This window comes from Vicugna pacos, chromosome 15 (assembly GCF_048564905.1).
Source record: "Vicugna pacos chromosome 15, VicPac4, whole genome shotgun sequence".
Lineage (NCBI taxonomy): Eukaryota > Metazoa > Chordata > Mammalia > Artiodactyla > Camelidae > Vicugna > Vicugna pacos.
The window spans coordinates 11,400,415-11,544,593 of NC_133001.1; the positions used below are offsets into that span (position 1 = coordinate 11,400,415).

The following is a 144,179-nucleotide window of genomic DNA, read 5'->3' on the forward strand; positions in this document are numbered from 1 at the left end:
ATTCATTTTTAATGTATTTTACAAAGAATCTCTTAGCGGTGGATTGGAAAACTATAGAACCCGTCCTTTCACCAGAAATAATTTGGGAAACTGGTTTGGAGGCCAATTTTGAGGCGGACATTGGGAGTGTAGAAGAACCTGGGCCCTGGAATGAATTTCAGGGAACGTAAAAACCTGAACAAAGCTTTAGTAACGAACTTTTTCTTTCTGGTTAAATACGCTCAATTTGTATTACAGTGGGCGCCGGCCAAATACAATTCCAGAAAAAGGCGCCCGCAGCCCGCGCCAGCTTCTTCTCACAGCTTCGGCCCGAGGCGTTTGAGAGGACCGCCTCTGAGGGCGGAAGGAAAAGGGGCGGAGGGGCGGGGCGAGCGGCGTGAGGTCATCGGAGAGCGCCGCTCGCGCCGCGGAGAGAGCCGGCGCGCCATTGACGTCACCGCCGCCGACCGCTTTCCGGGAGGCAGGAGTGGAAGGCCCGCAAGGTATTATTATTCAGAGCTGGCGTTCGGGTTTTTCTCGTGCTTCTGTCTAAGTCCGCTTCTCCTGGGACACCCCTCACCCTGTAACCCCTCCCGCTGACTGTGAGGAGCGGGGCCGGCCTGCGCAGCCTTCCGCGAATGCGAGCGTTGGGGCAGCGTCGTTGCGGGACCCCTATTTCCGCTTGTCTGTGGCTGCTTGCTGGCTTCGGCCTACCTTGGCCGCTCACGCCTCTCCGCGTCCGGCCTTTCGCTTTTTCTTCGCTTCTTAGCTCCGCCTTTCAACTATTGGAGGGCGGAGAGATTGAAAGCACGTGACTTCACGGTTAATTTTCAGTTGCCTTCAAACCTTGTTGCGGGAGGAAGGCCAAAGTGGAAGGTGTAGAGGTGTAGCTTTCCAATGCCATCCACGTTTATCGTTCACGAACATGACGACGGACTGTCTGCCGCTGCAGTATTACCACCCCCCTCCCCCCCGAGGTGATAGGTTGATTTAGACCTTAAGGCGAAATCTAATGGAATCTCAAAAAAATGGTTTTTCTTTGTGGCCCGGTAAAGTTTAGTGTAACTCACACTTGTGTTTGAAAAGATCTTTCGTGTCTTGCTGTTTGTTGACTGCAGTTCAATTTTGGCTTGATAAAGATGTATCGGTCCCAGTGAGATGTTTGCTACTATTAATCTGTTTGGACTGCCTTATAGAAGACTGGTCTGAGACTTAATCGTATGTTGACTCTGGATCCGAAAATAACCAAATAATTCCCTGTTGAAATTCCAAGAATCGTTTGTGACTGGTGGAAATGAGAGAACTCAATTATTTTATTGAAAGATAAGATAATGGTAGTGTGAACAATGGTTTTTCAAAATAATCCAAAGAATTTTGAGTTGAAAGGTGTTATAGCTGCCTTCAAATAGTTATGTTGTATGTATCACAGTTCAGAGGTGATAAAAATTTTCATAACTGCTTTAAATGTTTCAAATGACTCTTCACAATGTGTTATCTCAGCTACTGTTTCCGGACAGTTGACCCTTCAAGTGTGGCTCTAAATAGTCCCCAGTGGGTTAGGGTGTTTGATCATTTTCACTTTAGTAAAATAATAACAAATATTACTAGCTAATGTATTGAGTTCTGAGCCAGGCCTTCTAAAAACTTTACCAAAGTTACTCATTTAACCTGCATCATAGCCCTGAGATGAGATGAGAATATTGTCACCAGCAAATTCCATGGTTTGGAAGGTAACCATTTTGCTGCATCATATCTATAATTTTGAAAACTCTTCAGATTAAATATTAGAATTAAACATCAGAAGTAATTTCATTGTGTTCTGATGTAATTACTCATCTCAATCTTGAGCAACCTCTTTGTAGTTTATATCTTTTTCTATGATCAGACTTTGGGGTAAGTTTGTGTTTTAGAGGCTAACATCTTTAAAAGGAAGAAGTCCATCTTTTCTCTGGGACTTTAAGTCTGAAGGAGAGTTAACAGGTGACACTAACATGGCCTATCTGCCAAAGAGCAGTATTTATTGAGAGACTGTTGTGTGTATGTTCCACTATTTTTTAAGGTAATGCAGTGCAAAATTCATTACATTAATAGAATTCTGGTGCAACATCTGCAGATGTCTCTCTAGTTCTCTGCAAAATTATATATTTGATTTGTTCCCTGGCTTAGTTCAAAATTGTATATAACTCTACTTAGCATAGGGATGGGAACAGGTCCAGGATGTACATTATTGTATAAATTTCTTTTGGACCCAAATGGTGACTTCCTAATATCTGTTAAGTTCAAACTGTAATCTGATATTGAGATTCTCCAAAATTTGGTTCCAGTTTACTTTCACTGGTTTCAATTAGTGAGTAAATAGTTACTAAGTACCTAATATATGGCAAGACTTGATGTTAGTCATGTGGAGATACAAATGTCATACAACATGAATCCTCCTTTGAAGGAACAGTCCAGTGGGTAAATAACCAGTGGAAAGTTCTGAGCAGAGGAGTGACATGGTCTGACTTAGGTTTTTAACAGAATCGCTCTGCCTGCTGTGTTAAGAGCAGATTGTTGGCAAGGAGGGTAGGACAACGCCAGAAGACTAATTAGGAAGGTGTTGTAATAAGTCAGATGAGACGATAGTGGCTTCACAGTTGGAAAGAAGTGACTGTGGTGAGTTGCAGTTCAGTTTTGGGTGTATTTTGTAGGTGATGCTAAGAGATTTGCTTGTGATTGAATGTGGGTTGTAAAAGTAAGATAATTGTCAGTGGGGCTTGAGCAACGAGAAGGGTGGAGGTGTCATTAACTGAAAAGAGGCTTACTATGGGAGGAGTAGGTTTGTGAGGGAGGATTGGGAGTACAGGTATGACGTGTTAAGTTGGAGATGTCTGTTAGTTGTCCCAGTGGAGATGCTGAGTTGGCATTTGAGTCTACCAAGTCTGGAGTTCAGTAGGGAAGTCTTTGCCTGAAAAGAACATTTGGGAATTGTCAGTGAACAAGGTGGTCAGGAAACTGGAGACAGTCACCAAAGAAGTGAATGTAAGTAGAAAAGGGAAGCAGCACAAGATCTGGTACTTGGGCATTTAGCCTTTATAGGTTTGGGGAGATGAAGACCCAGCAAAGGAGACAGAATGAACATCTCATGAGGCATGAGGACAATTTGAAGAGTCTAGCATTGTGGAATTCATGGTGGAGTAATGTGTTCACTGTTGGGTGCAGTTTATGGATCAAATGAAGGATTGACGCCTTTGGATTTATCAAGATACAAGAGGAGTGTTATTGATGGTTAAATGATTACTAAACCTGGAGGATCTTGGGAGCCAAAGAGGAAGAAGAGATTACTTTTGTTTGGGACATATGGAAGCCTTTATAGAGGAGGGGGCATCTGATGTGGGTTGTAAAGGATTAACAGGTTTTACTAGGCCCAGAAGACAAGGGAGAGGTGTGGGGAGGGGGTATTCCAAGCAGAGGAAAAAGGCTTGCTTCTTCTCCTTCAAGGCCATACCTCCCAGTCAGTTGTCTTAAAGATGCTTTTGCAAATCCTTTCCTTTGTGTCCATTAGCCAGTTCCTCATTCTGAATTATCATTCTTGCTCCAGGCCTACTGAACACTGCTGAAAAAAATTCACTAAAGACCCAAATTAATGCTACCCAACTCCAACTGGGTCCTCTCGGTTGTCTGACAGTTCCTTCATTTATCCCTACCCTCTTCCTAACACATACCCTACGATGCCATGTAAATGAATACCATTTACTCAGTGTTTACTCCATGCCAGGCACTAAGGAGTCATTTACTTAATAGATAACCTATTTAGTTAGCGCCTATAACATGCTGCTCTGATACTTGGAATGTAAGTGAGCAAAGACTTGCCCTGCACCAAGGTGCTTACAGTCTAGCGTGGATGACGGACATTAATCGAATAATCACAGACGCATAAATTACAACAGTGACGTGGAGCAATACATGGTGCTGTGAGACTGTGTAACTAGTGGATGTGACTTAATCTGAGGCAAGAGGAGCTGCTTCCTTGAGAAAGCATTGTTGATGAGGGAGCTGAGTGAAGTGGGCAGAAAACGGTGGTGGCAGGGAGTCCTCACAGCATAGTTCTAGGAGGAGTTTCCAGGGAGAGAATGAGGCTAGAAAGGCTTTTGTAGCATGAGACTAGGGGGAAAATGGCCTTATGGTGGCTAGGAAATTTAGGTGTAGAGGAGGCAGTCCATTCATATAGTTCTTTGAATATATAATGGAGCTAAAGAATATAGGTTTGACTGTAGCTGGTAAGTTGGGGGAAATGACATTTTATCTGGCATATTTGGGAATAAAGTAAATTTCAGAACTTCAGACAATTGAAAATTTTATTTATAAATTTATCACTGTGATATGTTACAGATATTATTGTTTAAAAATCCTGATTCTGAGAGTGTACCATAAAATGTGCTCCTTTACCTTCCTGCTTTTTCATTTCCCAGCAGTAACCACAGTTGTTTCTTCTGTATCCTTTAAGAAACTCACATGCCTATATGAGTACGCCTCCATATTCCTATTATCTTTTTTCTTAGAAACAAATGGTTTGTATTCTATATGTTGTTTTTCAGTTTTTGTTCACTTAATGTATCTTAGGAATTGAAGCTCTCCTTCATATTTTTCTCTGCTGCAGAGTATTTTATTGATTGGACATATCTAAAGTTATTGAAGTCGTCCTTGCCAAAGGACATGTTGGTTGTTCCCTGCTTTAAGGTGTGTTTTAAAGAGTGTTGCAGTGGACGTCCTTGAACGTTGTCTTGTGTGAAAATGAACATTTTGAGAAGTAAAATAGCTAGGGCAGAGAATTTGTGCATAGACAATTTTAAAGCATAGTGCCAAATTGCCCCCTAGAATGCTCAGTTTACACTCCAGTTAATGGTGAATGAGAGGCTGTTTCTCCTCACCTTTGCCCATATTAAGTTCTATCAATCTTGATTTTTGCTTATTTGACAGGTGAAAAATGGCATCTTGTTCTGGCGATTTATGTTTCTTTAATTATGAGTAAGATTGATGCTTATTGGTCATCTGGATTCCTTCATATGCAAGCTGTTGATTTTCTTTGTTCATTTTTCTTTTGGGTTGTAGATATTATTATTATTTTTTTAATGAAGGTACTGGGGGTAGAACCCAGGGCCTCGGGCATGCTAAGCACGCGCTCTGCCAGTGAGCTAGACCCTCCCCCTGTGGGTTGTAGGTGTTCTTGTGTGCTGTTAAGTTGCCTTGTAGAGGCTCCTTTTATCTGTATGTTGCAGCTGTTTCCCCCTAGTTTTTCATTTGACTTTAGACTTGGTTTGTTTGCTTATTTATTTTTGCAGGCTTACATTTTAATAAGGGCCAGGTAAAGATATAAGGTATCAGGATTTTTTTTTTTTTGAAGGAAATTTGTGAGGTTATGGAAGTGATTAGACACTCTGGAATGTCAGCCTTTGTCAGAAATGTTAGTACAAACCTTGTTTGAGGCCACAAGCTCTGTCTTGTTTTTATAAGTTGATCAGCAACTATCACGGAGATCTGGTGAACACCTAGCAACCTACCTTCCCCTCACCCCCAGTTTTATTTGGGATGGAAATGAGGCGTAGTTGAGGATTTTAGACTATAATTTCTACTTAAGTGTTCCCCAGTTTATGAACTGGGTTATATTTTACAAGTTAAATTGTGGGTTGATGATCTAATTTCACTGTAGAAATAAAGTACATGGCTTTTTATCTTTGTTCTCAAAGTGGGATGAACCCTTAAGGGCTAGCTTTTTTTAGAAAGGTAAATTCAACATGTCCTGTACTTTTACCTTTATGTGCATCGGTATACATCCTTAAATGATGGGGGCAATTTCTTATGTAACTATAATGCCATTTTCATAGTTGAATTCTAATTTCATAGCAAAATTATCAGTAATTTCTCAGTGTCATCTAATACCCGATCCAAGTTTGGATTTTTTCTTTCAGAAATATCTTTTTACACTTAGTTGATTTGAATCAAGATCCACACAAAGTCTCCACATTGCATTTCGTTATTAGATCTCAGAGCAGGCCTCTTCTTTCCCTGCCGCCTCTCCCTTCTCTTGGTTTTTCTTCATGCCGGTTACTTGCTATGGAAGCCCGGTCAGTTGTCCTGGAGGGTGTTTCTCTTCCAGATTCGCCTCTTTGCTGTCTTGTGGTACTAAGTTGTTTCTCTGTCCTCTGTTTTTCCTATAAATTGAAAGTTAGCTGTAGAGACTCAGTTATATTCAGATTCAGCTTTTTGGGGGAGTTGGAAATACTACACAGATGGTGCTGGGTACGTCACATTGCCTCACATCAGGAGGTGCGTGGTATGTTTGTGCCCTACTTTTAGTAATGTGAAGACTGATCTGTGGGTTCAGGAAGTGACAGTCTCACTCCTCTGCTGTAAACATCTCCTTTTATCTGTCGGTGATCATTGCCCGAATCTGTAATTTCATTAGGGGCTGCAAAATGGTGATTAAAAAAAAAGTTATCGCTTCTTCCATGTTTGTTAGCTGGAATTTGAACTCTCGTTTTATTACTTGAGAATCTTGACAATCAACACTATCACGACTGTTGTGGAAGAATGCTGTCAGAGCAACAGTTTGTGATGCCAAGGATGTATCTTTCCTTGCTGTAGTTCTGGAAGCTTAAAGGAGTGTGATGGCCTTTTGCTGTGTCAGCTTGGCTAGGCTGCAGCCCCCAGACATTCAGTCCAGCACCAAACTAGGTGTTGCTGTGAAGGTGTTCAAAAAAGTAATTAAAACCCACGAACAGCTGCCTTCCTTGCCAGCCTGTTTGGGAGGTTACTCTGGATAATCTGGGTGGGCTTGATTCATGCAGCTAGAAGGCTTTAGAAGCAGAGCTGAGGCCTCCCTGACGACAAAGACACTCCACCTGTGGACAGCAGTTTCAGCTTGTGGCCAGGAGGTCCAGCATGCCCTTTCTTGCCCGCCTGCCCTGCAGATTTCAGAATTATTTAGCCAGCCGCACAGTTGCATAAACCCGTTTCTTCAGATTGTCTCCTCCTGGTTCTGCTGCTCTGGTTGAACCCCAGCTGATACCAGGAGCCATTTCCTCCACTCTCCTGTTCTCTAACAAGATTGGGTGAGGAGTGGTGGCAAGGCTCAGAGCACATCCTTTTGTTTAGGGTGATCCTATAGTTTATTTGCTCAAACTACGGCTTCCGAGAGAGAAGTGGGAAGCTGAGCAGTGGCATAAACTGGGACTGTCTTGGGCAAATTGAGACATTAAGTCATTCAGTGTGTCAGCCACTGGTGACACATCAACATGGCATTGCCCCCTCAAGGAGCTTGTAGTCAAAGGGAAGTGAAGTAAATCAGTGCCTGTCACCAGATAGTGTTTTAAGTGACAGCCACTCCTAGTTGTGGTTATCCAGACCGAGAGGCGGGGAGGGTGGCACTCAGAGAAGTCTTACTGGTTGAAGGGAAGCCTGATCTTACCCCTGGAGATAAGCAGGGTTTGAACCTAGCCAAGTAGGGAGGGTGGGTCATGTATAGAAAACCCTGGGTGGAAGGCTAGGCTGGGTGGGTGTGGAACATTTGGAAAACTGCCCTCAGGGCTACAGCTATAGGACTGGAAGAGGGGAGCAACAAAAGATGGGGTCAGGCCCATTACAATGGGCCACACTGTAATGGGCCTGACATCCACACTGAGCGGTTTGGGGTTTGCCTTTCAGGTAGTGGGGAACTGTTGCAGGATTTAAAGCAGGGGTGTACCATGATCAGACTGTCTTTATAGAAAAATCACATTTTGTAACATCCTACAATTGAGAGTGGAGAAAAATTGACAGTGGGGACCTACTCAAAGGTTCTGAAAGTGACCTGGTCAGTGAGAATGGAGAAAGGCTTGGGGCTAAGGAGATGAAGGAAGCCATACTGACAGGACTGGGGGGATGGGGGGTGACTCCCCGGCGCCCCGCTGGACTGAGCTCCCTGCAGCCGAAGGTGGAGGGGAGGAGGGGGGAGGACTTCAGTTCTGCCTGTGACGCCCTGCACCCCTCCTTTGCTCCTGCTGGTGCTGTGGCTCTCATCACCAGCCAGAGAGGGAAGGAATGACAGGCATGTCCTGTAGAAATTCCGGGGCAGGGTACCTCCCTCTGCCCTTGAGCCTCAGCCCCACCTTCCTGAGGGATGAAGGAGGCACCTTTTCTCATGCCTTTTCCACTCTCTCCATTTCTGCAGCCGGTGCTTTGGAGGGAGCAGGTGGAGGGGTGAGGAATACCCGTAGAACCTGGGCAGGAAGTCAGGAGCAGAGGTGGCTGACTTCTCTTCTTTCTCTTTGGACACTGTCCATGTCCAACCTTGGGCAAGTGATTGAACCTCACTGGGGTTCGTTTGTTGTCTGTGAGGAGTAAATGAGTTCACATGTGTAGACCTCAGAGTCGTGCCTGGGTCACAGGCAGCCGTGTTCAAACGTTCGCTTTTGCTGCTAATGTCATACCTTCCCTGCTTCGTCCTGGCATCTGAGTAGCAGCGGGAACACAGGGAACTTTCTGCTGCTCCCTCCTGGCAGCGCTTCCCGTGGAAGGAACGAATCCTCCTTGGGAACTGTCTGTCAAATGTTAGAAGTCATTTGAATTGGGGGGAATTTCTGATAATAGAAGAACCTTAACAAGAAGTTCTTGCTGTATAGTACAGGGAACTGAAACTATGTTCAATATTTTGTAGTAGCTTACGGTGAAAAAATATGAAAACAAGTATATGTACATGTATGACTGAAAGCATTGTGCTGTACACCAGAAATTGACACAACATTGTAAACTGACTATAACTCAATAAAAAAAATATATATATATATACAAAAAAAAAGAAGAACCTTTATTTTTCAATCTGCCTTGCCTTTCTGTCTGTCTTTCTTTCTTTCTTTTTTTTTTTTAGTTAGGAAGAAGGCAAGTGGTTCAGTTCAGGTTTAATGAGAGTCATTATTCTTACTTACTGCCTTGCTTTCAGTATTCACCCTTACCCATTTTAACAATAAATAACTATTTGTTTATTGGGGCTTAGGGACAGGGAATAATTGCAGGAAAATCCCCATCATGATTCTTGAGAGGGGAAATGTTTTCTGATAGAAAAATTAGATGAAAAAATTCACATTTAAATAATCACCTTTTTGTGTTTTTTATACCTGCAGTATTTGTTAAAAGCCAAAATACTTTCTTAAAATATGCCTTTATTTAAATGTAATACTTTTTTAATTACAATTTTAATACATGCCTTTTGAAATAACAAAATTTAAACAATGAAGAATGGAAAGTTAAAAAAAATGAGTCTGCTTTGATCCTATTTCCTAATTCTTACCCCTTCTCAGAGAATGTGTATTTTTGTATGTCTCCTTCCAGACTTTTTTCTACATCTCTACATACACAGGTTTAAAAAAAATGGCATATGTTAGACACATTATTTGTTACATACTATGTTCTATGACTTTTTCACCACTTATTGTGTATTACTACATAAAGATTATTTTTACTGTTCTCTTGGATAGATGTGCTGTAATCTATTCAGCTGTTTCCCTGTTGATGAATATTTAGATTACTTCCAGTGTTTTGTTATAGTTTATTCCTTTGACAAATGTTTATTGACTGCCAGGCAGTGCTAGTGAACAAAACAAAAATTCCTGCTCTCATGTTGTTACCTTCTTTTGGAGGTAGACAATAAGTGAGGTATGTCAGATGATCTTAAGGGCTATAAGGTGATGAAGGAGACAAGGAGTGCTGGGAATGAGGGGGAGGGGCGGCAAGCCTTTGAAAGTTTCCGAGCAGAGGCCTGATATGATCTACTTAGATTTGGGATGATCATTCTGCTTTCTTGATGATAAACTGTTGGAATGGAAACAGGGAGGCCATTTAGGAGGCTTTGTGACAACCCAGGCAAGACACAGTGATGGCTTGGACTGGCTTGGACCAGGGTGGTAGCAGTTAGAGGTGGTTAGATTCTGAATATGTTTTTTAAAGATAGGGTGATAGAGAAGAGTCCAGGACCATTCTGTAATTTTAGTTCTGAACAGTCGGAAAAGTGGAGTTGCCATGAAATGAAATGGGGAAGACTGTAGTAGGCAAGATCAGTAGGGTTTTTTTAAAAAAGTGAAGTATAGTTGATTTACAATATTTTGTCTGCTTTCAAGTGTAGAGCAAAGTGATTTGGCTTCATATTTATACATTTATATGTATATGTATTTTCAGATTCTTTTCCATTATAGGTTATTACAAGATATAGTAGGCAAGATTACACATTTGGGCTTTGGGCACATTCCATTTGAGAATCTATTAGCAGCCAAAGAGAGGTATTGAGTAAGCAGTTGGAAAGGTAAATTTGGAGTTCAGTGGTGAGGTCAGGGCTGGAGATGCTAACCTAAGAGTCATCAGTTTATTAATGTAGTTTAAACCCTGAGCTCACCTAGGGACTGAATTGGAGAAGAGACTCAAGGACAGCCCTGGGCACTCCAAGGTTTAGAGGCTGAGGATATGAAAAGGTTGTAACGAAGAAGACCAGGAAAGCAACCAGTGAGATAGGAGGGAAACCACGAAAATGTCATGCCCTGGAGACCAGCTGAAGGGAGTCAGCTACATCAGATGACAAGACCTGAGAACTGACATTGACTATACAGTGACTATACAGTGTGGCTGTGGGGGTAACCTTGACAGGAACAATTCTGAGTGAGAAGTAGGGGGCTTGATTGTGGTAGATTCGAGAAAGAATGGAAAGAGAGGAACTGGGCTGTTAGTATAAGCAACGCTTTTGAGGAGTTTGTTCTAAAAGAGAGAAAATGGGGCTTTAGCTGGAGGGGGTTATGAAGTCAAGGTGTTTCTGTTGTTTCTTGTCTAACGTGGAGGAATCAAATGTTTTAAGCTTACTGGATCCAGCAGAGGGAAAAATCCAGCAAGGCAAAGCCCCCACTTTCAGAGAAAAGTTTGAGGAATCCATTTTAATAAATTTATATGCATGTATACAAGGGTTTCTGTGGGCTGCTTTCTTAAGAGGATTTCCTGAGTCAAAGGGTATGTGCATTTAAGAAATCTGTACCAATTTGTATTCCACCTTTGCTAATATTGGACTTTGCCAATCTTAAAAATTATTGCCAGTCTGATGGGTGATATCTTCATTGTTTTAATCTGTTTTATGCTTTGTAGGAACTCTATATGATCGAACTTATCCTTTGTTGTATTTTGACAAATATTTTCTCCCAGGCTGTTTCTTGCCATTTAAGTTTGCTTATGCTATACTTTTACCATATAGATTTTTTTCAGTTTTTATGTAGTTAAGTCTGTCAGCCATTTCCTTTTATAGCATTTGGGTTTCATTTAGATTATATAAATATTTTATATACTCTTTTAATACACTTACATATTTACCTTGAAAATTCATCTGGAGTTTATTTTTGTGTATGTTGTGAAATAGGTATCTAAGTTTTCCATCTTCTTCTGTGTTCTTAAACAGTTAAATACTTAAGAATTAACTGTTTCTTGAAGGTTTGGAAGAAATTACCTATAATATCTTCTAGGCTTGGAACTTTTTTGGAGCATAGATCTTTGGCTTCTTAATGTTTTATTTTTAAATTTAAAAAATTGTTGTCTGTGGTTAATGATCTATTTGGTTTATATACTTCTTTTTAGGTTAGTTTTGGTAATTGATTTTTTTTCCCCTGGCGCCTCATTCTTATCATCCAGATTTTTCAAATTTACTGGTTTATAATTCTACATACAGAAAAGAAATTCCAAGTCTTCTCTATATGTGCTGTCTCTCCCTGTCCTTACACCTTTGGGCAGTGATGCTGTAGCTGTTCTTTCACAGATCTGGGGATTGATTAGCTGCTTTCCGCCCTCATGGGCCAGATCTCACTGCCCTTTGTCTTGGGGTTACTCCTAGATTCTTCTTCTCTTTTGCCTGTGAGGGATTGCAGGCTCCTTGGTTCTGTTTCCTGTCAGTCTAATCCCACTTGCTCTTTAGCTCACAGAAGTTTCTACTGTTGAGGTCTGCAGGTGTGTCTGTGCCCTTTTTGGGCACATAGCTAAGGAGAACATCAAGCCAGCATCACAGTGGACTTATTTTTGTATTTCTCCTGTCATTCTGGAGAGATTGTGGGAAGGATGAGAGACAGATACGTATTTTTAGTGAGCCTTCTGAAACAGAAAGTCACTTCTATCCTGTGTGGTTTTCTTTTCTCATAGCCCTTTGTGTCATTGCTGGTTGCACAGTAGTTGGGTAGTAACTTCCCAGTGTGAGTGGTGATAGTCCCATGGACTTCACTTTTTAAATTTTAAATGAAACCAGATGTCTCAGTGGAATATACTTGTTGAACAGAAATGTTGATATATTGTGACTAAATATTCAAATAGTACTTTAAAACCTTAAATGACATAGTCATAACATTTAGAACTACAGGGACTTTACAGACCATTAGACCCACTGCCTTATTTTATGGATGAAGTATTCGAGGCCCAGAGAGATTCAGTGATTTATCTAAGGTGACAAAGTCACTGATCAAGCAGGATGGAAAACCGAAGTCTCTTTGCTTCAGTTTGACTATGCTGTTTGCTTTTACACATTCTTGATGTTCTCCTTAGCTGTGTAACGGAAGAGGTATTTTCAGCTAATGAAATTTTTTTAAACATAAGGATGGTACATGTGGCTTGGAATTGCTTCTGAAATTTGGTCTTAGACACCATATTAAATATATTGATGTTGATTGTGCTTCTCATATTGATATTAGCTATTATGAATGTGAACATTAAATATTTAAAATATGAATTTTAAAAGAATGAGCTGTCCAGGTATGCTCTAGCCTAAACGAAGACCATAGAGTTTATTTCCCCCTCTCTGCATACAGACTTCATGTAATTTATGGACTCCTGGATTTCTTATTACTATTTTAAGCTTAAGGAATATATATAAATATAAATACAAGCTTGAAAATGATTTTAGTGATAAATAATCATAAAATATTTCAGACCTAGGATTTGTAATTTTTTGGTTTAATATGCTATGCTGCTGGATCAGCAGCTAAATTTAGCAGTGCTAAAATACATGTTTTTCATGAAAAGAGCTTTGCTTATCATTTTTTTTTCCAGCAAGCATTAGGGAATAGGATATATGTATCACATTTTCACTGCTTTGCTTGGTCTTTAACTTCAACAGAAAGTTTTTTAAATTTGGGATTTTTATTATTGATATTCCTTGTTTGGTAGTCTTATCTTTAGTTCTTGAAAAGCATTGAGGGGTTGAGGGTTTGCTGTGTGTAGCATTAGTGAACTTGGGTGGGTTCTGTCCTGGTTCCCCACTGGCCCTCCCCCCGCCCCCATCCCTGTCTCACCTCAAGCCAGTTAAGAAGAGGGGAGGTTTGTATGTAGTTGCTCGAGAATTATATTCTTTTTCTTTGTTAATGGAGGTACTGGGGAATGAACCCATTGCCTCGTGCGCGCTAAGCATGCATGCGCTCTACCACTGAGCTATACCCCCCTGCCCCAGGATTATATTCTAAGATTTGTTTAATTATCTTCAGGTTTCAACTCTTTCAGTACTTTTGAAATACATGATATAACATTGCTTTTTTTTTGTAACTTAAAGAGCTATCTCTCTATGTCCAATATGAATTCTAAGAATTTAATTTTGTTCCAGTTGGTCATAATGGCAGGCGAAGAAATGAATGAAGACTATCCAGTAGAAATTCATGAGTATTTATCAACATTTGAGAATTCCATTGGTGCTGTGGATGAGATGCTAAAGACCATGATGTCTGTTTCTAGAAATGAGTTGTTGCAGAAGGTATTTTAAATTCGTGATTTCTAAATATGTAATTCATAAAACCAAGTGCTATGTTATGAAACATGTAGAAGAAGAAATAGATAAATGCCCGTTTCTCCCTTTATTTCAAATTTTTTAAGTGTTTGGATATTTTTAGGGGAAAAATACAACAAAACTCCAACCTTAGGAAATACCTCTTAACTATATTTTATTTTGACTTGGATTTGGGAGAAAAAAAGTTCTCCCAGCATTCTTTTTGACAGCCTCTATCTTTGACCTTTTAAGTATTACAATGATGTTATCAGGGTTTCTGGAAACCCTATAGGACAAAAAGAGTAAATTGACTTTGACAGTCTAAAACAAATCTCATTATGTTTCTTCTGTCTTTGGTATTGCCTAAGCATTTAGCCTGCTTCTTATACATAAATGCATCATGTACAGTGTTTATATTGATAAATTACTTTTGACATACAAAGCCCAGATCATACCTCCTGAAATTAAAATAATTCAAAAGAATTTTTTTTTTTTTGTATTGTACATGTTCCTCGTTTAACCAAAGATGGTACCCTGGAGTGGAAATTTGTGGGCAGAAATTACTGCTTAACAAAACTTTTCTTTTTGCAAATTATTTCCAGATTATTTGGTTAGTGGATTATAGGAAGTGAAAAAAAACATTTCTTTGATACATTGTGCTTGGTGAAAGTTTAAAATATCTGATGGTGCTCAAAGTTTGTGTGTATTTCTTTTTTTCTTTCTCTTTTTTGTAGTTGGACCCACTTGAACAGGCAAAAGTGGATTTAGTTTCTGCTTACACATTAAATTCAATGTTTTGGGGTATGTATATTACTTTAGAGTTAATTAGAAAGCAAATTATTTATTGTGTCAAAAGTGATTTATTTTTAAATGCTAGCAATTTATATAGTTATACTTTATAGCAATTTTATAGTCAGATATTTATTTCTTTCAAGTTAGAATACCAGATGCCCATGAGCCACACATAAATTTAATATTACAAAGAGGTGGAATAATTTAAGATTTAACGAATCATTTGTGCGGTTCCTTTTTTGTAACTAGGATTTCTTTAATTGATGCTGTTAATTAATATGTACCCAATTTATTCCATGAAATCTTTCTCTTTTAGTTTACTTGGCAACTCAGGGAATTAATCCTAAGGAACATCCAGTAAAGCAGGAATTGGTAAGATTGCAGTGGATTTATTTCCTTTTATTTTACATGTTTGCCTGTTGTGTATTCCTGAAGTTAAAGTTGCAGTGCCTGTATCACACTAATTGTGGGGGGCGAAATTATGAAACTGAGCCAGATTTCATAATGTCTTTAGTTTTTCTTTTTCTCACCTTTGTCAGAGAATAGTGTTCCATGTATTATATAAATCTCTGGATAGGAAAGTGTTACGATTCTAGTAATTATTTATAACTTCTGTATTATTTTTCCTATAAATTCTTGAAACCTGTTCATCTCTACAACTGCCTTTTTTTTTTTTAACTTACACAATTCTTAAAAGTATATTCTAGTTGATTTACTAGCAAAGACAGGAAAGTTTCTCCTCCACCTTTTCAGTTCTTCCATTAATTCATTTTCTCAGCAGTAAAGAATCCAGTTCAGCAACAAAGCTAAAAGCTTTTTTGGCACCAGTTGTATGTGTACTGTCCAGTAATTCTGCATTAGTGACATATTTACAACCTGTAATAAATCTTCTAGGTTTGTCTTTGTATTCCATTTAGATATGTAAGTACAGTATATAAGGTCTGGTATCTTGGAGTTTTTGCTGACTTCAGAAATTAAATCATTCAATTTTGAAAGAAAAAATTAGAAATCAAACTTATGGTTACCTTCTTGACTTGGTTTTATGAATAAGAATATTAATAAATTTACTCTTTCTGTTTATAAAATATAAGGTAAATATATATATATGTGAAATACACTTGACACTAATCTACAGTCTTACTGTGGTTGATAAGTGTGTTTTTTATAACTTAGTAAAGAACTTGGTCATTCATTTTAAAAAAATGAGTAAACCAGATCTGTTGTCTTTAGTTTTTAGATGTGTAGACTAAGATGTTTTTGTCTTTTAAATTTCTTGGGGGAAGAATAAATTTATTTTTAAAGATAGAAATTGTGAAAAATACTTAAAGCTAAAACGTGAAGCAGTGTGAGCCAAAGATCTTGATTTGACAAGTGTTACTGGCTTTTGGTCTTAAGAAGTATACATCGTATCATCTGTTTTCACCTTTCTAGTACGGTCTTCACATGTATAAAGGTCCTCTTTTTGTCTTTAACACCAAGTTATTTGGAGTGTTTTAATACTTGATTCTGTCATTGGAAAAGGATCAAATCACCTGTCTTCTTTTTCCCTCAGAATCCACTTCATAGGGGAGTACATTCATATTCCAGACAAGGGCTGGCACATAAAAAGCATCCATGAGCCTGTTCCCCTCTTCTGACCTCGTGACAGACGTTGCTAATTGATCACAGAGTTACTGTGTGAGAGGAGGCCTGTTTGTCATATATATCATACGTGGGGAAAGGCATTGAAAATAGTCAGCTTATTCATTCAGCAAATATTTGAGTGCCTCCTGGGAACCAGGCATTATTTCCAAGTGAGATAATTCCTCAGTAAATCAAGCCAATAAATATCCCTGCCTTTGTGGCAGGTGCCAGACTGTCTAGGGTTGAAAAACAGTTAACATAATAGAACAAACAAATAATAAATGTGTATGAATATATGGTACGGTAGAAAGTTATATGTTATGGGGAAAAGGAAGAAAATAGCACAGGGTTTGGGGCACTAGAGTACTTTTGTAGTGTCTCCCGTTCCGGTGGTAAAGGCCGGACTGACTGACAAGGCTGGCTCTTGAGCAGGCGTGGCCGGGTGGCTCCGTGAGGGAAGCTCATTCCAGGCAGGGCTGGGCTGGGTGGTGTTGTGAGGGCTTGGGCTTTAACTCTGGGAGAAATAGGGAGCCATGAGAGGGTTTGGAGCAGAGTTGTCCATTTTTAAAAATTGAAACCTTTGGAGGTTCTGCATTTTTCTGTATCTGTTTGTACAAGTCTTTTGATTATTGTAATGAAGCTTGCTTTAAAGTGGTGATCAGTAATTTACTCTGCTGTTTTATGGCTCTCACACCGTTGTTGCTCCATTTGAAGTATAGAATAGCCCTTTATTCTCATTAATGGTCTCAGAAGATTCATAATGATGCAGCAGTCTAGCATGTTTCTCTCCTTGTCTGATGAGGGCAGTATGTTTCACTAGAAAATATCATGTGTTTATATGAAATTGAATGAAAGATCTTGTGCTTTCATTCTGCTTATTTTAGTTGTGACACTAGAAGGTAACATAAAAAAAGTAAATAGTTAAATACTGCCGTAGCCCTTTCCTGTTTAGAAAACATTTTGGAGAGTTTAGTTGACATGTTGCAAGTAAGCTCTGTTTTAGATTATGGACTTCAGATAGAAGAGAGTTAGTATGTGGATTTAGGTGAATGCTAAATTTAAAAATTTAGTATAACCACTTACAAACAGTGCAGTGTTTATCTCTGTAGCCATGTGTTAGTCTGGGTCTTCCCCTTTTGAAACACTCAGAACACTTCTGAAGTGGCTTTCTCATGTCCGCACTCCCCCTGGGCTGCGAACTCCAGGAGGGCGTGGACCGCGTCTGTCCTGTCTCTCTGCTCTTGCCCAGCGCCGCTCAGTAGGCGGTAAATGCAGCGCTGTTGAGTTTAACTGAGGTGAAGTACAATGAAACCTAGCGGCGGTGAACAGCTTAGTAAATCTATTGCCTTTCTTCTTTTTCTGTTTTTTTAATCTTCAAGGAAAGAATCAGAGTGTACATGAACAGAGTCAAGGAAATAACAGACAAGAAAAAGGCTGGCAGGCTGGACAGAGGTGCAGCCTCAAGATTCGTTAAGAATGCTCTCTGGGAACCAAAACCTAAACATGCATCCAAAGTTGCCAATAAGGGAAAAAGTAAAAATTGACCTTTTGGTTTTGGTGTACAGATATTCAAAAAGTACATCATTTTTTAATTGTTTTTCACAAAATAGATGATGATGATGACGTGGCAATGTAGGTTTAAGTGTATTTATTCCTTATTGAATTCTTATATAAAATTGACATTTTAAACTTGTATTGCTAAATACTTTTCCCCCCAGAAAGATTGGTATCTTTATTGGTTTTCTTATAGAACACCATGCAGTTTTTAACATTGTGGTATATTTTATATTTATAGTTTACCATCTCTCTTGACAAAGACTTATTTCCTTATATAGGTTGGTCTTTCAAGTGCCACTTTATAAGCAACTGTGAAATTTAAGTTAAATGTTCTTTGTAAACATTTGTCTATTTTCAATGAATAATAACCTTATGAAGTATGCTGACGTTATAAATACATGTTTTCACTGTATAATATTAAGAAAGAGTGAAATGATGTAAATGTCCATTTTAATCTGTGTAGTTATTTCATTATGCTTTCATGATTTTGGGAATTACTGCGTTTTTGAAATTTGAAGTACAAAATTAAGACTTTAAGGTTATTCTTTAATTCTTGGCACTTTGCCACTATATCCCATTTGAAGTAAAATATATTCTCATTAACTTTAGATGGGAAATGAGGTTGTATATTGATGGCTGAATTTTGGCATAATGGCTGTATCCAGTCAATAAAGCTGTAAATGTTGTATAGCTGGCCTGTTTATTTTTTCTCTTTTGAGTAAACTTGTCCTTGAATTATGAGGGTAGGTTTTAGAAATGCTGAGGAATAGAGAAGTTCATGAATTTTTGTTCCTTATGCATAGCGCCCACAGTTCTTGTGGCCTCTCTTCAGGTTTTTTTTCAGTGTGTTTCTGAGGCTATAGCAAGTGCAGACAGGTGTTTTGGAACAACTTCCTCTGTTATGTAGTGCCACTTACGCAGAGCAGAAGTCCAAAGGAGGTTACGTCATGTTTATAGTCTGATTTATTTTTCTGTAATATTTGTTACAGAAAATCCTAAATATTAAAAAAAACTCAATTTTTAAAAAAATGTCGAGGCCCATGACTTTTAATCTTATGCCCTTAATGCTTTCAGTCTTTGAATCCACATCATTCTGTGTAGGAATGCCAAGTACAGTAAAGTAATTTAATTTTTGAAAAAGAAGTTGTTAAAATTTTCTGTGTGATTAATTCTCCATAAGTAACCTTGAATAAATGGATTTCTTGATTTATGGCCACAGATATTGGAAATGGTCTTAAAATGTAATGGATTTTGTAAAGCATGTTGAACCCTGTCTCTGACACACAGAGAGGAAGTCACTGATAGTTGCAGAACGTCTTCTGGCTCTGGTGTCAGACAGTTTGAAGTGGAAGAACGTTTATAATTATTTCACTCCTTTTTTCACCTTCATCCCCTCAAATTTCTAGGTTTTTTTTTTCTCGAAGTAACTTCATAAGAGAAATAAATGTTATTAAGATCAAGTGAAGTGGCTGTGTTTTTTATTGCAAAGAAGCATGTAACTTGCATTTCTGTATATTTTTCATTTCATTAAGGAAAAAAAAATTAAGTGAAAAACATCATATGGTGGCAGAAAATTCTTAGCTAGATTATTGGTTTGTGAAAAGTCCAACTCTGCATTCTCTGAAACTGGAGGTTCTTAAGATTCTTAAACTGAGTAATTTAAGTGTTTATTGGGAGAAGTAAAAAACAGTTTGAATGTATTCTGTTTTATGTCTAATTTCAAATACTTGTTATTCAGCACATAGCAAGGAGCTGAATGGTAGTAAGTGCGCTGGGTTGCTTATTTTTTGTTCATTTATTTCACAAATATTTAATGAAATTTACATTGCTAAATACTGTACTAAGTTCCAGGTAAGACAGCTCCTTTTATTCTATTTTAATCAAGTCTTATGGAAAAAAAAACTGGTCTTTTTGTTTAATTCAGTTTTTCAGATTTACTGGAAAATTTGTGACAAGTTGTGCTCATTAACCTTAGAATCATGAAGGGTGATGGGTTGATCTATTTGACTATGGTGCAGTTCTTGTTAACGTAGTTTGTTCCAAATGACAGTCTGCTCTAAGTTTAGATGTTAATTACATCTTATATTAATCTCTGCGGGAATTAACAAATTGGAGAGTTTATAGCTATAGATATTTTTAAGATTAGAATTATAGACTATTAATCTAATACTAAATAATGAGATTTGGTCTTTTAGTATTATTTTAAGTACAATTTTCTTCTTCTTCACAGTTGCAGGATGGGAATTCATTTTAGTAAAATAGAATATGTTAAGAGGAAAACTGAACCTTGAATTATGGTTTACATTCCTGGAATTCGAGGTTCTGTCAAGTTGATTGGTTTTTAAGATGCCCTGCAGATTAAAAAATTGTTCCACTTAGCTATTTGAAATGGGTTAGTATTCTTTCTAAATAAGCCCTTTAAAATTGACTAGAATGTAGGAAATGCTTAACAAATGGACAATATATTGAATATAGATACTTTTTCTTAAGTGTAGGTCATGGGAGAAGAAGATGACAAGTTTAGGAATCACTCAGCTTTAATACAGTTAAATCATACTTTTAAGCAATAAATTATCAGAAATCCTGGCTTTCCAAAGTGACATCAACTAGAAAGGTTGAGCAGGGATTCTGAGCCTCATGTAATAGCTAGATTTGGTATATAAAGCGAAGAAAAAGAAGCACTGGCGTCTTGTTTTCTCCCTTGGCAGCATAGTTAGTAAACTTGCTGCAGTAAATTCAGGGGCTCTATTAACTGAATAGCAACGTATTTTATGTAAATGTTATCTGAATGTAGTTAGCTAATAAAAACATTTTGTCTTCCCTATATCCTGGTCTAAAACTTACCAGTTTTGGAAATACAAACTTTATTTTGTTTGTTTTATATATTAGCATTTGAGAGTTGTTATTAACAATTATGTTAGGGGGAAAGTATACAGCATTTCATAATAGAATTCTGTAGGTGTGTTCTACTTGATTAATTTGCTGTTACGTTGCTTGTGAGCAGGATTTCAAGAAGATGCTTTAATGTTTTTGGTTTGCAGATCTGTTTTCCATTCAGAGAGCAGCCACACTCTGACTTGATGTGCCTTTTTAAAGTGTTTATTTTATGGTATAATTTTTAATAATAGCCAGGAAAGATTAGTAGAGTGGTCCAGAAAAGGGAGTAGCTGTTATCTATTGGTCATTGAGGTTTAATTTTAATTCTGTGACCTCTTATCCTGACCTTAGGCCAGAAACTAAAACCAGCCTAGCTCTGTATTAATCATCTGTTCATGAAAGGTTGAGAAAAAGTGCCAGTCCCCCACCAGGCCCCCTCTCCACCTTGAAGTCTAGCAGGTGCATCACGGCAGAATAACTGCACGCAAGATGTCAATTTTGTAAAGTGATATATTTCAGATAGTACACAAAACTTGATGGCAGGAAAAATAAGCTTTCATAAATGAAACATTTAAGAGACTTTTTTATTATTTGCTTTCAGTTTAGTGTTGCCTTTAAGGTGTGCCATTTCAGTTTGGCAGCTACAATAAATGACTGAAGGAAATTGAAGATGGTAATTCAGCATTTCAGGATGCTTCTGCTGAAATGAATGTAGACCTACCCAGGGCTTGAATTTAAAGTTTATAGTAATACAGTATTTTAAAGCCAAGTACCCAGGAAATTCATGGTGATAGGATCTGAATGAGCTGATTAGGAGAAATAGAAAAGAATACCTTCAACTCCTTATTAGATGGTTGTTAGCTATTGAGAGGCTGTATTGAAAAGTGTCAGTGTAAAAAGGATGGAGGCTTGTTACATGCAATTTGCTATAGTGTACAGTTTATCTTGGACCTTGTCCAAAGATCTTTAGTTATTAAAATAACAAAGGAATTATTATAGCAAGGAATCACTTCTGCTTTAGTGCTATAGAAATGGGTTCCCTGTAGGCCGTGTTGCAATGTGTCTGGTAGATACCGTTTCATTCAGTGACATTTGCTCTCTCTAATAACGCATTCCTTGACTTACTTCAATTGAAAGCATTTAGTATCTCATTTCTGACACTTCCCTTCTTTACTATTTTTCCCTTAAGAAGGAAATCATTATTTAAAGTGTGTGTAAACATCGGGGTGCATGTTTCTTTCTGAATTAGTGTTTTTGTTTTTTTCATATATATATACCCAGGAGTGGAATTGCTGGGTCATAGGGTGGTTCTGTTTTTGGTTTTTCAATGTTCATAGCAGCATTATTTACGATTGCCAAGGTATGGAAGCAACCTAAGGGTCCATCGACAGACAAATGGATAGAGAAGATGCAGTATATATCTACAATGAAATACTACTCACCCATAAAAAAGAATGAACTTTCACCATCTGCAGGAACATGAGTGGACTTGGGGGGCATTATGCTAAGTGAAATAAGCAGGCAGAGAAAGGCAAACACTGTGTTATAGCACTTTTTTTTTGTGGAATCTGAAATACACAGCAAATGAGTGAATATAACAAAAAAGCAGATTCACAGATAACAGAGAACAGAACAAACTAGTGGTTCCCAGTGGGGAGAGGAAAGGAGGGGAGGGTCAATATAAGGGTAGGAGGAAAAAATTCTAATAGTTGCTGGGTTTTGACATTTGTGAGTTTCAACATTATGGTTTTGACTATTGGTGAGTGACTTTGTAGGTCCATGGACTATATAGTATTTTGCTGTTTTGCCAAGGCATAGTCTTAATTCCTGCCAAATTCCATGCAGGAAGGCATTGTTCAGTGAATGATTTAGCCTAGCTCACCTCTCGGCATCCCCAGTTTTTTCCCCTCCCTTGCAGTCTCATTCATTTATTCGCTCACTCACTGAACAAATATTTATTGAGCTCCTCACGTGTGTCAAGTTCTGTTACAGGCATGGGAGATTCAGCAGTTATCCAAACAGTATATCGTGATTAGGAGATGTCAAACTTCACATGAAAAATGGCTGCTGTGGGTTGACTTGTGTTCCCCTCAAATGAGTATGTTAAAGTCCGAATCCTTAATACCTCGTCATGTAAGCCTATTTAGAAATAGGGTTGTTGTGGATGCAGTTAGTGAAGAGATCATAGGGTGGACCCTAATGCAGTATGACTGGTGTCATTTTGAAAAGGGGAAATTTGAACAAAGAGTTGCACACCAGGAGAGCACTATATGAAGATGAAGGCAGAGATCAGGGTGATGCTTCCATAGGCCATGGCACGTCAGAGATCACCTGCAAAGCACCGGAAGCTGGGTGAGAGGCCTGGGACGCTCTCAGCCCTCACTCAGAGGGAACTAACCTGGCCAACGCCGTGACGTTGGACTTCTAGCCTCCAGAACTATGCGGCAATATATTTCTGTCTTGTGAGCCCTAGCAGACTAAAACGATGACCATTTGAGGGAAGGAATTAGAAAGATCAATAACTTGGATGTGAAAGTATGTGTGAGAAACTTTATGACCCAAGATGAACATGGAATTCTGAAGAAAACCAGGAACGTGTGTAAACTTTTCTAGGAGTATTTTTGAATTTGAGCAAAGATCAAGGGTCTGAAGCCAGAATGTTCAGACCTTTCTAGCAGACATTGTTAATTTTGCCTGAGTGTTCGTACCAGCTTTTGAACTTCATCTTGGTTTGAAGAAACTCATTTCCCTGGAGGAAAGAAGACCCTGTCAGGTTTCCGCAGAGGAGAGATTTTTCACCAAACCTATTATCGTGCGTCATGCAGTCTTCCTAATGCAACGCAGCCAGCAGGTTCAAATAATGAAAATAAATATGCAAAACATCTGACACAAGTTGGACGTAATCTGTGCTCATCCAAGAGCACAAACCACTTAAAAAATCTCTTACTGAATTCATCTGGATAGAGATTTTGATTGCTTAACTCTATATCATGTGCTGTGTAGTTTTCTTTTTTAAGTTAGGTATTAGAGAACTCAGAAGTGGGTTTTTACTCCTAATGATTTGGTACCAGTTTAATTAAAAAAAATTTGATAAATGTTGCCTACTGGTTTCAGCTTTTATAGTCAACCGGTAGATTAAACAGAAGACAAGAATGTAAATGGGATCAACCTTGACCAGGTAAAAGCGAGCTAGAAAAGGGAAGGGTTGAAGGCACTCTTATGGTAAGAAACTCGGATGCTGCCCCACACTGATGGGTGAATGTGGTTTTAAGCCAGTTGTACAGGTAATGGCTGTGTTTTTCTTTTTAATTCTTCCATCGAAAGCTGGAAGGAGTAACGGTGGTGGGAGTGGTATAAATCAATTCCTCATTTTTCGGATGGAGAGTCAGTAAGAGAGAGCCATCAATGTAGGTGTGTGTTAGGTAGGTAATCACCAGAATCCAAGACAAAAATGATGTAAAAGTGATACTCCCTCACGTGAACAGAGGTGAAGTGGGGGCACAGGTTTTTTTGTTTTTGTTGTGCCCATGATGTCTTCATTAAAAAAAAAATGAGAAATTGATGCTGATCGACGACATTTGTTCAAAGAAGCAGCCCGGCAGTGGGCTAATCTAGTGAATGCTGGTTATTTAGTTTGTGGACAGTTAAGCAATGAGTAAAATCCTTCAGTGATAAGGAAATAACATGAGAATGCTTAAGTGTCATAGCAGCTATTTCACTGTCTTAAAAAAAAAACTATGCATATAAGAATGTCTAAGCACCCAGTAGTTTTCCTGCATTTGGGCTCAGTTTAATTTTAGACAAATTACATTCCAGATATAGCCAGAAAATGAGAGTTTTTATTTGAACGTGGCTCTCTTCCTAACCTGCTTTCTGTGTCCTTTTGAAACTTCTGAATGTTGTTCAAGATAAAGTTAGACACCACAAAAATAGGGTTGCGTGTAAGTGACAGTGTGATCTTTGTTTGAATGTCTAAATAACGCTAAATCGGAAGAGGGAGGTTAGTTCGTAGGAAACGCTTATTACATTTTTTTCCAAGATCTATTTTCTCACTGCAATCTAACTGGGTTGTAATGGAAATTTGTTGTTTGGTATCAGAAGTTATACATGTCGCAAGTGTAGCAAAACATAACATCTTTTAGGATTTGTTCTAAACATGAATAAAATTAGGGCTTGAGGAATTGCAGTTGCTCGATTTTATCTTTTACTTGTTAAATTTGTAGAAGACGGTAATAAAAACCAGCCTAATAGTGCTTCCTTAATTGTTGACTACTTAAAATTTTATTTTAGCGTAAGTTATTTTTAAGCTACAGTATATATACTTAGCTATATTATGCCTAAATAAATAACATTGAAAATACCTGTAGTTAAATTTCGTTCTTCTGCTTAGCTGGGCATTTAAGGTAACAAAATAAATACATGACATTGAAAATAAATGTTAAAAGCAGCTTTTGGGAATAGTGTTAATGTGTGTTTTAATCCTTTAAGGGAGGTACTATGTACAGCTTAATACAAATCTCATCCTCTGACTTACTAAGCGTAACTCTTCTGTGCTGCTTTGATATTTACCAGAAACATTTGAAATAATCATCTTAAGCTATAACGGTATGAGATGTACTTCTTGCCTGTACTCCCCTTCCCTCTTATAAGTAATCTTAATAGATTAATTAATAAACATGAATTTTTAGATTAATTTTAGATTCATAACAGAAAACAGAGGGTTCCTATGTACTCCCTCGCCCCTCCCCTCCCCTAGCCCCCACCACTAAAGACATCTACCAACCAGAGCCGTGCATTTCTTATACCGGCTGAACCTACAAAGATGCAACATCATTACCCAGGTCGATAGTTTACATTAGGGCTCACTCTGGGTGTTGTACATTCTTTGGATTTGGACAAATGTATAATGACGTGTATCCATCATTATAGTGTCGTACAGAGTAGGTTCATTCCCCCCAAAATCCTGTCTTCCACCTATTTGTCCCTCCCTCCCAACAACCCCTGGCAACCACTGATCTTTTTACATTTTTACAGTCTTAGCTTTTTCTGCAATGTCATATAACTGGAATCATGCAATATGTAGCAATTTTCAGATTGGCTTCCTTCACATAGTATATTATGCATTTAAATTCCTCCATGTTTTCTCATGGCTTGATAGCTCATTTCTTTTTAGTGCTGAATGATACTCTGTTGCCTGGAAGGACCACAGTTTATTTATCCAGTCACTTCCTGAAGGACATCTTGGTTGCTTCCAAGTTTTGGCAGCGATGGATAGAGCTGCTGTCACCATCCGTGTGCCGGTTTTTGTGGGAACATAAGTCTTCAACTCCTGTGGGTAGATACCAAAGTGGAGGATTGCTGGATCATAAGGAAAAAAGTGTGTTCAGTTTTTAAAGAAACTGCCAGACTTTCCCAAAGTGGCCCTACCATTTTGTATTCTCACCAGCAATGAATGAGTCTTTTTCTGCATCTTCGCTAGCATTTGGTGGTGGTGTAATTTATTTTTAAAGCTTTTATTTGTAGATTCTGCTAGATACATTTTTGTAGAGGTTCAAAGCAAAAAAAAAAAGTATTTAAGTGATCAAAGGAGGTGTAGAAAATCTTAAGTTTGTTAATGATAACATTGAAAAGGAGTTGGGGTCTGCCCCCTGAGAAGCTGGCAGCTAGAATATTTCATTCTGTATTTATTTATTTAGGGGGAGATAATTAGGTTTACTTATTTATTTTAGAGGAATTACTAGGGATTGAACCCAGGACCTTATGTGTGCTGGGCGCGCGATGTACCACTTGAGCTATACCTTCCCCTGGAACATTTCATTCTGAGTAAGATGGGCTTCAATTTAAAATGCATCTTAAAATTCCTATGATTTCCTGACTCACTGGAAGTATTTTCAATATATTCGAATTTCTATGAGGCAGAGCATTAGACTCTTCTTCCAAAAATACACTTTTTTTTTTGTCAGATCAGAGAGAAATAAGAAATGCATAATGTGTGGCTTGGAAAGCACAATTGAATTTATTAGGGCTTTGTCTTTAATGCTCTCCTTACCAATTGTTTTAAATGTTTTTGCCTTTTATCAAGATAAAGTAGAAGTGATACCTTAGAATTCCTACTGGATTGTCATTTGCACAAGTGAAACCCAGGCTCAATGTTTACTTTTTTGGTAGGTATCTGTAGTTAAAGCATAGGTTATTCAATTTAAAAATGATTTACATATGAATAAAAAGATTCTCCAGTCATCCCTTTGTCTCTGAATAGTTACTATTCTGTGTGTGTGTGTGTGTGTGTGTGTGTTTGTGTGTGTGTGTGTATTAAGGTCATGCGTGGTCCACGTGCGAGAGTCTCAGCATTCACGGCCGCTAAGACCAGGTCCTTGCCATGAATGGGACAGACCTTGTGTTATTTCATTAATGATTCGTGCAAGCCAGTTGAGGAGGGTATTTATTATTTTCTGTTTACGAGATGACGGAGACTCTGGATGGCTAGGCCTTGTTCAAGGGCACACAATTAGTGAGGCTACGATGAGAGTCCCCTCCACCGCTGTCCCTGCCCTAAGCGTTATCACCGGGGAGGAGCTAACTGCACATGGGGAGGCTTCGCGCTCTGCAGACCTGGGTCAGCCATGGATGCTGTTTGCTGATTGGCCAAACTTGCCCTGAGTTTTCCAACGCTGGAAAGCTGCTTTCAGCTTTGGTTTCTGTAGTGTCAGTGTTAAATTTGCACACCAACTTTTGAGCATGGTTTGGAGCTGTGTCACATTTCTGACTCTATGCTCTATTGCTTGGGTCAGCGATGGGAAAATCATGCTGAATTTTTGACCCAGCTTGACGATTTTTTTTTTTCTCCAGCTCAGTCTTAAAACTATCCAAAAAGTATACTGTTGTGTGTGTGTATGTAGGGGTGGGGGGTGCATAGGGCTCGGTGGTAGAGCATATGCTTAGTATGCACAAGGTCCTGGGTTCAATCCTCAATATCTCCATCAAAAAATATACATATGTGTGTGTATGTATATGTGTATATATATGTATACTTATATATAAAAGCATATTATGGATACACCTGGCATATTCTTCATTCCTCAAAAACAATTCTTTACTTAAATGAATAGATTTAATTGATTGACTCCCCACACCTCCTGGCCATTTAAAACATGTTCTTTACAGAAAATAAAGAGAAGGAAGTCTGTCGCCCCTCCCTCCCCACCAAGATAATTAACATTTAAAATATTTTTGGGGATCGTTATCCATTTATATTTAAATGCAAGTACAGCTTTTTCATTGTGCTTTTTATTTTCCCACTTGGTAATAATAAGCATTTCAATGGGACAGCTTCAAGATGTAGCTGGTTAAGTTAAACAGGTGTTTCACCGAGTGCCTACTATGTGCTGATGCCCACCTGGCCTGAGACTAGAAGACTGAAGTGCATAGCTCCGGCTCTTGCTTGAATTTACAATCTAGACGAGGTTTTCCCTCAATCTTTATGTAACATACAGGAACCCTTTATAATGTAACTGCCTGCTTCAAAATGAATCACTTTTCATTATTTGAATTTTCACTCTTGGGGTTTTCTTGAAGGTGTCTTTCTGTCTCTTCGGTTAGATTTGTTATCTTTGCATTTGCAGATCAGCGCCACTGGGTGGCAGCAAAGGAACATAGAAGATTTTCTGTTTTGCTTTCACGTACACAAAAAACAAAGTGAAAGCTATTCTTTGGATTTCGTGGGTGATGAGAAGAAAAAATAGAGTGATTAAAACTTGACACTGAACTAAAGCAGATGAAACCCCAACACGTCTCATCACTAAATGAATGTTACCGTCATGTAAAAAAATTGAATTTATGTTTTAATGTTACTAAAGCCATATTGTAAAGTTCTTTTCCAATTTTTTTAATCACAAAGATATCTTTCAAAATTCCTATGCAATTACTTTTCTGTTTATAAAGGTGAAGAATAAAAGCCAAAGCAGGTATTAAGAAAAACTTGTTCAGCAAGAAACTTGTGAACAGAGATTTTGACTGTCAAGAGACAATGGGAAAGGGTCCTTTTTTTTTGATAGCCTGTTTTAAAGAGCATTCTTGGAGAAGATTGAATTTAGTTTGGAGATCTTGTCCATAGACAAGAGTTTGTTTTCTTTTTCCTTTTAAAAATTGCTTACTAAGCAGATTTAAAGTAATGTGAGCCTCTTGGCAGATTTCCTCCCATTTCTATAGAGTTACAATGGTTTTAGTTCCCAACTGAGAATACCTTGGATATACTATGTAGCTCCAGCTGAAAATGTGAAGTGGTGTTGAGTAAGTGACAAGGTAACAAACACTTGTTTATTTTATTTTAGGTTTTGTACAGATACTTGAAATCTCCTTAGGTGAAAATACACCTTGTCCTTTCTCCCAAACATTTTTCAACATAATACTTTAAAAGAACCTTTTAATTTTTAGACACAAATATATTTAGCCTATCTGAAAACTTCAACGAGTTACATAAAATATTGGGTGCAGAACGGAAAGGTTGCTTTCGTCCGGAGAGCCGAGTATTGAGCAAGCCAGGGTAGCACCCTGGGGCTTGTTCTCAGAGGATCGTGGGAGAACAGAGGGTATGTTTCTTCCCCTGCTGAGCTTGGGACCTTCCAGTGGTGCTTGGAACCTGAGCCCTTCCTGACTTATTTCTTTTTGGCAACATTATCATTGCCTTTTGATGTATGTATGATATAGATCAATGAACCTTGTGTTACTTGACTCTTGGTGGAAATGAAGTTTTGAAAAATAGGAAAGACCCCCCCTCCCCCAGCCCCCCCAACCCCGTAATGAGGCCACCAGAATCTCAATGTCATCTTCCTTAAACAATACTCAAGTAAAATATTCCAGCAGTATTTATGGGTACTGAGACGTGAAACCTCAACCTGAAATCATAGCTGGTAACTTTCTGGGCTTGGATGCTGGCTCTCAGTGTCTGCTGCAGACCGAGAACAAGGAGAGAGAAAGAATTCTTACTTGCACCATTCCTTCCTTTTTGGGGCAATATTTTTTGGTCGGGGGAGCCAGAAGTGAAGCATTTGTGTTGTCCCAGTGCAAGATAGATTTGTGTCAGGTGCATTTAGTTTCTTCCTTAGAAACTACGTGGTCACTGTGTTGAAAGAGACTCAGTTGCTATTTCTATGAGTCCAGAGTATTTGTGGGTGGAGGGTTGTAAATCCTCTTGGAAGATTTCTAGGAGAGAAAGTTTTACATGCTTCTTTAGGAATAATCCCCTATAAATTTCCCTTTGGGTCTATCATTTGGCCATATGGGTTTCATTTATTTGTACTGGCGATCAAGATATTAAGGGAAAATATAAATATAATGAAACAAAGTTCGTTTTGAAAGTGAATGACAGTAAAACTAGAGTCTGGAACTGAATACCCTTGGTAGCTGTCTTTACAGACTTCAGGGACCTATCTTTCAAATATCAGGATGTATTTTGTTCGACTTATTTTTATGGCGATTTTAAATTTCATGGAATTTGGTGACCCAACCTTAAATCACTGATCTTGAAATATATCTTGAGATACAATATCTCAAATAGAACGTTTTTTAATGTGAATTGCAGAACACCGGCAAGAATGTTACAACACAGCTTTGAGTCTCTTGATTCTGTCCGTGACTGTTGCCTTTGAAATAAGTCACCGAAATTATGCTGACGCTTCTCCATCTATAAAGTGGGCACAACCATGCCATTTTTCCCTCATCAACTGTGCAAATTCAAATAAAAAGGAGTCAGGGTTTTGGAAGGAAATGCCATTTAAAATGTTATGCTGATAGGACTAAAATTAAGATGACTTACATCAAAACTGGACAAATGTAATGAGAAGTTTCTAGTTTGTTCTTTATTCCTTTTGTCCCAAATAAGGTTTTTAATGGTTGCGGCGGTCACATTGGGAAGTTAGCGTTCTCAGCCTGAAGCCTGATCCTGGAGTCTTATGTCCTCTGTTTGGACAGAGAAGGTTCTGCTAGATTGCTTGAAATCATGGGCTGATCCTTGAAGGAGTCAGGCAGCGAACAATTTCTAACAAAGTACAGGATATTATATAAGAAAGTGTCAACCTTCTTATTTACTTGGAGAAGGAAAAACAGAGCACAAGGAAGAGAGTCCGCCGTGTTTGTTATGAGTGAGAATCCTTCTTCTTGATTCCAGAGCATCAGTGAGAGCGGTGCCTCTCTGCTCTGGCCCCGCATCACTCCTGGAGCTCTTAAAAATATTCCTCAGGCCCCGGAACAGCAAATCAGGCTTTCTGGGCGTGGGCCCCAGGCGTTGGTATCATTCAAAGCTTCTCAGGATGTGTCATGACCATCCAGGGTTGAGAAGCCTTGATCTAAAGTCTACAGTCGAGACCAACAACTTTGTAAAAGGCTGAAACAAGAGAACAGCCTTCAACAGCCATTTCTTTGTTCTTGCTTTTGTTTCCTTATTTTTCCAAAGTGAACCTGTAAGTTGAAGGCAAGCAACAAAACATATAACAAAGATGGGCTCAAAGTCAGACAGTGAATCTTGGCAGCTGACCACGCACGGTCCTTCCTGGGACCATTCTAACTTGGCTGCACCTCTGTGAGGGAGGGGGTCATTCCTTCTAGCCTGTCTACTCACTCTACCAGTAACAGGAACTGAAAAAGGAGCAAAAAATTCATCGGAGCCGTCCCCGAGACAGCTGAAGTTCTTAGGTAGTGACACAAAAATGAAGGAAATATTTTCCCCAATTTGAACTTGAGCCCCCCTCAAAAATGACAGATTTTAAGAAATGTGTGGTTTCTCGATTTTGTCTGGAAAGAATAGAAAAAGAAAGAAAGAGAAAAAGAAATCTCACTACTTGAAACATTCAAATAATGATTTAAGATCGTTTGCATAGACACAAACAAAAACACACTCAGGAGGTATCAGCTGTGAAAAATCACAGCTCTGGATGATGCTGTGTGGTACAGAGAAGAGCTGCTGGGGAGATAGATGCAAATTTTGAACCTGAGTTGGCCCTGGCTGGGACCTTAAACATCTCTTTCATTCTCACTCAACTTAAATTTCCTTACTTATAAAAGGGAATTGCATCTGTGATTCTGGGAAGCCAGGGACTTCATCTTCCACTTCTATGATCCTTATTGACGTCTCAGATTAACCCTACTTGTAGAGATTTGAAGTTCCAATCGGCTGTATAGACTTGCTTTAGAAAAATTCCAACCACAGGTGATAATTTTTGCTGGGTGAGTAGAAAAGAATGTTGATGTCATTTACTATCAATTGCATTTGTCCCTTTTTATGAGTAAGATACTGTAGACATCGGATTAAATTTCAAGGCTGTCTTAGAAAGACACATTACACCGAGAACTGGGAAAAAGTCTTTTCACTGATTATGTTACAGACACTAATGTTTAATATGGCACATAAATCAGCAAAGGACACGAATAAGAGTCTGACATATTTTAAAAAGGAACCGAGCAATATACTTACATGTTTGACGTAGAGTTAGTACTTGACAAATGTTTGTTAAATGGTGAATGAATCTGAGAGATTGAAAAGCAATTTCTTAGTCTCAAATGCTAACCTGAAGAGGTTCTAAAAATCAGTGTTTTGGTCACAATGTGTGTTTTTGATTTAAACTGGATTTTTCTGAAATGGTTAAAACTTCAGTGCAGTAAAGTTGGAGAACATTATGAGACAAAAATAACCATTTTTAATTAGATAGTGCTTGGGTTAATAGGCATGCCATTATTTTGAAATGTTCACAAAAGTTACAGCAAGTTTCGAAATATCTTTAACCCATTTAATTAAAACCATGATATCAATGAACAGCTCTAAGGAAGTTTTTCCTATGCAGTGTACATCTAGTTTTTACTATGGGTGTGCCAACTCTGATAAAGTTTGAAACTATAAAGCACAGGTTTGTTAAGATGTGGAAGAAAGTGGAAGTCACATTAATGTTCTGATACATCCTACGCCTTAAACTTGTACAGTGTTGTATGTCAATTATATCTCAATAAAACTGAAGGAAAATATTCTGATCTAATCGTTTGTTTAAATCAATACTTTTAAAAAGACATCTGTTCGGTTAAATGATTACTGGGCTACTTTAGATTAAATAGTTATAATTTGATGAACCACTTGGGAATGAGAGGAATTAGAAAGCCTTTTGATTTCTTGGCTCCTCTTAAGATGAAAAAGAGAGGATAAAACTAGGCTTCAGTGTCTTCTGCTTTTAATAATGGGGGACAGAGTAACAGACTGGCCCTCCTGCTGAGTCCGACTTGAAAAACTGGACCAAAACAAGCAAACAAAAATAAAACTGCTTCAAGGTCCCAGAAAGTGAACAGAATAGTAAAGAATTCTGAGGCCAGGATCTAGAAACAGGGCAAGGCTCAGAGAGGTAATCTTGGAGCTGAGGCTGCCTTTCTCCTCTGTTTCTGGAGACAGAGGCTGAGAGGTCAAATGGTCACATACTAGTTTTGATGCCCCATGAAGCTGAAGCCGCGGGGATTGGTGTCCAGAGTCCACCAAGGTGGAGAGAGAGTTCTCGTGCCTCCTTCCCCGATTGTGAGTCCGATCTCTGAAGGGCTGCACTCAAAGAGCAGAGAAAGATGGTGGGAAGGTGCTCCAAGGGGCAGGTTCCCCGGGCACCCAGTGAAGAAAATACAGAGCCCTCCTGGAGAAATAGTATCATTTTCCAAGACCTCAAATCACTTCTTCAAGGAATTTTGCAAATAACAATTTTCAGGGCATATGGTTAAAAAAAAAAATGCAGACAGGAGACATGAATGAAAGTCGACAGAAACAAGACAGTGGAAACAGAGTCACAAGGGCTCCAGATGTTAGAATGATCAGATATAGAATTTTAAATAAACATATTTACTTTGGTGAAGGTGGAAAGGATGAGGTGGAGAAATTTGGCAAATGTGAAAACTACTGAAAAAAAAAAAAAGACCATCAGGTTGAGTGAAAAGTCTAAAAGAATTTTTGAAATGATCGTTCATTTGTGAGATACCTTAAACATTAATCTGGAATTTCAGTGCATGATGACCTAGGACAAAAGCTTCATGACCATGAGATACATGTAAGGTGGTGGAAGGTCCAGAAAGGGTCAGGCTGAGGACCTGTGCTTTTGACCTCAGAGTGGAAGGAGAACCCGGATGTCGGAAGTCCATGTTTGCTGTGAACACTTTCCCCCGGGTCAGCCATAGGAAAATGTTGATCGTTCTTGTTCTAGAATGTCAATTAGCCACTCTCAACAAGTTACTTTGCCTTAAGTTTCATCTCAACGGACTCTTCCAGGTAATGTTTATCCACAGATGTTTGGATGGGGTGATGCATACACCTGCGGTTGAGATTGAGCACAAGCAGGTAGGCTGCTCTCCCAAAGAGCTGTCCTACACGTTGTGCTTTTGTTGGACTGGACTCTGGCTCTACAATGACATACCCAATATTTTAAGTTCTCAAACTGATGCTGTAGAAATCAGCTACTCGTGTTCTATTTTCCCTAAGAATCTCCTTATTTAGTTGACATTAATTTTTGAATCGTTAGTATTTCAAAAGGATGTGCGTTTCCAGTTAAAATGATTTACTCTGTGCTGAATGAAACTGCCTGAAATATGTTTATCAATTAAAAAAGACAAATGTGTGTGTGTTTTAAGTATTGTTTTGGGTTTTAGTGCTATCATCCTTGTCTGGCTCCACAAAAATCTCCACCCTTTTTCTTCCCAAATGTTCACAATTAATTTTTGAAATTGGAGCTAAGTAGCAAAAAACCAAACATATACATCAATAAGCAACAAGTTCTGAGGTACTTTTGAAATGGAAACATTTCTTGATGACAGATCTACAGGGACCATGCTGCCAACATCACAAGGTGGGTCACCTCTCTCATGCTGGGTTCTGAAAATACGGTTCTGAATTGCCTTGTTCTTAGTTTTGTACTGGGCCGTTGAACTGCTTTGCAAGAGCTACGTTGAATCCCATCTTTTCATTTTGCTTTTTGCATTTCCCTCTGGTGTTGTTTGTTATATATGTGTTTTGTTCTTGCTATTAATGTAATAGATGCTTATTGTCAGTTTTCAACCGTGAGAAAATTGATAGTGTAAAAAAAAAAAGAACGTGGTCAGCAATCTCATTGTAGCCAATGCTGTTGGTGGCCCCACCCACAATCACTTACGCTGGTCAGTTTCACGCGCCCCTGTCTGACTTTTAGCTGTTAGCACCTGAAGTTCTTGGCCTTGGACTTTGCTTGAGGGCTCACTCTCTACCTGTGTTTGGGCTGGCTGAAAGGGCTGGGGAGTTAATAGCCCTTGGGATCCCTCGACCACTGACTGGCAGGACGTGTGAGTAAATATCTCAGTCTCTTGGAAGTTAATGAATATCCTGCAGTCTCGCTGGCATTCCCTGGTGGGATTCAACTCCAGTTGTCCACAGTAGTAACTTGCTTGAAAACACACCCCTGTCATGGCTTCCTTCCCTTTCTGCTTTCACTTCTTCACTCACCTTCCGAGGTTTCCAGGGGTCACCTCCCAAGTGATCCACTTGTGCTTGTTCCTTCTGGGGGGACCTAACCTAAGGTGCCCGTCATCCTAGGATGACACTGTGGCTTTAAATTCTCACTCTTTGCACGCACGTGGAGGTGAAGAAGCTACACTGTTCTAGGGACTTCCTTGAGTGTTCTCAGGGTGGAAATTTAACCACAGATCCTGTTCATTACTTAGGAACTGATCCACTGCCCGTTTCCTCACAGCAGTCATTTATCAAAGCTTCTCCAACTTGGCACCGCTGACATTTAGAGCTGGATGACTCTGTCGTGGGGGCTGTCTTGTGCACTGGAGGATGCCGAGCACATCCTCGGGTTCTGTCCACTAGATGTCAGGAGCATCCCTCACGCGAGTGGGGACAACCAAAAATGTCTTCAGCTGTGGCCAAGTGCCCCTGGGGGCTGGGGCTGCCCCCAGTTGAGAACCACTGAGTTAGATCAAGTGTAGGTGAGTCTAATGTGGCGAGTTTGTTTAGAGTCCTTGAAGGCTTTCTGATCACCCAACAGGAAGGAAAAGACAGACTGAAGATGACCTGAAAAAGAGTCTTTGCAATTCCCCCCTTGCATTGGATCTACTGCCTCCCAATAAAGTAAATATTAAAGGTGTATATTAGAAGACTTACTGTATGGCATACGGTTTCTTGGGTGGTGATCCTTAGCCTGAGAGAAACTGACATCCTTGGAGAAGGCGGCAGCTGGTTGGTGTCTTGAAGTGACTTGGGAAGTCTCCATTAAGTTTTGCAGGGTGCACGGTAGATGGAATTCTTCAGTATGAGGGACTTTATGAAGACCTGGGTTCTGGATTGAGCGGTCCAAGCTGTGAACTGAGCCAAGGGTCTTACGCTGTAATAATTATGAATAAATATAATTAAAGGCTGTGGGTCAAGCCTCCCTGGGAAGGGAACAGAGCAAACCACTGTCGGGCACGGCAGTGACACGGCCTTGTCTCCCATAAAGAGCAAGTAGAGAGTAAATGCTGGGCGTGGCCTGGTATACTCTGAGAAATGGCAAAGAGTAGGGAGAGAGCTCAATAAACTTGCACCCCAGGGGCACAGATCCAGGGGTGCAGTGGCAGCAGGAATTCCCTGGGGATTGCTTCCGGGATGCAGGTGGATAGAGCCCTGAGGTTTCCACCTGCTGCCCTTCCAGTTTGGTGCAGTGGGAAACCCAGTCCCAGGTGCAGATAGGAAGCCAGGAATTCTTTGCACAAACATGAGTCCATCAAATTACTTCCTAGAGCGACACAAGGGTGGGGATTGGATGAGTGTTTGACATCCTTTGTTCTCACACTTGGTGTCAGAGATAAGATAAGACTGTCCCAGGCCAGGGAAATGGCTGGGGAAAAGAGACAGATTGTCATCTGGTTGACCGTTTAGAATTCCCACCCCTCCCTCAGGTCCAGTTCCAGTTCTCAAAGCCTTGACCAACCCCTTTCCCACCCGCTGAGAACACAGTCCGGACGTCTCTGAGCTCTACTTTTACTCACTTCTCTTTTTTCAAAGTGACTCCTCCTTTCCCTGGGTTGGAACCTGCCGTGGCCGACTCTGTCCCCAGTTTGGAATCTTGGGCGAGGGCATAGATGTTACCAGAGTGTCAGTCTTTTCCAAATGTATGGATTGTCAGGGGGAACAAGCTACTGCAGCCTCTATTTTGGGGTCTACAGCAGGGATTCTCAACGTGTAGTTCCAAAACCAGCAGCAGCAGCATCCTCTGGAAGCCAGTGAGAAAGGCCGAGTCTCAGGCCCGTCCCAGCCCTGCTGAATTAGAAGCTCTGGAGGTGGGGTCTGGCAGCCGGTGTTGTAACAGACTCTCCAGGTGATTCTGGTTTGCACTCAAGTTTGAGAACCACTGGTCCAGGTCATGGGGGAAAAGACAAAGTGAGGATGTGACTTCAGTCACAGGCCTGGATTCCTGCACCCAAGAAGGGTCCTTGTCTTTCTCTGGCTGCCAGGGAGGCTCCGACATCAGGGTCTGAGGAAGATCACCTGGCCGATAAGTCAGACCTGTGTAGCACCGAGGACATAGACACGGGGAGTGAGAGTTCCTGGGGCCAGGGAGCAAGGCCTGGCTACCTCCCAGTAAAGGCAACACACTCCCTTGCTGGGCATGTCATTGTGCCTGCCCTGCCTGCCAGACACAGCTCTGGGTGAACAGTGGTGCTGGACCACGGAAGTGTTTCCCCTGCCCACCTTCTAACACAGATAAGAGTACCAGCTGTCTGTGACCAATTCCAGCGATGCACCGTGCCCAGCAGCCCTGTGTGCATTTCACTTAACCATCACAGCGTGCTCGCTTCAGCAGCGCGTATACTAAAATTGGAACGATCTGCATTTGCTTTGCTTCTCTGGTGGACTCAGCCCCCAAATATTGCCACTCAATGAGGCTAAAGCAGCATTCTAGGGAGAAGGGCCTAACTGGTTTTGTCTGTATGTGTTGGTTGGGGTGCTATTGGAAGAGAAAGAAGGCTGCTATTCTGTTGGGTTTTGTTGTATGTGTGTTTTTTGGAGGGAATTAGGTTTATTATATATATATATATATTATATATATTATATAAAAAAAAATATATATATATATATATATATATATATTTCACGCAGGTACTGGGGATCGAACCCAGGACCTCGTGCATGCTAAGCATGCGCTCCACCACTGAGCTATACCCCTTACCCCCGGCCCCGAATGCTGCTATTCTGGATGTACCTGTGTTCGCGTTGACATTTAATGTTTGCAGAACCTCACAGCTTGATGTGTTGATCCAATAAAATCATCAAGGGACTGAAATAAAAAGAAAGACCAGGAAGATTGGTGGGCAGGAGAGCTGACTGTGTGAAAGGCACCAGAAAACACTTCTTGTCACCCAAAGCATTACTAGAAGTGGGGGAAAAAAACAGTCAAGGAAAAGAGGTCGAGCAGGCAGGAGGGTGAGGGCAGCCGCCTTGGGCCTCTCATGGTAGGCTTTTATTCTTTTCAAGCTGATTGACACCGAACTTATGAACAAATTAAGAAGTGTTCCTTCCTTGAAACATTTTGGACATTATACCAACTTTCTCGAGTGAGTTGTTGAAAGGACTCTATTATGTCGGGTTGGCTCGGAACCCAGGAAATGAGCTGGCACTCTTCAGCGTTAATAAAACATCGTCTGTCATAGGATTGGCAGGTGTGACTCAGTTCCTGCGCTAAAATATACAATAGGAGCCAGCCCTTTGGCAGGCCCAATTAGCGTGCTCTGTGCAGTCTGGAATCTTCTGTGTGCCATCTAGGTTGGAAGGGTTCTGTTTGTGGGAGGATCAGACCCGCCACCCTCAGTCAGCAGCACGCCGGCCACTCTCACCCCTGCAAAGTGCAAGAAAACCCTCTCTGTTTCTTCCCTTGGGCTGGTTGCAGGTGACCCTACAGATGTGCCCTGACATCATGTGAGATTTGTGTCTTCGAAAAGAGGGGACTTTTTCTAAATTATATTTTTTATTGAAGTGTAGTTGATTTATAGAGTTAGTTTCAGATGCACTGCAAAGCAATTCAGTTATACATATGTATTTTTTCAGATTCTATTCCATTATATCTTATTACAAGATATTGAATATAGGTCCCTTTGTTACACAGGAGATTCTTGTTGCTTATCTATTTTATATATAGTGGTGTGTATCTGTTAATCCCAAACTCCTTATTTATCCCTCCCCTGCCCTTTCCCGTTTGGTAATTATAGTTTGTTTTCTATGTCTGTGAATCTATCTCTGGTTTATAAATAAAATTTATATAATTTTTTAAATATTCCACATATAAATGAGATCATACGATATTTGTCTTTCTCCGTCTGACTTACTTCACTTAGTATGATAATCTCCAGGTCCACCCATGTTGCTGCAAATGGCATTATTTCATTCTTTTTAATGGCTGAGTAATATTCCATTGTATATAGATACCACAACTTCTTTATCCAGCCATCTGTCGATGGACATTTAGGTTATTTCCACATCTTGGCGATTGTAAATAATGCTGCTATGAACATTGGGGTGCATGTATCTTTTCAAATTAGAGTTTTCTCTGGATATATGCCCAGGAGTGGGATTGCTGGATCATATGGTAACTGTATTTTTAGTTTTTTAAGTGGTCTCTGTAGTGTCCTCCATAGTGGCTGCACCCATTTACATCCCCACCATATTGTAGGAGGGTTCCTTGGAAAGAGGAGAATTTTACTGATAGGCTCATGGCAGTGGTGGTGGCCACACCAGTCAGAATCTGAGTTTTTTCTAGATGCCGTGGATTCCAGGGGTGACTGGGGATACTGAAGTGCTGCTGTGCTCAGAATCTCCCCAGACCATCAGTTGCCTGTGGGATCTGCCCCACAGGGAGCAGAGGAGATGGATCAGTGCCCCCTGGATGAAGGGCTCCCATCTCCACTTTTCTCTTATACAAAATTCCTTTTGAAGGTGTTCATACCTCAGGTAGGACAGTGATGTTCAGTCTTTTTGGTCATAGGACCCCTTTATACTTATAGATCACTGAGGATGCCAAAGAGATTTTGTTTAAGTTGGTTGTATCTTTTGATATTTATCACGTGGCAGGGGTCAGCATGCTGTGACCCATGGGCTCAATCTAGCCCATGACTGTTTTTCGTAAATAAAATTTTAGTGGAACACAGCTATTTGTTTATATATTGTCTATGGTGGCTTTAATGCCCCAATGGTAGAGTTGTTTTGTTGCAGGAAAAGACTGTTTGGTGAAGGCTAAAATATTTATTATCTGTCCCTTTCTAGAAAAATATGCTGATCTCTGATATAAAAATTAAAATTAGAATTATTTAAAATATTTATTTATTAGCTCTTTAAAAATCAATAATAAAACCATTACAAGAAAACTGATGACTTTTTAAAAAATTATTGAAAAATGTGCAGCCTGTCCAAAATGAAACAAACCAAAAAACACTTAGTGAGACCCAGAGTGGCCTTGTTTTGTGCTTCTGCAAATTCCTTTGATGTTTGGTTTCATAGGAGCAGCTCAGTTCTCATCTGCTTCTGCATCTAATCTGCTGTGCTATGTTGCTGTGTTTGAAGTGGGTGAAAAAAAATCCAGCTCTGTAAAGGTATGTAGTTTGACAACAGAGGAGTATTTTCTTAGTCATTTCAGATGTGTGTGGATATTCCCCTTTGACTACAGCAAATCTAGACAAGTGGCAGTTTCTAGGAGGTTGAATGTAGAATCTGAAACCATAGTAATGAAAATTTCATACTCTGTTACACTCAAATCCACTGGTCTAAATTGCCCTCTGAATGGAACTTAGACCCACGGAAGATTTTATAACATCATGCATTAATTGTTTTGAAAATATTAGTTCACAGAGTTATTCGTCTCTTCCAAATGTTGACATATTTCATTTCGTATCATGCCAAAACATCACATTTGTTAATATCCCCATTGAGTACATGAAAAGAGCCTTTAAGCTGTCAAACTCACGATGGTGCACACGGGTTTCCGAAATTCTAATTGTTGCTTCAAAGCCCAGGCTTAATCATCGGCGTCAAACTCTGCCAGTTGTGTTTCTTGTCGAGATCCGCTCCTCTCACTCATTTTCAAGAAGAATGTCTGCCAGATATTCAACTCTGTATGGATGTAGTTTGTCAGTCAGTCAAGTCCAGTGGTGTCCCATTTTAAAAAAGATGAATTCAGCACAACTCAAACAACTGCACAAGAGCGTTTCCCAGAGACAACCGTTGTACTTTGATATGCACTAAAAGTGCTTTACGATATTTCTTATTTATTCAAGAAACCTATATATAACCTCAAAGTTTGCAATTTAATGAAGTTAATACTCCTTACAGCTTCATGAAGGACTTTTTCTTTGATTTTCTAGATTTTATCAAAGTGTAGTCAGTTTACAATGTCGTGTCAATTTCTGGTGTGCAGCATAGCATTTCAGTCATACATAGGCATACATATATTCCTTTTCATAATACACTATTACAAGGTTTAATATACAGTAGGACCTTGTTTATCTATTTCATATATAGTAGTTAGTATCTGCAAATGTCAAACTATCAAGGACATTTTTCAGTAAAACCGTTTTTTCTTTCTTGCAAGTATATGGTGGGAAAAGTGCCCAAGGGCATATGAGGCCGCTGCCTTGATGCATGCTAAGGTCACAGCCGTTTTACCCATTCCCCCCATTGCTTTTGGACCTCACTGTGAATGTCAATACAGGGAAGAAGACAAAGAAGGTCTTCTATGATTATGAATGTAGTTTTGACCTCGCGGATCTTGGGAAGTGCGTCCATGGACCACACGTGGAGAACCTGCTGAGGTAGCAAGGGAGCCAGCTGAACTGAAGTCTGCTGGTTCTAGGAGATGCCAGGCCGGGAGAGGCTTCCATGATCACGTCCTCTTGGGGAGACGCAATATATTATACCATGTTGTTGGGATTTCCCCGTGCTCGCCAGGTTTGAAGGCTCTGAGAAGTCCTCGAGAACATAAACGTCTTCCAACTTTGGATTTTTCAAACTTGTTTGGGCAAAACACCCATTTCTCTTTTTCAATGTCTGTGAATGCCCTTTGGGAAACCACAGCCCTCAGGGTATAAACGTGGCTGCTGGGACACCCGAAAGCAGGCTTTGAGGGACTGGGAGTGGTGGGTAGAAGCATCAGGGGATGGGCAGAGCCTGGGGCTCTCAGAGGGAGATCCTGGCCCGAGATTGCTCCTGGGGTGGGTTCTCTTTCTTTTCTGGACTGAACTCCTGGAGAGAAAACAACAGTGTTAATCCTCCCGCCTGGCTTTGGGCCCCTCCTGCCCACCCCCCGAGGAGGATGCTAGCTGATCTGCAGAATCGCATTTTTCGTCTTGCTGGCTGGCTTTTGGAGAGCTGAGCCAGGCAGAAAGGCCCAGACGTCAGCCGTGAATGGGGTGGCTATGTCTCAGGGCGCTGGGCGGCGAGGGTTGTTTTCTCTCTTCCTGCCCCTGTTTGTGTTGTGGGAACCTCAGCAGCTTGGTCCTGGGGTCCTTGTGCTAATCAGCTTCCCCAAACTGTCCCAAAGCTCTGTGCCTGCGTAGCTGAAACAGATTCACGCCATGGTTTCTCCTACAGATAATGGCCAATCTACAAAAGGACTGTGTGCCGTTTCTCTACGGAGTCTTTCCAAATGTGCTCCACCCAGACTCAGGCATTCCATCCTGTCTGTGGGTCCCCTCTCCAATAGATGCCACCAGTGTTGTGGTGTGATTATGGGCATTCACTTCAAGAGCTTTTTTTTGGACATCCTCTGTAGGAAAGGCACTCCCCGAAGAGTGTGCATCAGGGGGAGGGGACGGGAACAAAACTGATCAAACCTCTCAGTGTGGGAAGGCAAGGTGTTCACAAATATCCCCAGTGCAGGGGGGGTTGTGTGGAGGTGTTGGTGGTGAAGCAGGAACCAGGAGGGCAGGGCAGGGTTGGAGCACTTTCGACAGGGGAAGATCCCAGGAGGCTGCCTGGAGGAGATGGCATTTCTGGCCCCCTTGGAGGTTGGCCAGAAGGCTGCCGGGACAGGGTTTATGTGAATGTAGAAGGTGCAGAATGGGAAGATGTGTGGGTCAGGCTCAGTGGAGGGGAGGGAGGTGTGGACAGGGAATGGGAGGAGACCAGTGAGAGTGCAGGAGGGCTATTATCCAAGACAGGTAAGAGGGGATCAGGGCTTTGGTGGTGGGACTGCCAAGGAAAGGGAGAGCGACCCTTACTGTTCTCGTCTGTGAATGCGTGGGGCGTCAGACTGCATCTGCGGGGAGCAGAGAAAGCAGGGGCGATGGGGCCACAGGGCTCCAGGTTCCCACCTGCCTTTGACTTAAGCCCACCTGCTTATACCTGTTCTAGACTCTGAATTTTGACATCTGGCCCATTTGAACGAACGATTCTGCTGCTTAAGAAATACACTGAAGATCACTAGGGCTGCTAAGGTTCCTGCCATCGCTAAATTGATCCCACACTTCTTGGTGACCTCAACATCCTGATGCTTTCTGGATTGTGTTTTTTTTTAAATTGGAGTATAGTCAGTTTACAATGTTGTGTCAATTTCTGGTGTACAGCATAATAGTTCAGTCATACATACACATACATATATTCTTTTTCATTATAGGTTACTATAAGGTATCGAATATCTATGCTATACAATAGTACATGCAAATCTCGAACTCCCAATTTATCCCTTCCCACCCCCTTTGCCCCTCAGTAAACATAAGTTTGTTTTCTGTCTGTGAGTCTTTCTGTTTTATAAATAAGTTCACTTGTATCTTTTTTTTAGATTCCGCAGATATGTGATTTTTTTTTTTAATGGAGGCACTGGGGAGTGAACCCAGGACCTTGTGCATGCTAAGCGTGCACTCTGCCACTGAGCTATACCCTCCTCCCACCCAAGGGCGTCGTTTTAAAGCCATGTTTCCCAAATTTGGCCTCAGAGAACTAACATTATCATAGTGTGTCCAGACTGTCCTGAAAGTTATAGGCTGAAGACACAGTGTCTTGCACATATGTAATTATTTTTTAGATGCATTAGGAGTGATTGTCACTTGCAAAATGCAGGTGCATTTTAAAGTGTTACTGAGTTCACAATGCCTGTTAATGGCAGATGTCATAAAGATGAACGTTTATTAAATGCTTGCTGGTTGTGAACTGTGCTAGGTGCCAGTCTCAGGTTGGACTTCCAGGCTCAGAGAAGAGAATGTACGTGCTGGGGACTCACGTAGGGTTCCTCTGAGAATGGAGGAGCGGAGCGGAGGAGGATAAGAAACCAAGCAGGGATGTCATTTCAGGTGAAGCCCCAGCCTCAGCCTGATCACATGGGAGGCTCTGAAGTGTAAGTTACATCACGGAGTTTGTCCTCGCTGATGGCAAGGGAACTGGGCTTTCGTGTACCAACCCTGTCCAGCGCTGGCTCAGGTCACCCAGTCGGGTGATGGTGACGTCAGGGGACATAAATTCCCAGGTGCTTCTGGCTTTTTCTTTCACATCACAGAGCAGCTTCACTAACCTTCAGTTCTGACAAGGTTTACAGGCAGTTAAAAGAAGATGAAGGGGAAAACAAACAAACCACACCATGCCGGGAGTGGCCAGGGGGCAGGTGCACAGAAACCACGTGAGTGCCGAGGAGGTGAGGGGGAGTCTGCGGGGCGTGCTCATTCTAGCTCATTCAGTCCTAACAACAACCTCAGGAGGGGCGTATTACTGTCTCCATCTTACAGGAAACTGAGGAATCTGCGACACAGAGAGGTTAACAGACTTGCCAATGCTTATTTAGGTCTCCTGCCTATTTTGATATCACCTTGCACTAGTCAGAACGGCCATCATTAAAAAGTCCACAAATGATAAATGCTGAGGAGGGTGTGGAGAAAAGGGAGCCATCGTACACTGCTGGTGGGAATGTAGTTTGGTGCAGCCACCATGAAAAACAGTATGGAGAGTCCTTAAAAAATTGAAAATAGACTTACCCTATGATCAGCAATCTCACTCCTGGGCATATATCCAGAGGAAGCTCTAATCTGAAAAGACACACGCACCCCAATGTTCACAGCAGCACTATTTACAACAGCCAAGACATGGAAGCAACCTCAATATCCATCGACAGATGGCTGGATAAAGAAGTTGTGGTATATAATACAATAGAATATTACTCATCCATAAAAAAGAATGAATTAATGCCATTTGCAGCAACATGGATGGACCTGGAGATTGTCATTCTAAGTGAAGTAAGTCAGACAGAGAAAGACAAATACATGATATACTTATATGTGGAATCTAAAAAAAGACACAAACGATCTTATTTACAAAACAGAAAGACTCACAGACATAGGAAACAAACTTATGATTACCAGCAAGGAAAGGGTGCAGGGTGGAGGGATAAATTGGGAGTTCAGGTTTTGCAGATACACACTACTATATATAAAATAGATAAACAGCAAGGTCCTACCGTATGGCACAGGGAAATATATGCAATATCTTGTAATAGCTTATAATGAAGAATATGAAAAGGAATGTATGTATGTATAACTGAATCACTAAGCTGTATACCAGAAATTAATGCAACATTATAAACTGACTATACTGCAATTAAAAAAAAAGAAACCTAAACAAAAAAAAAACCTAAACAAAAACAATCCCAGACTGACTCGTGGATGGTCACACAGCTAGTAAGCAGCAGACCCAACGTTCAAAACAAGGAGCTCATGCTCTTACCACCCGACTGCATAGTGTTCGTTGCTTCCCCAAACCCAGCAGCCTTCATGTGTGTAATCAAGACAATTTGGGGAAGTCAGTGAACAAGATATTGGAGGTTCCGCAGGGTGGTCTAACGTTCGGTGACATCATAATCTCTTGCCAGTTTGTGCTCCGATTTCAAAGCAATTTCAGGGGCAATTTGGATTTCAGCTATTTTTCTGTCTTAACAGTCCTTCTGACTGGAGCCATTTAAATCAAAATCAAAAGATCCCACCGCAATTGGTTAATAGCTAAGAAAACAATGGCCAAGGGTGAAAGACTGTTAAAGAACTACAAGGCACTGCTGTTGGCAGAATAATTGAGAGGTGGCTATTTGGGTGGGAGACAATGTGATTTGGATTTCTAGTTCAGCAAAATTGCTTAATTGACAACACATGCTTCCCAATCGCCATAGATGAATGGGAGGGTGGCTTTTATGTAGGGGATGTGTGGCAGGGGGTAAATGGAAGATGTCTGAATAGGGTGAAGGGAATAGATTGCCTTTGAGTCAAATTAATTGCCTTCTAGTTAAAGTCTTCTCATGAATTGCCTCATCCCCTCTGTCATCCCATGTTCATGAGGACAGTGACACAAAGTTCCCTCATGGGCAGTGAATCACACTACAACTGTTCCATGTCTAATACAGTCAGTGGTTGAGGGCATTTGAGGGTCAAGACTTAGACCTACAGTGGTTCTCAACCAGGGACAGTAGCCTTCCTCTTCCCAAGGGTTTTTGGAGATACAGGAGGAATCTTTTGTTGTCACAATGAACAGGCTGTCACAAGGTGAGCATATGTGGGCTACTGGAATTTAGTTCCAGGGGACAGTGATACTAAATACCTTGCAATACATAGGACAGGCCCCCTTGAGGAAGAAGTCTCACTCTAAATGCTAATGACCCCAACATTGAGAAACTCTGGGAGAAGTGACTTGAAGAAAGTTAATCATCTTCAGTATGAGATGCAATGGCCTCTGAAATGACCTACACTTTTCCCCCAGAAGTGGTACTTCTGGAAGGCCATGTGTGAAATTAGAGGGAGACAGACCATCTTTGCAGTTAAGGCTGCTCAGAATGGAGCTGCCCTTGTCTTTGGTAGTGAGTTCCCCATCACTGGAGATGTTAAAAAAGAGGCCAGTGTATCTAATGTAAGGGATATTGTGAAAAGAATATTTAGCCTGAAGAAGAGAATGGATTAGATGATCTCTGAGAGGTATCCTAGCACGAAGATACTAGGATCCTTCTTATGGTTTATTTTTACAATTCCAGGTGAGGTTTGGGAAGAAAGGAATTAAAACTGAAAATCATGATAAAGAAGATGTGGTATATCTATACAATGGAATATTACTCAGCCATTAAAAAGAATGAAATAATGCCATTTGCAGCAACATGGATGGACCTGGAGATTATTATACTAAGTGAAGTAAGCCAGACAAAGACAAATATCATATGATATCACTTATAAATGGAATCTAAAAAAATATAAATTTTATTTACAAACCAAAATAGACTCACTGTCATAGAAAACAAACTATGGTTACCAAAGGGGAAAGGGTGGAGAGGGATAAATTAGAGGTTGGGAATTAACAGACACACATTACTATATATAAAATAGATAAACAACAAGGACCTACTGTATAGCACAGGGAACTATATACAATATCTTGTAATAACCTATAATGGATCTGAAAATTTAAAAAAAGTATGTATGTACATGTATAACTGAATTGCTTTGCTGTACACCTGAAACTAACATTGTGAATCAATTACACTTCAGTCAAAAAAACCCTGAAAGTCATGCGTATATGTGAGGTCTAGTCTGAGACAGAGAGTTTGGACTGAAAGAACATGAATTTAGTATGAAGAATTGAAGGAAAAAGCACATCTTACTGGAAAGACCTCTAGGTTAGGGGTCAGCCGGCCCTGATTCCTGTCCTCACTACGAGCTCGCTGGTTAGTGTGTGGTGCTGGCTCATCACGTTTTCTCTGCACCTGTCAGGTGATGGCGCTCAGTGGTTCAATGGTCAGAATCTGTGCTTCTCTACTTTGAGGGTAGACCGGGTTCTTTGACATATTTCCACTGTGGCCTTAGATAAGTACCTTAATTTATCCTTTCCCAATATGTGAAATTAAAGTAGTGTCTGTTTGTTTTTTTTTCTAATTCACAAAGAAATAGAATGAAGTAAACCTGAATGCTAGAATACGTACTTTAAAGGTAGAAAGCGTGGCAAAGTATGTGTCACTTTGAGATTTCTTTTCTCTAACACCATCCTACAAATTCTAGTACCAGTGGGTACATGGGTCTCAGTAAGTTGCTTGCATCTTTCACTTGATATCCTGATTTTTTATTTTTATTTTTAATTTTGTTTTTTATTGAAGTGCAGTTGATTTACAATGTTAGTTTCAGGTGTACAGTGACTCAGTGGTACATATACATACATATATATTTATTTCAGATTCTTTTCTATTATATGTTATTATAAGAAATTGAATATAGCTCCCTGTGGTATACAATAGGTCCTTGTTGTTTATTTTATATACAGTAATGTGATACCCTTATTTTTGGTTTCAAACATAATATTGTCACATCCCCATTAAATAACATTTGCATAGAACGATACATTTTTTATTCTGATATAATGTTTTATAAGCATTTAATTAAATAAGAATGAGCTTTATATTTTGGAAACACTAAATTTTTTTTTTTTAGATCACAAACATTTTTGGTAGGTCCTTTAAAAAGCTCATAGATTCTAGTCACTGTAACTGTTTAATGTTTCATAAATGTCTTTAGAGAAAAGACATCAGGTCAAACTATGATCTATTAATAATTAGTAGAAAGAAAAAAATTCCTTTCTCAGAGCCTCTCTCTGTGTTCCAACAGGCTTGCCCTTTTAGGTCAAGATGGATCTGGGTGCAGGAAAGGAGGGTGTAGGGAGGCCAGAGGTACTTTGTAGCTAATTTGTAGGTACCTGTGAAAAGTAGTGAGTGTGTGTGTGTTTGCATGTGTGTGTGTGTGGTAGTGAGAGTGACAGATGAGGGTGCTGAGGGATGAAAGGATATGAGAGAAAGGACACCCCAGGGTCAATGGTAGGGCATGGTAATGTGATAGGAACAGTTCTGAGATACTCACCCTGTGGTGGACACACCCTCTATAATCCCCTCCATTTGAGTGTGAGGGACCTGTGAGCATGATGAGGTTTCACTCCTGTGATTAGGTTATAGGTTATATGCCAAGGAGAATTTTGTAGGTTTAAGACCCTTAACTTATCAAAGGGGAGATGATCCTGGGTGGGCCTGACCTACTTAGGTGAAACCTCTAAAAGGAGGCCTAGAGGTCAGAGATGGAAGAAGGTAGAGACACTTGCTTGTTGGCCTTTGTTATGGACTGAATGTTCATGTCCCATTCCTCCCCCTCAATGGTATGTTGAAACCTTGACCCTCAACATGATGGTTTTTGGAGATAGGGTCTTTGAGAGATAATTAAAGTTAGATGAGGTCATGAGTGTGGGGCCCTCATGATGGGAATAGTGCCCTTATAAAGAGACACTAGAGAGCTTACTCTCTCTCTGTCTCCCTGAGCATGTGCATGTGCAAAGAAAAGGTCACATGAGCACACAGGGAGGAAACAGCGGTCTGCAACCCAGAAGGAGAGCTCTCACCAGAACCCGACTCTGCTGGCACCCTGACCTAGGACGTCCAGCCTCCAGAACGGTATGAAAAATACATTTCTGTTGTTTAAACCACCCAATCTGTGGTGTTTTGTTATGGTAACCTGAACAGACTCATTTCGCCTTGAACGAGCAAACTGTTGTGTTGTCAGAGGGCCACGTGGCAGGACTGTCCAGTCTTTAGGAGTTGTGAGCCTCAGTTGCACAGCTGTGCAGGTATGAATTCTGCCAATGACCAGTGAGCTTGGAAGGGAACCCTGAGCTCCAGATAAAAATGCCACCTTGTGGGACGCTGGGCAGAGAACCCAGCTAAGCCATGCCTAGGCTCCTGACCCAAGGAACTGTCAGATGATAAATGGATGTGATTTGAAGCCACTAAGTGTGTGGTGATTTGTCACATAGTGTAGAAAACTGATGCATTGTGCCTGTTGGAGGTCTGCCTTTGCTTGGGATAAGACAAGATTTGGGAGGTGAAGGGAACCCATTTTCTCTCCCTTTTCTTCTTTGTGCTACTCAACTGAATTTTTGCACTTGTATGATTCATAATATGTTTAATCTCAGGAAAAGTGAGGGGATTCTCAGCATTGGCCTCATCATTAAAAGTCCAGCTAAGAGAGGCAGGCTGTGGAGAATAAGGAACCTTCCTACACTGTTGGTGGAAATGTAGTTTGGTGCAGCCACTATTTAGAAGAGTATGGAGGTTCCTTTAAAAACTAAAAATAGAGCTGCCATATGATCCAGCAATCTGACTCATGGGCATATATCTGGAGGGAACTCTAATTCGAAAAGATACATACACCCCAATGTTCATAGGAGCACTATTTACAATAGCCAAGACATGGAAGTAACCTAAATGTCCATCGATAGATGACTGGATAAAGAAGATGTGGTGTATTTATACAATGGAATACTACTCAGCCATGAAAAACAATGAAATAATGCCATTTGCAGCAACATTAATGGACCTAGAGATTATCATACTAAGTGAAGTAAGTCAGACAGAGAGAGAAAAATATCATATGATATCACTTATATGTGGAATCTAAAAAAAATGATAACGAATGAACTTGTATACAAGCTGGCAATAGAATCACAGGCATAGAAAACAAACTATGGTTATCCAAGGGGAAAGGGGTGGGGTAGGAGGGATAAATTAGGAGTTTGGGATTAACAGATATAAACTACTTTGTGTAAAACAGATAAACCACAAGGACCTACTGTATAGCACAGGGAACTATATTTAATATCTTGTAATAACCTATAATGGAAAAGGATCTGAAAAAGAATATATTTATATGTATATATATATATTATATATATATATATAAAACTGAATTACTTTGATTTACACCAGAAACTAACACAAAATTGTAAATCAACTATACTTCAATTTGAAAAAAAAAGGTCCAGCTAACCACATGCTCCCTGTGTGATGGCATTTTGGTGCTGAAGCACTTCGCGTGTTTTCCTCCGAAAGTAGCTTAGGATGGGTTTAAGGAGAACAAACAGCTTTTATCAGCCACGGCTTCAAGGAAGAAGCAGTGCCTTAGGAGACCAATAATTCCTTTCCGGATAATATTTCCAGTTCTTCCCTCCTGTTGCTGACAGTGGCTCTTTATTTGTTTTCAAACGAATTCTACCAGTCGGCCTACAGCTGGAAGTGTGTTTGGTCACCGGGAGGTTGTCTGCCCTGCATTCCTCCTGGAGAGATGAAAAGGCTGGGAACTCACCCCGTTACGCTCAAGTTTCCTGTCTTTCTTGACTCAGCATTAGGCGGAAAGAAAGTGGAGTTTTGATAGGAAAAAAAAATCTCTCTGACTCTCCCTGATTCCAGATTAGAGAAAGAAAATGCTTCCACCAACTGGGGTCCTGGTGGGTGTGAACGGCGCAGTTTCAAGGAAAACTTGACCTTCTGTCTTCTGCATCGCGTTACACTTGACTCAGGACTGTTTCGTGCCGCTGTTGGAGTCGCTTTCCCCCCGACCCAGGTCTTCTCCATAATCCCTCTCTCAAAGCCTCTTCCTTTTCATTATGTGGTCGTAATTACTTCTCTGTCGAACACCTAACCTAACACCTCTCCGTGCACAGTGCCAAGGTTTGAAACCCTAATAAGCGGACTGCTCACCTTCGAAGCCATTATTTCAATCATTAGAACCCAGTTTATTCCTTAAGAGGACATTAACATTTGAAAATGTGTCAACCAGAGGAAGAAATTCATCATGATCACGGACCACCTGCCAACTGATTAAAATGCAATGTTCCGATTTTCCCGGATTTTTTTCGACGAATCTAACATCTGACATCAGTTTATGTTTCTAAGTCGTCTTAATTCGGTTCCTGGTAAATTGCTTGTGAAAGTCAGAGGAGTTTGGTTTTTAAACACCAAACTGAGAAAGAAATGCAGCCAGAAGAAGGTGAAGGGACCCACTGAGAGCATCAGGGCAGAAGGGACAGACTGGTCCTCAGTCCACGAAGCCATTTCCATCCTAGCAGGACTCAGAGCCAACAATGGCCTCTGCATTTGGGCACCTACAACTTTAAACAGAAATGAGTCTGGCTGCATGCTGAATTTCTTAGACGACTTCAATGAGATCATCTCTGAAGTTCAATTGGTAAGGAATAAAGGACAGAGTTTTCTCTTCTGTCTAGCAAAAAGTCACATTTCATCAATAATAGCATTGAAATCACTAGTTGAAAACATCTAGCAAAAAATTATAAGTACAGGTTGGAAAGTAAAGTATAAATTCCCAGGGAGCTGGGATACAGGGGTGAATAACACATCAACCCAGAGATTTTCTGGATGGTCTTTGTCATCACTGCTTCTTTCTAAAGCTCAGAGAGGGAATCAACAAAGTGAGATGGTACAATTAGGGTGACTTTAACCATTCACCTTTTGCAGCTTCTGGGATGTATTTGAAATGAGGAATATTTTTGATTAGATTTTCCACAGCTCCTCATCTGTGGATCCAATCTCTTTCCGTATCTAATGCTGCATGACAAACTACCCACATCCTTGTGGCTTGAAACAGTATTTATTTTGCTTATGAATTTGGGCAGTGGGAACAGTTGGGAAGTCAGCTGGGGTAGTGTGAAGGCTGGGGTTAGAATCATCTGAGGGTCATTCACTCACATATCTGGGGATTAGTCCTGGGGAGGCTAAAACAGCCGAGGCTAGCGCAGTTGGGGTTCCTCGGGCATCCTTCTATTTCCAGGTGGCTTCTCTATGTGATCTCTCCATAGCAGCTCTTCTTGGCAGCTTCAGTGTAGCCAGACTTCTCAAGTGTCAGCTCAGGGCTCCCAAGATGCATGTTCTGGGAGAGAGCTAGGCTTATGGTCAACAACACTGTACTGTACACTGAGACTTTTAAGAGGATAGATCTCATGTTAAGTGTTCGCATCACAATTAAAATAAAAAAAAAAGAGAGAGAGAGAGACAGCGCCAGGGAGAAGCTGGATCATCATTTATGACCCAGTCTTGGAAGGCATGCTGCACCATTTCCATGCCTTCTGTTTGTTTGATGCGCGTCACTAAGCTGGTCCTCATCCAAGGGCAATGGAATTCCATGCCACTTTTGATGACATCAGAGAGTCTGCAGACATATTTTTAAAGCGCTGCAAATCACCGAAATGTTTTCTAGCCTCAATGCTGGCATCTCTGCAGGCATAATCGGGGATGAAGAGACACAGGAGCCGTGGCCCCACTCCCATCTAGGGGTGGCTCAGCCTGGATATAAGACAAAGTAAGATGACAACAGAAGGAAATAACAGTGAAGCACATGTAAGACCGTTATCTCTAAAAGTGATTAAGTATCGAGCAAGACCAAAGACAGAGCTAGGAAATCTGAGGATCTTGAGATGATGACTCTCTGGGATGAGGAGGTCTAGAAGCTGCAATTAGTAGTGTGTTAACAGAACATTTTCACATGGTGTGTAATCACGTGGTAAGTGCCTTTAATGTACATGCCAGCTTTAGACCTAGCCCCCTGGGATGAAACATGTGGTCCAGGGCATGGGAGGCAGCGCCATGGCATCAAAGGAGGACAGGGAGTCGGGGGACAAGTTCTTTTCTCTTGTTCTCAGGAGACTGTGTGTCCATGGGTCTGACCAAGTCAGGTGTAGACTCAAAGCCAGCAAATATTTATCAAAGTGCTTTGCCCCATGCTAGATGTTTTTGCCTACATTTTAGCATTCAGTCCTCAGCACAGCAAACAGATGTGTTAACACGTAATAAGGTTTCAGATACTTCATCTTAAGGAAGGATGGAGTAAATACTGCAGGCCAACAGGAAAGCTTTGGGAAGCCTAGTTCCCACTTACCCTAGGGCAGTCGTCCTCAACTCTTGATTGGGGTGATTTTGTACCCTCCCCTGGGGACATTTGGAGACATTTTTGGTTGTCACAACTGTGTGGTTGGAGGGATAAAGGGGGAGATTTCTATGGGCATCGGGTGGGTAGAGGTCATGGATGCTGCTAAACATTCTAAAATGCACAGGACAGCCCTCCCCACCTCCAGCAAATCATTATCTGGTCCCAAATATCAAAAAACATGAGAAAACCTGTCCTAGAGACTTGAGAGCATCTAAAAAGCAGAATACTATAAATACTCATGGAGACTTACTTCTACATCTACGTATAGACTTTGTTTATATTTCCTTAGATGTAGCTCAGTGTTTTTCAATGTCTAGTGTGCAAAGAATATCTGTTCATAGATATGTACCTAAGACCATGTGTGATATGCTCAACGAATGTTTTAAGAATTTTCTCCAGAGTAATTTCCCTGACATTTTTGCCTGCTGTGTTGATCTCAGAGCCTTACTTATGGTTACAGCAGCAGTGGCGGGTAGCCAGGGCAGAGTTTAGTATCTCCATTTCATTGATGAAGACACTGTGACTTGAAGAGAAGAAAATGACTTGCTTAAGATCCTCACAGCTAGAAAATAGCTAAGCCCGGGTCTTCAACCCAGATCTGCTTTTTATTCCACTGTTCTTTCAATTCAACTACACATGGATATTCAATAATTTAACTGCCATCTGTGCAGGCACTGCGTTATGTACTGTATGCACAAAAATGAATAAGACGGTGACCCTGCCAGAGTGAGAGAGAAAGACTATTCCAGAATGGCTATTCAACATTGTTTCACGTGACCGTGAAATGAGAACAGGATACTATAAAAAGGAACATCCAGAGAACAAGAAAATTCTTTTAGAAATAAAAATGTGATAGTAGGAATAAAAACTTTATGCTAGAGTGGTAAAGTTGAGGAAATCTCCCAGAAGACAGAATAAAAAGACAAAGAAATAGAAAAGAGAGGAGAGAAGGAAAGAAAATGAGGGAAGCACTTGGAATGTCCGACATCTGACTAATAGAAGTCTCAGAAAATGAGAACAAAGAAAACAGAAGAGAGAAACTTATCAAAGGAATAATATGAGAACCTTCCAGGTTTTAAAGCTACATGTTTATAAATTAAAATTGTACAACCAGTGCCTAAAAGATGAATTTAAAAATGTCACACCAGGCTTCTCCTGGCCATGGGGGACTGACAGAGCCCAGAATTGACTTACGGCCAAAATGACTAGAAGTGGGGCAAATTAGATGAAATGCAAATTATATGAAAAAACTATTTTCAGACATTGGACAATGGGGAGAGCAGGACTGTGATCTCTGAGAGAAGGAAGACTAAAGAGGCGAGCCCTGTGATTCCCCAGGTTTACGCCTGGATGTGATTTCTGGACTGAAGCGCACAGAGGAGATCCCGCATAGAGACTGAGTGGCCTTGTTGATTACACAGGTCAGTCAGTAGAGATGCCAGAAGGGCGATGTATTCAGATTAGATCTAAATTGACCCTTGAGTAAGATCTACTCTAGATCTGCCCTAAACAGGTCAAAACAAGTCTCAAATGGTTCAGACTAATTCAAAAATAACGTAAGTGCCTTCTAGAACAAAATCCAACACTCTTAAAAGGAATAAAACAAAACTCAGGACTTAACAGTGTAGAATTCACAATGCTTGGCTTCCAATCAAAAAATTGCTAGACATATGAAGAAGCAGGAGGATGCTATAACCTATAGCCAGGAGAAGAGGTCACACTAAGGCATGTCATAGTGACATGTTAGAACACTGGGAATGAATAAAAGATCCTAAAGTTCCCAGGGAAAAGATAAAAGCAGTACTGGGAATAAAATTCCTTAAAAAACTAAAAATAAAGTTACTGTATGATCCCGCAATCCCACTCCTGGGCATATATCTGGAAAAGAGGAAAACTCTAATTTGAAAAGACACATGCACCCCAATTTCATAGCAGCAATATTTACAGTAGCCAAGACATGGAAACAATCTAAGTGTCCATCAACAGATGACTGGATATATAAACACAATGGAATACTATTCAGCCACAAAAAATGAAATATTGCCATTTGCAGCAACATGGATGGACCGAGAGATCATCATACTAAGTGAAGTAAGTCAGATGGAGCAAGACAAATATCAGATGGTATCACTTATATGTAGACTCTAAAAAAATGACACAAATGAAGTTATTTACAAAACAGAAACAGACTCATAGACATAGGAAACAAACTTATGGTTACCAAAGGGAAAAAGTGGGGAAGGGATAAATTGGGAGCTTGGGACTAGCAGTTACAAACTCCTATATATAAAATAGATAAACAACAAGGTCCTGCTGTGTAGCACAGGGAACTATATTCAATATCTTGTAATAACCTATAATGAAAAGGAAATGAAAAAGAATATATATAAATGTATAGTGGAATCCCTATGCTGTACATCAGGAACTAATACAACATTGTAAATCAACTATACCTGAAGAAAAAAAAAAGAAAAATGAAAATACAAAAGACCCCCCACTGATCAAAGAATGCATTCAGATTTTTCTGAGTAATATCAGCGACTGAAGCAACATATTCAAACTTTAGATGGAAAGTGATACCCAGACTAAAACTTAAATTCAGACAAAATATTTAACAAAGGTGTGAGTAAAAGATATTTTTTTCAGATATGTAAGTTCTCAAAAAATTTATCTCCGTGTACCATTTCTTAGATGCTCCCCCACAGGTAGGGAGTAAATTAAGAAAGAGGAAGATTTGAGATCCTGGAAACAGAATCCAATACAAAGCGGAATAACCCCCAGGATGATGTTGGAGAGGGATTCCAGGATGGCCCCCGGGCAGCTGGCCTGGAGAGCAGCCCGTCCAGACTGCAGCATGTCAGAGAGACTTCTTTAGGAAGATGGAACTGAAAGAAGACGTCATAGCTGTGAATGCATTGAAAAATTTACCCAGCTAGGGGAAGCTAAGGGTGGATTTGATATAACTCCGTAGAGAACTACACAAATGAAAAAAGGAGACAATTATTAACTCCAGGAAAGACAGAAAGTTCAGCAAAGGAAAAGTAATTGACATGTATACCCGATTAATTAGGTGAATATTATTTATAAGCATTGAATAGTGATCCACTTGAAATTATTAAACAACTCGTTGAGAGGATAGGGGATTGAAAATGTGTGTTTACATGGTGTTGGGTAAGAGGCGGAGAGTGCGGGTGATAAAAAAAAAAAGCTAAAGCCTCATCTTAGGTAGTTGGAAGTCACTAGAAAACTCTAAACTTGAAAAATCAAGAAGTAGTATTATTGCATAAGCTTGTTATTTAGAGATGTGGAGACAAAGGGCAAATAATCCAGTAAAAGATTTAGACGAGTCTGCTTCTGAAGCAGAAGCAGCAGAAGGTCTGGTCTTCAAAGGAGAAGGGCTCAGGGGGAGGGTGTAGCTCAAGTGGTAGAGCGCATGCTCAGCATGCACAAGGTCCTGGGTTCAATCCCCAGTACCTCCAATAAATAAATAAACAAACCGATTACCTCCCCTCTCCAAGCAAACAAACAAACAAAGGAGCAGGGCTTCTTGGCCATGAAGGCAGAGCAGTAACTGTCTGGAATGTAAGGCGAGGAAAGAAAGGGAAAGATTCTACTCTTTTACTGAGTGGCAGTGATGCTAAGCCGTCGGCTGTGTAGAGGTTCTCATCTCATTTGCTCCTCCCAAGGATTCAGTAAGGCAAGTAGGACACTTTCTAGTTTAAAGAAGAGGAATTGAAGCTTGGATAGGTTAGACTGAAACAAGGGTAGGATTCAAATCCAGGATATTTGACCTCAAAGGCCCCCTGCTTTCCTTTAACCAGAGTTTCTCAACCTCGGCACGGCTGACATTTAGGACCAGGAAGTCTTTGCTGGGAAGGCTGTCTTGTGCACTGCTGGCTGATTAACAGCAGCCCTGGCCTCTACCCACTGGATGCCAGTACCATTCCCCACCCAGCTGTGACAACCAGCAGCGTTTCCGGACATTGCCAAGTGTCCCTTGGGGGGCAAAACTGTCCCAGCTGAGAACCAGTGCTCTAAGCCATACAGTTGAGCTAATTCAAATTCGCGGTGCCTAAAAAATCCATCCCCCTGCAATTGGGAAGCAGCAGGCCCTTACGTTTTCACATGCTTTCGTGTGTTTTAAAAACTGTAGTGCTCGCATGCATAAGCTCTCAAGTCCAGGAGGAGACAGTAAATGGCTTGTCATATAATGTAATTTTTTGGTGTCACTGGCTTATGGAAATGCTTCTGCATTTGGAATGCCCTTCCAGGAGTCAGTTGCAGAATCAGACGGAACTTCTAATATTAAATAAAGAGAAAAGGTGGAAAATTGCAAAATGGTCAGTTCTGCCTGACACAGTCTAGGCAGAATCAAAGCGGGGAGGGTCTCTACCATAACTGTCCCCAAGAGCCATTTGGCGCGGGCACAAAGTTCTGTTTCTGAGTGCAGTTGGGATGCCATTATTACGTGGGGGGAAGGCTTAGTTAGCAAGGCCTGGGTGAACAGAGCCTGGAGAGGGACTTGGCAGAGCCCCTGCTGACTTCATCCCGCCTGCCAGTCTGAGCCGATTTGTAAGGCGGTGTTTGGTGCCAGGGACCGGGTGGGAAAGGGGAAGTGCATTCAGACAAAAGAATGCCCCCGAAGTGTCTGAAAAGAGGCTTTTAGCACCATTCTTTCAGTGCTCTCAACCAGACGGAAGGTGGAAACATTTAAAAAGCATCCACAACCACTTTGGAGAATGATTTAGTGTAGCCAACACAGTGATATTATCACATCTATTTGTTGGACAAAGGACTTCATTGTATCACCGAATAAAACATGTTCCTCCTTCTAGTTCGTGCTTTGTGACGTGTCTTCAAAAATGAGCTGACAAAGGAGCAGCCTGGAAACTTGGCATAAGTTGTTTTTAGACAAGCGCCTTCTAAAATATCTGATTGAAAGGGTTTTCAGACTGTTTTCCTGGCCTGCTGTGCAATTTGCAAACAATCCCCCTTTTTTTGGTTGCCTGGGGGTGAGGGACTGATGAAAGTATTCGAAACTCATTTCTGACATTTATAGACAAACCTCTTCCAAGCTCATTAGCTTCCAGCATGCGTAGTGACTGAGCGCTTTTGCCGTTAATGACGGCATTCACATCAGGACCCCCAAATATCCTAGAAGGTCCAGTTCTGGGGTGGTTGCCTGCTCCTCCTCCCTCCCTCCCATTCAGGATCCCTCAAGGACACCCTTCCTGTGTTCTGGTGAATTCTAGTGGTTAAAGCCTTTATCTTCAGAGTTCCATCGGATTCTCAGATTTCCTCTGAGTTGAAACACTCTACAGGGTCTGAAGATGGAATTAATTCTCCTCAGTAAAAATGTGGTCAAGAAATCCTCCCAGCCAAGAAATCTAGGGTCACGATGTAAGGCCAGTTTCCCATGAGTGTAAAACCGCCCAGCTTATCTCAAAGGGTGAGTCCATTTACATAACATTCTCCAAATGACAAAATGATAGAGATGGGGAGTGGATCAGTGGTTGCCAGGGATTAGGTAAGGGAGGAAGGGTGTGACTGTAAAAGAATAGTGTAGAGAATTCCTTTGTGGTGACAGAGCAGGTCTAAATCTTGATAGCAGTGGTGGTTACACAAGTCTACACACTACACACGGAGTGAAATGTCACGGGATTATACAAGGATATAGATTTCATGCAAAAGTTGGAGAAATCTGAAGGTCTGTTGTCTTGTTAATTGCAGGGTACCGATGCTGATTTCCTCATTTTGATAACGTGTTACATATACATAGATAAGGTGTCATTTTGATAACGTGTTATATATACATAGATAAGGTGTCGGTACAAGCTGGGTGATGGGTACACAGAACCTCCTCATACTCTTTTCACAACTTGTGAGTCTGTAATTATTTAAAAATAAAAAGTTAAAAGGATGAAAACATACCGAATTATATGTTTCCATGGCCTCTGCCGTGGTAGAGATGAGATGACCCCACAATAGGTGATTAAAAAGTGAATGGGATAAATTACTGAATGAACAAAGGAGCGTTTGCATTATATTAATGGAAATTTAAAAGGATAATGACATTAGATGACATTTTTGAGGACTTAATTTGTGTCAGGCAGGGTGCTAAGGATTTTAAGCACTATCTCATTTAATCCTCATAAGAAATTTATGAAAAAAATTGTTCCTTTAAAAGATAATTCTACATATTTGGTAAAGGTGTAAAGAGAACAAGGAATTATGAATGACAAAACAATCAGGATATTAGTTAATACTGGTTGGTGGGAAAAGCCAGCTGTCGTGGGATGGGGAGGTGGGTTTGTGGAGACACAACAGAGATTATATGGATGTATGTTGTTTCATCTTTAAAAATCTATTTATTATTTTATTTTTTGGGGGGGGAGAGGGGAAGGTCATTAGGTCTATTTGTTTATTTATTATTGTTTATTTTTTAAATGGAGATACTGGGGACTGAACCCAGGACCTCATGCATACTAAGCACGCACTCTAACGCTTGAGCTCTACCCTCCCCCCTTGTATCATTTTTAAAGTTGTACATGTGTTACTGAACGAAAGTTTGTGTGCTCGATGCACAGTGAGCCTAAACAAATGGAAACATCAGAGTTTGGAGCTAAGAAAGTTTTACTGCAGAGCCAAGCAAAGAGAATGGGTGGCTTGTGCTCAGAAACCTTGAACTCTCTGATGGTTTTCGGGGAGAAGTTTTTAAAGGCAAAATTGAGAGTGAGGGCTGCAGGGTGTGTGACGTTCTTCTGATTGGTTGGTGGTGAGGTCACAGGGCGGTGTTCCAGGAGCCCTGTGCTCAGCCTGAAGCTGCCACCCTCCCCAGGGCAGGGCCTCAGGTCCTGCAGAAGAACTCGGAGGTATTATTGGCTCCTCTTGGAGGAGGAACCAGGACCCTGCCTTGAGGCTGCACTGCTGTTTCCTGACTGTCCCTCCCTCCTCTCTGCATCCCCTCCCTTCCCTGATTGGCAACTGTTCGAATCTGCCCTTTGGAGCTCAGGGAGGGTCAAAGAGGCTGAATGAAATCTCTGCTCTACTCAGAAGAAGTGGGGGACATGGAAAGGGTTTGAACCAGGAAGGACCCCACGGGGTCCTGCTCTGTTTCACCCTCACAAGGAGGCCCCCAGCATGATCTACTGATGTGTCTTCCAAAGGAGTCGTGCTGCGGGGGAAATGAACATGGGTTTCTGGATAAAATCTGACTAGTGAATTCTTAACTCCTCCTCAGGCCCTGGTCCCGCATGAACATGTAGTCAGATCTCAAGGATCTACGCTGAGGAAGGGAGCGAGCACCCCCACTTTTCTGTTGCAGCACCTTTAGGGTGTGGAGAGCAGAGGGGGCGGGGAACAGGGACCCCGAAGGTTCAGAGGCGGTGAGGGACTTTGAGAGCCCTGGGCCAGCCACTGCACTTTGCAGATGAGGAACACCAGGTGTGGAGAAGCTGGGACTTGGTTCAGATTTCACAGCCACTGAACGGGCCTGAGTGGTCTGGAGCCCGGAGCACCAGACTCAGGACCTTCTACTACTGGTGATACTTACCCATGTTCTCCGTCAGGGCTTAAGGGCGCTCACAGAGACAGACACCAGACAGACACATACTCACACATGGGGCGGTGGGAGAACAAACTAGGAAAACTAAAGCAAGACTACAGGATTAGGGATTGAAATCCAGTCCCCCGAAAACTGAGTTCTTCTGCCGAGGTTTTTTTTCCATTTTTGTGGGGGAGGTAATTAGATTTTTAATTAATTTATCTATCTATCTATTCATTTAAATAGAGGAAAATAAATGCAGATTGAACCCAGGACCTCGTGCATGCTAAGCATGCGCTCTACCACTGAGCTACACCCGCCTCCCCCACCTGCTAAGTTTATGATTAACCTTTCCATCCAAAACGTTATTCCTTTTCTTGTCGGACACCTATTCTCTTCAAGACTGAGGAGGATCAGAGAAAACGGGGAAGCATAACTGAGCAGATATGCTCTTCTAGTGCAAATGGGAATCCCTGTATCTTGGCAATCGCTCTAAGTTCTGGCTGGAGGTGCTGGGGGTCGTGCTGGGCTGAAGAGCAGTTCTGGGTCCTGGAAGGCTAGACTTCCCTTCAGGGCAACCAGTAGTTTGTCTTCAGATGAAGGTTAGTATCTTCCCTGGAGGCAGCTCCAAATATTTAGGAAATTGCTTTGTTCCAGCCCCATATCGACTCTGAGCGTCTCCCGTGTCACAATCCCCATTTTGCAGAGCTGTGCTTGAGGTCAAAGCCCGCGTCCGTCAGGCAGGGGTGCTGTCCTCCTGCTCTTTTAAAACAGTAACCATGCCGACCACCTATTTCTTCTCTTCTCCCTGCTACCCCTGATCCTTGGGTTGTTTTAGACTTCTTCACTGGAGGACTTCTCATTTGCCTTTATGGAATTATGGATTCTTTAGATCTGTTTTCTCCCACTTTTTTTTTTTTTTTAGAAAATTTGCAAAGTTCCAATATGCTAGTGGCAACTCCCTTGGTTTTTCAGCTCTATTGAAATTTTCTTTGGTTTGCACATTTCCCCGTCATTTCAATGGAATTTGGAGAATGTGACCAGGTAAATGCTTTTCTTCAGTCTGCCATTTGAAACCTCCGTTTGATCTTGATCTTTCTCACGCAAATAAAGCTGAGATCATCTTCTGGACAAGCCCTCTCCGAAATAGTCTGCTTTGTAATGGAGGGTCAACAGCTACAGCTGCAGAAGTGAACTTAAAATTTGCATCCCCACCTCAAAATTAAAAGCCTTATTGTCCAAAAACTAGAGGAAAATATAAAAGGAAAATTTGAGAAATCAAAAGTCCTACCCACATATCCTTGTTAACAATTAAAAGGAAAATTTGAGAAATCAAAAGTCCTACCCATATATCCTTGTTAACAATTTTATGTGAATAGTTTGAGTTGTTCATATACACACAAACGTACTTTTCTCCATAAAACGAGACTGTAGTCTTCAATATGTATATAGGACAGGCAGCTAGTGCATATCTCCGGCACTTTGATGGGTTTTTTAATAATTTTATTTTTACATTATTTTATTTAATCAATTTTCTTATCCTAACAGCCCTTCATCCTTGAGGTTATTATTAGCTGTCTTTCGATGAGCATTGAGGGTGAGTACTTGTCCACATTCATCTAACACTCTATTTTTATTAAAGTATGATTTTCGGTGTACAGCAGCCTGATTCAGTTATACTAACATATATATGTATGTTCTTTTTCACTGTAAGTTATTACAAGATAGTGGATATAGTTCCCTGTGCTAACACTCTCAAGCACCACACTCTGCTACTACCTACAAGATACACTTCTTTATGACCTGTTTTGGAAAACAAATCCATGGATTCCTTTTCGTGTCAATAACTATGTATTTTATGCCATAAATGATAATTGCTCCAGAATATCACATCGTATCTACATATATATATATCCTAACTGATTTTTCCAGAATAAACCATGCTACATTGCAGACTACTCACCAAATCAATCCCACGCTCACCCTGAGCCAGGCATTGCTCTGGGTGCTGGGGATAAGTCAGACGGGATCTCTGACCCCACAGGGTTTCGTTCTAGTGTGGGACCTAGACAATTACGAACGGTTGCACAAATGGCTGTTTAATTTCAAACGCGAGAGATACAAGATCCTAGTGTCCGTTCCACATGAGGGGCGGTCCAGACCTGGGAGGTGTGAGCCTCTATCTCTGGGGAACTGACAGAGCAGAGCAAAGTTTTCCTGTTGCTGGCTGGGCCTTTGGTGGGCTTTGCCTCTATGGCTCAGTCTGTGAGATGGTGTTAAGTAGAATCCAATCCAAGAAGCCTTGGGGAACTATATTAACCTGACGGCATTCTTGCTAAGATTCCCTGGGATTAAGGTCTTGCTGTGCACAAATCATTTGAATGAATTAAACATGTAATTGAAAGGCTCATCGTGTGCAACTCGAATGCTTGGCTGTACCAGAAATAAAATGGAAATGAAATCATTTTCTCTTTCAAATAAATATTATATACTGTGGGCTTTACCGGCTCCATTAGCACTATCCTATTGCACAGAGGCGATTACATTATTTATAACACATGCAGATACTAAGAGGCTCCTTCAGCATAAGGCAGACAAGCACTGTAGGATCATTTCCCTCCTTACTCACCCACCCAGTATTTCTTACTGACTGTCTCTCCTTCTAAAACCTACAGACTGGTGGGTTTTTTTTTTTTTTTTTAGACCCTAGAGCAAGCAGCCATTTTCAAAGGGTATTTACTTGCTCAGGATAATCTAGCACCATCATGAGACTGGAATGATAATTCCTTGGGTTGGGTCATGAATTTGTTTGCAGGTTACCTTTCTTATATCAACTCAGGCACTCAGGGTATGTTGTCAGTAAATAAAATGCTTGGCAAATTAGTCACTGACCCTGCAATAAGTTCTAAAAAGTTACAAGAGGACTCCAGTTAAGAAAGTCCACATCATCTTCCTCCACAATACAATGAAAATGGAAGGAATAGACATCCAGATGGCCAACAGACACACGAAAAGATGCTCAACATTGCTAATTATTAGAGAAATATAAATCCAAACTATAATGCAGTATCACCTCACATCAGTCAGAATGGCCACCATCAAAAAAGTATACAAATAATAAATGCTAGAGAGAGTGTGAAGAGGGAACCCTCCTACACTGTTGGTGGAGCCACTATGGGAAATGGTGTGGAAGTTCCTTAAAAAACTAAAAATAGACTTACCTTATGATCCTACTCCTGGGCATATGTCTGGAGAAAACTCTAATTTGAAAAGATACATGCACCCCAATGTTCATAGCCGTGCTATTTATAATAGCCAAGACATGGAAACAATCTAAGTGTCCATCAACAGATGATTAGATAAAGAAGATGTGGTGCATATATACCATGGAATACTACTCAGCCATGAAAAAGGATGAAATATTGCCACTTGCAGCAACATGGATGGACTTAGAGATTATCATACTAAGTGAAGTAAGTCAGAGAAAGACAAATATCATATGAGATCACTTATACGTGGAATCTAAAAAATTATGCAAATGAACTTATCTACAAAACAGAAACAGATTCACAGACATAGAAAATAAACTTATGGTTACCAAAGGGGAAATGGCAGGGGAGGGATAAATTAGGAGCTTGGGATTAACAGATACTCACTACTATCCACAAAATAAACAATAGAACTTACTGTACAGCACAGGGAACTATATTCAATATCTTATAATAATCCATAATGGAAAAGAATCTAAAAAAGAGTATATATGTATAACTGAATCACTTTGCTGTACACTTGAAACACAATATTATAAACCAACTACACATCAATAAAAAAAATGTAAAGAATAGTTACCATTCACCAAACACTCCCAATATATTATAGGCTTCACACACATTTCTAATCTAATGAGGAAACTGGGGATGAATAATGTTAAATAATTTGCTCACTGCCACCCTATAAAAAGTAGAATCAGGATTTGAATCCAGATCTTTTGGGCATCAAACATAAGATGTTTCCACCTGTGGTGGCATTTAAAAAAAAAAAGGCTGCAAAATCTTTGACTCTTGACACTGAGATGATGGGTCTATGTTCCCTCCCTTTAAATCTGAGTGAGCTTGGATGCTTCAACCAATAGCGTACGATGTACGTGATGCTGTGTGACTTTTGGAGTTGGGTCCCAGAAAGCCATGAGCTTCTGCTTTATTTGCTGAAACATTTGCTTTTGGAACCCCTAGCCACCAGGTAAAAAGATTACTACCCAGATGCCACCGCGCCTTGTGGGAGCCCCGAACACAGGGAGCAGCCGTGTTTGTGAACACTGCAGCTGTAGCGGACAGTCCCGGCGAAGCCCAGACTTTGAGATATCCCAGGCCAAGTGCTAGATATGTAATTGAAGGAGCTCCAGATGAGTCCAGTCCTCATTGTTCAGTCCCCCTCAGATGTTTGACTCTTCCCAGCCGCAGCTCGGACCCTGGGAACCACAGGCAGCTCATCCTCATCACGTCTGGTCCAAATTTCTGACCACAGAGCCCTGGACATAGTAAAACTTCCGTCGTTCTATGCTACTAAATTTGGGGTGCTTTGTTGTGCAGCAGTATTTTGCAGTGTTGGAAGGGATCTTGGGACTTGACTAAAATATCTTCTACCTACTAACCAGGATCTCACCGATTTCTAACTAAGAGGTTACACCCTGGTGGTTAATGAGCTAAGTCTGGCATTCAGAAGGGTTTCGTTTGGCTCCCAGCATTTTAAGTTTTAATAATGATTCAGTTTTACGTGAAAGCTGAATTTCTGGCTGCTCTGGGAAGATCAGAAGATCTGGAAACACTGGGCTTTCCTCCTGGTAAGAAAACAGTGTTGTGATTCTGAGTAGCAGCTGCCTCCTTCACGCGGGCCTTTGCTCTCAAGTGTTAGAGCCCTCAGCGCTGCCGGCTGCACCCCCGGCCCTCCTTCCTGCCTGCTTACGGTGTGCATTTGTGTTTTCAGGCTTGAGAGATAGACGATCTCGTAGCCTGTTTTCAGGTGTTGAAAAGTGCTTAAGAATTCTTGTTTCTTCCACTTTTCTCTTCCAGAATTCAAGTTCAGGTTGCATTATCGCAATCTATTTTGGATGTAATTACAGTGATGACTGGAATACCCTTTAATGTTATAAAATAGTGCAGCTTAAAACGAGCATTAAATCCCCAATCTTACATTTAAGCATCCATCTGTCATGATAAAGATGGAAGAGAAGTCAGCTAACTGTTTAATTAGGAAAAAAAAAAATCTCGATCTTGCACTGAGCTTTGAAAAAGAAGGGTATCTTTCAATTGTGGACTTAATGCTCACTCTACTTAGGACTTACAGATGGATTTGTTCTGGGGGAAGACCTTTCTTTACCAGAGCCCTTTCTGGAAGAGAAGTTGGATTTTGGCATGGGTCCATCCCTCTGTGGTTCCTGAGTTGAAACCCAGCTCTTTTGTGTGGCCGTGATAAATCATTTGATTTAGGAGAGCCATCAGTGGATGTAACTGCTATTTACTTTGCTAGGGTTAGTGGAATTAGTATGTGATGGCTTGCGCAGGGTCTGAAGGGATAAGAGGAAGAGGAAGAGAAATTTCATATCTACTGAATGCTTAAAACTGAGCAGAGCACAATAAGTCATATCTACTTTAATTGGCAGAAGGGAATGTCTTAAATTTTCTTTTCACTCGAGTTTCAGGGTTAAAGAAGGGGGGACGTGATCACCAAGGGAGCTGCGGTAACGCTTTCGTCCAGAGATGTTTAATAAAAAACCAGGCTTTCTAGACAGGAGAAAGTCCTTTCGACTTCCGAGTGGGGCCGAAGATAAGGAAGGTCAAGGAAAACTTGGTGACTTCTGGAAATCTCCATCAGAGCTTTAATAGCTGTTGTACAGTTTGGTCAGCGGCCACAGACCTGTAGCAGAAAGCCTTACAACGCTGTCTCGAAATTGTCATTGGTGTTTACTGTTATTCTGATGAGGCTAACGCCATCTTGATAACCCATCCGTGGCTTCAGATGATTTCTTTGGCCCTGTTCAGCACGATGTAAATCACAAAGGGGACCATCTACCTCCTATACAAAGTGCCACATAGCAGGGCTATGGTTTTGGCTTCTGATTTTTATGTTTAGGCTTCCCATTTTAGGAGAACTGTTGAAGTCAATCTGTGGATAGTTGCTGAGAGGGGTCCCAGCAGGGAGCCTTGGGTGCTGATTGCAATAATGCTTTTGGCCATTAGAAATCAGCAGTGAATGACTAAGCCCGCTAGGTAGCCTTCAAGAACAGTCACAGAAAAATCATGGATGGACACACAATGACGTAGGTTCTTTCCATGAAGAAAGCATGCCATTTTCTAGTATTCCAAAAAATAAAACAGCAGTACAACTTTCTCCCCATTTAGTGGCCATGTGAACCTTCTTCTTTCCTTTCAAGGGAGTGTTTAGTCCAGTCCTTTATGTCTGATGACTAACACCTGTCCCATCGTGCTGGCTGCTGTCATGTACTAGCCAGTCTTCTTCAGGAATAAAAAGTTTCATTCCCCAGCTTGTGAAACTGTGACTAGCAAAACCCCACAGCTGCCCATTCCCTGCTGGGTTTGTCTTGGCAGAAAAAACCCACATCCAAAGTGACCATTCTCCCAGGGGCGACACATGTGACATCCGGTCACTGATCTTGTAGGGACATCTAAACGCCCACAGAACCACCCTCTCTCCTGACACTCACTGCAGGAGTCGGGCATCTCTAAGACCACGCTCAAGTTCAATAATTCACTAGAGGGACTCAGAGAACTCACTGAAAACTGTTACGATAAGGGTTACAGTTTATTACAGTGAAAGGATACAGGTGAAAATCATCCAAGGTAGAAACTCGGAGGACAGCGCCCAGGAAATTTCCACATACGGCGCCTCCAGTCATCCTCTCCCAGCGGAACTGCGGACAGCGCTGAACTCCCCAGCAACGGTGTGTAGCAGACACCTGGAGTGCTGGCAGCCAGGTGGGCACACCTGAGCCTTAGTGTCCAGAGTTTTTATTTGGGGCTCCATCACACAGACGTGGTTGGCTGCCCAGATGGACTCCTCTAGAGGTCAAGCTGATACCTTGTGACCTCGAAAACCTCCCATAAATCACATTGTTAGACTACACTATGGACCGAGGGTCTTAGGTAAACAAAAATACTCTTCATCCGGCAGGACATTCCAAAGGCTTGGTTATGATCTCCCAGGAGCTGAGGACAAAGGCAGGACTTCTCTTTGGGCAGATTTAAACTCTTTTACAACACCTAGGATGTAAAGACCTCCTTCCCCAACCTGGGATGACTTTGAAGAGTCATGCTAGTCCCAGAGCTCAGTGTAGGGTCAGCTGAACCCTCCTTTGAGACTGCGATGCAGCACAAATGCCCCTCTACCCAATCCTGTTTTCCTCCCTTTCCTTCCGCAGGTGTTAATTCCAAGATCACTTCCTAACAATTCACCTGCATGCTATTGTGCATCTCAGGGTCCAGTTCTGAGGGAACCCAACTTGCAACCATTGGTGCCACAAGCGGTCAAGAAAGCGATGCTGGAGTGAGATTTTAGAGCTGGATCACTTGCTGGGTCCAGTTCCCAGTAAAGAATCCATCACCAGTAGAAGGAAGAGACCAGATGACCCCTGGCACAAATAACAACGTAGCAGTGCGACAGTTCACACTCTCACGGGCAGTGAATTAGAATCACATCCTGGTGGAAGAGATGCTGATGGCACTTTCGCTCTTCTTCCCTGGTGGACAACACGAGCATCGCAGTGTGACCCCGCAGGATCCAGCACCCAGTCTCGTATGACAGTGGCCAACTCAGTCATGCAGCCTTATGTTGACTCTTTCCTCTTCTTTCTTTCTTTCCTCTTGTTTCCCACTTCTGCCTCCTAGGATCACACTCCCAGATAAACAACTGGCGTGCAAGCCTTTGTCTCGGGGTCTGCTTTGGGGGAAATGCAGCCTATATTCTGGGACATGACAGTCAGATGGGTGCTCCCAGCCACATGTTACGAGGAACTACATCGTTAGCTCACAGTCTCCATCGTGTGTGTGTGTCCGTCCTTCTCTGTTCTCACTTGTTTCCTAAGCTACGTAAAACAAAGCAAAGGAGGTCAAGTTTCATTCTGAGCAAGACGTACACTTGAGGAATAATAGCAGTGAACAATTTTTGGATTGGTCCTTATCCGCCAAGCACCGTTCTCAGTGATGTATATGCATGATCTAGTTTACTTGTTCACTGAGTCCTATGGGAGAGGCACCATTCTTGTTTCTTTCACACACAGGGAAAGTGAGACTGAGAAAATTATAGTAACTTTCTGTAAGTGGCTTGGTGGGTGAATGGTGAAGCCGGGAGGCCGTCTGATTACATTGTCTGATGTCAGAGCTGCGCTCTTAAATACCAGAAATCCCAAGATGCAAATCAATGAGGCCCCACGGGGGTGATGAATGGGATTTGATTACCACCATTTAATGTGCCAGTGTTAGCGCGGGACTGCACACCGAGTCGATTTTTCTCAGGAGGCCCGGAGAGAGGGGCCAGGCTCCTGCAGCGGAAGAGGAAAGCCACATTCACCAGGCAGGTGAGGGTCAGAGAATGAGACCGTTTGACCTCTTATCTGGCTCTATCTGATTGCTGGGAAAGGGTGAACACTGTGGTATTTATTTACGGTTCGCCATAATGTTTATGATTATTTATGATATTTGTAAATAGATGGCTCTGCCTGGTAATTTATAGCTCTTTACTTCGGCTTTTAATCATAGAGATGGCCTTAAAAATAATTTCAGTCTGTCATTAGAGGACAAATAGATGGTGTTTGCCGTGTCAGGCGTCAAGCAGGAGTGGCTGGTGACACCTGGGGAACCAAACAAAGAGAATTAGGTAATTTACAAAAGTGCTTCATTTTTCAAAACCGTCTCACTTTCTTCACGTCTGCGTGCTGTACTGAAATATAATGTTTGTTTTAATTAGAAGAAAAAGGTCATGACTCTGAAGGCAAACAGATCCATTATTCTTCAAGAAATGTTCTAATCCTCCAAGCTGAGGTCAGGGTGTGTGGATACAGGGTGCATGTGGAGGGGGAGCATTTTTTGGTTTTGAACTGCTGCTGAGCAAACATTTCCTTCTCCCTACCACGGTCAGCTTCCAGAGCAACCCACAGATGTCTTTCTGAGGAGGATCCGCAGAATCCAGACCCCAGGTCCAGCCCTGGTGCACCTGCTCAGGCTGAAGTGTTTTAGGGTCCTTTGGTGACAGCAGTCACCCACACCATATCTGCTCCCCAGAGCTAAGCTCATTCAAATGAGTGAAGGTGGAGTTTCCTTGCAATTTTCTTTTGCAAAGCATATAGTCATTCCTGCATCCCCAAGTCTGCAATATGCAAGTAAAATTTTGTCACATGACATGGAATTATTTGCATGAACTAATTTTTTTAGTTTCCTGGGACTCTGATCCCAGATGAAAACAAAATGAGAACCACAATGACAAGAACTAGAATTCAAGAGTTCTGTGTTCTTGGCAACTTCGGGAGGCTTTCTGAGTGTGCAATGGGAGTAACAGGGGGTCCAAAAATGGACCAAGTGCATCCAATGAAGACATCCAGATGGCCAAGAGGCACATGAAGAGATGCTAAATAATGCTAATTATCAGCGAAATGCAAATCAAAACTACAATGATCTCACACTGGTCAGAATGGCCTTCAATAAAAGGCCACAAACAATAAATGCTGGAGAGGGTGTGGAGAAAAGGGAACCCTCCTACACTGCTGGGGGGAATGTAAATTGGTGCAGCCATTATGGAGGACATTATGCAGGTTCCTTAAAAAATTAAAAATAGACTTACTGTATGATCCAGCAATCCCACTCCTGGGCATATATCCAGAGGAAACTCTAATTCAAAAAGATCCATGCATCCCAATGTTCATAGCAGCACTGTTTACAATAGCTAAGATATAGAAACAACCTAAAATGTCCATCAACAGATGATTGGATAAAATGTAGTGTGTATATATATATATATATATATATATATATATATATACACATTGGAATACTACTCAGCCATAAAAAAGAATGAAATAATGCCATTTGCAGCAACATGGATAGAACTAGAGATTATCATACTAAATGAAGTAAATCAGACAGAGAGAAACAAGTATCATATGATACCACTTATATGTGGAATCTAAAAAAAATGACAGAAATGAAGTTACTTACAAAACAGAAATAGACTCAAACATAGAAAATAAACTTATGGTTACGAAATGGAAACGGTAGGGAGGGATAAATGGAGAGATTGGGATTTGCAGATACACACTACTATACATAAAGTAGATAAACAACAAGGTCCTACTGTACAGCACAGAGAACTATATTCAGTATCTTGTGATAATCTATAATGGAAAAGAATATGAAAAAGGATATATATATATAAAACTGAATCACTATGCTCTACCCCCGAAACGAACACAACATTGTAAATCAAATATACGTCAATTAGAAAGAAGAAAAGATGAGCCAGGTACAGACCATGCCTTCCCGAAGCCCACAGACGAATGGAGGAGGGCAGTCACAGATGCACCCCAGACGACTCGAGTGTGAGATAGAGTCAAATTTCATCACAGGTCGAGGACTCTAGGAGCTTAAGAGTAAGACTATTTCAAACTGCAAGGCTCCAGGAAAGCTGTGTAGAATCCTTTGGATTTAGCCTTGAAGCGAGGGTTGGATTGGAACATTCAGAGGTTGGGCTGGGAAGAACTTTCCAGAGTGAGGGGACAGCCTGTGCACAAGCAGAAGAGTGCAAATGTCAGAGTGTGTGTGTGTGTGTGTGTGTAGCAATAGGAGGGCAGTGGGGAGTCCAGGGACCTGGGGAAAGACAGGGGAGGCATTTTCCCATCGGATGAGGGATTGTGGGGGATTGTGTGGATAAATGAATCCACTGTCAGTAGAGGCTGTGAATTGTCCAAGGTCAAACGGCTAGCAATTGGCAGTGGGTGAATTTCATCCTCCATCACCTGGTTCTCTGCTCGGTGTTTCCTCTTCCTCACTTTGGATGACAAGGGGTTTCTAATTTTGCTTTATTTTTGGTCATCTGTGACAGATCCCTTGAGGAGTTCATTTTGGGATATTAGAGGCAATATGGTCCTGAGGGCTGAATCTTGAAAACCTACCAGCTTTCTCAAGGTTTACTCTTGCTTTCCTTCCACAATCCTTCACCCATTAGGATAGCAGCCGGGCCAGGTCTGAGCCAGTCAGGCCCTGGGGACAGGCACGTGGCTGGGCGTATGCGTGCGGGAGAGAGAAGGGTGTGTGAGTACGTGCTTCTCTGCCTGCTGTCTCTGTGCCAAGACCAAACATGAGTCACCTTTGGAATTTCGTTCACTCAGCCTGACCTGGGCAAAAAGCCTGCACAAAGGAGAATTTTACTTTGCCCTGAAGTGTGTTTACTTCTGGGCTTAGCTGGAGCTCAGGAAGCAGGGAGGATTTCATTGACCAGGAAAGCCCTTTCTTGAAGCCGGCCGTGTGCTGCTTTAGTGGAGAGATAGAGGCAAAGAGTGAACAGCACTCAAATGTTGGAAGGGAGCTTAGAGACTATCTGCCAAAAAGCTTTTCCTGACAGCACGAGGCTTCCCGATGCAGGCTGGTACGTGCCGGTCAGGGCTAGACTCTCGGTCAACAAACAGCAGTTGGGAGCTTAGTATTTGCCAGACAGGGCTGTGGTGAGGAGGGAGTGAGGTCAAGCTAGTTAAGTGCCTAGCACAGAGATGGTTAAGAAGTGAGATTTGCAAAGGTTAACCAATATATATAAAAATAGATAAAAAGCAAATTTCTTCTGTATAGCACAGGGGACTATATTCAATATCGTGTCCTAACCTTCAATGAAAAAGAAGATGAAAACGAATATATGCATATATATGCATGACTGGGACATTATGCCGTACACCAGAAACTGACACGTTGTAACTGACTATACTTCAGTAGGAAAGAAGAAATGAGGAGGTAGTGTCCATGGTGTGGAGGATGCTCTGGAGGCTGAGAAACCAGCCGTTCAAGAATGCCCCGGTGAGGGGGTGGCGGGGGGAGAGGGAGTGCAGGGTCAGTTTTCCTGGACTTCAGCTCTGCAGATTCCCTCCTCTCTCAAAGCCCATGTGTTCAGCTGACAGCATCCTTATTTGACAGACTCGGCATGCAGGAAAACATCCGTAATTGCACCAAAACCAAGAGTCAGTTTTTAATTTTTCTGTTAAACCCTTTCCGTGTTTTGAAATCTTTTTCTTTGGCGATTATTTTAAATGTAATTAATACTTCTTTTCTTTTCTTTCTTTCTTTTTTTTAAAAATTGGGTTTGAGTCTAGCATTTGTGTTTGTTTCCTAGGCTAGCTGTAACAAATTAGCACAAATTGGGTGGCTTAAAACAACAGAAAATGTTTTCTGTCTCACAGTTCTGGAGGCTTAAAGTCTGAAATTAAGGTGTCAGCAGGGCCACGTTCCTTCTCAAGCCTGGATGGGAGTTCTTCTGTGTCGAGTTCTAGCTTCTGGTGGCTCCTGACAATCCTTCACTTTCCTTGGCTTGTGGATGCATCACGCTCATCTCCACCTCCTCATCATATGGTTTTCTTCGTGGTCTGTCTGCAAGTTCACATGGCCTTTAAAATTTTTTTTTTGCTTAATTTATTTTAACCTACACACATCTTTCCATACACTTTATAAATTCTTATTTTTTATTGACATATAGTCAATCTACAATATTAGTTTCAGGTGTACAGCAAAGCAATTCAGTTACATTATATATATATATATGCACACACACACACACACATATATATATATATATATATATATATACACATATATACATAAATTTATTTTCAGTTTCTTTTCCACATGGTCTTCTTGACAGAATTCTAGTCATTGGATTTAGGACCCACCCCAGTCTAGTATGACCTCATTTTAACTTACCTAGTTATTTCTGCAAAGACTCTATTTCCATATAAGGCTGCATTCTGAGGTTCCATGTGGACATACTTTGGTGGGGCACTGTTCAACCCAGTACAGTGTTCATAAAGGGATTTTGGAGAAGAAGGAAGGGTACCTGGTGGATGATAAATTCATACGATTGTCTTCCTCCTGCTTTCTAGCTTTCTGAACTCAAGATTTCCCAGCTTGACTGGGAAGCAAGGCTCTACTGTGGCAGGGACTCAGTTGTGGGAGCTCCGGGTGTGTCAGGAGCGGGGGCAGGATGGCAGGCGGTGTGGTCCTCCAGATTGGGCAGCGACACTGGCTGGTTGGTTTTGGCCAAACACAAATGGTTCATGGTTCCTTTACACCCATCCAGAAGGAGTTTAAAAAGACAGATTTCTGGCTTGGCTCCAACATTTATGACTGATGCAAATTTAAACAAGTCACAAAACCTCTCTGAGTTTGCGACCTCACTTGTAAATTAGGAATAGCTATGACACCTGCCTATCCTACCTGCAGAGGATGTGGGAAGGCTCAAGGGAGAGGATGCGTGAAGTGTCCTTGCCCACTTGCTCATGGTCGCGTCTATGCTTCCAAAGTCAGGGTGACTTTTCAACAACACACGTCAAACGCTTTCAATGCCTTGTTTCAAACCACTTATTGCTCCTTCATGTTTATGATAAAGCCCAGTCTTGCTAACAGGCTTAAAAGGTCTTGGAGACTCTGGCCGCAGCGTAGATTTTCAGACCCAGATCTCTCTGTGAGTCCTGCCTCTCCCAAGCATCCTTCTCCGACTGTTCCAGCCCACACCCGAAAGCTCATTTTCTGGACTACTTATTTCAGCCCTTGACGATATTTTGTCTTGAATTCTTCTTGGATTCGTTCTTATAGGAAGATCTAATCAAATGAAATCTACAGAAGGACAATACATAAAAGCAGAGAGCTCCAGCTGAAGTGGAAAAATCTCACCTGCTCATCTCTTATTTTGATGCCCTACCCTTGCTTTCTGCCTTTAAGCGTGGACTTGTGGAGCATTGCTTGAAAACCATTTCATGGACTTTAGTTAGAAATTGCAGAAGTATTCTCGCTCTCTCTTTCAGATGGCATTAAAATCATAGTAAAGAATTAAAAAAACCTATAAACTTATAAAAACTAAAAGGACTAAGTGTAAAAGTGGGCAGTGATGGTTCATATATTGTAACAAATCTCGAAAAGGCAGAAAACAATTGGAGAAATAATTGGCTCATAAAACAGAAAGAAGAAAGCTTCAGCACAGGCATGTGTACTTGGGCTTCAGCAAAAGGAGAGCACGAAAGAACTGCAGGGAGGTTCTGTCCTTGGAGGCAGCATGCTTGTCAGAGGTGGCGGTAGGGAGTGGGACTGAAAACAGAAGACCAGCCGGAGCTCCACAGAACTGCTGACACCACTCCCTCCACCTTCCCTGTGCCACCGAGAATAGCGCTTGTTCTCAAGCTGAATATTCTCTAAAGAAACTAAGCACAGACTTTGGGAGAAGACTACTGTGAGGATTACCATCCCCAGACTAAATCTCTCTTCATTTTGGAACTGAGGAGTCTCCAGACGTAATGGCCGCTTTCCCGTCTGTTCAGGTGAAGCAAAACCTGCCAGTTGACAAGCCAAACCATTATTCACGGAGCTCCTGGTTGGCTGTCCTGTTGTTTCCTTCTTAAATATGGAAAGCTGTCCGATGATTATCAGAGTATTGAGCAAGGCCAGTAACATGAAAGAGAATGGCTAAGAGAAACAATAACACCAACAAAAATGAGCCTGGAGGAAATGGAAATCATTCAAGGGACAGAGGGGCACTTAAAAAAATTAGTTTCCTTAGCGGGATTTGAGAAAATATTGCATCCCCAAAACAAGAGAGGAAGAAAGAGATAAACTAGAGGAAGAAAGAGATAAAATAGAGGAAGATCTTGTGAAATATAAAATGATGCTTGACCACAAAATTAACTGATATAAACATTGGAAGGTGCTGTGAAGGAGATCTCTAAGAACTTAGAGTAAAAAAAAAAAAAAAGAAAAGAAAGAGAGGGAGAACGTAAGGAAGGGAGGAAAGAAAGAAAGAATTTAGAAGGAAGAATTAGAAAGAAAAAGAAAAGGTGGGAGGATCAATCCAGGAGCAGTATTTTTTGAATAACAGATTGGCTTTATAGAAGTTCCTGAATTTACAGAGGAAAGCAGAGGAGAGGAAGTTATTAAATAAACAAGAAAAGAAAATTACACGGAACTGGTGGAAGATACAAGTCTTCTGATTACAAGGACCTACTAAATACTGAATGGAATGAATGAAAAAAGATCCACACCAAGACAAATAATCATCATGTTTTATTTCACTGGAAATGAAAAGAAGGTCTTAAAAGTTTCCAGAGAGGAAAAGCAGGCAGTTTAAAAAGGAACAAGAGTCAGTGTCTTGGTTCTTGCTGGTTTGTGCTGCGATAATAAAATACCAGAGATTGGGTGGCTTAAAAAAAAAAAAACCAAACATGTCTTTTTTGCAGTTCTGGAGGCTTAATGTTCAAGATCCAGGTGCCAGTATGGTCACATTTCAGTGAGACCCTCTTCCTGGCTCATAGGTGGCCCCTCCTCAAATGGTGAAAGGGGGCTAAAGGCACAAATTCTATTCACGAGATCTCCAACCCTCATGACCTAAGCAACTTCAAAAGTCTTCACCTTCTAACAGCATCACACTGGGCACTGGAATTTCATCATATGAGTATGGAATGGGGACACAAACCTTCAGACCATAGCAATTAGCCTGGCGTTAAACTTCTTCATAGCAACATGGAATGCTAGAAAACACTGAGTAATCCTTTCAAAGCTTGGAGTGAATGTGGTTTTGGTTCTAAGATTCTATACCTAGCCAATCTATCCATAAAGTTTGAGGTCAGAATAAAGATCATTTTTTTTAGGGACTCAGAAAGATTTTGACTGTGCACTCTGTCTTAGGAAACTATTAGAGAATGCGTTTCAGGAAAAAAAAAATCAAGGGAATAAACTAAGAAAGAGGAAGCTCTGGGAGACAATCGCTCCAACCCAGAAGAGCAGCAAATAGAAATTCTGTCTTGGCAGCTGGGTCTCAAGCCTAGGGAGAAACTAGCCCTGATTGGAGGAGAAAGACAAGGGATGCTGTGAAAGAGGGTCTTGGCAATGGCAGAGGAGTATATCGGGAACTTTAAAAATCGTGAGGCTACTATAATGTTGCAGAAAATAAGAAGTAGGGAAATGAATCAAAGACTTAAGGAAAACATAAATTTCCAAGAAAGGCGTGGTCCAAACATGAAGCCAACTCACCTGTGGCATGATTCTGACCAACTGATGGAATGCGAAAAGAAGGAGCCATTGGAACAGACGCTGGAATCGTCATTCTCCCTTTTTCAGGCTTAGCACTTATTTACCCGTATCAATCATGGAGGACTTCCCTATGGTTCCAAACAGAATATAAACGTTACGTATCCTGGTGATGTGAACATTACAGGTACAGCTGACAGAGGTTGGGGAGTGGAAGAGAGAAAGAAGAAAATCGTTGTGAATAGTTGATGGAACCGGAAGGGAGGCTTTAATATGTCCTTGAAGTTACCGCTGATGTGAGAGGAGGAATTGCTACAGGGGCGCAACTCACTAGAAATGAGGAGGAGGGGGCAGGGAAGAAAGGTAGGGGTGATGCAGGTGAGGGAAATTTTCATCCATCATGGTAGAAGCCAGTAGATGACGTCTAAAGATAATAAATCAAGAGAGAGAGCTATCCATCTGTTATAGAGAGATTGGAAGTAACCACCAGGAGAAATAAAAATAGAAATGATTAAAAGTGCTTGCTTCTGGGAAGCCAGACTGGGTGGGGCACAGGAGGAGGGGTCACAGATTTTCTGTGTAAGTCATTTCATAGAGTATTTGATCTTTTAAACCATCTATACGTATAATTTAGATAGCATGAAAAAATAGACATACATATACACAAAGGAAACTGCTGGATGACCTTTGAAACTCATGTTTAGCCCTCAGTTTTAATTATAATTAGCTGAAATTTCAGCTCAGCTCAATATAACTGTAATTAAAGATCTCAACTGCCTAATGGCAGACAATTAGCTGGAGCTGTCAAGAGCCAAAAAGAATGATGGGCAGCTTGAAGACTTTGCTGTAAGGCTTGGCAGCAAACAGCCAAGGATTCCCGCTCCCTGACTCTTCCTTCCTGTCTTCTAATCCCAAGGAGGCAGCAGGATTTATGGCAGGATCCTTGGCTTTCGACTTCCCTGCAGACCTCCATTCAGGTCTTGGTTCTGCCACGTATTGCCTACGAGACTTTGGGCAAGTTATTTAACCTTTCTGAACTGATATTTTGTCTGCTGCAAAATGAGGAGAACATCTTTTTCTGCAGTGTTATATTAAAGATTGAATAAAATCAGTATTGATCGTGGTATGTGCCTGACACACGGTAGATAGTCAATCAATGGTAGCTATCCGAGAGAAACACAACATTTTAGATATTTGAAACATGATTCTGGAAAAATGTAAGGCTATTCCGCTTGGCAGAATTTGAAACATGGATGTGAAGTCTTCTACTGTTCTAGCCTTTGGAATTCCCTTGTCAGGAAGAGCTACGAGGTGGCATCTGGGTTACCACTCCCATACACTCCATGTACTTGTCTGCTAGGTTTGGATGTGACCTCAGGATCTTTTTTTCAGTACAGCTTTGGAGGTAGATGTTATGAATCAATCAAAGTTTGAACTTGAGGGAAAATCTATTTTTCATCTTTGACTAGGTGGATAAGAGATCCATCATGATGACCAGTCATCTTTTTTATTTTTTATACAATTTTTAAAGGTTACTTTCCATGTACAGTTATTACAAAATATTGGCTATATTCTGCTTATTGGACAATATATCCTGAGCCTGTCTTACACCCAATAGTTAATACCTCCCACTCCCGACTCCTGTCTTCCCCCTCCCTGCCCCTCCCCACTGCTAACTTTGTTCTCTATATCTGTGGGTCTACTTCTTTTTTGTTATATTCATTAGTTTTGCTGTATATTTTTAGATTCTGTGTATAAGCGATATCATAAAGTATTTGTCTTTCTCTGTCTGAATTATTTCACTTAGTATAATGCCCTCCGAGTTCATCCATGCTGTTACAAATGGCAAAATTTCATTCTTTTTATAGCTGTATAGTATTCCACTGTGCATATATACATATATATTATATCTTCTTTATCCAGTCATCTGTTAATGGACACTTAGGTTGTTTCCATATCCTGGCAGTTGTAAATAATGCTGCTCTGAATATTGGGGTGCATGTATCTTTTCAAATTAGCATTTTTGCCTTTTTTGGATATATATGGAATAGGCATGGAATTGCTGAGACCAGTCATCTTGATGGCTGGGTGACCATATGGTCACACACAGGGAATAGTATCCATCAATCTTCTATACAGATACACAGTGACTCCCCCATTGGTGCCTGGAATGTCATAGTTTTTGGAGCTTCATGGACAGGGTTGGTGTAGGAAAGCTTGAATGACCCTATGCTGACTAATATCTCTTTCTAAGAGTTTATTATTAGTAGTAGGGTAGGAACCTTGGGCGGATGAGGATAAAGACTTGATGAGTCTTGGACCATTATGGAACTATATGATTATAAGGGGATTAATCACAGGGAGGTCCTCAAACACACTTGATTTCAGTGACTGTAACTTTTAGACACCAACCAAATCCTTAGTTCTACGAACTACTTGAATATAGGTTGGTCAGATGTCTTTGAATTTCTTTGCTTGGCTGCTTGCTTTCCCGGCAGTCTTCTCTCCAGGAAACTTCCTACCAAAAGGTGAACCAAGCTCTTTAAAGTAGCTTTTCCTTAAGTCTGTAGAGAAATTACCCCCTCACCCACCCATGATAGCTTGTAAGTCTCTAAAATCATAATGCTCAGTTCAGCCAAGCATGGCTCTGTAAGAATCCATGCAGGGGAGGGGGCGTATGGGTGGTGGGCTGATGGAACCTTCTTGAAAAAGTCCAGTCAAAGATGCTGCACCTGATGTTAGAAAAAGGCATAATTTTTGTCCTCCCAAGAGGACGAGGGATCAGAAGCCGTGGACTTGGAGTGGTTGCTTTTGCTCATGTTGGTTGAAAAATTATGTAATTGCTGCCTCCTTTGTGATTTATCTGAGAGAAAGACAAACACAATCCAAAGGCAGCCCCGTGACCTGGTGACATTAGAACCAGAGAGATTTTCAGAGGAACAAAATTTAAGCCGCAGCTGTAGATAGATCAGAAGAAAAGCACACACAGCCATCTTGACCCCCCAACACACTGACAGCTGATCGATGGAAAGCCGTACATTGGTGCCGCCGTCTCTTCGGCACATCTACGGATTCCTGGCTTTCAGATGGAATGCTCGCCAAAAAGGAAACAACGGGTGAGGGGAAACACACGCGCACCCGTCTCTGTCGGGGCGGGAGGGATGTGTGTGGGTGGGGAGGGAGAACGAGAGTGTGAAATCAAAAGGATGATTAACAGAATTTGAGAAAGAAAACGACTTCTTCCACCCATTTAACACCCACATTAATCCACTTGGATGATCAAATGCAAAAGACAAAGAGAATTACAACCTTTTCCAGGCCAAGGAAGGATGATTATTCAGAGGAAAATCTTGGCAAAATGAGGAATAAACCAAGCAAAAAGAGAGGGAGAGAGAGAAACACACACACACACACAGAAACAGAGAGATATGGAAGGAAAATAGCCAACGGTGAGGCCGCAGTGTTTGGGCAGGCTTTGTACATTTCACCGCCTCTCAGTTTTAAAGTGAAAAACAGAAAGAAAAAAAAAAAAGTCAAACGCTTGATATGAACCAATAATGGAAAACTGGTGGTGGTATTAATCCTTCATCTCCCCTTCACAGCGGCTCCAGGCCGTTTCTGGGCAGAAGTTGCAGAGGGCACCCGAGGAAGGAGTGAATTCTCAAGTCGATATGTTAATGAGTGGGGCATCTTCTACCATCCATACAAACTGCTCCTATTTAAGTGCCAGGTTTTATTTTTAAAAGCTCTGCCGTTCCCCTGACAGGAGGAGGGAGTGGACGTGGGAAGAGGTAACGTGTGAACAAGGTCAGAAGCAGAAAGCAAAAGGGAGGAAAAAGAAAAAAAGAGGGTATGTCCAATTTCCTTGGGAAGCATATTGTATTGTTCGGCTTGCCTGGCTCTGTTCCAAGGGCTCAAATGAAAGTGAATTTCTCTTATTGAATTCCATCCAGAGATATCATAACCTCAAAAGGCTACTATTACCCAGAGGGCTTCAGATGGAACCATTTGTGCGTGACTCTTGAAATGCAGGGCGTCACAATTGTCATTTGACATCGCGGGGACCGTCAGGCCAGCTCCTTTCAGGGTAGGGGAGTTGTTGACATAATCTGGCCCCTGGTCCCCTTCAGAGGGACCCGTCTCTCTCTGTTTCTCTGGCTTTTTTACTCAGCAGGTGCAGCAGCAAGAAGATTGGGGAGTTTTACAGAAACTAACAAGAACAACAACAGCAAAAAATAGGCTCAGGCTGATTTAAACATCAAACGTAGGCGGGATACGGGGTCATAGGTCACTGTACTGACCTTCCGGGTCCGCGGGACTAAGTTTATCTTTTTAACCAAAATAGGCAATGAAGCTATTACAAAACCCCACAAAATTAGTAGGAACTCAAGCACAGGGGAAATAAAGATACTAAAAGAAGGGCAAAGGCTTTGGGAAGTGGGGGAAAATCAAAGCTGACTTTCTGGTTCGTATGGATAATTTTTTTCTTCTTTTGAGCCGGCACAGCAAGAGTCATACGCGGTGATAGGTTACAGTGGCTCTTCAAATGTTTTGTACTCCGTCCCCCTTTCCTCCTGTTTCTCCATTCCCTTCTTCCTCTTTAACTAACCCCCTCCATTCACTGCAGCCTGTATTCCTTCTTCTGTTTCTCCCCTCCTTTCAGCCTTAAGTAGTGGAAGTTGCTTCCTGAAGCTTAGCCCTGATAATAAACCTCTTGTGCGGTGACTCCATTTATTCTTAGATACACACAACCTGTTTTGAATGGGGCCATGGAGAGAAACTCAAATAGAATTAACCACTCTTTTCAGAAGTTGCTGAATACAAGCTTTGGTGCTCAAAATCAGGCTTCATTGACTGGGTTCTTTTGAACAACGTGCAAAGGAATTCAGAATAATAAGTGTAACAAGATGGAGAAAATTTTTATTCACCCGTATTCTGGACGAAAGCGCTGTATGCGTTTGGGAGAATTACTTTGATAAACCACTTTGGCAGGGGATTAAGCCCCCAAAGGATGCTTGAGTCACAAAAGACTGTCACTCGACTGCCCTGGGAGGAGGGTGGATCCTGTTACTAGGGGAGTCCTTTGTTTTGCTGAATTCAGTGATGAGTTTGGTAAACTGGTGTAGAAGAGGAGGAGGAGGAGGAGGAGGGAAGAGCTGGAGGCCTGAGAGAAGAGGAAGTTCAAGTTTCAGGATGTTGAGGGGAGAGAATCTGAGAAAAGGAGAGAGGAGAGGCAAAAGAGAAACCAACCCCAAGGTCTTCATAGCTAAGGTGGGTGGGGGACTATGTTTGTTTGTTTAACTTCTTAACATTAAATTTTGAAACATATTCAAAAGTAGACAGAATAATATAAGGAACCCCCCAGGTACCCATCGCCACACATGGCCAATTTCTTTTTCATCTGTATCTTCAATGTCCTTCCTCCTCCCTCTTTTTATTTTGAAGCAAATCCAAGGGGAATTTGGAGAGAAAGATGTATTTAATGGGAATTGTGACATGGCTTGCTGGGGTGTGTTCTGCCTCTTGTACCGTCTTCCCTAGTGTGTGCCTTGGTCACAAATGCTTATGTGGGTGGATTCATCTTTGAGGAAACCAAGGACATGCTGTTCTGCATCAGGGTTTAAGCAAAGTGAAAACAGTCATAACACATGTGGACTCAGAACCTGGGTAACGAGCAATCAGCCGAGAGATCCAAGTTACATAAATATTACAGATTTCAGCTAAACAGAAAAATGTAGTTTAAAAGACAAAATGTTAAAATATCTGTCTACAAGTGCCTTTGGAAATTTTCTGCTCTCCACAAGGTTATGTTTTTGATTGATTGATTGATTGATTGCTGTATAGTTGATTACGTTATGTTAGTTTCTGTTGTATAGCATAGTGAAGTTATTCAGTTATACATATGTGTATATTTTTTTCATAATAGGTTTTTTTCCACAAGATATTGAATATAGTTCCCTGTGCCATATAGTAGGACTTTGTTGTTTATCTATTTTATATACAGTAGTTTGCATCTGCTAATCCCAGACTCCTCAGTTCCCTGGTATCTAGTGGTTAGGATTCAGTGCTCTCTCTCCACAATTTTAGACATACTTTCAATGGTCTATTTACTTAATGACATGGCTTGATGATGTACAAAGGACACTTGACTGAGAGAGAGATTCTTTCATCACTTTGTTATGAAATAGTGGGCAAACTGCCTATCTATTGTTGGGTCCATTGTTGAATCATATCTGCCTTAATTCCCAGTGATGTTTGGATGATCAAATTTGGGAAATGCAGGTAAAAATGTTTTTAAAATATGGTGCTTTATCAATATGGGCTATAGTGTAAATGTTACTGAAAAATGCAGGCCATGATTCCCCCATCAGTACTTGAGGCCAAAAAGACTTCCTCTTTTAGGTTCTCTTAACAAAGGATCCATATTGTAGGATCTGACGTCTTATCAAAAGAGTTTATAGCTATACTCTTGGCTTTATCTTTAGACCGTGCTTTCTTGATCTTTGCTCAGAAGCCATTTCTTAATTTTAGCATCGTTTGCCATCTGGAGAGGCTGGGGATATTCAAAACCAACAAATCGTGGTACCTTTCAGTTGAACAATTCTTTTAGTCTATTCTTTTCTTTTGCATTTTACTAGAAGCAACAAAAAAGAAACCAGATGACACCTTCAACATTCTGGCTGAAAATCTTCTCGGCTAGATCATCCATTTCATTAGTTACATGTTCTACTTTCAATGTTACTGCAAGTGACAGCATTGCTAAATTTTCTACTGCTGCATAACAAGGATCCCCTTTCCTCCAGTTTCCAAAAAGAGGTTCTTCATTTTCCTCACCAGTGGCCTCCTCAAAGTCCAGAGTTGTTCAAACAGTGCATTCAAGCTCTCACTAACTGTCTAATTCAAATCCTATAGCTTTGTAGCTTCTGCCCACTACCTGGTTACAGAGTCATTCCATATTTTAGGTTTTTGTTACACCCAAACTCCAAGGTACCAAGATATGTATTAGTTGTCTCATGCTGAGCAACAAATCTTCAAATGCAGCATCTTAAAATAATAAACTTCTTCTCTCATAGTTCCTGTGGGTCAGGATGTTTGAGTTTAGATTAAGAGTCAATTCTCTCCCTGCCACCTCTTTTTTTTTTTTTTTTTTTTTTTTTAAATATAGTACTGAAGGTGCTGAAACAGGTAACTTTTCCTGGCTACATCTGGAGGGCGCCGGAAGAGAAGCATCTAGAATGTCGACCTCAGGACTCAGAGTCCCATTCTCCTCTCACTCCCTGCTGTGCTTTCTTTCAGGAGGACCAGCTCTGAGTCCCAGTCAGAGCTTAGGGCTCTGTGTAACAAAGTCCTGCTCAGGGAGTATGTTCTCGCAGCCTTGGTGTTGTCAGTGCTTCTCTGATTTCCATTTAGCATTTTGTTAAACTAATGGAGCTCACAGATGTTTGGCAGGAGACGTTAATCAGCTATTAATCACCAAATGGCTTCTCTGGAGCTTTTCTGGAATGAAAATGTCCCTGTTGTAATTGAAATCATAGTTGCTTCCTGAACTTGGGTGGAGGGAAGGGCCAGAGTTAGACAGGGTGGGTCTCCTGCTGGGGAGGTTTGGCAGACATACCTCGGGGGCTTCTTTGTTTGTTCTGCTGCTGTTAGTAAGAAGAATGCAGCTGTTATTTTCCAGAGCTCATCAGGGTCTAAAGAAGTCAAGGAGAGGAGAAAAAGGTGGGTCACGTGATGTGCTGTGAGGAACCACACACTGGGCTCTCCCAAAGGCTCTAGTCCCAGCTCTGTGTCTAGGTGGCCCTGCCACGCCAGCCAGATGGCTTAACTTCTTGGCACTCAATGCTCTTATCTTTGAAAATCAGCCATTTTGACTAAAATCCCACTTTGGGATCTCCAAAACCTGTTCTGTAGAACGCATGGCCCAATGGATGCTTTTGTGAACAAAGAATTTCTGGTCAAATGAGTTCAGAAACTCTATACACTATGTAAGCCTCTTGGAGATTCACGACAGACACCAGTGTAGTTACAAGAGTGAAAATGTGGTCAAATAAAATAAAACAAAGCAAAAAAACATGTTTAACCCAGCCCATGCCCAAATATGTTTGGATCATAGAACCCTTTGTTGGGTAAATGTCTAGAAAAACTAGTAGAATGTGTTCCTGACTCTGATGTCTGTCTGATTTTCTGGTTTCTGAGTCAATTCCATTACTAGCTTTAGATTTTTCTCCTGGAAACATTCTTGTGCAATAAACTCCATCACCAACCCACCTGCCTCTCAACCGTAAGCCAAGACTCACATCTGATTTTGCAAACCTCTCCTTGACCCTACTGCTGACCTATGGCGATGGAAGGTTCTGGTCTATTCAATTCTACCATCCACGTCTCCCCATTGGGGCAGAAGACCATGTGGGCCAGGGACACTTTTTACTGTATAAAAATGAGAATGTAATTTATGAAAGTTGGATATAAAGAGCATTTGAAAAGTTAGTGACATGACTTTTGAGGATCAAATTCTGATTTTGAAATGACAACCTCATCTTGTGACTTCACCGTTTAATTCAAGATACAGTTACTGCTCTAACTCTACCATCCCACAAAGAGAACCCGTGTATTTTGGGGAGTTAGCATGATATTAGGCATTCGGGGGTTTTATTCTTTTCTTTTAGCTATGACTTGTCATCCTGGAATTTATTGTTTCAATCCAAAGCAATACTGTAGGTTTGCAGGGGCAATATACCTGTTTAGACCGGAATGTAAATTACTAGAATGGGGCAGCGATCTATGTAACTGTTAAGTCCTATTAGTCATGTTAGAGACCATTGATTTTGTAAGAAATTAGTTAAAACCATAGAGATCCATGTGAAGTCAAAATAGCCAGTGGCTCATCTTCTTGGCCACCTTTCATGATGAATTTTAGGATGAGAATTCTCGTGGAGGAGGAAAGATGAAGGAATCACTCAACCCTTAGGTAACAATATCTGGTTACTAATTTTGATTCCAGCCAGTTCTGAGTCATATATAGTTCCTGATAAAATATGGTAGAGCTGGATGTCTGGTCCCTTTTTGATAAAGAAAAGCCTGTTTGATTATAGGCATAAAATCTACCTATGCAGGCACCATCACCAGTTCATGTTCTTAAGCCAAATTTATTATTTACTTGGTTCTACATACTGAGAAATAAAACTGGTGACTGTACCATCAAACCATCAAGAGATTATCTATTAACCAAACAGAACCCCACAACTTTACACTCACATCTCTTCTGCTGCTTGGAGAGGTTTGGTTTTGGTGGTTTTCCTGAGTCAATAGAATTCTTTGAGCCCATCGCCCTAGTGCATACTTCTGAGCCCAAGTTGATGTCAGGTGCTGACATGATCACGTGATAATGCTTTTTAACACCGGTGGAACTCTAGTGGATGAAAAACTTCCTTCTACCCTCTTCGTTTCTGTGACTGGCCTAGAAATTAAACTGACATAAGAGAAAGAAACAAGAGGAAAGTGTACAAATGTGTTTAATGTGTTTACATGTACTTGGCATTCTTCAGAAGAAAAATTAAGACCTGAAGAAGCTGTCAGGCTTCCTAGTGAGTGATAAATTGTGGGGATGTGACAAGACAAAGGGGTCTGGGCTAGAGGCAGTAAATTTGGGATAGTGACAAGAAAATATATGGGGGCAACTAGTGAAAGATACCGGCTGTTTCAGTAGGTTTTTCGGTAGATCCATTTTGGCACGGACTCCCAGTCTCTGGTGATAAGAATATTCTTCTCTGGGGGAGGGTATAGTGCCAGGGTAGAGTGCATGCTTGGCTCTGAACAAATTCAATCTCCAGTACCTCCATTTACACAAATAAATAAACCTAATTACCCACCCCCCCACCCTCAAAATAATATTCTTCTTTTTTTGGTACAGGGAGCACCTTTCCATGGGAAATGGTACGACCTGCTTTTTGGTAGAAAGGGGAAGTCACTGAGCCTTTTCTCCACCTGCCATTTCTCCAGTGCCTCAAAATAATCAGTACACCAAAATGGCATATTTTGGGTTGCACGTTCTGGACCCCTTCAAAATCCTGTTAGACGCCATGCAATACCTTAACTCATTTCACCTGGACTGTCCACTTGAGCTCTGCAGAAATCACTGAATTGTCCGTATGGATTCTTGCCACAGTTGTTCCATCTTCATGAGACTCTGTGTCATGGTGTCAAATAAAGGAGTTGGGCCAGATGGTCTCTTTGTTTCCTCGTAGCTCTGACATTCTGTGACTCCGAGAAAAAGAAATACCAAAAACTACTTTATTTTCATCTCCAGAGACTAGGTAAGAAATTGGCCGTAATGTGGTAACATAAAATATTAAAACTTCTCTTGAAAACAGCTATTTTAAAGTCCTCTTGTCTCATCGCTCTGTTGCAAGCATCCATTGGAAATGGTCTTGCCCTTGTATTTCTTAGAGCAAAGTTGTCCCCGTTATCAAGGGCCCTGGTATAGTGCCACATGTGGGTTCAAATTCCATCTCACTGGGTGTGTGACTTAAGACTGGTTACTTAACCTATCTGAATCTCAGTTTCCTCCTTTGTAGGGGGAAGTGGACATTTGTGGCATTTGCCTCCCAGGGTAGCTGGGAGGAGTAAATGAGTTAATCTATGCAAAGAGCCCAGCAGAGTGCTTGGCACAGTGATGCTCAGTATACCTGCCCCCAACTCAGCGTCTGGTCAAGAGACTTTTTTATTCGAGGCTGGTCAGTGCCAAGCACATATCATTGGGGTGGTGGTGCTATCAGAAAAGTCTTTCTTTCACACCTGGGATTAGATGAACCATTTATTCCACCAAGGGGGCACAGAGAAGTGGAGGGTCGAAGGACCTCCGCTTATATGGACCACTGAAACAGGAAGGAAGGGGGCAGGGCACAGCCATTAAAAGAATGACACAGCCATTAGCACCAATATGGTAGAAGATTCAATTCCCAGTAGACCTTGACCTTCAGTATAGGCTCATTGAAATACAATAGCATGCTAAATGATGCTCCCACAGGTGCCAGGATAGTTTCAAGGCTGAAGTAAAAGGTCAAAGGGTGGGTGATGGCCCAGATCCTGGGAATCCCAGCCCCTTCCCCAAAGCAGTTGGAATCATCCTCCCACTTGTTAGCATAGGAAGTTACCAAAAACTGACAATCACCACACCTCGGGGCCAACTTCGTTTTTCCTAGTCAACTCCGTGCTCTGAGGCTGCCGCTTTCCTTTCTGAGTAAGATGGAGTGTGCATCTCTCTGAATAAATCTACTTTTACTCAACTATGGCTCACTCTTGAATACTTTCCCGCGTGAAGCCAAGGACCCTCACTTGGTGGGGTGCATCCCAGAGACTCGCCTGGGACCTGGGACATGGCCATCCTCTTGCACCCCATTTTTTCCTATCACCATGGCCTCCCTGGCTCTGGCAGAGCTGGAATGTCTCTCCTGATATCTAAGTCAGAGAATCCCAGAATCCTCTCAAATTGGGATTTAACCCCCCAGCAAAACATAACACAAATCTGGCAGTTGTTAATTTTAAACTTTGCCAGTAAGGATATTTACGAAAAACAAAAGTGACCTGAAAAAACAGAATCCCATTTTGAATCACAATCACTTCATAAAAGAAAGAACTTCTTAATATCAAAAGTAGGACAAACATAATAGGAATCTCCTTTAACTTGAATATATTTAGCCTTATAAAGAATTGATTACAGTGTCCTTATTTTAAAAAATGTGCCGTGGACTGGTAAAAATGTTGGTATAAGCTAGCACCTGTTCATGGAATGATGTTTGAGAACCAAAGCTTTGAGTCATATAAGGACACTAAAAAGTGCAGGGAAAAAAATGAGGGAGATAAAATGAATAAAATTTTGGACAAAACGGTATTCTGTTTTCATCTTGTTTGTTGTATTTCGAGTCTCCGGTCCTTATCACTTGACTAAAATGTTTCAGAATAACACTTAAAATCGTGAGATAAATGTATTTTCCATTGATCAAAAGGCTAGTGACTTCTCTGCAGTTTAGAGCGGGATGATTTGCTCCGAACTCAGTTGGCCTCTGCAGTCCTTACGGAGAGTTCTTGCCTGTGGCCTGCTGGTGTCATTTGCATGCTACTCGTTTCTGTAATTGATCTTCCCAGCTCCCTTCAAACCTGGTGGGAGGCAGCTCTGAAATTAACTGAGGTTCGCGGAGTGGGGCCGCGCCAGTTGGGGGGCAGGTCACGTGGGCACTGTGGCACTGTCAGACTCTCCATCGCACTCTGCCCCGTGACCCCATGCTGCAGAATTCTGGTCAGCGTGCAGGTAAAATAGCCTTCATTGTCACACAGGTCAGCCAGGGTTTATCGTTGCCGATATGGCAAGAGAAGCTTAGTTTTGTCTTGTGTTAGGAGAAAAGTGGGAGTGCTATCAGTGGCGGGGCAGCTGGTGTTAGAATATGTACTTAGATTATATGCCATAAGCGGCTTCTGTCCATGTTGGGTCAGTGACATGTTGAGAGAGGGGGAGAGAGAAAGAAAATGTTCCTAAGTTTGACCACAGATCTGAATACATCTCTAACTAGAAGAATAACTGTTGTATTTATTCATGGATGATAGAGTGAAGCAACCCCAAGGTACCACAGACATTTCTTATTCTTACTCTCAACATCTCCTAAGTGGAAATAAAGATTCAGAGAAGTTTAATGACTTGTCCAAGTTCACACCCTCGGAACAGGGTATAGAGTTGCACTGCCCAATATGGCAGCCATTAGCCACACATGGCCATTGAAACTGAAACTAGTTGAACAGTTCAGTTCACTAGCCACATCTCAAATGCTCACTGGCCACCATATTGGACAGCACAGAAATAGAGCATTTCCATCGTTGCAGAAGGTTCTCTTAGCACAATATGAGAAACTCTTGGTCCAAGGTCTTTCCATTATTACTGTAAGATTCCCCCTTCCTCCCTATGCACATGATCTGTACCTACAATTCTTGTACATAGTGGGAAGGGCATAATTTTGACATTAGTTTGGGAATAAAGTCAAAGCCTCCTATTCCTGCCCTCCTTTGAAAATGGGAACAACTTGAGTGAGTTTCCTAACTTTTCTAGAACTGGCCCTTACCTGTAAGCATTTTCCCCATCACGCAGAATTATTAGAGCGGTGGTTTAGCAACGTGGTTGCTTTGACTTCAGGGTGCAACTTTTTCTTTAAAGCTAATATTGATCTGCCAGTGAATTCTTCAGAAAACCCACACAGCTCCTTGAGGACAAATTGGCCAAGGTGGTATGGTGTCACAGATAACTGAGGGCTTTAAATTAACACTGTAAATCTCAGGATTATGGGAGAAGAGCTAGCAAGTTTATTGAATGTCTCCCATCTGGCTGTTTCAAACAACTGCCTGACTGGCCCAGGGAGTGGTAGGTATGAGAACAGAAATTCAGGTATCAGGAAGTATTTAATAAAGAGTCAGTTTGGTACCTGTTCCCAGGGACCCCATTTTAAATTGATTTTTCTTATTGAGATCAACAACAGGATATTACGATCTTGGCAACAGTGGGATAGGACCAGCCAAGGCTTTGGAGCCCAGCTCAGGGGCTGGAATGGGGGTGGAGGCGGGGTCTGGTGGATATCACAGGTTGAGGGAGACCTGGATTCAGGGATGTAGGATACTTCCCAGCATGATGTGGCCTGGTGAACAGGACTGTCCTCTGTTCCTATGGCAATTAGGGTATGCCTATTGGGTGTAGGCAGCCCAGAGTCTTTGGGTGTTGAGTAATTGAGAATTGCCTTTATCCTGATCTGTTATTTCTTATCGAGAATAGTGTGTCTAGGATATTTGATAATATATCTTTTTGTTTTGTCTTGTTTTCCCTAAGAGCAATGTAGAATTGCATTAGGAAGCTGGAGGTGACATGGAGATGGCATATGCGCTCTTGCAACTCAAACTGTGGTCCATGGACCAGTAGCATCATCATCATGTTGGGGTAGTGATGGAATCCAACCATCTGCCCAGTCCCACTGGCATTTAAAAAACCCCAATAGAACCGTCCATACTTTCCTATAGAAGACCTAACCCTCCCCTGCCTTTTTTCTGTTGTTAGATTGGTATATAAACTTTTCCCTTTGAGTATTCATGGGGCTACTCGTTACTGAGTAAATGCCTGTGCACTTGTAAGTAAACTTTGTTTTCCTCTTGTTAATCTGTTTATTGTCAGTTAATTCACAGGCCCTGAGCACTTGAACCTAAGTTATAGAGAACACATTTTTCTCCCAACAGTAGGAATAGGGAATCTTAAACTCTAGCCCATAGCTATGGAATAAGAATCAACATTTTAAGACTATGAACTGTATGCAAGTTACAGTTTGGGAAGAAAGAGAGTTGGCAGCCTTTCTTTGTAAAGAACCAGAAAGTCAATCTTTTAGGCACCGTGGGCTATGTGGTTTCTGTCGCAATGACTCGGGTCTTGCCACTGTAGTACCAAAGCAGGCATAGACAACACTTACACAAATACATGTGGCCGTTGTGATGGTGAATTTTCTGTGTCAGCTTGACTGGGCTGAGGGATGCCAAGACGGCTGATGATAAAACATTATTTCAAGATGTGTCTGTGAGGGTGTTTTCCAGAAGAAATTAGCATTGGAATCAGTAGACAGAGTGAAAGAGATCAGCCGCATCAATGCCGGTGGGCATCAGCCAATCTGTTGATGGCCTGAATAGAACAAAAAGGTAGAGGATGGGCAAATTGGTTTCTGCTTGAGCTGGGACATCCATCTTTTCCTGCTCTCAGACATCGAAGTTCCTGGCTCTCAGGCCTTTGGACTGGGACTTGGACTTATACCATTGGCTCCCCTGGTTCCCAGGCTTTGATTTGGAAATGGGACTCCCCCCACCGCTGACTTTCCTGGGCCTCTGGCTTACAGACAGCAAATGGTGGGATTTCTCCGCCTCCATAGTCACGTGAGTTAACCCCTTAGATTTGTGGACTGAAATAAATGCACAGCCTAAGAGTTGAGAGCTATGTTTTATTGGGTGGACAATTCTGAGGACTCGAACTCCTTTGAGCCCAGGATGACAGCCTCTCAGATCGCTCTGAGGGACTGCTCCGAAGAGGTGGAGGAGGAGCTAGGATATATAGGAGCTTTACAACAAAGACCAGGTAGTTGGAACATTAAAAGATCACTTGTTAACTAAAGAAAACCAGGCATCTCAAGTTAAAGAATTAAATGCTTTTCTATGTATGGGAGGAAGCAAACATTTGGGCTCATTGAATTCATTCCTTTGACAAGCATCTAGCTATCTAGGGCCAGTGTCCTGTCCTTTCTTATCCTGAGTCCCCTCAGGGAGCACCATTGTGAGTGGCTGCAGAGGCTGGGCTGCAGGCTTGTCTTCGCTGGGGGGTGGCGGCAGCTGCTGATGACTTGATGGTTTCAGCATTCTTTGTTACCTGATAAAGTTTGCAGTATTCTTCATTCACAGATTCTACCTCTTTCTGTATATCTATAGAAATCCTCTTGGTTCTGTTTCTCTGGGGAAACTGCATAACATAGCTGTATTTCAATAAAACTTTGTTTTTGGACACTAACATTTAAATTTCATATGCTTTTCTGTTTCACAAACTATTCTTTTTTTTTTAACCATTTAAACATGCTTTTTTCAATCATTAAGGTTTTTTTCTCCAACCATCCTTAGCTTGCAGGCTGTGTACAAAAATAGGTAGCAGCTGGATTTGGCTCGTGGGCCTTAGTTTGCTGATCCCTGGTCTAGACAATTGTTTCGTTACTTTTTACATTTCATGGTACACATGGAAAATTATGTTGGCACAGCACACTGGGGTGAATGAGTGAGGCTACATGTGATTGGAGGTGCCCAGTTGGCAGAGGGTGGGGGCCTCTGGTTGCTCTGAGAGCTGAGAAGATTGGTAAGACTTCTTTCTATTCATGACACAAAGCTGGGAGGCTGTGGTATAAACCAACCCCTTTCCATTACACACGAGGAAATGGTTTGTTCATCCTTTATCCCCAAGGCGCCTCCTGATGCCTGGCCTTCAAAGATCCTTCATGGGTGTTTTCTGAGTGAATACATGAGAAATGGCTTTCTGTTAATTAGCTAGGAAATGAGTTGCTTGTCCCCTGATCCAGGGCTCTTTTCTCTAAATAATTCGGGAAAATCAGGATTAAAAATTAAGTTTGTGTCTGAACTGGGGTTTACACTGGTTTGGTAACAGTGAGATGTTGAAACATTTGAGATGCTGTCTGAGTCTCCATTCTCTTTCCTTCTTGGCTTAGAGGTCATGAAACATGTTATGAGACTGGCAAATGATAGAGCCTTTATCAGCCTGAGCTACTGAAAGACTATGAAGAGTCTCTACTGATTCATATGGTCTTATTGTCACAAGCTATGGAGAGTCTGTTTTGTTACCACGTAATAACTTAGGCTATCCTGACTGATACACTAGCACATAGATGATTCCCGAAGAGTCGAGGCCTAATGGCTAACAAGAGACATGGGAGAGAAAATTCTAGGGTTTGGGGCTAGATTTAAAGTCTCCCGATCAGTTGTAAACTTGTAGGGACCACGTCTCAGCCAACTTTAAATCCTTTGAATGAGACTGTGACAGGTTACATTGTCCTTGCTAAAGTCATATAGTGAAGTCTTAATCCCCAAGTATCCCAGAATCATCACCTTATCTGAAATATGGTCTTTTCACAGAGGTGATCAAGTCAAAATGAGCTCGTTTGGGTGGTCTCTATCCAATATGACTGATGTCCTTATAAAAAGGGGAAATTTGGAGACAATCACAAAGGGAGAATGGCATGTGAAGACGAAGGCAGAAACTGGAGTGATGCTTCTATAAGCCAAGGACAACCGAAGATTGCCAGAAAATTGCACAAGCTAGGGGAGAAGAATGGAGTGGATTTCTCCTTACAGCCCTCAGAAGGAACCTACCTGCCCATTTCTTGAACTTGGACTTCCACTCTCCAGCACTACGAGACAATAAATTTCCATTGTTTAAATCACCCAACTTGTGCTACTTTGTTATGGCAGCCCTAGCAAACTAATGCAAGGATTAAAAATTTTTTTGATGATTTTTTCTTTTTTATCAGCTTTATTGCAATATAGTTCCCATACTATCCAACTTGCCCATTTAAATGTACAACTCAACTGGTTTTTATTATATATACAATAGTATGATTACTTTAAGAACACTGTTATCACCCCTAAAAGTAACCCTGTGCCCATTAGCTCATAAGCACCATCCCTGCTCCCCAACCCCCCTCCAGCCCTGAGCAGCCACTGATCTACTTTCTGTCTCTGTACGTTTGCCTATTCTAGACATTTCATATAAATGGAATCACTCAGTACATGGTATTTTGTGACTGGCTTCTTTCACCTAGCATAATGTTTCACCTAGTGTATCAATGTTTCATTCATTTTTATGGCTGAATAATATTCCATTGTACTGCTATTGCACACTTTGTTTATTTTTTAATCAGTTGATGGACATTTGAGCTGTTTCCACCTTTTAGCTATTATGAATACTGCTGCTGTGAACATTAGTGTGCAAGTCTTCCTCTGCTCGTGTGTTTTCATTGCTTTTGACTACATACCTAGGAGTGGAATTGCTTGGTCATGTCGTAACAGCATGTTTAATATTTTGAGGAACTATTACCCAAAGCAGTTGCATCAGTTTACATTCCCATCAGCAATGGAAAGATTCCAATTTTTCCACATCCTCATCGACATTTGTTATGATCTGCCTTTTTAATTGTAGCTGTCCTAGTGTGTCTGAAGCTGTGTTTCGTTGTGGTTTTGATTGGTATTTCCCTAATGGCTAATGATGTCAACATCCTTTCATGTGCATCATTTCATGTGCCTACTGGCCATTTATGTGTCTTCTTTGGAGAAATGTCTGTTCAAATCTTTTCCCCATTGTTGGATTGCTTGGCTATTTGTCTTTTTATTGTTATGTGAGGTGACTTTAGAGGTGGGGCACTCATTTCAATAAGACTACATTTGATTTTTTTTTAAACCAGCAAGATGAGTGTACCATTTCTAGTTCCTGTAAGGTTCTGAGAGCTGGTTAAATTTGCTGGATATTTAGTCCCTTCCTTGAAGTAAGTGTTTGAAAATAGGATAAAAGCCTGGGAATTCTAAGCTGAGAAGGAGGAAGGAAATGAAGAGAATTGGGAAGCTTACTCACCAGTGAAGAATTTTGTCATTTCAAAAGTTTTGGGGCTCTCTCCTCTTTGTGTAACCCCTCCCAGGAGCCTCTTTCAGGATTCACACCAGCAGTCGAAGGGGGAAAGACTTTTTTTCTTACCCTTTCCTCTCCTCCCCTTCAAATAGTTCTCTGTGAGATCTGTGATGTGTTCGTTGCTGCCTCAAATTGTTGAACTCTGGATACAAGGGTGGGAGGTAAGTTGAATAACTCGTTCACCTCCGGCTGAACAGCTTCTGTCTTTGTTACCAGGACCAAAGAAGAACCTCTCCTTCCGACTATGCAAATCTAAAGCAGATAAATGTGAGCTATCAGGAGCCAATTTGCTGGAAATCTTCCCCTCGGTAATTGGCTTCATATTTCAGCTCTTAGAAAAAGTCGACTCTCATTACCACCCCTGCCTTCTCCCCTCCAGGCCAGCAGAGAGAGAGGTAGGGTCCACCGGTGACAAGGAAGGGGAGAGACTGAAGCTCCAGATGAATTATTATTACTATTTCCTCTCTATTGGCTTCACTTCCAGGTGCCCTCTCTCAGTCATGCTTTCTCAAAGAACATCTCATCAGCCGCCTGGGGCCTCCTTGCCAATGGTAATCGTGTCCTTCCCGCCCCCGGCTCACTTTACGGAGATAGGAAGTGACAGGCAGGGAGCCCTCCTGCTCCTGGGTTCTTGGGAGGGGAATACAAAGCGTTGTATCAGACACCGCCACCGGCCGGCTCTTTGGGGTTGCATTAGGCAGTCAAGCATTTTGCTGCCTGCTGAATGTCATCTCATTTAACATTTTGTTAAACAGCTTCTAAAGGTCTTAACAAGATGACAGATGGGCCATTGACGGGGTACTTAGTAGCTAAGTACCAGTTTGGCTGGGCTGGATTGTGTTTATTGTTCATTAAGTGTTATTTAAAGAACTCAATCGTGATGCCTCCCACCCCCTGCCCACCCCTCAGCGCACACTTTCTGCAGGACCCCAGGGTGTCGCATTAGAGGCCTGTTTCTATAGAAAAGCACAGCGGAAAGGAAAGGGTGGAGAGAGGCTCAGAAAGGAGAAGAAATGAGAAAAAAAGGGGAAAGAAGTGGAGGGAGGCAGAAAAAAGGATGTGTGTGTGCGTGTGTGTGTGAGTTTGCGCGCGCGCACGCGTGTGTGGTGAGGAGTAGCTGGAAGGGGTTATGGTTCAAAGGCAAATATAACAGCCAAATGAGACAGAGCCATTACTTCTCTGGATTACTTCTGCAGAGGGCGAACCTGTCTCTCTAGGCTTCACTTTCAGAGAGGGTCACCCTCCGTCTTGTTCCCAACTCAGAAGAAGGTGTCACCCCCAAAAGGGGAAGGGAAAAGACCCCCATTCTTGTCATACCCAAAAGATAAGAATTCAGACGGGAGACAGAAGCCTCGTGTAGTGAAAGATTTTACTAGCAGGAGCGAAAGAACACCTCCAAGAACGGGAGGCGGGCTGACCCAAGGGAGGGTGGCAGTGCTGGTCCTGGTTGGGTCCCCTGTCTTACACCCTCACTTAGAGGTGGTCTCTGAATTGATTACCGGCTCTTGCTCCCGGAGTGCTTAGTCTTGCTCGTCCCCTTTTGTGCATGTCCTTACCCATGATGTGCACACAGAAACACATGGGGGTGGTCCTAAACTGCAATGCCCATTATATTACAATCAGCATTAGGTCACGTCGGGTTAGGTCCCTGTCACTACTGCACAGTTGCGGCTGTTGGGTTCTAACCAGTTTTTTGCTGGCATCATTTAGAGGAAGTAAAGCCCCTTTATGCTGAAGTTGGGCACAACGCCATCTTCCGGACCCTCCTCCCTCTCCTCCCCCTTATCTGCCCGGTGCCCCCACTTACCCACCTACCCAACAAAGGGAAGAGGGTGTCTCTGTGCTGTGGTAGCTACACCTCACACTGACCACCACTGGCACTGCCCTCTTTTTGTGGCTCTTGTCTTCCCAGGTTACTTTAAGTGATAAAAGTTCAAGGACCCTCTTCACCTCCGCTTGCCCCAAGGAGGAGGTAACAATGGCTGGTGTAGAATGCCTCCTTTTGATTGGTCATGAAGTTCACCTACGGAGTACAGTCAGGTTGCTGCAGTTAAAAGATAAACGGAGGCATATTAAAAATTTTGACTTTATTTCAACAAAGATCCATTGGGGTTGGACAGCACCAAACTAGAAATGGTTAGGGGCGCTCTAGCAACAGGAGCTGGGGAAAGACTCACGGTCACGGAGATGGGGAAGAACACGGCACCCAGAATGGGCCGTTTCGGCGTGTGGATCCTTTCACGCTAAAGACAGCGCCTAGCAGATTCAGGAAGAGCTTCTTACCTCCCCCTCTGAGACCAAGCAGGACCCCACGGAACCCTATTGGGTACCAAATCCCCTTTGTACACCCAGTTTCTTGTTTGTAGAAAAAGTCTCCTAGGCCTCCCCTAAGTTCCAAAAAGCAGGCTCAAGCAGTGACTAATTAGGGAAGTGAGGGAATGCGGAAACGAAGTCAAGAAACAATAGTTGAGCAATAAAGCAGAATCCTAGTTCCTGCTCAAGGGCTTTACGTAATAGCCTGACACAGAATCCTTGAGCTGTTCTGCAGGAACGAAGACCCTCCCCACCCGGGTGGAAGACAGTGACTGCATGCTGACCACGTAGACCCCGGACTGTTTGGAACCAGAAGTCTGATGATTAAGGTTTCTGAAACACCACCCCGTCACCACCAACCAATCAGAAGAAAGCCACGCCCCCTGTAACCCTCACGCCAAATGTTGCCTTTAAAGCCATTCCCTTAAAGCCATCAGGGAGTTCGAGTCTTCTGAGTATGATCCACCTGTACTCCTTGCTGGGCTCTACAGTAACCTCTGTACCTTCCTTCACCACAATCGGTGTCAGTAAATTGTCTTTGCTGTGTGGTGGATGAGCAGACCCAAGTTCGGTCCCATAATGCCTTAACTGCCTAAAAGAATTTAGAAATAGGGCCTGGACCAGGAAGACAGCTATTACCAGAGATAATCTTTTATATCAGTAAGACTTACCTGCATGACAAATATTTGTTTACCAAACATTTGCTTTTCTCGTCTTCCTGTGAATTGTCTTCGTCCTCTTTGAAGCCCCAGACCCTTCCCCCTTCTTCTTAACTAAGGATGCTATATAAACCTCAGTTACCTGACTGTCAGAGAGTCTCATATTTTTATGATAGTCTTATAGGTAGTGGTATGAAATTTGTTTTTCTCTTGTCAATCTGTCTTAAGTCAATGAAATTATTAGGCCAGCCAAAGAACCTAGAAAGGAAGAAGGGAAGAAGCCACCTCCTTGTTTAATTAATTTAACACTGTTCATCAGATTAAGACCAGGGCACTAGGGTTAGCATCACTTAATTGACTGGAACCAAGGTAGTTTTACATAACTTTGCCAGACCAGTGCTGGGATTCCAAAGTCCTCCAGGAGGTGATGAGAGCTTCACACTGTCCTGGTGTTGTCAAGAGCAAGACTCTCACCAACGACAAAGAAAACGACATGGAAGCATTGGGCATTATCACGAGATGACAGGTCAGTTGTAGAGTTAAGATCTTTCTTCCAGTTAGAGAATGCCAGTTTAGAACGTCAAGTCTAGAGGAGGACTTAGGGGATGTCAGGGCTGGAAGGAACTTCAGGGGTCAACCTACTTCTTCAGAAAGATAAAGAAAGAGTCTCAGGGGCTTATCTGTACTCACACAGTCAGTCAGTGGGGAACTGGAACCAAGCAGCCTGCCCCTTAGTGCAGCGTGTTATCCATTGCGTCAGCCAGAACTCTTTTGGAAACCTCATGGCTTAAGCAAAAATAAATAAATAAATAAATAAATAAATAAATAAATAAATAAATAAATAATAAAAAGGAAATAATATATCAACTCACATCTGGGGAAGCCCAAGAGACACAGACTTCAGGCATGACAAGATCCTAGAACTCAGTGGTAGCAGAAAGACATTGTTTCTTTCTCCATCTTTCCGTGGTGCCATCCTTCATATTGGTTTCATTCTCAGGCAGATCCTTCCCACATTGTAGAAAAAGTGACCACCAGGAGCTCTGGGTGCATATTCCACCAGCCTGGCAACCCTCAGTAGGTGGAGAGTGGTCCTTTCCTACTGGTTTCAACCTGTCCAAGGGTTGACTCTCTTTGGCCAGATCTGACTTCAGGCCCATTTACCCCTCCTGGAGCCTGGGGGGAGAGGCCATGGTTGCACCTGAACCACATGACTGGGAGAACAGTAAAGGGGAGAAAGTGGCAAAAACAACAGAGACCCACTCCACTCCACTCCACTTTTCTGGTGTCTGTTGCTCTAGGTGTCCTTCTGGACAAGCCCATTCATCCTTCTTGGGAATCTGCCCTTCTTTTAGGCACAGCTGCTCACTCTGGCTCCACTGTTAAGATGGGATGAAATGGGCCACGTGCCTTACATCCAGAGAAAACTCCAATTTGAAAAGACATAGGCACCCTAATGTTCACAGCAGTGCTATTTACAACAACCAAGACATGGAAGCAACATAAATGTCCACCAACAGATGACTGGATAAAGAAGTTGTTATATGTATGTATATATATAAAAAAACATATATACAGTGGAATGCTACTCAGCCATAAAAAAGATTGAAATAATGCCATTTGCAGCAACATGGATGGACCTGGAGATCATCATACTAAGTGAAGTAAGCCAGAAAGAGAAAGAAAAAGAAAAATACCATATGATATCACTTATATGTGGAATCTAAACTAATGACACAAATGAATTTATTTACAAAACAGATTCACAGACATAGAAAACAAACTTATAGCTACCAGAGGGGAAAGGGGGTGGGAAGGGATAAATTAAGATCTAGATTTGCAGATATTACTGTATCTAACATACATAAACAATAAGTTTCTACTGTACAGCACAGGGAACTTTATTTAATATCTTTCAGTAACCTATAATGGAAAAAAATGAAAAGGAATATATATATATATATATATATGTATGTATATGTATGGCTGAAACATTATACTGTACCCCAGAAATTGATACAACATTGTAAACCAACTATACTTCAATTAAAGAAAGAAAGAAAGAAAAAAAAAGAATAGGGCCATGTGCTCCATCAAATCAGTTCTGGGGTTCCTGTCTTGGGCAGAACAGTTCAAGACTGGACATGGACTTGAGTTCTTATTTCTTCTACTTGCAAGAACGCGCACCCTGTTTAAACCTAATTGAGGGATACAATAACAGGGTTCAATTTCTCAAGATTAGCAACAGTCTTATGATTGTCTACAAAGCTTTTCTATAATAAGAGGAATAAAATTATACAGATGCCTGCAATTCGGGTCTAATGAGATAAGTCTTATAAATTAAAAAATATTTGAGGGTTGGGTGGGGATATACTTTTGGAGAGATTTCAGAATGATCAAGAATGAATTCCCAGAGGAAATGACCTTTGTGTTGGACTTTGAGGGATGGGAATGGGGACAGGAGCGGAGAGTTGTCAGGAACAGAGAAACGAACATTAAGAAGATACAACAGAGCAGTCTTTAACCCCGAGAGGGGCGGGGCCTGTCTAGGGAACTGTGAGTTGTCCAGTTTGATTGGAGCAGAGGTGAGAAAGCAGGGATGCAGGAGAGAGCGCCCCATGGGGAGGTTAGTCCGGTGACCTGAGCAGAGGGCAGAGAGGCTGAACCAGCTCAGCATCACAGGGCAGGGTGGGCCTGAGCGGACCAGCAAGCACCCATCTTCAGAAACCACACTGATTCTTAACGAGCTGGGTCCTCGGAGATTTATCTGGGTTGGACTCAAAACATGGGCTCATATTTGCCAAATCATACTGCCTCGTTTTGATCTGGGGAAGCCAAAAAAGTCCCAACCTTAATGACTGCCTTCTAGATTCACTAGAAACCCATGGATAGTTATTGGAGAAAATAAATGTGTATTTTCGTCAAGCTGTGGTTATTTGTGCATTATTTCAGAAGATACATTCCTACCCTAATAGTTTTGTGTTCTGAACATAATTGGACCCGAATAAATAGTCTAAGAATTTACTAAGGCGATACCACAAGATTGAGTAGAAATCACATCGCCATTTCACTTCAGATTCTTATGCCCAGGAGCCTGGGATGTCTGCCCCCAAATCACATTTTATAAACGATGTGTTAATTTGATGGGTGGTGTGCCGATTTTCCCGTGTCCGTGTTCTTTGTGCCACGGAATTCTCCTCTGTGGCTGAGTTTGACTTTTATGTGTTGGTGGACAACTCCTTTCCTCCCTCCTGTCAACATTAATCGAGCCCCAGTAAGGCTCAATGTTAGCTCTATGTCGAATATAGAGACATCACAAATATATTCTATTTTTAGAAAACGAATTCAGCTCAGGCATAGACATGGAAAGAGTTAAATAGCAGAGCAAGACAAGGGGTCGCTCAGCACAGACGGTACTCTACTCGCTATGAGCTCGCAGGAGGAGATGAAGGGTCCCTGAGGGGACCCCCTGTGGGAGGATAAAGATGTTATTGAGGCTGGACGTGCGCCGTGAAGGAGGCTCTTGGTTGCACTTTCACACTGTGCTCTCTCCTGGAAAATCCAGACGGCTGGAGATATGGCTCTGCCCCAACCCAGAGGACTTGCGTGGCCACTACAGTTTCTGCCACTCTCTCCTGTCCTACCCACTGCGGGCTTTAGTGCATGCTCTTGGTACGACCCTCTATTTAGCTGTAGCTGGGGGACCTCTTCCCAGAGGGCACCTGGGCACTTGTCTGTGGGCAGATTACATCTTCAGCATTTTCAGAAGCTGAAAAACTGGGTTGTCCTGCCACGCCTGTGCTAGGGGATCGGGGAGGCTGCCCTGCCAACTTGTGCTGAATATATTACATACGTGTCTTCTGGGTCAGAGTAAATTGGGCCCTTAAAAGACAGCCAACTTTCTGGGTAATTAACCCAGTTTTGTTTTGAGAGATATAACTGAAATTTATGGAGAGAGACATCCCTATATGTTTTTAGTGAAAAGGGGCAGCTCAGAATAGACTTTGGCCATCCAGAGCCGGAAGGGGGACTTACTCATGGAAACTCACTCAAGAGTCCCGCAGAAGGTGGTGGGCGGCTACGGACCCTCCCACCTGCCTGAAGTCAGAGAAAGTGACCTTGACTTCAGATGCCTTGCAAGAGATTTGCCTAAAGAGCAAAATTAGCTGAAAATTGAGTGAATTGGCTCAGTGCAGAGAGAAAGCGGGTGAGATAGGACAGGACTGACTTCTTTTTATTTAAACTGATAAAATCAATTGATTGCTTTTTGCACTATTATTACACACACTTTCTGGGTTTATATTGAATACTACATTCTCTTTTTCAATCCAGAGCCTCGAAGCCTAAATGACATTCCTTACCCGGGGCCCTGACCCACAGTCACGAATTCCCAATTTATAAGCTGACTTGGGCCCACAGCCCACCTACCTGATGGCTTGCGACAGTTCTTTTAAAATTTAAAATTGTGCCATTTTAGAGCTAGACTATTTCTATAGCTGAACTATAAAGATGAAGTTTCTGGAATGTTTTGAAAAACCAGAAACTATAACAACGCTAAGTGAAGGTTCTGACGTGGAAACAATTATCCTGAGCTCAAATGTTAGCTTCCCCTTATCAGTGGGACAGACATTCTCCTCTTGAACACAGTCCCAACCAGGCTCTATGTTCTATTTCACCTAGCTCCCTTTTCCTATTTAAGTTACCTGTCTGACCTCTGTTGCTGTGTGAGTGTGTGACCTCCTCCAAACAAAAAAAATATGAAGTCGTAGGTAATAGGGAATAAGAAAAAGGCACAGCCCAGAAAGAAATTGGAGAATCCCTTTGGGGCTTACATCCGCTCTAATACATAGATGGGATGTCCTAGCACCTCCACGGGATGTGAAATAAACACCCGTGATTGTTTGATACTTTTGGCTCGATCTTTGGGAGGGGCAACGGAATGATCTTCTACTTCCAAGGGCATGAATCTGGGGTTCTGGCTTCCTTAGAGAAGGTTTAAACCCTTGAGCCCGGTTTGGCTTTGGCCAGAGAAGTGGAAAGAGGTCCGCAGGGACATTAGTCGCTGCCTCCCTTCTTCCATTCACAGAGTCAGCACAGTTCCCTCAGTTTCTCCTCGTTTCTAGCATGCCGTGGACTTCTCTACCCAAGATCGCCATATTTCTCTAGGTAGGTGGCCACATGGAGTGGGCAGCACAGGATCCTTACTTCAGCTCTGACACATGAATCCGACTAACTTTCATATCATTCAAAATATCTCATTGCCAGCGGGGAGGGTCTAGCTCAGTGGTAGAACGCATGCTTAGCATGCACGAGGTCCTGGGTTCAATCCCCAGTACCTCCTCTAAAAATAAATAAATAAATAGACCTGATTATCTCCCCCCACCCCTCTCCCCAAATTATCTCATTGCCTCCCTCCCAACTTTGTTTCCCTTAAACTTTGGATTTGAACTAACAGAACATTACAGTTGAGGTCTGATGAGTGCCCTTTCCAGTTTTTTTTTTTTCTCTTTAGTCTTCTCTATGACCTGGCTTTACAAAAAAGCTATTTTACTCTAAGAAATTAGGTTTCTGGTTATCAGGAGCCCTAAATAGACATGAATTACAAGAACGTCCTTTGAAAACCCCATGCAGCATTTGTTTCATTAAATCCCGTGAAGCGACCTTAATTTAGTGGAACACCGGATAGGCTGTTCTTTTAACCTATTATCACTTTGGCCAGGCCCATAAACCATATTCATGGATGATTCCATCAAGAAGGACAACAGTGGGATTAATATTATTTCAGGATACAGTAAATGCCACAATGATGAAGCTGTTTAAGATCCGGTGCTCATGGTGTCACGCTGAATGCATTGACATTTACTCTGCTATCACTTCATTTCCAATATTCCTTCCAAATCAGCCGATGCTAATGCTTCCGCATGTGTGCAGAATACAGTATGGGCGGGGGTGGGGAGCCCGGGAAGGGATCGCACATATCCTTTGCCTGCCTTTTTCCTCTTGGTGTTGAGAACGGGGAACTACACGCAGAGGACATTTGACGATGCAATGGGCCCCAAGATGTTAGTTGTCAGCAGAGGCTCCCAGAAACTTGGCTGTACCCTGCAGTTCAGTCAAAACAGGACATGGGGCCCCTCTTGCCTGTGACTGAGACTGTGATGTGGCTTGGATGGGAACCAAGAAAGCACTGGTTGGCATTGTTAGCAAGATGGTGTGTTGGAATTGAGCACATCTGTATATAACAGCACATCATGTAGAAGGTCTGGTTTGCGGTATAATCTCTTTGACCCTTAAACCTGATGGCCCTGACAACAGTATGGCCCTAATGATACTTATCTGAAAGCTCATGGGTGATTTTTGGGAATCTTGTTTAAAGAAGCAGCAAAGATGTTACAGTACTAACGTCCAGTCTCTCAAAGAGTCTCAGCTCTTAATTTTGAAGGCAAGTTTCTCAGGGTTGGAAGGAAATTTGAAGACTGTCCAAGGTCTTCTCAAAGTTGCGTGTGTCAACAAATAATTCTCATGATCAGAGTCTGAGAGATTCTAATCCAGTAATTCTGGTGTGAGGGCTGAGAATCTGCATAGCATCAACCTCCCAAGCCATGTGGATGCTACTGATCTGTGAATCATACTTTTGAGTAAAGGGTCTAGTCCAACCATTGCCTGCATTCTCTTCAGATGAGCATCTAGTGTATGTTTAAACCTCTCTTATTACGAGGCTACTCATATTCTCTTAAGGCAGCCTGTCCCATCTTTGAACAGTTCTGAATATTAGTTTTCATATTAGCCAAGTCCCAGTCCCTGGACTTGTCAGTCATTGGCCCTGGTTCTGGTCCTTGGTCCTGCTCGATACATATGTCAAGGCAAGACAACATCTTTCCTATGGAAAGGAGAGAAACTCTCTAGGTGGGGAGGGTTAGCTGACCCAGGGGTAATCTTTGTCTCCTTGGGGGTTCACCATCCCCATTGGCTTCATTGCCCTCTGCTGGCCCCTGCAGGCTGGCTCTTGGTTGGGCTTCCACTCTCTGTGCCCCAATTGGATGCTATCTTCCCCTCTTTGGAACTCTCACATCCTTAATATATATTTTGTGCATCATAAAATTCAAGTTGTTCCCCCCCACCAGGTTATAAATCCATGAACACAGAGACTGTGTCTTAAGCTTCTTCAAATCCTCTATACACAGACTGAGAGCTCAAACCATGTGTATTAAATTGGGTAACACACAGAACCTACTTTGAGGAATTTATGATGGTAACACAACAAAGCTCAAAGACTGCGGGGTAGTAAATTGTCACGCTAGCTAATAGTACAACAGGTGGGCTCCCAGAAAGCAAAAGTTCAGAGTGGACAGGAGCAGTTGCAGAGGGCTTTGTGAGCAAAGGGGAGAGAAGCTGTAAATTTAAATAGTCTGTACATAGCCTACATTTCAACTAAGGATTCTGGGGCTAGATAGGAACAGAGCCTAGTAGATGGTGTAGGAGTCCATATGGTTTCTTCCAAGGAGGTTGGGAGAGGAAAGAGACATATCTTGGGTGGACTCAAGGCAGAAGTCAGCACACTTTTGCACTAAAGGGCTGAACAGTACACGTTTTAGGATTTATGGATGATGTGGCAGAGTTGAGTAGTTGCAACAGAGATCACACTGTCCACAAATCCTAATATGTTTACTACCCGGCCCTTTACCAGAGTGGTGCAGTCCCCGGACAGCCCCGGAGCTGGAGGTGTCTCTGCCTTTCATGAGGGTGACTATTTATTCTCAAGAAGGGTATGATGAGTCATCTCTTTCCTCTGCCTCCTCCTCTCGCCTCCTTCTCCCCCCTTTGGCCTGCACATTTTCCCCCCTACCCACTTCCCACTCTCCTTTCTTTCCGTTTTCCTCCTCTTGCCTTTATATCCCTTGGTCACTTACTCCTGTCTTTCTTGATTCTCTTTTTAAAACCATTTATTTTAATTTTGGCACAAACGGTGGTAGGCTGAGGCAGGGGGCCTCTGGTTCCCATTCTGTGATGACAGCATCCTCTTTTCACAGTGGCTAAGATGACCCGGGAGGGGAAAGTGGAAAGTAAGGTTCTTTTTGTGGGGAAGGGTGGGGATGGAGGGGAAGGGAGGGGAGGGGGGATGTCGAATCAGGACGGGGATGAAGAACTTCCAAGCCAACCTGAGTATCACTAGCAAACAGCCTGGGAGTCAGACTCCCAGACTCCTGGGTCTTTCTCCATCGGATATAAGATTCTCTGACGAGCCAGCTGGAAGGGCCTGGCTGAAGCTGGATTAAACCTAGTCCGTGGGCGCTCTCATGGCCTTACAAGTGCTTCTCTGAGGTGTCCTCTGGGAAACCCAGCCACGCAGATTGCGGTTGAGTTTGCAAGCCACTTGCTCAGGGCTGGTCCTTGAAAAGCGCCGAAGCCCATGCCTCAGACATCTTTCTGATTCATTTTCCATTTCCAGGCGCTTGACAGGACCGAGTTGGAATTCCAGCTCCCTGGTCTCTCTGGAGCCGCCGACAAAAAGCTATTTTCTGTGGGACAGCCTCCCGGAGCCAACGCTGTCGCAGCGCAATCAACCGGCTGCTTGAATAGAAAGATAAATGAGGTCTATTTTTAGCTGTGCTCTTCATCGTGGGCTGAGCCAGGAGGTCGATGGGTTTTTTGGACTCTGGTTTCTCAGCATCAGCCTGCTTTGGAGCCGGCGACTGGGGTTTCTGGGTACCAGCCTGGAACAAGCTGGCCTCCCCTGGGCCCAGCTCTGCCGGTTAATGAATGGATTTGATGGGGCCCCCTCTCCTCCCCCTTCTCTTAAGCCCCCTCCCAAAGCGAGGTGTGTCTCCTCCTGTGCTGCCCTCTGTTTCGGGGAGCGGCCCAGGGCTGAGCCAGTACACAGTCGGGAGCGGGCGTCGCGGACGCACCCCGGCCCCGGACGCCGCGCCCCCTTCTCCCACCGGTCCTCTGGGGAGAGGTGCTCAGGTGCGGGAGCCCGCAGGACACAGGGCCCTAAGTGTGGGGATGCGCTAGGCTTTGTTTCGTTGTCTGTTTCCTCCTTTTAAGACCAACGAGCCTTTGGAAGCTTTTTACAACGTTAGCGATTTGGCTGGATTCAGCGGTCAGCCTGCCTTGGCGGGCTGAGCTGGTGAGGGCAAGCACCTGGCTTCAACTGATGAAAAGCAGGAAATTCAGAATCACTTCCCGATACTTTGAGCTCCAGTTTCAGATTCTTTAAGGCCGGCTGACAGAAGGAACAGACCGGAATTCTCAGCTGAGGGCACTGCGCTCAGGGCAGGGTGGGCGTGAGGTTGGGTGGGGGCGCTGGGGACGAGCCCGGACGCCGAAGCCTCTTTTCCTGCGAGCTGGCAGGCGCGGGGATGCGGGTCTTGGGTGGAAGCAGTGAGGTTTTCCATGACTCCTTCTCTGATTGGCTGTTAGGTCTTTTCTCCCCCCCCCCCCCCCGGGACACCTGACAGTCTTTGCTTTCTTTCCGACAAGATCCCTGCCCGTGGAGCCACTGGCCTTGCCCCTGGCTGGCGGTGCAGCCTGATATAAACAAGCAGAGGGGCTCGCCTGGTGTCAAACATTGTGTTTACTAAACAAACCCGACAAGTTCTCATGGCCGCGTGAGGAAGCCCTGCAGCTCTCAATCCCCCAGAGCTGAGGAGGATCCATTTTATTGAGCTCCGTAATGACAGCCCTGGCTGGAACAGCTGGGGAGTTCCTATTCGCTCTAACAGACTCAGGAGGACAGTTTTTCTTTAGAAAAATTATGTTTTTCATTTAGACCAACAACTGGCTGCCTGTCTCAGCATACCTTCCTATCATCTTAAAAAGCGTGGTACAGTCATATAGCCCAGATGGTACTTACGGTGGCCAGAGTTAGCAAATAAAAAAAGGGAGTGCCTGGTTAAATTCAGGTTTCAGATACTTTTCTAATAATATTTGGGGCAGACTATTACTAAAAAGGTATTTGGTCTTATTTGCAATTCACATTTACCTGAGCATCCTAGATTTTATCTGGCCATACTTGGTACCTTTCCAGACATCCCCCACCTGCATACCTGTGGTGACAGGGAACTCACTACCTTTCAAAACAATCATTCCGTCATGAGACAGGTACAATTGCTAGAAAGCTCTTCTGTCCATCAAGATGGCATTCTCTCACATCTGCTCCTCGTGTGAACTTCTGGGGGTCCTTGGAATATGCCTGTTTCATCTCTCACAGGAAAACCCTCCCAATTTTTATTAACAGCCCTGGGACTCCTTGAATCTTCTTTCTCCAGCCTGAACATCTCCTGTCCTTTCAGTTTTGCCTGGAGTGATGTGGTTTCAGGGCTGCAGACCCACCTGGAAATGTGCTCTGGCTTGTTAAGAGCCTTTGTAATTGGCTGGGATCTGGAGGCCTGAGTAATGACTCCGATCGATGTGGCTTTGTGCTTGTTGTCACGAGCCCATGTCTACCGTGCCGGGGACGTTCTGGCCTCATGAGCCAGGCTTTGGCACGGACCCTTCTCTGTTATCTGTTATCTGTTATCTGTCAGAGAGGAACCCAGGAGCCACTGGAGATGTGAACACTCCCTGCTACGGCTGAACGTTTGTGTCCCCCTCGAAATCCACATGTCGAAACCTAATGTCCAACGTGATGGTATTTGAAGGTGAGGCCTTTGGGAGGTGATCAGGTTATGAAGGTGGGTCCCTCATGAGTGGGATTAGTGCCCTTAGCAGAGACCCCAGAGAGCCCCTTTGCCCTTTTCACCACGTGAGGACACAAGGAGAAGATGGCCCTCTGTGACCCTGAAACAGGCTCTTAACAGACACCAAATCTGCTGGTGCTTTGATCTTGGACTTCCCAGTCTCCAGAACTATGAGACATAAATTTCCATTGTTTACAAGCCACCCTGTCTGTGGTATTTTTGTTACAGCAGCCTAAACAGACTGAGACACTCCTGGACACACCACATGGGCAGCCCTGTTCTTCTTTTAGGTGACAGCTGGCAGTCAGGATGGTAGCATCACCCAAAGTCAGGTTCGATCTTGATGAAACAGACTTAGTAACAAGAACACACATTTCTACTTCAGGTCAGACTGAAGTTGTGCATACAAACATCAAACTGGATTCAGAGAGTGACTGCAAACCAATGGTGGGACTTTGGGAAAATCAATTATCTCTCTGGCTCTCTGCATCTTCATCTGAAAGGCAAGGCTTGTGAGTTAATTCTTCAAGGCAGAAGAATGTCTCACAAAGGCTGTGGTTGTGGCTATGGACATGTGAAGCTGACTGGAATAAAACAGTTTAATAAAAAAACCAACAAAGAAAAATAGTAATTGTTCTAGAGCTAAATGACTCTTTGGTTCTCAGCTTTCCTAGGGCAGGAAATGGTTAGAAAATTAAGTGTGGGCTACTCATTAGTGCGTGTGTGGGAGCCCTTTATTACTGGTCTATGACAAAGAAAGACAGAAATGGAGAAGGGTTTAGAAACATTTAAATCTACTTGACATGGTTGTGACATCCAAGTGTATGATCAGTGGGTTGTTTCATTGACTTGGGTGTGGACCAGCCTGGGCGCTACTGAACTCGTGGGTGGTGCGTGATATGTGACGTGAGCAGTGTACCAGACTTGAAGTAGAACCATGTGTTGATCTTTAAAGGATTAGAAATAAAGGGAAAAGTGGGTTCATTACCCAGATAGATCGAGGCAGTGTTTCCTTACTGCTATGCCGTTCTTTTTTTTTTTTTTACTTTATTAAAATACTGAGTTTATTTCACATGTGTATTTTTGTCTCCCCACCATTTCCATTTGTCTGACCACCACTACTACTATGTCCTATCAGAACATTCCATACATACTTGAAACCAAGCAAAGGGTGGGGTTCCATCTTTTAAAAACTAAACAGGCATTTTGGACAACACATTCCTGGCAATGAAACCTGGACAACATTTATCAGACACGGTAGGGAAAGTTCTCACTCTGCGTTATAAAAAGGACAGCCAGATATCAACTGCTGCAGAAATGAAATAAGACGGAAAAATTTAACAAGCTGTTTAAACTATTTTCTTAAAGAGACTTCCTCCACTGCCAGAGATCTTGAATAGCCTCTTGGTCAGTCATCCGGAAACAATTCTTCGCATAATTGATGAACTTGGCTTCCACTTTGGGAAGAGAACCACCTTTTTCTATACTTGCTTGCATTTTTGCTTTAATGTCGTCTACAGAACTAGGTCCTTTTGGTGTTTTAGGAGTTTTTTTCCTGTTTTTTGAAGGATTCTTGACCTTTTGATCTTGGTGTTGATGGTTTTGAGTCTTTTCCATTCTGGTTTGATTTTTGTGCGTTTTTGGCTGGAGTATCTCGTATAGATTTCTTTACTGGAGCTTTTTCTTCAGCTTCCTCATCATCAAAATCATCATCATCATCATCGTCATCATCATCGTCATCGTCATCATCATCTTCATCTTCATCAGCAGCAAGTTTTACTTTTTTCTGTGGAACCTTGCTACCACTTCCAGGGGCAGAACGCTTTCCAGATATACTTAGGAGTTTCACATCCTCCTCTTCTTCATCTTCTGACTCTGCATCTTCCTCCACAGCTACTAAGTGCTGTCCACTAATATGCACAGGCCCTGAACCACACTTCAACCGTAAGACCACAGGTGGTGTTATTTCAAAGCCCCCAAGAGAAACTGTTGGCTGTACAGACATTTTCAAAGTCGCCAGTGTTACTTTAATTGGACTGCCTTCGTAATTCATTGCCTCTGCTTCAACAATGTGCAATTCATCCTTTGCACCAGCCCCTAAACTGACCGTTCTTAAAGATAATTGGTGCTCATTTTCATCATTATCCACCTTAAAGGGATAATCTTTGTCGGCCTTTAGTTCACAACCGAAAAGGTAGTTCTGAGGCCTCAGGGGGCTCATGTCCATGTCCATCGAATCTTCCATGAGTTGGTGGCACGCACTTAGGTGGGAGAGAAGACGGACGGAGATAAACCACCACTGTTCCAGAGAACAGCCGCGCAGGACGGAATCACACCAGGGACTATGCCATTCTTGAATGATAGGTGTGCGTAGGTATTGTGCCCTTGACCCTTGGGGCCTCTAGGGGAGCCCTGGGCCAGTTTGGGACCAGCCGATGGACCGAGTTGCCTCTGGCCATGAGTGATCAGTGTGCTGTACAAATATGATCATTTTCCACGTGTGCTGTCAAGTGAGTGAGGTTGGAAGGTGCTACGTTTTCTCCAAAAAAGCAAATAGACAGAGAAGAGTGGGCTTTTTCAGACCACAGCGTCCACATGAACTGGCCCTACCTTGGTGCTTCAAACTGGAACTCTGCTCCCAGGCAAAAATGCCAAACGTCTTCTTCCCCTCATGTCTACTTTCCTCTTAAAGTTAAATTGAGATTTATCGTAGAAATATATGCATGTCCTTTAAAATCAAAGAGTACGGAAATGTAAAAACCCCGAGTCATCTGTACCTTCCTGCCCCCCAAGTCCCGTTTGGGTTCCCCAGAAGCAGCCACTTGCAAGCTGGAGCTTCGGAGTTTGTGGAGAGAGGGTCCTGCAGGGAAATGCCCCGATTTCCCCATGGAATACCAGGAGACACAGTGTTGGAGGCACCAGGGACCGTCATGTGCCATCGGGGAGGTTGGGTGTAAGCCAGAATGCACAGCAACTGGACCACGTCCCCAAGTCCCCCTCACCAGTCCATCACAGCCAGGCTACCTCTCCTTGCTGCCTTCCTTCTCACACTATCCTCCCCTTCACTCATCCTCCACAGAAGTCCAGAGGTTTAATCACTGACAGAAAGGAATCTGAGGGATCCTGGGCTCTGAGATGCTGGGTGCAAGAGAAGGCAGAGGTGAGGCTCAGGCTGAAAACTGGAGTCTTCTGTGAATGTCTGTATACTGAGCTGTGCCACCCCTAAGCCCTTCCTCTGACTTGCTGTCAGAATTACCAAAGCCAGAGGTGGCGTGGCAAAGTACAATCAACAGAGCAAAGAGACAACCTACAGAATGGGAGAAAATACTTGCAAACAATCTATCTGGTAAGGGGTTAATAACCTAAATATGTAAGAGACGCGTCCAACTCCATAGTAAAACCAAAAAAAAAACAAACAAAAAAAACCTCCCCAATCTGATTAAAAAATGGGCAGAGGACTTGAAGACATTTTCCACAGAAGACAGAAATGGCCAACAGGGACATAAAAAGACGCTAAATGTCACTGTCTCTGATGCAATCATCAGAGAAAATACAAATCAAGACCTCAATGAGACATCACCTCACACCTGTTAGGTTGGCTGTTATCAAAAAGATAAGAGATGGCAAGTGTTGGTGAGGGTGTGGCGAAAAAGGAATCCTAGGGCATTGCTGGTGGGAATGTAAATAGGTGCAGCCATGTGGAAAATGGATGGAAGCTCCTCAGAAAATTAAGGATATGAATACCGTATAATTCAGCAATTCTATTTCTGGGTATTTATCCAAAGGTAATGAAATCACTATTTTGAAGAGGGGATATCTACACTTTTATTTTCATTGCAGTATGATTTACAATAACCAAGTCATGGAAACAACCTAAGTGTCCATCAATAGATGAATGGACAATGAAAAAAAAAAAAAACCCACACACAATGGACTATTACTCAGCCAGGAAAAAGAAGGAAAAGCTGTCATTTGTGACAACGTGGATGGACCTTGAGGGCACTTTTCTAAGTGAAATATGTTGGAGAAAGAGAATGAATACTGTTTGCTCTCACATGTGGAATATAAAAACATTGAACTCATAGAAACAGAGTGGAATGCAAGTGGGGGAAGTGGAGAGATGTTTGTCGAAGGGTACAAACTTCCACTTATAAGGTGAATAAGTTTTGAGATTGAATGCACAACATGGTGACAATAGTTGACAAGACTATTATATACTTGAAGGTTGTTGAGAGAATAAATTTTCAATGTTCTCGCCACACACACACATGTAATTATGTGAGGTGATAGCTGGGTTAACTGACCTTATGATGGTAATTGCTTTTTAGTATATTCGTGTAGCAAAGGTGGAAATCCTTTTAAGGGGGTTGAGGCTTGTGTTTTCCAGTGATCTTGAAATGCCAACGTGTGGCTAGGTTTCTATGGTTGAAACGCAATGCGGGCACTTTTCTTTTGCCAGAAACATTCTAGAGATGATCATTCACTCACTGGGGACCGGGAGAGAAAGTAAATAAGAAAGTCTCCTTGCAGATGAGCATGGCGTTTGTCATTTGGACTCTCTCCCTGCTGATATTCAGACAGCATTCACAGCCACGTGCTGTTACCTGGGTAACTATCCTTGAGCTGGCATTTTAGGACCCAGTAGGGTCCAGAAGAACAATTCCATCCTTCCCTGGACCTTTGCCAGGTCTGTGAGAGGTGTCTTCCTCTTTTTTGATGCAAAAATAGAACTTACAGCCCCCTGGGACGATGAAGTCTAGTAAATCAGTGGTTATGCCCTGGGCTTTCCCGCTACAGCCAAGGGAGAGCTGAGGTGATTGTCTGAATAATCTGAGCAAAACAACCCACTGTCCTCAGTGGATCGCAAAGTTTGGAGTTACCCCAAGAGAACAATGCACTGGATCTGCTCGATCCTTTTTACGGTCTAGGAAAGGAAAACACGTTTTCTTTGGGGGATACTTCAGATGGACTAAACAAGCTTCTCCAATTGTCCTAGCCTACCTTCCTGGGAGTGGCTCACAGAAGGAGCCCCGTGAATGCAGTTACAATGGCGGATGTTTACTGGGCTAGTGTATTATGTTCCAGGCGCTGGGCTAAGCATTTCAAATAGATCTCATTTAGATGTCATCACAACAACCCCATTGCCATCCCCACGCAGCAGACATTGGACAGGAGGCCAACAGAGCCTTCAGGGACTTGGATGGAGCGCACAGCTGGGAAGTCACAGGGCTGAGTCAGCCAGTCTGACTCCAAATCCTATCTTGCCCACGTGAAACCTCTAGGGGGAATTATGCTACAAGGATACTGAAATGCAGAGACATCGTGATCGGATCAAGGGAACTTTGTCCCTTAGTGGAAGAGGTGGCGTATGCAAAACACCATTAACAAGGGGGTAGGTACAGCTCAGTGGTAGTGTGTATGCTTAGCATGCATGAGGTCCTGGGTTCAATCCTCTGTACCTCCTATAAAAATTAATAAAAAAATAAGCCTAATTACTTCCCCTCAAAAAAAAAAAAAAGCCTTAAAAAAACCCCAAAAAACAAACCACTAACAAATCAGAACATTTAAGGCAAGAAATGTGCCCCTCTTGGCCTCACATTCCTCAAGGGTAAATGAAGGGGTTGACCTGGGTAGTTTGCAAGCCCATCTCAGGTCTCACATATGACCTTTAGAGTGGTCTGTGTTTGTGATCTTCAGTATCACTGCACCATTGGAGCTGAGTCGGAGCACTGTTTGAACTCGAGTGTTCTTGTAAAGAGAGGTGAATTAAGAGTCAGCATCGGCCAAGTTTTCTTTTGGTGACAAATAGCTTTCCAATCTCAGCGCCCTAAACAACACAGCGGTACATCTCACGTGCTTACATGTCCATTTCAGATGTCCTGGGACTCCGTTGTTCTCCAGAATCCAGAATTATGGGTCAGCTACCATCTCTAACGTGGTGGGTCACTCTGCCAGAGGGAAAGAGACCTCTGGAAGTTATGACACTGGAAATTGAATGCTCTGGCATGGAGAATGACATGTGCCACAGTCTCTCCTAACTCCTTAACCAGAACTAGTCCCATGGGTCCATCCAGCCATAGGGGGCTAGAAGGTACAATCTTACCACGTGCCCAAGGGCAGACAACTGGGAATATTTGGAGAACAGCATTAATGACCACCTAAAATATGAATGCCACAGTGTCCCTCTAGAATCCTGCATGACCGGGGAAGGTAGCAAAGTCAGGCAGGCAGGGCTGTTAATATTGCATCATGGTCAGAGGAACAGGTTGGACATGAGAGCACTTCCTTTTCAATGAGATGATGGAGACTGGATTGGGGGTGGACATGGGGGTAAAGAGAGGTCACTCAAAGCCAGGTTTTCTCTAGGGTCACCTTGATCACATTCCTTCCTTTACTGTTTCTCGTAACCCACTAATTAAGATAACTGAAAATGTTGCCATGAACTAAAGTCAACATCAATTAAAAATCCCATCTATAATTCACGTGAAAACACACGGTCTTCAAACATGTGTGATTTTCATCAGACCTCCTCATCTGTTTGTCATTTAAGCTTCAGGCCATTTTCCATATTTCTATCAAGTACTGCCTGCTGTAGTTGACAGCCTGGCAAATAACTGTGCAAAAGAAACTTTCTGAAATTATAAATAATCAAATGCCCGTGGAGGGGGGGGTTGACCTCAGATACAATAATACACAGAGTAATGATCAGAGCTCAGGGGGAAAACGGAGCTAAATGATTGCCTTCTTAGGAAGGAGAAGGTTGCAGCTTTGCTGACAATAGTGTGAGTGTCATTTTCCTGACCCGCCTCATCCTCTGGTGGGAGGAGGACAGAGTGGGAGCTATGAGGAGAGCTGGAAAAGTAGCTGAAACAAGGTAGGGACAGTGGGGTGCCAGGGGGTGCTTAGCATTTGGCTCTTCAGTGATAAAAATCCCCGATTCATAGTGTTTGCCAATTTCCATGGTGTAAATACCCTTACTGTGGTTGGATCTCAAGGTCCCAATGTGATGTCATCGGACATGGATTTGGGAAGAAACGTATCATTGGCTCTTGCCAGTCAGTGCCACCCAGGTCCTCCACATCACTGAGTGGGGAATGGAATGGTTGCCTGTTTCCTGTCTTCTCCCCACCTCTAGTCCCCAAATGTGATGCTAGGAGCTTAGGTGGCATTGATGGTTCAGAGGAAGACAATGGCAAGAGGGAGGCAGTCTAGCACGGAGAAATATTGGTGGCTCCCATATTGTATTTGTTTCATAGGTCTGTGGCAACAAATAACCACAAACTGGGTGGCTTCGAACAATAGAACCATATTTGTTCACAGTTCTGGAGGCCAGAAATCAAGTTGACAAGGTTGGGTCGGGGACAAAAACTTCTCCCTTCTTCTCTTCTAGGTTCTTTGGCTGGCCTAATGAAGAAGTTGGCGTAAGACAGATTAACAGGAGAAAAGCAAATTTAATTTTGGAGGGCCAGGAATCCCAAATATATGAGACTCTCAGACAGTCAGGTAATTGAGTCTTATCTGCCATCCTGAGCTAAGGAGAAAGGGGAGGGAGTCTGGGACTTCAAAGGGAATGGAAAAAAAAAAAGTCACAGGAAGATGGGAAGAACACTGTTTGTCATGCCATGCAGGTATGTCTTTCTGATGTAAAAAGTTATCTCTGATAGTAGCTCCCTTCCTGCTACAGCTCCCCTATCTAAATTCTTTTAGGCAGTTAAAGGAGAGGTTAAAAAACTATTTTCTAGTCTGTTGGACCCTGTTGTCTTCAGCTCAAAATAATTCCCATTCCCAAGTGGCACATTCTGGGCAGCTTGCCCTGAACCCCATCAGTTGGTTCCTGCTGGAGTCTCTAAGGGAGCAACCACCTCATCTTTCTCCTAGCTTCTGGTGATTTCCAGCAATTCTTGTCATTTCTTGGCTTGCGGACATATTCCAGTCTCTCCCTCTATCTTCACATGGCCTTCTCTGTGTGTATCTCTGTGTCCTGCAAAGACCCTGTTTCCAAATAAGGTCACATCCTGAGATTCTGGGTGGACAGGAATTTCTGGGAGGTACTATTCAACTCACTACACACACACATATATATATATACACACACAGGGCAGAAAGGATTAGAGAGAGGGTAGGCAGGACTAGAGCTGGCCACCTGGCCCTAACACTTCCCCCTGACTTCTCAGAGCACCTTTCAGGCTGTGATCTGCTTCCTGATTGATGATTGCAGGTCAGGAGGGGAAGTGGTCTGTGATGGCTGGGTTGCCTTTCCACTTAGTCATGCTCCTCACCTCCAAACCCAGGTGGGTGAGGAGGGGAGTGACCTTGGCCTAGGGTCCTTTCAAAGCTGTGTTTGGGCAGTTGTCTCTTTATATCATCTTCCATTTTCTTTGAAGATAAATTTTGGCAAAAATAGCTCAAGCCTTGAGAGGGTTCCGTTCTTTAATTAGTATCATACACCGTACCTAGCAGAAGAGATACTGAATGAAGGAACACAGACAAGGGCTGCTTAAAATGGGCCTTCTCTGGGAGAAAACAGATGAGCTCTCAAGTTCAAAAACATCTTTTCAATCTAAAAGACATATTCCAGCCCATTAGGTCAATGGAAGACGGAGGATCGAGTGTCAAAGGCCCTGGGGACATTAAGGGGGGCTTTCCTTGGCCCCGTAATAGGAGATGCCGCCAGCAGACCAGCAAGGCTCCTCCCCACAGCCCTGATGAGAAAACCAGCTTGGCTGGGCCTCAGGGGGCAGGGAGAGGTCACTGAGACTCTCCGGGTGGCAACTTAAGACCACATCTTGTGGGTCCCTTCAGTTTCATCCATGACACTCCTCTCTCATCCCAGAATGTGGAGGAAGGGAGTAGACAGATTCAATTTCCAGGAAGGAATCTGGCTTCTGAGTTGATGTGCTTCAGCTAAGCTCATACCTCAGGAGGAGCCACCATTTGGGGCATCTGATACACCAATGAGATGTTCTCATCTCAGGGCCCAGATTCCTCATTTCCACAAACCGTGTTTGAGATCATTGAATTTATGGGCCGTGGCTTAAGACGTCGTAACAAACACCTTTCTTTCAGACACTCTGCCCTCTGTTCCAGCCCCTTCTACTCCCCCAAGGTTGCTTTTTCTCCTGGGCTTCAGGTATGCAGTCGCTGCGCTGGCCGAGCCCCGTGATCACATGAAACAATGACCACATAAAACACACCTCAATTTCGCGATAAGCACTGATGCATGCCCTGCGGCTGAGATTCAAATCTGTCCCATAAATCTCTCCACAATGCTGTATATTCCACACATAATGATGAGAAGTGAGCTAGTAAATAAATAGCCGAGGGGAGAAAAATTCTTCACAAAATACCCTATGACTAAGAGGCTTGATCTCAAATTGCTAGAAACTATAGAAGGGGGTAAAATTTGCCAGTGGTGTCAATTCCTCCCCGCACTATGACATTGCATACGGGGTTCATTTTCATTCATTATATATATATATTTTTTGAGAGCCTACTGTATGCTGTGTGTTGGGGATATAGTTAGATTTAACTGGGAGTTTAAAGGTACAATTGACAAGGTAACAGAATTTGAAAACATATCAATTTGAGATCTAGTTATGAAAAGAGTCTATCTGCGTGTGTGTGCATGTGTTTTGGAGTTTAATGGTAACGTTGCCTGGAGGCATTTGACATGCTTTTTCACATATAGTGGAATATTATAAGCCCTCAAGGTTCAAAATAAATAATAATGGAAGGAACAAACCATTTCCGTGATCTTTATGCCTCTCCCGGGATGGATTTTCTGGAAAAGGATTTAAGGGTTCGCTCCTGCTCCTTGGTCAGTTAGTAAACCAGGACAATCTGCTGGTTTGGTGCCAACATTTTCTCTTAACCAAGGAGTGTTTGTGTGTGTTTATCTTTCTCTTATGTGTGCGTAACTGGGCGTGTCTGGGTAAGCGTGAAGGTAGCTGGCTAGGAGCCACAGAATCCACAGAAGAAAACTAGATGTAATGAGAGCACATTCTGAGATGGCAAATCAGCTCTTTTTGTCCTCAGTGACTCCTAGTTGCAGGTGAACGTGCATTCGTCAGGGTTAGATCATTGAGGTGCTCCCGTGTGTAACGAAGGTGCCCTCCTGCCACGACTGCTGGGCCCTGAGGTTGCAGCCCTAAATGAGGGGGAGTAGGAGGCTGGAGTAGAAGGGAAAATCTGCCCTGTGCACTGAGCTAAGGTGGGAAGGAATGGGGTTGAGTAGAGGAGGAAAGCAGACTTAAGGGTCTTTGTTTCTCTTGCCCCCTTGGGTCTCCATCCCCTTCTTCATCATTGAGAAGGAGGACACTGAATTAGTGGGCTTGTGGTCTGTGTGTGTGTGTGTGTGTGTGTGTGTTTGTGAGAGAGAGAGAGAGAGACAGAAAGAGACAGAGAGAGATTCTAGTCTCTAGGAGACCTCCATCATGACTTGGGAGGTCTGGTGAGGATAGATTGAAAAGAGGCCATGATCCTGGGTACCACAGTCTGACTGGGGCTTCCAAGGACCCCAAAAGGACCCACCTGCCTGGTCAGGGCACGGAGGAGGGCTGAGAGGGTCTGTTGGTGTGCTGGAGGCCAATGGGCAGAGTGAAGAGGCTGCAGCAGGCAGGGACCACACACTCTAGTGGTGAGTACCTTCAAGTTGGCCTCCCCTCCCCCCTCCTCCCAAAAGAAGCACATCATTGTCTTTGTCACTTCTACTGTCACTACTCTAGGGAGCAGGAGCAGATCTACTGTGGGTGATAGGCAGCTGGGAACAGGGGTTATCCAGAGAAACGTCTCCCTTGCTGGCAAGAGGATACTACGATCCTTTCCTGTATCAAGAAGACATCTTAGGGACAAGAAGGAGAGATGACATTGAGAGACCAAAATTCATCTAAATACACTTTTTTTTTTTCCAAAATGAAGGCACTGGGGATTGAACCCAGGACCTTGTGTGTGCTAAGCATGAGCTCTACCACCGAGCTGTACCCTCTCCCTTCCCCCCCGTCATCTAAATACTGACCCACCCAAAGAAGAACCACTGAATGAGCCCCGATAGGCAATCCGATTTTGAAAAGATTGAGTGTCTAAGGGGACATTTTCTAAGGGACAGAACTGAAATACAGTTGACTCAGAACAATGCAGAAGTTAGGGCTGCCAATCCTCCCTCCACAGCTGAAAATTCAAGTCTAACTTCTGACTCTTCCCCAAACTTAACTACTCATAGCCTACTGTTGACCAGAGCATTATCATAGCATAAACAGTTGATTAACGTGTATGTTTTAATCTTATATGTTTAGCTTCATGTACTTATGCATTCATGACACACCTAAGCTTTTCTTAATTTTTTTGATATTTTCAGGTTACACAGTTTATTGGTGAGTCTTTTCAAATTGCCGCAAATCTCCCCCCAAATTTTTCAATACATTTACTGAAAAAAATCCACATATAAGTGAATCTACACAGTTCAAACCTATGTTGTTCAAGGCCAACCATACTATTATTTCTCAAGCCTGAGTTTCCCAGCTACCCAGCTAGGCAGGGGCCGGGGACAAGACCGGATCCTTCTTGTGGAAATAAAGAAACTTCATTTCCCTGTAAAACCACCTGTGGTGTAACAAGCAACCCGGACACACGTGGATAAAGATAAAGTGAAATTTCACACACTTTCATCTTAAATAAACAAACTTAAAATGGTCACGAAGCCTTTTGAAACTTTTCAGTTGTCTTTTATAAAAATACCCCAGGAATGAGAATCCTGGCTGAACCATCCAGCTGGTATCCAGCAAGAGGAGAACAGGGGACCCAGAGCACAGCATCCCGGCAGAACCCAGGGGGCCCTGCAGATCTGGAATCGTCAGCAGTCCTTGGGGACACTGGTCCAAATATTGATGAAGAAAAGGGCCTGCAAAATTTAGTCTTCAGGGAACATTTCCCAGTGGAAGGGTTCAAAGTCCGTGGAATTCAAAGCCCCTCCAGACAGTGACATTCCTCTCTCTGGGGATGCCTTCTGAGTAAGGGAGATAGGTAGCTGTGTGACCAAGATGATTTCAGTGCAGATTGTTCTGGACACTGGGGAATGACCTTCCAGGGGTCTGGTACCTAATCTGTGATTCTGTAAGTAATGAGTTGACAGAAAATTGCATTTTGTATTTGGCTGGCCATCTGCTGTTCCCCCAATGCTGGCTGATAAAGGCATGGCTATGTGGGGAGAAGGTGAGCTGTAATTAATTATCTGTGGCATTGATGAATTTCTTGTAAGATATTCCCCTACTAATCCAGCAATACAGCTGCGTCCATCCCCCACTCCCAGTGTTAACGGTCTATTTATGGACTCAGCTCCATAATTAAATGTTTCATTTGCAAGAAAATGGTTCCTAGGAAAATCCAAGCTCTCTTTATGTGCCTGCAATCGGCTACTGCAGACGTTACATAAGAGATTAGTCCACGTTGGTCTGCTACTCTTAGCTTGCTGGATAATCTAATGTATGATGTTTCCGGTGTATGTAAATTACTAAATGTAATATTCTTCAATATGCCTGCCGAATGAAGCCAAACGTATTGTGGGCATAATTTTAATTATTTATACGCTATAAAAATGGAAGAAATTGGAATTACAGAAATAGGGTTCTTAAAAACCCCTCTGGTTTTCTTTTGGGCAACAGTTTAATCAGATTAAAGCCATAATTGTTTTTCAACTCTTGCCTCACACTTGTTTTGGTCCTCTCTTTTGTCAGCATGTGGCCATGTCCCACGAAGGCATTTAATGTCAACCTGGAGTGTTTGCCTTATTAGAAAACAGCACATACTAGATGGCTGGGTTCAAGGCAGGGACACCGTTGTGAGAGCTCAAGGCTGTCTTCTGAGCTTTGCTTTTTGATCTTGAATTTGGTCCCTGGCAACTCCTGACCCGTCTTCTTATGAATCAAGGAAGTAGCAGCCTAAGAGGTAAGGCAGTAAAGCCGGACGGGGAAGGAGCAGAGGTGAGAGGGACATGTGTATTTCTGAGCATGGCAACATGAAAAGAGAATAAAAACAGTTGGCTCTGATTAACTAGCCAGGGATGTGGAGCCAGTTTTAATTCAAGGTGGCTGATAAGGACTGGATGGATATGGGTATCTGTTCCAGCCCCAAAGACAGTAATCTGAAATGAGTTAGTCTGATGATTCTCATCATCTTGTGATGTCGTGGTGGTGCATGGAGTCTGGAATTGAAGCCCCTGGTCTTGGTCTCTTATTTTAGGTGAAGCATCTTGGACAGGACACTTCTTAACACCTTGGTTTCCAGTATAGGACAGTAGGGAGCGTACTAAAGCTGTTGATTGACAGGTCAGGAAGATCAAATGGAATGACCCATGGGGATGGGATTTATAAACACTAACGGGTGTGCAAGCGGACATTTTTGTTATCCTTACATCCTTCTCTGGTCCCAGAACCTGCAATGCCTGGCAAGTCATGTTTTGATTTTTTTTTTTTTTGTGACTTACATGGAGTAAAAAAAAATTGTGAATTATTCTAGTTGCCCTAGAAAGGTAGAAAATTCCTCAGAGAGGAAAAACTGCCCTTTTCTTTGGAAATACATAATTGGGATATTTTGTCTAGACCTTCTGGGCCAGACTAGCTCAAAGCTTCTCAAATGTTCCATGGGGAAGGACCAGCTTTTAAAATTCCAATCCAAGGTGGACCAGTACTTTTGTAAAAACACAATAAAATGTAGTGTTAAAAACATGAAATAAAAAGGACATACAAAGCACAAGTCCTATTTTTCTTTTATTAGTAGATGCAGTAGAGATAAAAGTACTCTGTCGAGTTGCTGTAAAACCTGAATATCTATGCTTATCCTGCTGTGGACCGGGAAACGAAGTTCACGGACTGACACTCCTGAGCGGAATTCACTGGGGGATGCTCAAGTAGGTGGAAGAGATTTCTAACAGAAAGAGAATGAATCTGCTTTCCATCGAACAATAACGGGTCTTTTGTTTTTGGCAGATGAGCTGGTAAGTGGGTGCAAAGCTCAGAAAAGAAAAGATAAGGGGGAAGGAAGGGTCTGTTTTGATTCAAAGAAGAGGAAGGGGCCCTCTGCGAAAAGGAGAGCTGGCCAAAGGGCGAAGAGAAGATTAGTAGTTAAGAAAGTCCATGTGCTGGAGACAATGCAGTGATGACAGTTTTAGCTTCTTTCCTCTGTTGGGCAGTGCTAACTCCCAAACCTTCAGTAGACTGTTTACATGCAATAGCTGCATGTTGGTGGTGCTGGGAGCCCAGGGCGGGGTCTACAGCCACACTTGGGGGACAGTGGAGACAGCCACGGAGCCATGATGGTGAGTGGGGTTCAGAGTCTAGCCCAGCAGGGGAATTTGGAGCCAGAGCTGGCCGGAAAAGGATCAGCCTTCTCTTGAGTGTCTGAGGTTACGTCAAGGTGGGCTCTGGAGTTTCGGTATGATTTGGGATGGGAGCCTTTGTGCTTTTTGGTGTTAAGAGGAAAAGGGACCCCAGAAGTCTAAAGGATAAGGGACCCTCAGGTTCTACTCCCGTCTCAGATGGAGAAGATTTCTGCCCACATTTGGCCACCAGAGTTTCTTGCTTATTACATGTGAGGTCCTTCCCCCTTATGGAAGGCTGCGTCTTTCCTCCAACCGGGTCTGAGTCGCTCGGGTGAAGCAGAAACAGAGCTTGGACAGAGGCAGGCTCACAGACATAGAAGACAAACTTATGGTTTCTGGGGGGAAAGGGGGGTAGATTGGGGGTCCGGGGTTTGCAGATACTAACTACTACATATAAAATAGATATACAAGGTCCTACTGTATAGCCAAGAGAACTATATTCAATACTTTGTCATAGTCTATAATGAAAAAGAATGTGAAAAGGAATATATGTATGTATCACTGAATCACTGTGCCGTACACCAGAAACGAACACAACGTTGAAACCGACTATACTTCAATAAAAAAAATTAATGAAAGGAAGAAATAGGACTTAGAAATGTGTTCTGCCTTGTTTCTTAGCACCTGTTTTTGTTTTCCGGGAATTATCACTACACTTCTTGAGAATGTGCTGTGCCAGCCACTTTGAATAAATCATCTCAGAGCCTCGTGGTGGTTCTGCACTTGTGTAGGTTTTTAATATCTCAGATCTGCCATGATTAGTGGTTATAACCTTGACTAAACAGTTACTTCACCTTTCTGAGTCTCAGTTTTCTCATCTATATATTGGAGATATCCAAATTGATACCATCTCATAGTGTTACTGTCAGCATTAAACAAGGTAGCGTCTTTAAGGCATTTAGCATCCTACCTGATGAATACTAAAAAAATAGTAATAATAATGATAATGATAATATTAACAACAATATTAACATTAAAGAGTGCTTGCTATGTGCCAAGCTCTGATTGAAGTACTTTACTTGTATCCTCTCATTTTATACTTACAATCACCCTATGAGGTTTCATTCCCATTTTACAGGTAAGGACTCTGAGACTCAGAGAGCTTAAGGTACTTGCTCATGTCACATGGTCAATAAATGATGGAGTCAGCTTCTAACCCAGTTTGACTCCAGAGCACGCACTCACTTATCTTGTAACTATTTTGCCACCACACTTGCCACACAGTAGTTTATTATTGTCATTAGTATTATTACAGATAAAAAAACTGAATAATCCCAGAGAGGCAAATAACTTGCCCAGTGCAGCACAGCCCTGAGCAGAGCTGGGATGGAAAGCTGCTGGCATCCTGTGTCCCAGGTTGGTTGTGTGCCTGGGTCCTGGGAGTTAGGATGGAGCCGATGGTCCCAGCCTGTCCAGGCAGACTGCACCCAGCGCCATGCCCTCTGCACAGTCGATGCAGATGGATGAGGGCAGGGTTCGTGTCCTCTGCCGTCCCCGGGAGGAGCCAAGATCTCTGCAAGAGTCTGAGTTACGAGCTTGGAGGGCAGACTTGTTGGAGCCCAGAACCCATCCACACCCAGCTTTGATTTACATGGGAACATTTCCTCACTGTTGGCATCGGGGAAGGGAAATAGCAAATTTGGGGTGTTTGTTTATTTCCGTCAGTAATTTCGGCTGGGAGGGGTGAAGAAGGCTGATTAATTATCCAGCAGCTCATTAAACCATAATAGCCCTTTGAAGCCCGGAGCAGCAAGTGGAGAGCTGTTTTGCAACGCTGGTGGGACATTGGGCAGCCTCCAGCGCATCTCTTTGATGCAGTGGGGTAGGGTGTCGATTCTAGACTTGTACCTTTGGGCACAGTTGAGGCAAACTTGGAGTCGGGTTTGTGGGCTTGTGGTGTAGAAAGAGCTCTGGGGATACATGGCTAGTAAAGAATCCCACAGAAGGAACGCCCAGCCTGAGACTGGCTTAGCCCATATCCTGTCCCCCGGGTCCCGACTGGGCCCCCGCCGGGCAGCCGCTGCCTTCCCCCAGGAGGCAAACCGCCCCAGGGGGGTTGGGGGCCACAGCTGGCTGAGAACCCTGGCGGCCGCCGGTGCCTGCAGCTCAGGAAGACGCCGAGGGCCAAGGAAAACACTTGGTAAGCTTAGCCTGGGCAGCAATCAGTAACTCATTTAGGATTTAACATTTCTTTCTAAACAGAGCACAGAAGGCTTGGAAAGCGAGCTCAGTGACTCCTGAGAGGATAACCTAGTTCTGTGTCTTATTCATCTTTTTTTTTTTTGGCACCTAGGAGGTGCTCAATAAATGCCTGTTCAATTTCAATCATCTTCTGTGGTTTTCCTTTCTTTTTTTTTTAAAGAAAGTTTGGAAACACCTCAACCATCGTCTCTTGGATTGCTTAGATTTTGGTTGAGGCCAAGTGTTGAAAGAGTGGGTTGCTGAAGACTGATTCTTCCCGATTCAACAAATAGTCAGCGAAAATGTATCGGTCCAGGCATCAAGCTGGCGGCCGTGGTAGGAGGAGGATGCGAGGCAGGAGGAAGGCTGCAGAGCAGGGGCTGCCACAGCAGGAACAGAGACGAGCCAACCGCGGCGAGGACACAGAAGACGGAATACACGTCACAGAGGGGCATTGTGGGAAGAGCCTTGAAGGATGAGGTTTTGAAAGATGTCAGGTCCAGAAGGGGATCTCTGGTTAGTGTGAATGACAAAAGCAAAGGCTTCTAAGCACAAAGCTGCCACGGCAAGTCTGCAGTGAGTCTGCGCTTCTGGTCTGAAATGTCAAAATATAATTGTTTAAAAAAGTTAAAGTTCTCACACCATGTCAAAGGCTGATTTAACTCATTAATTAGGGAAACAGCAGAGTGGCAAATTGCTTCAAAAAAGGATTTGAGAGACTAAAGCCTATATAATCAATAAAAGAAGGAAAACTGAAAGCAGGCTGTACAGTTAGACATGAATCTGGTTAATGTTCTACAGAGCAATAAAGCCGTAACCTGTGGAGCTATTTTTGTTTTCTACCAGACAGTATCCATTTGCAATTATACCAGACAAAAAAAATCACTGGTAGCTTGCCAATTTTACATATATTTATCCAACTCTAGAGAATCTGGGTCAGAATCAATGGTAAAAGATAAGACAAAATTTACATTTTTCTAGAGCATGAGATGCTCCCAAAGTAGACTTTTTTCACGATACTCTAAAACGACTTTGAAAAGGCATGCAGTAATCTTCTTTCTTAATTTCCAAGGTCTGGATAAACTGGCTAGAAGAAAAATGTTCTGGACAGATGCGGAGGACCTGGTGATGAACTTGGACTTGACTGATCAATTTGAAAAGATGGATATTGGGTGGAGTCGAACTTGAAGCATCCATGGTCAGAACCTTAGGGAATATCTATTTAATTAGAATGATTGTTTTTCCCACCTCTTTTGATCAAAAGAGTACTACAGATTTGTAGTAAAAAAAGCAAAAATTAAAATGGCAAGAAGAATACAAAGCGACTTTCCCTTCTAGCATCCTGCGTTCCATTTCCCGGAGTCTCTTGGGATGGTTTCTTGTGTGTATCTTTCAACATTTTTTCTCTGCATATATGAGCACACACGCATGCACACTGAATATTGTACACGAATGGGGCCATACTGTGCAAATTGTTCTGTAACTTGTGGCTTCACATTACAATATTTTAGGCATCTTTCTATGTCTGCGTATTTAGAACTACCCCATTCGTATTGCCAGTTGTATGGTACTCCACGGAATGATCCCATAATTTCCCTAACCTGTGATAGACATTTAAGTTGTGTTAATAGTTCATTGTGTTATAATATGTTTCAGTGAACTGTGTTGCATATATATTTGCATAATTGTGGAGTTCTGCTTGTTCATTGGCCCAGCCCTTAGACGTGGAATTGCTACATCTGTGGTTATGTACATAGAAAATTTTGATAGGCATTATCAACTTGTCCTCCAAAATTGTTGTACTAATTGATTTGCCTAACTACAAATTCCTCATTGCCTTATAAATGCTGTGTGTTTTAAAAGTTTTAAATTATTTTTGGAGATGGGAAATGGTACTTCATTGTTTTAATCTGAATTTATTTAGTAAGAGAGGAGTTCATTATCTTTTCATATGTTTATTGGCTATTTGTAACTTTTCTGTTCAAACAACTTCTATTCATCCTCTTTGTTCCTACCATTTTTTTCTCATAATTTCTTGTAATGTGGAATGTCCTCTTTATCATACATGAAATTTCCACATACATTTGGATTTCTTCTGGATTCTTTATTCTGTTCCAATCATCTGTCTACCTATTTAAGCAGTAACACTATTCTGTTTTAATAACTAACTTTGTAATACCTTTTACTATCTGGTAAGATTAAGTCATCCTCAGTTACCCTTTCTATTTAGAATTTTCTCACGTTTCTCATGTTTATTTTTTCAGATAAACTTTAATATCATTTGATCAAATTCAAAAAAGCCCTCCTGGGATTTTTTTGTAACTGGAGTTGAACTGAGTCACCAGATGAATTGGAACTGTCACCCTCACAATAGTGAGCTTTCTTGTTTAAGAACAAGGTTTATTTTACATATTCAATTTTTTTGTTATTCAATAGTGTTTTCAAGTTTTCTTCACATAGGTCTTGCACATTTCTTCAGTTTATCGTTAGATATTTTGTATCTGTTTTTGCTATTGGACAAATGATTTTTTTTCTTCCATCATATTTTGTGTCTTGTTTGTATTAGGGAAGCCACTGATTTTTGAATATTCTGGAAGAACTGTGATAAGGAGCATGACGAGGAAGAGAAGGAGAGATGTAGGGGAAAGAATCAGGAGACTGCAGGGGAAGCCAGGGGAGGATGCATTTCAAAGAGCAGGATTTTGACACTATCAAAGATGTCAAGGTCAAGTAGGAGGGAACGGGACATGTACTAGGCGCCAGCTGAGAGACCGATGTGGTAAAGATGAGAGTAGTTAGGCATCATGCAGGAAGGAAGGACATGCCACTCCTCCTTGCCTTTTGTGTGCTGTTCCTTGCTGTAGTCCAAGAGCCCTCTGCACGTGACAGAAGAATCTAGAAGCTTGGATGCATATGCTGTGTGTGTGTGTGTTTGCACGTGCAGCTGGGCACGGAGCACAGGGACCAGTCTTGGAGTCTGTAGGCTCACATGGGAGCTGGGTTCATTTGCAGTGAGCATGCTTCAAACCCTAAATTAGCACGCAAATGCTAGAAAGTTAGCATTCCCTGATGCGGCGGAGCAGGGTAAACTGGAGTGTGGATTTGCTTTTCCTGGGAAGTGAGAACAGTAGATGAATAGCAAGGCTTTTTTTTTTTTTTTAATAACTTGTTTCAAGTGAGAATTTGTTCAAATGGCACCAGAGTTCCCCAAATGGCCATAAATCCCTGACTTGGCTTGAGTCTAGCCTTCCTCTTCCTGCCCACATTTAGCAACCTCGCTGCCAGCTATGAAGGTTCTCTTGGCACAGCGGGGAGCAGGAAGAAGAGCTGCTTGATTGGCATATGGCCCTGCCTTCTCCCTGTTGCTTTCTGATGGCCCAGCTTCCTGCCTTTGCAATATGGGGACGTCCATTGGCTGTGATGTTAGAGAAGGGTAAAGGTCTATGAATACCATTCCACATATGAAAAATACCCTTCCGGTGACTAGACCCTGAGGGCAAGCCAATGAGTTGTCAAGAAAGATGGTTTCTCCAGCTGGAGGGCCTGAGGTATCCAGCTCTGAAAGAAAGGAGGGTCATTGACACGGATGCTGATAGTCAATCCGCCGTACTGAACTTTAAGACTATAGAGCAAGAATGGGATTCACCCCTGTTTTGGAGGAAAGGCTACTTAATAAATGGCACTGACTCTCAAATTTTAGGGGAGCATTCCTCGAGTGGCCAGATAAAATACAGAACACCCAGTTCAATCTGAATTTCAGATAAATGATGAATAAAAATTATTCGTACTTTCATTTGCTGACTCTGGAAACACCAAACAGCTAGTCTTTCTAAAATAGAGATCACCATGGAATACGGGAAATGCATGAGCGAAGCTCAGCGGGACTTCACCGGGTTATCCCAGGGACCAAAGGCTCTTTGGAAAGAAGGATTCAGGGCTAGGTACCCTAGATGCCATTGGATTCCATTTTCTATCCGTTCTCTGTGAACTGAGCCTTCCACATCTCTCTTGTCCACTCCATTCCATCACCACCAAGGAGATTCCAGCTATTAACAGCATGGACCCCAGATGTTCATGTGCTCAGTGATTTATTCTGGGGAGGGACTTCCCTTTGCAGTAAGCTCCTAGTGGTCTCTCTGCCTGGTTTCTCTCTCTCAACACTGCCTTCACACCACACCACTCCATCCTGAGCACAATCACCTGAAAAATGACTCCCCAACTCCACTTCATCGTGTCCTATGGTGATGTATTGCCACTTAAGCCCACCCACTTACAGAATTTGAACCCCATCTGTACGTGGCCCGGGATTTTCAGCCATGTAATTGTCTCTAGTTCAGCCACATCCAGGCATCTTGTTCCCTGAGTTCTTGGGAGCGGGGCTTTCGCAGCCGTTCAGAGCTCCTCACTCAAGAAACACTTGCTGGTTAATTGGTTCTAGAGAAGCCTATCAGAATTGGCCAGAGCTACGGAGTGTGAAAGTTGTTTCAAGCTGAAGGTTCTGGTGCTGGAGAAGTTCAGAGAAACTAGAAGCCACCAAATCCTCCTCCCACTTCTGTGAGCCCGCCTCCCACTGTTGTTCCTGGTTTTGGGGCTGAGAAGGCAGAGGTCTCTGTGTTTGAACTCCCGACTGAGCAAGTTTGGTTAGCAGATGCTCCTTGAAACTCCAAACCAGCTTAAGCAGAAAGGGACTCAGTAAATGCTGGTGATGGAACTGAATTGAGAGGTTTACTCTTTGAGTCACCGAATTCTCCGGTCATCGATTTCGAGGATGAACTCCATGGGATATCTGGAATTTAGCATTTGTGTCTACGATCTTGTTCAACAGGATAATCTCCTTGGCTGCTCTATTCAAGAACATTACAGAGTCTTGGTGGAAGTGAAGGAGAGAGCTCGGAGCCAAGAATAGTAACACTAGTAATAAAAATAGCTGAAAGCTGTAATTGTAATAATAATAATAATAAAATGCCTACTGTGCTTCAGGTGATTTATAAATAATTTGCTTTAATTCATACAATGTAACCAGTAGGTATTTTTATTACCATTTCACAGATGAGAAAACTGAGGTCCAGAATGGTTAAATTATTTGCCCACAGATTAAAAACTAGTTAAGTACTGGAGCCAGTATTGAAATAAGTGCCCATCTGGCTGAAGTCTTAGGTTAATCCAATATACCAGGTCACATCCTTCTTGTTGGTTTTTGGGGCCTTTTTGCTTTGTGATTACAGAGTCAAGGGTTCATTGAAGGGGAATGAGGGCCAATGCTTAGCCTGGCACCCACAGCGAGACAGCACTCCACTCGGGGGTCATCTGACTCCAAGACCAAGAGGAATAAGGCACCTAAGCTGAGGTCCTTGGGGTCTGGAATGTGATGTGAGTCCCCAGGCCAGCTTCTCTGAAACCAGACCTCACCTTGACCCTAGTTAATTTCTCTATAGTTACTCACACAACCAAATTCCTGCTGTCAGTGGGGCCTGTGATGCAAGTCCAGGCTGCCAGCAAACACAGAACAGCGCTAATGCTGGGGAACTTGCCTCGGGGCTGGGCAGGACGTCCTATCGAATGATTATCATGTGATGAAGCCCCAGGGCTTCCCCAGCCTGTCCAGGCTTTCCTGCTGTGGTGTTCACAGACTTTTCTTCTGGGACATCCAGGAGCTGGAAATTGCTCATGTGGATCACGCCTGCACTGCTGCCAGCCCGGCAGCTTTACGGAGCTGAAGGCCTCCCTCCCTCAGGCTTGATAGCGATCGAGCCTCCCAGTTGGAGTCTGTTACCTGGGAGCTGTCCAGATCCAATGATGAAAACTGGCCGGGGGGGTAGTCATTTTGGTCAATTACCAGCAGCCCATTAGAGGAGGGCTGGCAAACCTGGGGAGCACTGAGCATCATTACCAAAGCACTTTGGGTGCATTGTTTTTCCTGCCTCTCTCCTCTTCACCTGCCTTGGCTCTGTTCTTTTCTTTCATGTTGAAATCATGGGAATGTGAAAGGAGACAGAACCTGTGGGTTTCTGATCCCCAGGACAGGGCTGCTGGGTGGTGGGATGGGATGAGATGCTCTGTGCTCTAAAGGTGAGCCGAGCCTCTCTCACCATCCCAGGAAAGAATGTCGGCTTTGTTAAGAGTCCGTGGGCTGAGTCAGCAAAGAGGTCAGAGTGTGGCTGGAAACAGAGTGCCTGCAGGGTTCTCAACCGGGGAGAAAGGGAGCTGCGTTCTCCAGGAGGGCTGCATGACCGCCTTTCCAGGCCCTCAGGTTGAACCGCCACAGAACGTGCTATGCGTTTTGAGGTAGAAATGCAAATGATCAGGTTCCTAGACTAGACCCACTGAATCAGAAGCTCTTGGGGTGGGCCTGGCAGTCTGTTTGAGCAAAGCCTTCCATGTGACTAGGAGGTGTGCTCAAATCTGAGGCCCACTTCTTTAAACCCATGCTATTCAAAGTGGGGTCTTTGGACCACAGCCTCAGCATCCTGGGAGATGACTAGAGATGCAGTATCAGGCCCACCTCTTGCTGAATCAGAACCTGCATTTTAACAGACCCCTGGGGGGATCTGATTGCACTTAGAAGCTTGAGAAGCACTGCTGAGAGCGATGGTTCTCAAGCCAGGCTGCCCGTCAGGCTCACCTCCCGCCCAGGCCCCACCCCAGACCAATTAAATCAGAATTTCTTGGGGTGATGCCCGGGCGTCGGTGTTTATGAAAAGTTTCCCTAGTGATTCTTATAATTGTCAAAGTTGAGAGCAATTGCTTTGGACCACCACCAGTTCCTGAATCACAGGGAGCGAGGGCTGTTAAAAAGCAAAACCACCAGCCCACAGTGAGACGATCCGAACAAAACCAGCAACGCGGAGTAGTGCTTCCCAGCAATATGGCGGGCCACGTTTGTGCCTCGTGGTTGGGTTGGGTAGATGCACAGTTACGGATCCCATCAGGACTTGGGGCTATAGGATGAGGCCTGGGTTGCCACGAGCAGCCACTTACCCTGGGGACTATTACAAATAACATTCCTGTGTATGCCATGACAGGAAAAGGGGTGGAAAACATGCTGTCGAGAACCTAAGTAAGTCTATCATTACCGTGTTCCGGAGCTAACTGTGGCGGCGGATTATGAGTAAGGGAGGGAAATGCTGAAAATCACTAACTCTGGGGCAGAGAGGGCGGGAATGGGCCTTTAGATGGTGGATGACTTCCGTGATTCAAATCCAGATCATGGTTTCTAGACTGTCATTGCCACCTGGTATTTATTCAGCATTCGTGCTATTTAGAAGTTTCCTAACTGCTGTCCAATATTGATTTCTTGCAATAGGCTTGGGTTATTTTCCCTTCTTTGGTGATGAGGGAATTGGGCCCCAGAAAGGTGAGGACTCTCTAAGGCCAGTTAAGAAGGGACAGTTGAGCGGTGAAGAGGTGCTTCCTTAATGCCCATTGGAAAGGTCTGGAGCTGTCACCTTCTGCTTCAAAATGGTAAATGTTACCTCTTTGGAGGGGGTGGCGGTGGAGGGTGCTGCTTCCCACCCCCCTACCCACCCCCACCCCCCCAACTTTCAAGCAAGACTCAGCGTTCCTGCTGCTGCATTTCATCCTGAAGGCGCTGCCCGGAGCCTGGGGCTTCCTGGGAGAATCCCAGCAAAGCTCTCAAAGAGGAACTGTTGGGCCAACGACAAGGCCTGACTGTCGTCTGGCTGGCTTGTGTGTTTTAACACGTCCCCCTCTCGTACAAGTTTTCCTCCTGGTGCTGGAGGAACATATTGTAATTATGCTAATCACGCTGGCTGGGCAGCCTGAGGCCAAGAGGGAGGGGGCCCACCCTCCCTAACTGTTTCCCTGTTTCCCTCTCCTGGAGCAGTTGCCCGGCTGCCGGGGTCCCCAGACATGCAGGGGGAAGGCTGTGGGGCAGGGGCGGCGGGGCTGGGGCGGGAGCCAGGGTGGGGCTTCCATCTGGGGACTGCGGGACCCACCTGGTTTGCAGGGAGGGAGGGGTCAGGGAGAGCTGCCCAGGGTGGGTTACTGGGCAAAGGGACTTTCTGCTGTATTCAGATGGGGACTGTGTTCAGGATGGGCTCTTGGGAGATTGTGAAAGAGCCAGAGTTAACTTGATGTCCTTCCCTAGGGCGGTGATGGCTCTTCCTCTCCTCCTCCCGCCAGTCCCTTCCCTCTTCATTTCATCTTTCCTGACCCTCCAGGCACACAATGTTTTGCTGCCGGTTTGGAATTTTGTTGGCAGGCAACTTTATGACACAGATGTAATTATAGATACAGATACAGATGCAGAAATTGATGTAGACATAGTTTTAAGCATCTTCACATAGAGAAGACTTAATGAATGTTTGACTACAAAGGCAGCTTGTTAGAGAACACAATCTTGAATGAACCTAAGACCATGAAATGAGGGAGGTGTCTTCGATCCAAGTGACCTGTCCTGTGGTTTTTTCTTTTTTTTGTTTTAAATTGAGATGGGTTATAATAAGAGAATTATTAACAACTGGCACCAAACTTTATCTCTTCAGAAAGGAACTGACTTTTTTTCAGGGGGTAATGTGGTGGGTCATTTGGAGTTGAAAGGCTGGGTCTTAGGGGAATTTCTGGAAGGGGAGGGCAGGACAAACCGAGGGTGCTTAGGAGAACGGGAGAGTTTGCTGTCTTGGGAGCCAAAGGGAGGGGAAGTAGGAAAAAGAGCAGGAGAACCACATGGTAGAGAGGCTGACAGAGTTTTAAGCACAGGATTGATGACGTATTATGGATTTATTGCTGTGCTGTTTGCGCTCACTTTTTCTCATGCCACCATCTTCATGGATTCCTCAGGAAGCTGTGCTCCGCTTAGACGTCACTGGTGAGTGTGGCTGTGTGTGTCGTGTTCGGATGTGTCCATCCGGGGAATGGAGCTCATCCTCACATCTGAGCTGCCGTGGACTGAAAAGGAGCTTAACCAGGGGTGACAGTGAGACAGCCTCTGGACGCTGGACACCCACGTGGACTTTCTCAGGATGCGTCATGCTGGGCCTCGCCCATTGTAAGCAGATCTTATAGGGCAACATGACAGCAGGCGTCATTCTGGGTTGCGTTGGAGTAACAGCTGAGAAGCCAGCCCCTGACTCTGTTCCTGGTCAGAACTCTGCGATGATCTTATTTTCTGCTTCCATTTAGTTTGGTGTGTTTCCATCGGTCGCCTTGCATCCAGCTGTCAGGAAGACCGTGGAAGGACTTCTCTTTTCTTCTTTCTCTTCTTCCTTTTGGCATCATGCAGGTCTTCATAGCTGTCAAGGACTCGGGGATTGCTAAGCTCTGTGTAACTGGCGGGTGGGTTCATTTAGCTCCATGTTTCTTCTGTGGGATTCTTTGTTCAGCGTTGGTTGCGAAACTCATGATTCAATCCAAAATTTCCTTGCCTCAACTAGACTGGTTTATGGTACCGTGAACCAAGCACAGAACGAATGAAGACCATTAGTTTAATTTATGCTGTCTGTCAGTCCAGAGCAGCTGGGTCCTCGCACAAGGCAGCATATTTTGCGGGGGTGCGGGGAGGAAGGAGGGAGAAGAGTACCTTATCTCTTATCCTTCAGCCTCTCTCTGTCTATTTCTTTCCTTGATCTTCCCTTGGTTTTCTCTTTGTCTTATTTTCCTCCTTCTGTCTCTTCTCTTTTTGTTGTTTCTGTTTCCACAAGATGTCTTTACTCACATCTTCTACAATTAAATATTTTCCTCTTTCCCTTCACTTCTATGGTCTTATCGTTTTTTCAAAATCAGCCGATTATCGATTTTCAAAGCAGGGGACAACAAAAACATCTCTTTGAAGCCTGACTCCTGAACAGTCACCAGTGGGTTAAGCAGAGCTTCCCTCTCCTCGACTATTTAACCTAACCCAGGTATTAGAACTCAAGTGGCCCCTTATCTGAAAGCTCATCCTAACAGTGGGCGTTCTGACCTCCTAAGCAGGATGAGCTGTTCCCATATCCATTCACAACAGGCTAAATGCAGGGCAGCATTTCAGTCCTGAATCAGAATTACCCTGCATTCTTGGCACTTTAAGCCAGATTGCAAATACTCGGTGATTTTATTAGAGTATCTCTTTGTGGGCGTGGGATTTTTTTTTTCATTTTAAATGCTAGTTAAGAGGGAAAAATGAAAAAACTCATTCCTCCAAATAAGAATTTGGCAGGCGGGTAGTATCTGGAGCAGAAGGTTTAAATATTATTTACATGTTATTTAAAGTCACAGTATGACTTGTGCATATTCCGACAACATGAATAGCTTTTCGACTTGCAATTCTTATCAAGATTAGATCAGTATATTTGTAAAAAGAGAAAACCTAAGGTGAGTTGTTATCCCTAGGGAAAGAGAAGCCTGCCACTGTAGTGCAACGTCTGTGCAGTTGGAGGGAGAAGGAATAACCAGGGCATCTTCTCCACCGGGGCAGGCAGTCTAACCTGGGTTGGAAAACCATTAGCCCCCAATAGGCGGTTATTGACCTGTTCAAAGGATTGCTTTCATTTTCTACTTCAGATCTGATCATTTAATCTAGTGGGGACCACATTTGTTTACCACATGTAAGAGCCCACAGCCTTCTCAACTTTGAGGATGGGGCAGGGAGGTGATTCAATGGAAAAGTAACAATAATACAAAACATCATATAAGGAAGGCAAAACTCATTCTATTTTCTAGCCATTATTTTAAGAAAAACTGAACAAATGTATTTATCAGAGAAAACCTGAGGAAAAGTCCTTGCTGTGTTCAGTTATTCCTTGTTATGTTTTGGGCAACAATAAAGTTATACTTAATATTAAGCTCATATGGAAAAGAAAGGATGGCTCAAAGATGTATAAGTCAGGATCAGTTTGGTTATGCTGTGGTAACAAACAAGCCCCGAATCTCTGTGGCTTAACAGATAAAGGCTTATTGCTTCCTCATGAAAATTATTCTACTGGTTCAACTTTGAGCTCTTCAGGAAGTTCCTTTCCAAGAGATCTAGGTTGCTTGCACCTGTTGCTGTCTGAAACACATCTTCCCTGTTGGTTTCTGAAGCACTGGAAGGGCTTGGCTTACTGGCTCTTAACTGTTTCATCCCAGAAGTGAGAGACATCACCTCTGCTTGCAACTTGTTGGCCAGAATTAGCCAAGGTGCCCCTCCTAACTGCAGTCGAGCTGAGAAATGTGGGGAACACAGTGAGGGCTGAAGATCTTTGCCACAAAGCAAAGATGAGACCAACACTATGTTAAAAGGGTCTCATTTTGATAACTACCCATATTTGTGTGGTAGGGGTGTTTTCGAGATGTCTGCAGAGGGCTGGGCTGCTGGGATGGTCAAGACCTTTTCAGAGGCAGAAGAGCTGGAGTCAGCTGTACGCTGGCTCAGATGGCTGGGTTTGGGTAGACAGGATTATGGGAGACCTTGAGAAGGTCTGGGTGCCCTAGTGGGGGAAGAAGGTGAGCTGAAGGATCTGACGCTCACCACTTCAAGCCTGTAGGTGAGTGAGGTCCCTCTCCGAGGCTGCCTAATGCCTCGTAGGCACTAACCATTCCCGTACGTGGTCCCCCCGGATGCTGGACTCTCTGAAGTCAGGGATCGTTCCTCACTGCTTACACTGCAGCAGCGTGTAACACAGTAACTTGCCACCAAAGTCCTAGCTGGGTACTAGCTGTATAACTCGGGCAGCCAGAGTAGGTCCATAGATGCTGCTCCTGCTGTGGATACCAGCACTTCTCAGACTTTGTTACACTTACGGATGACCCAGAGACCTGGTAAAAATGCAGACCCTGGTTCAGTGACTCTGGGGTTCTGCCTCTCTACCAAGATTTCACATCTCTGCATAAAGCTATTAACAGAGGATTCCAACTGCGTGTTGCGAGGCTCAGTTGTCTGACTGCAGCAGCAGGTTTTCCCTGGAGACCGCTGATGCAGGAGGTGCTCATTTCAATCTGGTTTTTCCTATGACCCAGACCACTGACAGGAATCTTGCCTGGGCCTTAAGAGACAAAGAGGCCTCCGTGGGCTGAACCATTTTGAATCTATGCATTCTCAATCCACCTGGTTTTGTTTTCCCCTCTGAAGGAATCTGACAGGCAGTTCATAGCTCATCAAAGAGCCGTATCCAAACTGTACTTTGAAAGAATCAGAAAGGACTGTTTTTGAATGATTTTCTCCCCATCGCAACCTCCCAGCTCCAGTCCTGCCAAGAGGCCTGGATGCCGAGTGGCTTCCTCAAGCATTCGGACTGTGTCTGAGCAAACCCCAGGGGCCATCAAGTTACCCTACCGCCGGCCACTTCAGAGCGCTCACTTGAGATGACAGTCGCAGCCTCAAAAGAGGTATGCAAACCACAATAATGAAATGTTCCATTTTATTAAGTGCCTGGCCAGAGCGAGGGATGGTATGAGAAAAGAGTAAAGGTGGCGAGTTTTTAGCTTGATCTCTGTGACGCTGATAAGCAGTGATTTTTGCAGAGGGGGTAAAAAACGTAATCCACTGCAATAAAACCATTTTCCTCGTGCCGTGGGGATGAGTTATTGCTCCGAGAAAGGCCTGGCTCCTCATGGCAGCCTGAGCCTCCATCTGCATCTTCCGTGGGTCAGTCTGACTTTTTTATCGCACTGACACGAGAGAGCACTTCCGTTTCTTCCCGCCTCCATTTGTAAATTCTTAGGGGAGAGGCCACTCATCGCATTCACTTTGGGGCTGATTCCTGGGTCATCTTGTCCTGGGACTGGAGGCGATGCCATGGGAGCCGGGTGGCTTCCATGTTTTCAGACCCTGAGTGGTTAGAAGGACCGAGAGGAAATTGTTTTTGCATGAATCCGAGGAGGAAAAGGCCATTTCCTCTCCTTTCTGGCTCATTGGACCCTTAGCTTTCCAGAACTTTGTTCAGGTTCATTTCCAGCAAGTGGGATTCTCTGCCTCTTCCTAGACTTGGTAGACGCCTGGCCCTGAAACAGCAACTCTGCCAGTTTAAATGCAGAAATGGGAAGAAGATGCATATTTAAAAAATTTTGTAGTCATTTTATTATATTTTTTATTGCAGTATAGTTGATTTAACAACGTTGTGTTAATTTCTGGTGTCCAGCATAGGGATTCAGGGATATACATATATTTTTTTTTCATATTATTTTTCATCACAAATGTGTAATTTTCATGTGTGCCTCCACATTTCTGCCCCTGCCAGTAGCGTCTGTGTGCCTTGGGCTGGACCACGCTGATGTTTCCGGTCATTTCCCTTCACTCCCAAGATCTGTTGGAATTGAGAAAAATTACAGAGATGAAAAATCTTGGTATGAAGATGACTCGATGTCAATGAATGGAAGAGATTTCATTCCTCCCAACCTCCTGATGGGTCCTCTTGACTTTTGCTGCAATCTGTCTTGTGAACAATTATCAACGGGGAAAATATAAGCTTTCAAAGATAATTTTTGCTGTACAAGAGTCACTTAGAAAGAGGCCACATGGATAGCCCGAGGCCAAAGGTGGGTGCGTTTAACTCAAGGCTCAGTGTGAATGTGAACTTGGTCGGGGAATCTTCTAAGAGAGCGAGGATTTCTGGGGGAGTTTTAGTTTGTTCAGATTCTCCCAGTTTCTAGTGTTACAATATTTGATCTCTCTCCTCTTAGGAAGGTCAGATGAGGAGGAGCCAAGAGAGATTTGAGCTTTGTTAATTACTGTGAATGTCTTCTGGGTTCAGAGTCCTGCTCGGCTTAGCTGGCAGATTCCATCCACCATGGAAGGGAGCTTTGAGGGAAGGAGCTGGACTATTTTTGCTCAACAGAGTAATTGGTAATGGATATAATTTCATCAGTGCCTTTCTGTCCCATAGTATGCTTTGTCTACACTATTTCTAACCCCAACAACAATCCTGCAGAAGAGATGTCTTTCATTTTTCAGATGAAGGCACTGAGACTCAGAAGGTTAAATAAGTTGCTCAGGATTTATGGTTAGGAAGTCGGTAATAACTGAGACTTGCACCCCATCCTATGACCACCCCACCCCCAACTTGTGATGTTTCTATATATCATGTGATATATCATTTGAGTTTGTGAAAAATCAGCACCTAAACGTCTGCTTACAAGGGGGAAGGATTTTCTGAAAGGAATAATAGCAACTCAAGAACATGTTAAGAATACATGTCTCGGCATTTACTTGTCAGCGTTTATCAGGTACCCACTTTGCGTAGAGTTCCGCTCTTAATTGTGTCGGAGGGATGGGGGCAGAGTGAGGAATGGTTACTGTCGTTTCTGGAATCCATGAACCCAGAAGTGACTTCTCCTTCCCGTTCATATCATTGTCACAGGCTAACCTGTATTGTCAGGTACCTAAGCTTTGAGACCAGAGAATCTTTCCTTTCCTGCTGTGAGATTCCCACACAGTACTCAGCAGGTGCTTGATGTGTGTGCCTGATTGATTGGCCGATTGACACAGAATCTGCTTGGATCTGCTTATCCTATAAAAGTCAGGGTGAGACAGGACAGACAGCTGCAAATGATGCACTGGTAGCTCTGCAGAAAGGGCCATCTGAGGCAGCTGCAAAGGACTGTACTCGAGCCAGCAGAGAAAGCTCCATCGAGAAAGAAAGGAGCCTGGACGCAAATTCCAATTGCATCTCCAATGGATCAGAGCCTGCTTGTGGAGCACAGCCGTGTCTCTGACCGAGCCCTTGGGAGCTCCTGGCTCCTAAGGATCTCATTCAGCTTTAGTTGAGGATGGTAATAACTTAAACCCCAACACCAGAGTTGCCACTGGTCAATCAAATGAGCTGGCAGCTTCCAGACAGAGTCGTGAAATGAAATACCTCAAATTGACCAGCCCGAGAACATTTTTGCACAGCCTGTCCATCCCTTTTGAGCTACTGAGAAAGCAAAGAAATCAGAACTTTGAAATTGCTGCCTGTCCAGTGGCAACCTCTCCGGGACACTGAATGAGCTGCAACTTATCTAGTTTTCCCATGGAGACACCTTACAACATGGCTGCACCAACCACATTTAATGAGTATGGACGTGTTAGGGGCTGTACGAAGTCTCCTGAGCTCATTTAATTTCCACAGCAAATGGGCAAGGTAGCAATAGTGATGCTTATTTTATCGATGAGAAAACCAAGGCTCAGAGAGGGAAGTACTTTTCCCAAAGTCACACAGCGAGGAGGTGGCAGAATCAGGACTTGAACCCTGCCATACTATTAAATGTTATATAGCTGCCATTTCCTTAGACATCACTTTTTAAAGAGAAATGCTCCTTTTATTTTATTTTATTATTTTATTTTTCCTTTTAATTGAAATATAATACACAGATAAATGTCCAAGTCCTAAACGGACAGGCTCAATAAATCATCAGAAAGTAAACACTCCTGGGTAACTAGCACAAAGGTTAAGAAGTGAAACATTAACCACATACTGGAAACCTCCCCTCACATCCTCAGTCACCTTCCCCAAAGTAACCACTACCCTGCTTGTGAACTTGACTTAAATAGAATTGGACGTTATATATTCTTTTGTATATGCCTTCCTTTGTTCAGCATCACATCTGTGAGATTCTTCCCGATAGCTTTTATGTAGAAATGCTCCTTTTTTAAAAGACGGGGGGTTAGGTTTCCCAGCAAGTGGTGTGTGTCCTTGTGATGTGGGAGACAGGAAACACAAAGTGAATCTTCTGCTCTTTCTCGATTCGACAGCCATTGCAAATAAACTAACAGTTGGAACTGTTTTGTAGGAGAACTCCATTCCCCTTTGAGGTCTGTTGCAGCCATGCCACTGGTAGGAAATTCCTTGGAGAGCTGGGCTGCCAAGGTTACGAGCCCAGATGGCCAGGAGAAGGGTAATCAGACCAGGAGGGTCTGAAGGAGAAATGATGAGTGTGGGAGGGAGAGGCGGACGGGTTTGACTGGACATGTTTCCATCACTGGAAGAACATCCAGGGGTGAATGTTGAACTAGAAGGCAGAAGAACGTGACGGAGGCTTGGGTGTGAAGTCAGCATGTGGCTCAAGAAATATAAGGCCATTACAAATGGAAGAATGAGAGAGCTCAGTAAAGGACGCAGTATGGGAAAGGGGGAAATCACGGTAGGAATCTGGGGAGGAAGAGGAACGCACAGGGGAAAGTGAAGGTGATCAAAGCTAGCAGAGGAGGAATTACACAGGATAATTGTTAAAAAGGGTCTACTAAATTGTTAGATGGTTAAAAGCGGTGTCTACCACAGCGGAGCATGCGTGCATCCTCACGTGACCTCGGCCCCCGGCCTCGGTGTCTGGTCCCCAGGAAGGGGTAAGTACAGGCGTACACACACACACACACACACACACACACACACACGAGAATCTTCTGGGAAATTTTATCCATAATAGCCACATGTACTGACGTCAATAGCCCAAAAGATAATAAATTGGAACATATTTAATTGTACATAATTATAATAGGGCATAACAATTAGAAAACGAACCACTCTACCCACAATAAGATGGCTTAATCTCACAGACATCATGTTGAGTGACAGAGTTTTTAAAAAGAGAATTCATACAGATACTGAAAAGTGAAGCGGGCTGCGTTTACGGTCTCCCTGTAAGAGACATTTGGGGTTCTGACTCTCCTTTATACAGTATCCATAGCAAGCTTATCTTTGTAGCTGCTGCTTTGAAGGTAGGGTTTTGTTTGTTTGTTTGTTTATTTGTTTTGAGCCCAAATAGAGCATAGAATTGGCTTCTTCTATTTAATTTGCAGCTCCTCTTGCTCGCCAACTACTAGAGAGAACACATGGGCTGATGTCACAGACATCTGCGATGGGTCTGACTGGACCCCGGTCCTCGGAGGCCACCATGCTTAGCGCCTGCTCTGGGAGCACTGGCCTTGAGCGCAGGTCAAGATTTTGTGCTTGGTCTTTTTTTTTTTTAAATAGGAAAGGAGCTTATTAGGTATGCTGCCGTAGACGACAGCGGGCCACACAGATGAGAGGTGCCGGTGTGAGCCGCGCCTGGTCTTTACTTTGTAGTTTGACTCATACGTCGGTCGCTCTTTGTGGAAGGCTCCAAATCAAATACAGAAACACCAGTCTCCTTATTAAAGGTTTTTGTTGTTGTGGCGGTGTGTGAGTTTTGTGAATATGTTTGCCTTCTACACCCCAAGGAGTCGTGAGCGCTAATTTAGGAATCCTTTATCATGTGGTTTGGTTGTGAGTCATGGCCTTTAGAAATCAGCATAAACTTCGCGCTCTCTCTGTCTCCCAACACGAAGCATCAGTGCCGCGATCCATTTCCTTTTGGTCTAACGAGGCAAAGACTCCCCAGGGTTAATGAATGCCGGCTATCGTGTGATAAGACTGAGTAGCTGAGAGTATTAATGAATCACACAGGATGAACAAACTGGCCGTTGAGGAGCGGGAAGAAAAGGGAACAAGCATCCTTAGCAGGACAGCAAGGAGCTGAGAATCAGGAAATCAGCAGCAGAAAGATGCCTAACAGCTTCAGAGAGCAGCCGGTGGCAAAGGCTGGCAGCTGGGACGAGGCAACTCTGCAGGATGCAGTGAGTAATAAGAGGCTACAGTGAAGATCTGAGGTGGCAACGGCGAAGTCTGTGGTCGAGTTGGAGAAAAGGTGAGAGCCCCGACTGAAACGGGATAAAAGTTCTGGCAGTGCCCACCTGCCATCAAGACACTGAAATGAAAAGCAAAATTCTCCCCACAAGCAGAAGCAACTATTTCCAGTCATTTATGCATTTAGGGTTGGGGTGGGAGTGGGTAAAACATCTGAAAGATTGGATTGTTTGCTCTTCCATCATTCATTTTAATTCAGTGGGATTAATTCAGTGGAAACATAGTCTAACAAAGGATCATTATTTCACTTTTTATTGTGGAGATTTAAAAACATATAAAAGTGGAGGGAATATTATGACCCCCAAGTTGCCCATTAATCACTACTCAGTACTAACAATTATCAGTAGTTGGTCACTCTCGATACATAAGCATTTTTGAAAAATGAGTCCAGGGGAATTTTAATTAGTTTTTGTATTAAGACCTTGTGTCTATCTCTCAATCTCTTTTGCTCTTTGAAATCAAAATAGCCACCAAATAACCGATAAAGAGACATTTGGGGACTTTTCTCCCCCTTTTGCCACAAGCACAAGTTGGCACCATTATGGGAGCCGACAGCAAGCCCTACTGGGGCTGGCTTTATTTTGGCCCCCATTATGGACGAGACTTCAGCATCAGATGGCGGCTGGGCCGAATGGTGAAGGATCCTGGCACATTTGGGTGCCTCAAGCCCTCTCCTTGACCTGTTGGACCCTGGTCCAGGCATCCTGGAACTCAGCATCTCTGTACCCATCTTATTTGTTAATAAGGTACCTTGTTTTGCTGAACTCATTCCCAGTGAGAATGGCTGGCTGGTGACATTTCATATCCATTTGCGAGGGGCATCATCATTTGAACTGAGAATAAGAAGCTGGGTGAAATATAAATCTGTAATTGTGGGGGCATCAAGTAGCAGGGTAGGGAATTATTTATTTGGGGTGCAAGTCCTGGACCCTCAAAATCACTTGATGTAGGCTGCCATCTATTTCTAGACACAAAGT

At 42.7% G+C, this 144,179-nt stretch overlaps 1 protein-coding gene, 1 long non-coding RNA gene and 1 pseudogene across 3 annotated transcripts; 2 read left to right on the forward strand and 1 right to left on the reverse strand.

Annotated features, from left to right (window-relative positions):
• Positions 1 to 422: 422 nt before the first annotated feature.
• Positions 423 to 18,419, forward strand: C1D (C1D nuclear receptor corepressor). Its single transcript, XM_006201527.4, has 5 exons — positions 423 to 482; positions 13,601 to 13,747; positions 14,494 to 14,560; positions 14,868 to 14,923; positions 17,554 to 18,419. The coding sequence occupies exons 2-5, from the start codon at positions 13,610 to 13,612 to the stop codon at positions 17,716 to 17,718; spliced, it is 426 nt and encodes a 141-aa protein (XP_006201589.1). The 5' UTR covers positions 423 to 482; positions 13,601 to 13,609; the 3' UTR covers positions 17,719 to 18,419.
• Positions 18,420 to 58,702: 40,283 nt separating this feature from the next.
• LOC140685662 (uncharacterized) lies at positions 58,703 to 87,420 on the forward strand. The gene is made up of 2 exons (XR_012058925.1): positions 58,703 to 58,829; positions 87,111 to 87,420. It is a non-coding gene; the product is annotated as an uncharacterized lncRNA (long non-coding RNA).
• A 22,726-nt stretch (positions 87,421 to 110,146) lies between these two features.
• LOC102539066 (nucleophosmin pseudogene) lies at positions 110,147 to 111,431 on the reverse strand (annotated as a pseudogene). Its single transcript, XR_012058924.1, has one exon. The product of XR_012058924.1 is annotated as a nucleophosmin pseudogene (transcript).
• Positions 111,432 to 144,179: the final 32,748 nt, after the last annotated feature.

Coding starts and splice junctions, on each gene's coding strand:
- C1D (XM_006201527.4), top strand. CDS start 13,610: ATGGCAGGCGAAGAAATGAATGAAGACTATCCAGTAGAAATTCATGAG. Junction 13,748..14,493: donor GAAATGAGTTGTTGCAGAAG/GTATTTTAAATT, acceptor TCTTTTTTGTAG/TTGGACCCACTTGAACAGGC. Junction 14,924..17,553: donor ATCCAGTAAAGCAGGAATTG/GTAAGATTGCAG, acceptor TTAATCTTCAAG/GAAAGAATCAGAGTGTACAT.